We start from the raw sequence: 144179 nt of genomic DNA, 5'->3' as shown, positions 1-144179 counted from the left end.
ACCAACCAGAGTCCAAGCGTCACAAGCACATTGTCATAGAAAGCAATACAGTATTACTTTTTAAAACAGATTCAACTTAAATTAAAAGATATATGACAAAGGTTTGGAGGCACCATCTCATTCATCAGCCTGAGGAAGTGTTTATTTCAAAATGGCACCTTCAAAAATAATAAAAAATATATATGTGCTGATATCCGAACTGCTGCTCTCTCTCAAGGCAGTCACCAAGGTCTTACAGCACAGATGGTGTGGTGCTAGAGGAGCAACTGAGATCCGATTCTGCTTCTGCCAAAATATTTGCCACCCTCTAAAACTTGGAGATGAAGATGGTAGGAAAGATAGTGACGGAGCAAAGGTGGGGGGAAATAAGGTGACATGGACAGTGTGATTGTGAGATGGAGGGGAGTCCGTTTAATTGCTTCAACAACCTTAGCGGCCATGTTGCAAACAGAAAGAACGCGCGAGGCCAGTTGTAATCTTCCGGTGACGCTCTTATTATCAGCCTTGCTATCTCAGAGCAGAGAGTTCGATCCCCAGGGTGCACGCACAAAAAGAGAGTTGAGAGACAGACGGCTAATCTGACAAAGCAGCTAGACACGCATGCAACCAAGCATGCAGGTAGACAGGCAGAGAGTGAGGGCAGGTAGACAGTCAGGGCGGCTTTGCACATGCACTCCTATGTCCCCAAGCAGCTCCAGATATTGCTGCTCCACTGAACAGCATAATGACAGACTCTTCTTCTTCTACGACTCCTACTACTTTTTCTTCTTCACATGGACTAGCTGCTGTGAAAATGTACTCTTTGCGTTGATATTTTTTTAAAGCATACACAGGGTCTGTTATAGGACTAAAGGGACAGTTTGCAGTTACAAAATTTGCTACGATAACCAAAGAGCTGTTGATGTGTTTTTATGATGCTTCTCCACAAAAATTACGTTTACACCAATGCCTGGATTACTTGCATACGTCTACACGCATGCATGCATGCAATGACAAAATGCATGAAAAACTGCTTCGGATAACACCTAGAGCACAGAAAATCAAAAGATGCGGGGGACCACAGGCTAACAGCTTTGTGCTACTATTAGGTATGACTTCTTTTTTTATATTTTGTCTTTTTGCTGTATTTTTTATTTTTATTTTTAAAATGTGCCATGGGCCGATACAAAACAAGCTGCGGGCCGCACTTTGAACACCACTGACAGAGCACATGTGGCCCGCAAAAGCCTGGGAATAATCCATCCATCCATTTTCTGTACCGCTTGCCCTCACTAGGGTCCCGGGTATGCTGGAGCCTATCCCAGCTGAGAGGCGGAGTACACCCTGGACTGGTCACCAGCCAATCGCAGGGCGCATACAGACAAACGACCATTCACACTCACATTCACACAATTTAGAGTCCCCAATTAAACAAGCATGCATATTTTTGCAATGTGGAAGGAAGCTGGAGTACCCGGATAGAACTCATGCACGCACGGGGAGAACATGCAAACGCCTGGGAATAATAGAGCAGCATTGTGGCCCTCAATGGAAACAAGTCTGACACCGCTGACCGAGTAGGTGTCACGTCTCGGCATTGTGGTGTTGTGGCGGTGACCCCAGGCTGCAAGAGATGAGACCCGATTGCAGGTAAATTGTTTATTTTTATCATAATAACTGCTGTGCAGTGGCAGGAATCCACAAAACAGCAGTACATCAACATTAACAATGAAAATGCTGCGTCAAACAAAGGAGCACGCACCTGGACTAAATACCAACAACACAAATTAGCAGGTGCGAGTGAACAGAAAGGCAAAGCGAGCAAAACACAGGACGAAGCAGAAGCGGAAGTAATACCAAAATAAGGGCATGAAACAGGAACTAAGACATAAAATGGAATATAACTTACGGAGCATGACAGACGGACAAGCAGACATTGCCAACGACTGGTCTGGCATGCATATTACAGCATTTTTAGCCATTTTTGCATGCTTGTGTGAACAAGAATATGCAAACCTGTTCAAAAACTGCCATGTTTACTCATTCATTGTCATGTAAACCTAGCCTAAATGGCTTCAAGGCTCAAGGAGAGGTGGTGCGATCTAGTGGAGGTTTCTAAGTAAACAGCTTAGGGGTCAGGTGCGCTTAGAGGTTATCTGCATGGTCCTAAACACACAAGGAACATATAGAATCTTTATTTGAACAGTGTGTGTGTTTGGTATCGAAGCCACAGTAACCTCAATGAGTAGAAGAACAGACAATTCCACACACAGGCACACATTTGCAGACAACACAACCCGTCATCCATTTGTAATATTTCCTGCAGCAAAGCAGCTTTCTGTTTTGAATTAGATTGCATTCGTCCACATGCGCACACAAATATAGTCAATTTAACCCCCCTCAGTCAGTCACTCTCTTTTCGTTATCCTGATAATTCAAGAGGAAACGGACTGTGGTGTGTGATGGTACGTTTTATTTACATTGATAGGATGTCAATTAGGCACGTAATGGATGGGCAGCCTATCATCCGAGGCTAACTGGATGAGCATTTATGCTACAGTAATTGGAGTTTTTAGTTCACACAAGCTGTTGCCTTCACAATGCCAAAAACATGTGTTGTTGCCTCAAACCTCCAGTCATCACAATGATTCTTAATATTGGTTAAGGTGTGAAATAAATGGGCTGCAAACTTTACTTTCGTTGTCACCATATAGTGAGGCTATTGTGTGTTTTATAATACAACAGTCAGCAGACTTTTAATACACTATTCATTAATGTGCTACTTCAGCAGATAGTGCAGTGAAGATAACCTCAAGTCTCTGGCGGCGATGTAAACCTCATCCCCCACCACTCTTTTGGGAGGGAACCCAAAAAAGACAAGAAAGCAATTATTTCTCTACCTCTGCTCTCATTTTCAGGTGCTGTCTCTCACCCCCTCATTCCCTGTAACTGATGACAAATGGAGGAAGAGAGGGCGAGCTGCAGGTGTTGATGATGTTAGCGTGATGCTGGGGGGGTTTAAGAGAAGGTGGGGATGTGGGGATGTGGATGAAGGCACGAGTCACCACAACCGCTGCTGGTTTTAAAGCTTTTTTTTACCCCTCAAATCAGAGGTAATGGCGTCATTCTGTAGAGAGACGTGACACCCAATCACAGTTGGGAGATGTGCACCGTTCATTTGTCCATCCACGTTTTAGCAGGATCGGATCGTACCACTTTGGATTCTGCAGCAGAGTGAATGGTTTCATGTTGACTCCAAAAAGCTTAAATAGAAAATGAAGTCCTATAACAAAAGTAAAATTAAAAAAAAGAGTGTCATACATCCGTTGGTTTGTCAGTAGGGATGCTCCTAAAGCTCAGTACCTTAATGGCGCCAGTGCAGCATAAACTAAGTAGATAAATTAATAGCTACTATTAAATTTAGATGTTGGATGTTTTGTATATTATATTTTTTTGTATTGCTTTTACTGGTTATTATTTATTGTTTGTACGCCATCCTTGAGTGCCCAGAAGGGTGCCTATAAATGAAATGAAATGCTACTATAAAACCTGCATGTAAAAGCTTGATCTGTATCAAGCTTTGATATAGAGTTGCTTCTGCTTCCATTTGGCTCATTCTCCAGCAGACTCCTCCAATTCTGCTCCCACAGTGAACGCTACAGGATAATTCACAACATTATCGCGCTGTATTGTCTGTCCTCCCTTGTATACAGTATAGTGTAAATTCACTTGTATTTATTTATATTTTTACTCACTATTTGTAAATATGCTAATCTTGTTTTCTTATATTCTTTCTGTTTTATTATATTTTATGCATATGGCATGGCATGGCGTGTTTTTCTTGCTCTTCTGCAATTGAGCTTTGTACTGCAACCAAGCAATTTCCCTTGTGGATCAATGGAGTCTGTCTATGTATGTAGCGTATGTAACATGATCTGCTTGTCATAATAACTGCTACATTCTGCAGGATGAGACCATGTTGTTCTTCTTGAAGACGTCTAAGAAAGCAGAGACAATGACTTCAATGAAAACAAGATTGTCTTTTTTTTTTTTTAGGGTGTAGCTCATCTCACTCTCTCCGCCATCATCTTTCAATCTCTGTCTCTGTTTTTTTTCTGATTGATACACCCATTTCATGAAGATTTCACGCTCGAGGAATCTCAAATGGGTCGGCTCTCATGACAAACAGATCAATTTTTATAGACTTGAAAGTTGCTGGTCTTGAAAATTGTTTGACCGTCTTCAAGACACTTTGGCTTTTTTTAATGGCCGCGCTCACTCTGGCCTAGTGCTTATTATAAGTCACAGGCTTCAAATTCAACTGCTGTGTTTTGGAGGTCATAATCCACTTATTGTCTGGAACTCATATCATGGACAGCACCATTGCAGATTCACTGGAATTTGCAAAAAGCGATTGGAAAGTAAATCCATCAGAAATTGCATTTGATTGCTGACAGTTGCTGAGCCACCAGGACAGTAAAGACACAACACAACAAAGCATACTATAGCAATGCCTGCATGTGTAACATATTACTTTACTAACTTCCCAATTCTCTTAATGTTCTTTCACCATTTACTAAAAAAACTGTCCCAATCCTCTTAACAGCGCTTCAACCATTTAAATATGATAAATATGTGTTATTGTTTCAGTCCATGATGCAGTATTTGATATAATTACCTACACCAAAAGTGAAATGAAAGTAAGAAGTAGAGCAGTATTGTTGTGCAGGGTCGGGTATCGTTCACATATGATCTGATACCAGTGCCAAATCGGTACTTTTGAAACGTGCCCAAAAATGGCAAACATACAAATTTTGTCCAACAGCGCCGCCTAAATACTTCAATAATATAAATAAAATAAGAACTAAGTAATAAATTCACCAGTATGAAATAAAAATACAGAAACGATTGTCATAATTATCACAACAAAACCTGCAGCAATGGAGAACACAGTATTGCACAATGAGACTGAATTGAATAGGTTCTCTCGCTGCCCTTCTAATCCCAACGTGCTTTTTGGAACAGAAGAGTTGCCAGCTAACTAATATACAAGCAGAGGTTAATACTGCAGTCCACCTTCCTTTCATTTTAATTTGAGACATTTTTCTCTTTTTGCCATTTGAGAACTCAGGAGGACTTTAGCGCATCCGTGTCTGACTTCAAAATACAGGCCATTTATTGCCATTGGCTGCGTCATTATTGCCAGAGCACACACTGCCGATTGCAGAAACGACTGGAGGAATAAACATGAATGAATAAGAGCGGAGAGCTTAAAAGAGGCTTTTTCTGTGCAAAAATTGCAAAGAGAGAAACGAACCGAAGACGACATGACAGCATACTAAAGCGATAACAATGATGAAAGAAAACATGTGACTTGTAATGTAATATAGAACATCAGGAGATGAGCTTCTGGGCATTATGGCTGCTACGGTAAAGCCTACCTGCTCCTTTCAAATCGTCACCAGCTAAAATACGTACAGACAGGCTAGAAGGAATACGCATTTGTAGAGATAAAAGGCGCATGCACGGCTCGTGTCTCACACGCACACGCATACACACACAATGTAATTAAAATACACATGTATCCAGTGCGCGGTCACTTTGCTCAGAACAAATTTCCACAGCGAGACAGCGATGGCACTTTGATCACAGCGGGACGCTGTCGTCGAGAGGTGAACGGCACATTTACATCTTCTTCATAGAGCACACAGCAAGGTGAAGCTGAACGCTCCTTTGTGTGTGGGCTAAAGGCTAACAGGTTTGAGGCCTTTTTTTTAGGATTTGATGTGATTTATATCGTGCGGGATCGCTGTGATATTCAGTGCGACTGTGGAGTTTGCACTTTTCTTCTGCTGCAGTAACATTTTCATAGTGCTTACTCAGGAGTTCTTTATTTAAACAAATGCACTGTGTTGTAGAAAGGATCCCCAATTTATAGTTAAATGATGTGCTGTTAATGCAGATATTTTTTACCCACGCGCCGTGCGTCTGTGTCAAAGTGCAGCTTTCTTTGTCTGCATGTGTTTGCAGAAAAGGACTATTTTTTAGGAATGAGGAATGAGAGCCGCCTCGGGAATGTATGCGGTTATTACGGACGACATTGCTTACAAGCCGACTAAATTCCGAGCAGCGGGCCTCGTGAGCGGCCGCAGTGGTGGATCACGCTCAGGAGAGCAACAACTCGTGGTGTGGATGTCAGTGGGGGGGCGAGAGGGATAAAGACAGCAGGAGGGGAAGGACACATTGAGCTTGACTCACCGCAGCCACTTTGCTTGATTAACATTTTTAGAAAATGATATGAAACCCGAATAAGGCAACTATCAACTCAATGTTTGCTCTTGCTGAACAATATTTTTAAAATATTTATAAATATTTTTGAAAATTTATAAATTGAAATTTGCAATTTAAAAGGAGCATAACTATGCAAATATGCCCTCTAGTGGCTGTGAGTAGCATGGAAGTCAAAGTGATCGGATCGCCAAATACTCCGATTTCATCATGACTTCATTTACTGAATTCCTGCTTATGTATTTACGATGCAGGGCCCTATGATTTCCACGTTTATGAAATCGCGGACGGAATCGCGTAATTGGCCAATAAAAAACAGAATCTACTGTTAAACGCCGAATCTCGCGAAAATTAACGAAATGCTGTCATCATGAGGAGAAGAAACGTTTGTGTGGGGCAGTATTTCCTTGGCAGAGCGCTCAATTGTGGCACAAACGCTAGTCCACCCACTCCCGAACTAAAATGTTGAAACGGCGACCTGAAACACAAGCAAAAGTTGGCGAAAAAACTTTGAAACTCCTCTCTTACGGAGTGTGAACGGGAGCTAGCGGGGTTAGCTTAGTTTAGCAGAGCATGCTCGTGCGGCTGTGTGCGTGCAACTCAGGCTGTATGAGTGTTTACCCCCTGTTGTGTTTTACTGCTTGTTAATGCAAATGAGCGTCTTTACGATGCCCGTTGATGTCGTGCAAGTTAAGAGTGAAATAAGGATGAGAAGCACGTTTATTCTTGCTCCAAGCTCATCTTAACCATCCACAGACATTCTCAACACACACAATACATTTCCGGTCTTCAAAATAAAAGCGCTGTTCGCCACATACTGTCTATTTGTGTAAACAAAATAAGAGTGTCATAAAAAATATCTTACATTAATAACGCAATTGGAATTGGTGACTACGTCATCCTTAACCACAAGGAGGGCTTTACAGTTTGTTGAGGATTTTTTAAGTGCAGAGGCTAACATCCCATTAAAAAAGTTAGCCAAGCTACATCAGTTTCTGAAACACTGGGCAAAATTGGCCAACGATGTATTGCATCGATACATGTAAGGATTTCTGCATTGAATTAACAGACCTTTTATTTACTGTCTAAAGTACACACTGTATGCTGGTAAAATATGTGCAAAAGGTAAAAAAACTATGTCACCCAATAGAAAAAAGCGCATTAATTCTGTTCCAACAAGACATATCGCTGATCATTTTGGTGTTTAACTACTAATCCTTTTAGGAAAGGACAATCAAATATGAGGGAGGATGAAGTAAAAAGGACACAGACGCTGACAAGATGATGTTATAGAAAATAAGAGCATACAGTATAACCATGCAAATGTGAGAATATATGAGAACAGAATAGGAACGACATCAGAGTGATCCAATTGGACACTCGGCAAGTGTCCTCAATGCCATTACACGATTGTTAAATGATTTCATTTTCATGATTTCACATCTCTTGCAGGAAAGAGTCGACACATTTTCTTTTAGGGGTTTGAATCTTGAGACACAGTGGTGTGAATAACTTCTGTTCAAAATAAAGAGCTTTCATAAAAAGTCACAGATGTTTAACACAGTCCTGCAGCACTGAAAACATCTTCTACACTTTTCTGCCCATAATGTAATGTGATTCATTTCAAGTTATTTTTATGTCAAGCCCCAAGGGCTGCAGGGCATCTGCAGTTTGTTTTTTTAATTTCTTTAATATGCATGTGGATGATCTGGCGGCAGGCGCTGAGGCGGTGGTCAGTGGTTAGAAACATCTCTCATTACTCAGCAAACATCAATATCTGCAGAAGATGAGCTTTCTAATTGATTTTTGCTGCACTAGAATGATGTGCACATGGGGGGAATTGGACAAAAAGTCAGGCAATTGTTAATGTTTTAGTCAGAATTGATTAGTTTTCTGTAGAAAGGTGAGAAAAGTGGCATCAGGTTAAAAATGGCTCAGGCCATTCCAGTCCAATAACCTTGAAAAAGCCTGGGAAGGACGACTGTAACCATAGTGACAAGCAAATAAGGTGTGAAGACAAAGAAATAAAAGATAAATGTTGCAAACAAAAGGTCTGAATGTTGTTAACAGGTATGCCCAAGTTACCAGGATATGAAGAGAAATTTCACAATTTCAATGTAAAACATGTACAGGATGTCCATTGACGTCCACTGACTAATGCCCCACTGCATCAGAAGGTGTCATGGAAATCAATTTAGCAGTTGTTGCAGAATGATCATAATTACGAAATAGCAAAGCCATTGTAAAAGGGGTACGATTAGCACTGCTTCTTTCTGCACCTTGTCAAACATATTCAATTGTGCCCGTTTAACCAACAACAATCAACTGTGATGTTGCTTAATATAACTTTGTTACGCATGATCAAAATAAACCATCATATTCACATCACCAAAATAACTAGGGATGTGAGATATTGGCTTTTATTGACGATAATCGATATGCTGATATGTGCAACATATCACATAACACATACCTCCTGTCGTGGAAGGACTGGACTGGGCAAGACTGGACTTATTCCCTTATTATGAATTATTATTATTTATTCTGTATTATTGCACTACAAATTTGACATGATCTGTTTCGTACGTATGTATTTATCACACATATCTGTTGTGAAGCTAATGGATACAGCATCAGCAGTTAGCTTCTCGACGTGGCTGACATCTGAGAAATACTTCCGATTGGGCATGGCAAAGTGTGGAATCTAGCCTGCTGCGTCTTCCTGCTGCTATTTCTGCGTCCATTAGTGGTGTTTTGACAACCCATCACGTCCTGCCATCCCAAACAAGGTTCAGCAAAGCAAGTACATGTATGTGCTGTGTGTGGACTTTATGTCGAGTGGACTCGCTGCGGGCACAGGCTCAAAGTCTATAAACCCCTAAACTTTGCATAGAAACGCCCACAAATGTTGCTCAGATTGGAAGTTGCAGCTGTCCGCCATCTTCTGGTGTAAAGTATTAACCTCACAAGGCAGCAAATTCAGCAAAGTTTTGCGACTTTGGCACTTAAAGGGCGATATCAGCTTTCATTATAAGGAAAAACAATAATACAGATACTGACCGATTATTTTTTTGCCAATACATTTTTATGCCAATGTTGGGCCGATATTATCGGTGGGCCGATATTATCATTTATCATAATAAATATAATATTATTAACGTTGATTTTTTTCTTAGCTATTACGATTATTACTGTAATCCAACAGGCTTTTTTTTATAACTTACAGAACACAGAAATATACAATAATAATAACAACAAGAAGAATAACCATAATTTTGGCTAATTAAAATTAATACAAATATTGAGAAAATATATTTTTAATTAAAAATTTGGACACCAGAGCAGCACCAAAATAGACAATAAATATTTGATTGGCAAGGCAGGGTGTCCAAAAGGCCATATAGTAAAATCTATACTGAAATGTTTTTAAGGATGGGATGGGGGTTTAACAAATGCACTGCCTGCCGCTGCATTTCATAGGTTCAAAATGTAAGACATAGATACCATCATTTTTGGGCTATGTAACGATCTCATAAAACGGACTCGTGTTCTGTACACATGCTGCGGACAGACTAAGGAATCAGTCAAATCAACAAGAAACTGCTGTACGGACTTCATTAGCAAGACATCAATCAAGTCATCCAAGTGCCTTTTAGCATCACGTGTGAGAGCTCTCCTATAGTGGCCGCAAGTGGTGCTAGGTCAAGTTGCTAGAAGCCCAATTAGGACAACACGAGTTAAGTCCTTCAGATTGTGTTCCTATGGTGGTGGCTGTGGGAGGCTGGGCTTCAATAAGATGCAGGCTTCCACATCAATAATAAATATATCAGATGTTATAAAGCAGTGCTGCAACATCTGCCCTGATTCTTCCCAGTGGTCACAAGCGGATGGATATTATTATTCCGCACAAAACTACCATTCTCCATTTCCCAATGATTTTCTGTCTAACATTTTACATAGTGTCTGAAACTGAAGAAGTGGACCATAAATGATGATTTGGTCAATCAATACGGTAATATCATACAGGCTAGGTTCCCAAAGTGGGGCAGGCATACCCCAAAGGGGTACGCACTCGTCTAAAATCCTAGTAAAAATCCCTAGAAAGCAGTACAGTGCAGAAGGAAGGCGACAGCATGAAGTTGTTCATTGTTCTGCGTGCATTAGATGAACAAATAATTAAGTTTGATGATGACGTGCATTGAAAGTGTTTGATCTTGAAGATTTTTCAAGATCATTGTGTGCAAAATGAGAGCTGATCAAAAGTGTAAGACCATAGCTCCAAAAAACAAACCCCCCTAAAACAGAAATTTGTTCAAAAAAGGACTCCGTAACGAGTACTGTAGGTGCGCCGGTCTTGTTAATCACCTCAAAAATTGGTTTTGGCATGCTTGATGCAGGTGTTTCCAGGAGGTGATAAGGAGTGTATCACATCCAGTTAGCAGTTGCTATCAATCATTACAGACACTGTATACTACAAATGAAAATGACTATGCATAAGACAATGCAGCCAAAGTCAAAGCAACATATTAAAAAGGTTTCAGCAATGGGCACATTTTCCAATTAATCATGCAAGCATAGTTTCACAAACAAAAGTGTAGAAAACACATTTCTCCAGCGGAGTTCAGGACGCGGAGCAGAGCCATCGAACAATAAATAAGCTTTTTTTCTATAGAACTAGGCCAGGGGTCGTCAACCTTTGGCATCAAAAGAGCCATTTTGCCTCCTCTTCCAGTAAAGACAAATGGTCTGGAGCCGCAAAACATGACACAGCTTATAAACTTTTAAAAGTTTTAATCTTCTGAAAATTTTGCCTGTTAGAACAACATAATTCAACTAACAGAAGTGCAGAGTGCATGTGTAGGCTTACTTTGAAATCATTTAAACACTGAACTATATAGGCTGTTTTGAAGTGTTCCCATGTTTGCCAACTTGAACATAAAAAAGCCCATTAGTGCTGTCTGCTCAATATCATTTACATCACTTGACTCATCACAGGCAGTCCAATATGCTTGCACTGAATTCATGTCATCAATTTGCCAACTGGTGATGTTTGTTGGCATTCGACTGGTCCTGTACTTGACTGTTTTTTCCAGTGAAGGTCATTTCTTTCATTTTCTGGATCATTTTGTGTTTATTTTTTAAATCCGGAGAATAGATGCTGTGATATTTTTATGAACGATTCTTTCACGTATTCTCCATCTGTGAACGACTTTCTCCTCCAGTCCTTACTCTCTCCAGTGCAGCGAGTCAGCTACAACAGTGGTCCCCAACCTTTTTTGACTAACGGACTGGCTTGTGTTCCCACAAGTCTCCCGCGGACCGGGGGGTTCGTACATTATAGTGATCAAATTTATCTTATTTATGATGTATAGTGTAAAACTAAGACATGAATAACATCAAATTAAAAGCACAAAATGAATGGCGACCCACCATCCACCAGTTCAAGTTCCAGCCAATTTTTTTCAGAGAGATTATTGCATCCTGTTTGACGTGTGTGGTAAAAGGCAGTTTGCTGGCATGAATTAACTTTAGACAACTCATAAGTCATCCAAACTTACCTTTATGCATTCCCACATAGTATCAGCATTTGACACCAAAGATGAGGTGAAAGAAAAATGGTAAAAATACAGTAGTAGCCTATCTGTGCGGCATGAGATAAAGTTAGCACACGCACAATGGACATGCGTCAAGTGAGACGGATGTAACAGAGAATATCCAGCCACTTTTCAAAATAAAACATAAAAAAAATGAAATAATGGAAATTATTTTTGCGGCCCGGTACCAAATGACCCTCTGCCCGTTACCGGGGTTGGGGGCCACAGAGCTACAACACTAGCAGCTGTAGTTGTGTACGCAGCTTTAATCCACTTATTGAAAGTATTTCTGCTCTGCTCAACCTTCCGTAGTAGAAAAAGCTGAGTGCTTGTTAGGAAAATGCCTTTCAACGTTACATTTTCTGTTGTTTGCTAATTTCTCGCAACATATTAAGCACACGGGTGGGTAAGCCAGCGTCATTGACAGTGAAGGCAAAGGAATATGTCCATTCAGCATAAAACTCTATTATCTTGCGACATTTTTCTTTTTAGGGACGAATTCCTAGTTATGGATAGCTTACCACGGGGGTAGCACACTTAAGACATCTTTTTTGTGTGTAATTATCACATTGGCCCTCCTCCCTTGCTCATCCAATCAGCAGTCAGAACGCAGTGTAAATGCATTCACGGACTTGGGGTGAGTCGGATATTTCACACTATTTTTGAAAACGCACAGTTCTTCGCTTCGGTGTTAAAACAATATCACAGAGCTCGGCGTGGTAGCCGCAACACGGGGGCTGAAGAGCAGCATGCGGCTCCAGGGCCGTAGGTTGCCAACTACTGAACTAGCTGCTAGTGAACGGATAACTTCTGTCATAGATGACTGTTGTCATATGACATCTATAAAGTAACATTTATGATGTGCGTAACACGCTACCTTCATGATCGACGTAATGGGCAGCCCTGATGTAGGGGGTGCGGCTGCCTGATGTTCAAGGACAAGCTGTTGGACGTGTGTAGACTGAGGAGGGTCCGTAAAGGTGGTAGATGGAAATAAAAATGTGCACATTTGCAGAGAGAGAAACAGGAAATGAAAGCATGATATGATGTAAAAGAGGAGACAGGAGCCTCAATGCCAACTGGTCTTCAAACATTTACTCCCGCACGCCCATGTTGGGGGAGAGGTGGCAAGACGCCGTTTGATTCCTTTGCTCTTCTATTACAGCTGCGCTTAATGGCCATGTTACAGTCTATTAACTGCATCCATCTTTGCCTCTGATGTATAGCGGCACATCAGCTTTGAACGAAGACGGACGACTGGCCACCACCACGCACGTCTAACGTGCATGCACAGGACATGGTGGAGGTCACACACACCCATGTGGAATACTCAGCACAAACACGCTGGAATATACTTTACACAACACACACACACGAGTAACACATTCATCTTTCTGTCCTCCGCACTAACAAGGCAGTGACAGCCCGCGGCGTCACTTGCAAACATGAAAGAAAGCACGGTGTTTTAATTCAAACATGTCAGCAACACGACAGATATGCGACATAGCCGCTGATGTGTTTATGCACATGATTGATTGTGCACACTGGTAGTTGTGTGAAAAAGCTACTGTATTGTCACCGACTGTCTGATGTGCTGTTTCTCCTATTAAAATGTTATTATATGGAAAAAAAACACACCGTTCAGCCATTATTCATTCTAAAACTACACAGCCGCAACACAGGTCAACAGAATTCCTGGTCATGTCACATGTTTGCACAACCACTTGTTGCTAGACAGAATTCCTGTTGCACAGCAACAGATCAGAGAGAATTAAGGCACCATCTACATTTATTCTGAAATTGAAGTCCCTGCTTTGCATTATTCACATGGGACGCAGGACTCAACGTCAGTATCTTGAGTTTGAAGGAAATTGGGCATCTTTTTGCGTGCACTATTTGAGTCGATGTATACACACAGTCTGGGACTAGAAGTTAACCTAACTCACCAGTAAAAAAAAATGTAATGATGATGGGATCATGTGGAAGGTAGTTATAACGTGCTAATATTTCACCAGGAGGGGGCGACATTGGTGTCAAGGTGTCCATGCAGGCAGGTCCTGTCTTGTGCCCCAACCCACCATAAAAAATTTTGGACAATGTAGATGGTAGTTACAATAGTTATATAACCACTATATATATAATATATAGCCATTGGAGGCGATATCAACACGCAGTCATGATCACACTCCAACCTTTAACCCTCATATCAGTTTTGAAGGAGATCTGATGATGTGGAGTGAAGTAATGATGGTTAATGGCGAGGAGCATTTTTCGCCGCCAGGCTAAACCCACCAGGAAACGTCATGCTTCATATCATATTATATCCTATTAGGGGTGTAACGATTCGTTTTAATAACGATCTGATTCGTATCGCAACTCGCGTTTGCCGACACGATTCAAGGACGATATTGGTTCACTTAGAACGATACGATACGAAACGATTCAGTAACTTTAAATCAATTCAGTAACTCTTTAGCCAAAAATTCAACCAGTGTGACTGTGAAATAAATAGCCGGTGAAGTTTCCTAGATTCCTGTTGTTTTTTGTAAGGGAATTAGGTTTCAATTATTAATAATGCTGACATACTTAAGAATACATTCTCAATGAGTACAAAAAATGAGTTAAATATGCAACACAAAATCAGGATGAACAGAGGGTGGTATAGCTTGCCATGTTTCATTATTTACTTTAAATAGTGCAATCCAAACTTGCACTTCGCACCCAAAGATGAGGGACATTATGCAAATTTCTCAGCAAATGAATGTGGTATGGTCTCTTCAATTAAGTGTTCAAACTTTCTCACCTGTACAGGCTTTTTTGTGCTGATAATCCTCCTGATCAGAGGAGACATTTGAAAGAACAGGGCAGCAACTAGCAAGTAATGTGGCCTCCTTCTACCTTTTGTCGCTGCGAGGGTCGAGATGGGTCTTCCGTCTTGATGATGCGTTTAACAGAGACACTGAACAGGATACCGTGGTGTGATGGGTTTATGAGCAAACAGATACTTTGCATGTGAAGTGGTGGCAGATGGCGAGCAGAAGTGTAAGGAAACCTGGTAATGCAAAAGAACGATACATAAGAAACGAGTGTAAATGTGTGACAAAAGGAATAAACGGTCAACAAAAATGAAGTAAATCAACTGACCTGACCAAAAGAAAAAAAGTGAATCAACTGTATTTCACAGGTCCACTACAACTCCCATGACCACCACATACCCGAAAGACAATGACGTCACCGGCAGGCAGACTGTAACGTGTCTTTATCATTAAAAGTACGAAAAAATAAAGACAAAAAACATCCATATAAAGCCTGCCATGCATAAATCCAATGCTTCATTTCCTAGTATCACTTCCTGTCACCACAAGGAGGCACTGTCACAAATAGAGGAAGTGACATATGGACGTCTTCAGGGTGTCATTTATGTCAATACCGAGCCATTAGATTAAAGGTCTGAACTTGTGGAGTCGAGTTATTTGAGTTTAGTGTTTCTTGGCGAGTTTCTAAGGCTTTGCCAACTTCCTATGTCATAGGCTAAATTGGTTGACAATATACCATCGCCCATATGTCTAGTATCTGTGATTTTTACGTGGCCTCATTTTCTCAAAGTCCCGAGAAGGAGTTTGTCGAAATACGACCACTGGTTTTCACCCAAAATCGCCGGTTCAAATCAAAATGGCCAACTTCCTATTTTGTGCATCATTTCATGAGTGACAGCTCCACCAAATTTCATGAAGATCTGTGAATTTTTTTCTAAATTTATAGGGGGTGCTAGAAGTCAGCTTTGGGTGTTGTCCTTTGACACCATAATGTTCAGGTTTGAATCCTTAACTGCCGTATAAGTTTTCCATGATATGTGACCACCTGCAGGCAAATTATGACACTTCGATTGTCATTGGCAAAGGCAGAAACTTTGCCGCCATGCCACACCTACCACATGCGCTTGGAGAAGCATCCGCCATGACGGTTGCAGCCATCTTCGTCACATACACAACAATGAACAGCCGATGGTGTGCATTAATACGACGTGATAGAAAGTAAAGCCGAGTGATTTTGTCATGCAAATACATTACTCTTTCAAACGCATATTGTTTTGAGAAGCCAAACTCTTTACATAAGTAACCCCAATAACTAACTGGAATTACGTTTCTCATCACCGAAATCTGACCAGAACTGGGCTCACGGGACCAAGTGGGGGGGTCAGTCACTGTTGATGGACTACACTGCTGATGGGGATGCCATACAACTTCATGTCAAAAAATCTAAACTATCCCTTTAAGGTCGTCAGTCTGTTTGTCATACTTACACTGAATTTGATCTGAAAAATCCCCTGAGAGGCTAATGTACTTCACAAACCTTTTTTTTCACCTTTCCTGTCGCCACTGGGTGGCGCTGAGACAAATTGAGGAAGTGACCTATGTATAGCTTCAAGGTGTCTTCATCATAGGTACCAATTATGATCAAGAGCTGACCTTTTGGAGCAGAGTTCTTAATGTTTACAATTTTGTGGTGAATTGCCAGATTGACCATGAAAGTTTGTTGCCATTCCCCACCCATAATCTATGGTGAAATCTAAAATGCTTTGCAATTTATCTTTTCCCAGCTGTCTAGTGTGCATGATTTTCACCTTGGCTATTTTGATCAATGTCCCTGAAACTAGTTTGTCGAAATACGACCCCCTCAAAATGGCCAGCAGAAACCTAAATGGTCGACTTCCTGTTTTACATGGCTTCTTGAGGCTTTTTCGTGTGTCCTGTTATGATTGACGTCGTCGCCACCAAATTTCGTGATGAGCCGTGATTCTGGTGGCGGGTGCTAATTTTTTCAGAATTTAACGGGGTAGCTACTGAGTGAGTAAAGCGGTGATCTACAGTTTTGTGAAATAGTTACAAATGAGTTTTCCCTGCATTTGCTTGTCTTGTGTTTTATTGTGATTATAGTTATGATCAACTACCGGTAATAAGGTCGAATACAAAACCATTCAATATTCCTGAAAAATGTCATAGGTATTGGCAGTACTGGCCCTGTATTTACAATAGAATAGAATAGAACTTTATTGTCTGTTCTATAGAACAGAAATTTGTCTTCCAACACGGCTTATAAAAATTCACTCACAATGAAGTACAATATAAAACACACAACAAAAACATAAGTCACAAACAAAAAAATACTACAATACAAGAATAACAGTGCGCTGTTTAAGATAGTTACTGGAATAAAGGATTTCTTGTAGGTGTTTTTGCGGGCCAGTGGGGTTCTGTATCGTCTGCCTGATGGCAGCAGAGTGAAGGAGTGGTTTACTTGGTATCGGACCAAAATTTACAACATCACCCACCCCAAATCCAAAGGCCTTATGGACAGAGGTCATGCCTCACACCATAAGAGACGAGACAGTATCACCAACAATGCATGGCTAACTATTTACAAGTGCTAATGTGAAGAAGAACATTTCAGCTGACACATCCCGAGTCACATTTTACAGTAAGACATGGTGTACCCTTGAAAATAACACACTTACCACCTCTGTGCTGTGTAGAAACGGTAAAATAGATTGTGTAAACCTAGAGCTGATCCAGGTGGTCACATGGACAGAACGACAATGTTGGTACAATGAGCAAATGACCAAATGAGCCTGAATTTAGTAGGATTTTGTACAAAAAGTTGCAATGTAAAGAGAAAAATCAGTGTTCAACATCGTAGAAATATCTGACTAAGATCCAGCAGATAGTTTTCCTAGTTTTCCCCCAAAATATATATTTTTATCTTTAATACAGAGCATTGTACTGATATTGTGTGATAATATGTGATATTATTCCCTCATAACATCTCAAAACCTTTTTATATTTCTACATTTTTTTTTTGTGTGTGGTCCCGATTCTCCTTCAAAATGTTTTGATGCGGGCTATGATTCATGTGTTTTTTGGAATACGCCAATTGAAAACAAGCTGCAGGCCACAAATGGACTTTGGACACCCCTGCTGTAAGTGGTTGGTGTTCCACCATTTTTGTTCCATTTATAAATCCCACTGTATACAAATTTGTTGGCGCTTAGCATCGCCCACTGCCCATGTTGCAAGAACAATGAGGCAAGATGAAACATAAAAACAAAAAGCCAATGTCCAAAGTGCCAAAGAGAAATGTAGCCAATACACTGTTGATCACTGTCTGTGATCAATATTAAATGAATGTATTTTTCAACTTTCCACCAAACCCATGAAGCTGGTGTAATTTGTCATTAGTTTCAATGTGTCACATCCAATCTGCATGATCTGCCAGTCTAGTGTGAATGTACATTTGACATGGATAAAGGGCTCCTGAATGCATAAGGGGATTACTTGTGATGGCCGTGGTGCCTTCAAATAAGCTTCTCTGAGAACGGGTTCTCCTTTCTAATTCTCTGGTGGCTCTTGCTGGATAGCTTTAACTTATTTAGGGCAGCTTTTAGGCCTCACCATCAACGCTATGCTCTTTCAAAATGTATGAAGCCGAATCAGTATGCCGTGGTGCTACAACTGTACAGCATGCGAAGAAGGGTTTCAGGGTGGGCAGATAAACCACGGAGGGGTACTCTCCCATCTTTCTCGCAATAGATACCTCCCCTGGAAATGACTCTAACCTAATTGGCAACAGGAACATCTGAGAGCAGCACACAGAAAGCGGATGGGACCCAAAGGCTAATAGTCAGTCAAAGCAGTTTTATTTTCCGCTTCCTCTTCCTTGCCTTCATTGACATGGCCCTCATAAAGATTTATTAAAAGCTAATTAAGCTCAAAAACAATGAAATTACTCATGTCAGCCTGCACTGCATGCACCCTTGGCAAGAAGATTCTATACAAAATAAATAAATAAATAAAAATCAGTCCCTTTCCTATTAATGAAGACAAGTTTGAAGGCACGTTTAGGTCCCATTTAATTTGTATTAATTCTCTGTCAGTTCTCATTATCCCCATTATTAAGCTGCCTCAGAAGCAGAACAAGGCAGTTGACCTCAGCTTTTCTGTCGTTCAGCAACTAACATATCTCTCTTGCTATTTTTTAATGGTTTGTTTCGGGTTTTTCTTATTCCATTCCTGTTGTTGCAACAACTATCTGCTGACCGATCAACTTCAATATTTCTTGCTCCTCCCTTTAGGTACCTACCAGTGTGGTTGTTACCAGGGATGGCCCGATACCACTTCTTCATGTCCAATACTGATGCTGCAATGCTGTATATTGGCCGATACCAATCCGATGCAGATAAAAAGCTTATGTTCTCCTTTCTTGTTAGTAGTAATGCAACATTTGTATGCATGTACAGTCAAAGCTTGGTTTTCACAAGCACCAGTTGTCGCATGATTGTTTTTTTGTCTGAAATGTTTATTCTATTCCTCTCCTTGCCATCAGCAGATGTTTGCATGAATCACCAACTTCACACATCACTAAAACAAATAATTAAATAATAAACACATACACATTTGGCTGAATAATAAACAGTAAATATAGCAACTTATGATCAATCCATGCCAATTTCAGACTCAAAATAATGCACTGATTTAAGTTAAGTCCCGCCCATTTTTGGTTAAACCATGCCTATTTTCGGTTCATGCCCCACCCACTCCAAGTACAGATACGAATAATTTAGATCAGGGGTCTCAAACACAATTTACCTGGGGGCCGCTGGAGGTAGAGTGTGAGTGAGGCTGGGCCGCATCAAGTATTGGGAGTAGGGCTGGGAATGTCGGGGTACCTCACGATACGACACGCGATACATGGCTCACAATAACAATAATATCTCGATACAGTAATAGGGTGAAGCAAATAAATAAATAAATAATTTCACAGTCTATATTTTGCGGCACTCAGCTGGGATAGGCTCCAGCTTACCCGTGATCCTAATGAAGACAAGGTATAGAAAATGGGTGGAATTATTTTGCCACATTTTTTAAGTGACTCACCCACTCTTAGTTCAGTGTAGGCTTATGTGTGCATCCTACGAGTAACATTGGCTTGTCGCAGGCCGTATTGCAGTAATCTTTGAAGACATGTGACTCGGCGGGCCGCAAATGGCCCACGTGCCACGAGTTTGAGAGCCTGATTTAGATGGATGTACAGATACAGATACAGATAGTGGTGTACTCGCTCATCCCTAATTAAAATAACAACATGTTCAAACTGTGCAACATACATTCTCCTCTCTTGATAAAGACATTAGCTAGCTAGCTAGTGGACTACGGTGCGTTGCAGCCACTGGGTCTCTGTTTTAGAGCAGAAACAATGAATTCACGAGTTGATGATTAATTGATTATCCAGTTAACTACAACTAACAACGATTTTGTTATCTGATTAATAATTTGTTTAGTTAAAAATGTAAATATCCACTGATTTCAGCTTCTCAAATGTGAATATTTTATTTATGTCCTTAGTCATCACATGTAAGTAGACCTATGATCTTTGTGTTTTAGGCAAAACAAGATATTCACACACATCGGCTTTGACATTGGACAATGATGACATGACAGTGATCGATATGTTGCGGACCAAACCATTGACTGTTTGTGCTTGGTTCATATTGCTTTGGTCCGTCTAGGGAAGGGGTCACCAACCTGGTGCCCGCAGGCCTGCTTTTCATTCAGGTTTTCAGTTAATAATGTGAGAACACTAGAAAGAAAAGTATTCTGAAACATAAAATGTGAGTTGTGGATACCAGCATTTTGTGAATGTTTTGGTAAAACAAGCGTATTTGATCTGTTTGGGTTGAAATAAGGTATGAAAATCATTTCTACAAAAATGAGTAGCTTGTGGCCATTTTCATTTTCTAAAAGTAGCTCTCGCAAGAAAAAACGTTGGTGACCCCTGGTCTTGGGCCTCACCGATTACTCGATTAACTGAAACAACAAGCTTCAGATTAATGGTCTAAGTTAATTAAAGAAATTGTTGGTTGCAGTCCTACTCTGCTTACGGCATGTCGCCTAACGTTAAATTGAGCACTGACGCGAACGTCTGGGCTTTTGGATCGGATCGAAGGGGTTTGACTTTTTTCCGACATCCAATCGAGTAAAGTTAGTCAGTATCAGACCGATACAGCTACTCAATATCTGATCGGACCATCCCTCCTATGGAAAAGTGTCCAAAAGCAGTATAAAACAAATAAATTGGGCACCTTTTCTAATGTTTCATTTGAATGAAAATGCAAATTAAATGTTCTGTCCCAAATTGTAAACTGCTTGGGGGTTTCAAAGTGAATTAGGCGGTCCTCTATTGTCAATATTATACAGAAGTTCCAGGTTGCCCCTTGCTTTTCAACATTGTTAAACGTGCAATTGTAAATGAATGAAAACAAGGTCATAACTTTTTAAAGCGTTTATACTTGCAAGATATACAACCCAGTAACATAACCATTTATGCACAACATAAAAATGTGGCTGGTCCACAAACAAACTACCGGTAATGTCGGTGATGTGTGGTCACGCTGCCAATGACATTCTTTTAATCCTAATTATTACAAGTGAGTGCCCTAAGATAAATGTTGAATTGACTTGCTTTATGTTATGCAAAAGGAGACTCCAGAAACTTTCTTTTGCTTTCAAGCCTTCTTACTGACCATGCAGAATCCCAGTAGGACAGCAATGAAGATAAATAGTGGTAGGCAGCTTGATCTACTGCTTTACTATCACATCCAACTAGGGTGGTGATGTGCTTTTTTAATATATTATTTCAAATACAGAAGACATTTTGACATTTTGTATGTTGCACGACTTAGCTGTGACCAGCAGGGGCGCTGTTGATTCCGTCTCAACTAGTTTGTGATCTAAAGAAGTTCGACATGACAACAGCATGAGTCATGAAGAAATAGCTTTTGAAAATGAAATATTTTTTTGAAATCAATGCTTACAGCAAACGGATGATATTATGTACTGTAAAGGCTATAGTTTGCCACATAATATTTTATTTTATTATATGCGATGTTTTTCTGACAAACAACATCATGTTGCACAGGTAAGGATTGGGCCAACATAATTATTACCTCCGCCAAGCACAAGCGCATGTTTTTGCCGGTGTTTATCTGTTTGTTTGTGTTCAAAATAACTTGAAAAGTTCTGATTGGATTTGGATGACATTTTCAGGAACTGTCCGAAATGGGATATGGAAGAACTGATCCAAAATCCCAAATTCACCCGTTTCCCTACAACTAATTATCATTGCCTGCTTCTACTGCCACATTTCTCAACTGATTCAAGCCATTCCAACATCAAACTGTTCAACACATTCAGGAGATTCAGGTTTCCTATATTTATAATGAAAAAAATTCAAAATTTCCCCAAAATTTACACTTTTCCATAAAACTGCTATCATCTACTACTACTTCTACATTTCTCAACCGATTCACCTCATTCCAACATCAACTCATTCAACAAAGTCAGGACATTCATGCTATTAGTCACAGCACAAAAATTCCCACATTTTTTCTTCCGGAACGCAAAATGCCTTTGATCTAAAGAGTTCTAGCGACTTCCACATTTCTCAACGGATTCAGACTGTTCCAACATCAATGCATTCAACTAATAATGAAGGACATTCATGCCATTTTCTACATACCAAGAATTCCCCTTTTCTTGACATTCCCATTTTTCGGAATGCAAAATGCTTTGAAAGAGTTCTAAGTATGTCCACAAACCATTCCAAAGTAAAAATTCTCAACTTTTACATATAGCCTATCCCGGTACATTGCTGGTATCATGCTAGGTGTTAGCATGCGAACGTTAGCATGTTAGCATTACTGGCATTTTTATCTATTTTCATGGGTAGACACATTATATAAACACTTACATCCTAACATTAGCATGTTACATTGCTATCATGTTAACATCAGCATAGCATTTTTGGCCATTTTCATAGGTAGAAACTTATATAAAGCTCCGCACTATCATGCTAGGTGTTAGCATGCTAATGTTAGCATGTTAGCATTGCTAGCATGCCAACATTAGCATAGTAGCATTTTTAGCCATCTTCATAGGTCGACATATATATATATATATATATAAACACTTAGCACTATTAGGCTATGTGTTAGCATGCTAATGTTAGCATGTTGCGAGCTGCGAGCTGGTGTTTATTGCCACTGAGTCAGACTTTTAAAGAACTAATTAATGAACTAACGTTTCGACCGTTTATGCCTGGACTACCTTTCGCCTGTGGAGTACTGGACACAAGGATTGACGCCAGGTGGCTTAATCAAGTGGATGCGTACGTTTGTGAGTGAAACTGCGGGCTCTCACATCATGTGTATAAACTATATATATATCGCCTTGCCTTATTTGTGTGACTCTCGGGACATTTGTCAGATTTTTGGGGGTCATACGGGTTTGAGTTTTGTGTTTTATTCCTTTTGTTGACGTGTTTGAGAAGTTCGAGAGAGTGCAGGGTGTTGAATACGTTCAGTTCGGGGGGAGGGAATGTCATCTGCAGGATTAATTTGGTGTGATTAAACAGCCGTATTGGAGACAATTGAGTATTTTCGTTGTTGTATTTTTCTCCCAGCTGATATCTGATCCTCCCGCCACCTCCGTAGTTTGCGTTGTAGCTCCGACACTTCTAAAAGGAAGTGCGATTGTTACTATAGCATAGTAGCATTTTTAGCCATTTTCATAGCTAGACACTTATATAAACACTTACCACTATTATGCTAGTTGTTAGCATGCTAACGTTAGCATGTTAGCATTGCTAGCATGATAACATTAGCAATCTAAACATGTAGATCAAATAAACGTAGATGTAATATTTGTGGTGTAAATCACAATATGAGGGGAATATGGCGCTTGGCGGAGGTCTGCGCTCTCCGAGTGCATTTCAAGTTTCATACGTTTCCTTTAAAAAGGGTTTCTTTTTGTTGTAACCCTATTTTTGTACTAATTATAGTGCATTACCCTACATAATTGTACCAGTACAGCCGTACCAGTATAATCACCTGTTACAATTCCTGTGTACTTCAGGATCTGGCTTGAAATTGACAAGCTCAATATCTAACAGCTAGCTGGACCGCATCAATGTTATAAATCTTTGTTCCTGACAGCCTGATCATTTGAGGTCCTTCCATAAGTTGTGCCTGAAAGGTGAACAGTAATAATGGCTACCTGACTGACTGAATGCACGCTTGTACTGCTGCTGCGTTTGTCAATAGCTGCACGTCAGCCAGAAGGTGACTCTCACACTCGGAATCCCCTCACAAGTCAAGTAAAGCATCTTTGAGGAGACGTAATGTGCCATGAGATTCAAGCTAAAGTCCTATACCTGTTCCCATAAGTCATGACAGACATTCAAGGTGAAAAGCTGTGTGATAATCGGAGAGAGGGAAGAGGCCACAGCCGGAGCCAAAGTGGATCTTACACTAGGGAAGAAAAAAATTGCATGCATGGCATTTTTTTTTTTAACTTAAAATATGCTTTGTAAAGCATTTGTTGGGACTAGCAGATGCATTTCTCACTGGGATCATGTTCAGCAAAGCATCTTCCCCTCTGTGCTTTCTCTATAAATATTCACACCCACAGCCCACGGGTCATGTTGGGTGCCAGCAAGGCAGCGCTTATTCAAACAGTGTTTTGCAAAAGGTTGATACAGGTCATGTTGACTGAATGACCCCACTGCCTTTCTCATTTCTTCTCTACGTAAGATGTAAATGTTCCCCGCAAGCTCGCCTTTAAACCCCTCACCCTCGCATCTTTACCCTCTGCGACCTTCTTTAACACGCTTCTGAAAGGATGAATGGTGGCTTTTCAGCATGCCCATTTTCCAACTTTGCAACTCGGATCGCTTTGGATAAATATAACTTTTCCACGAGAAAGTGCAAATATGACTGTGCCGCTACTGCGTCAGTGAAAATTAAAATTATATCATTCTGATGAATCCTGATGAAACTGGGTTTGATTCTACAGCTTCTGACCCAGAAAACACACCAAACCGTTACTAACCTGCATACATTTCTTATTACTATTATTCTTACTATTTCTTTTCTCAGCATTTCTTCCCCTTTTTTGTCTGGTTCAATCACTAGGGCCCAACCAGGTCCCTCGGGTTTAAGCTCGGGCAGGAGTTCAGCCAAGAACTCGTCAAAGTATGCGGGCGGGCACCAGCAACACAATCTTTTGGATTTCTTTAGCACTGACACTGCATGGTAGTTTGTCCAGTTGCTCTTGGAATCCTTTCTGGATGGTTCCTAAAGCTCCAATTACGATTGGCATAACCTCCACATGCGCATGACCACTATTTCAAGATCTTTTTACTTTATTTTCTCCACTTCTTTCCTCAAGATGTTATTGTCATCTGGGATAGACACATAAAGCTTTATTATTATTATTATTAATGTATTTTATTATTATAAAACCACTAATTAGATACTTTTTATATTCTATATGGATTTGGATACAATTTTCAAGAATTGTCGGAAATGGGATATGGAAGAACTCATGAAATTTTGGGGGTGAGCCGGATCACCGTCTGGATCCAGGAATTTTTTTAAGGATTCTTTAACATTGCGAGACGGGACCTTTTTCGGCATCTGTGCATATAACTCCACAAAAAAAGCACCTGGTCAGAGCACTTGGGAAAAAAATACAGGACAAGTTTCGAACAGGTTCTACAAAATATCAAAGACTGATCCAGATAACGGAATTATTCCGGATGCTATGATCCAGAATATGAAAAAATAGGAGACCTTTGTAATTTTCATCATAAGAAGACAACAAATGAAGCTCTGAACGTGCATATCTTCAAAAGCTATGGAGCTAAATCCTGAAGAAAACCGCCATTGCGGAAAATGCGATTTTTGTGAATAACTACTGAACTAATATTGATATTATATGAATATAATTGGTATGTTTTCATGGTCAAGGAATCTAAATATCTAGATAAAATAAATGTAGGATTAATATTTATGGTGCAAATCATGGGGGGAACTACGGCACTACGAGTGCTTTTGTCGTTTTATATATAGCATATTCTTTAAGAATAAGAATAAGAATACAAAGAAACATATTCATACATTTTTTTTAAACTAGACAAAAAGCTGCACATACATAAAGTAACAAATCTATACCAACGTCATTAAAATAACTAGACAGGAAGTCAGTCATAAAAATTACATAATTAGGCACCGTTGTTCAAACAATGGGGGTAACAATAATATATTTCTTATACTTGATACTGATCTTAATTTCTCATTTAGCTTGGTTACCATGGTCCTATTAACATGACACATTCTGATTATTAACTGTGTATTATGCAAAAAAACTTGCAAATGTTAATGCATACCTTTGCACATGTGTATGCTGTGCATTCCCTCTATGAACAAGCTCCATTAACATTCTACTAACACACTTTTAGTATGCAAATGGTCCAAAAAAAGCATTCTGAACGTAGCACATCTTTGTAATATTTACACTTCTGAACATCTGTATACATATCTGATAAATATCCGACGTAGAAGACGCCTGCAGTTGACTCCGGTAGCCATCTCTAGCACCATCATGTGACCTGGCTCCTCAGGGGTTAGGACAGCTGAATGGGTAACCAGTCAGCCACTTTGATGACTCCCTTAACCACTACAGAGCAACCGATATAGCACTAGGGGTTAGCACTGAATGTATTAACCCCACAGCCTGAGCTGCTACCGCTGGAAGGAAATTGAATATGTGAGGCAGGGTGTAATGCGGCGTGTTCTAATGGAAGTCGTGTAATGTGCACCCTACACATGGAGCACAATAAGAAGGTATGCATGTATGGCTGTCGGACTTATAGTCATTAGGTTTGCAATCAGGAACCCAATGCAGGGGATAATATACTCAAGAAAAATATAAACGCAACATTTTTGGTTTTGCTCCCATCTTTCATCAGCTGAACTCAAAGGTCTGACTCTTTTTCTTTGTCAACAAAAGGCCTATTTCTCTCAAATATTGTTCACTAATCTGTCAAAAGCGGGCCTTACGTTCCGACGTACGTGCTGGCTACGGGCAAAAATGAGGAAAATCGCAAGAGACACGCACGTGGCCCGCATGGATTTTCAAACCTGCAGACAGCATGCAAAGCCCATAGGAAGAAAATTGGGATGCAAATTATTTTTGGCGTGCACGCAGGAAAACCTTGCACAGTCAGGTCGCAAGAGCAAGGCAGAGGAGGAGTGCGTGTGTCGCATGTTTAAAAGTACATTGTTTACATTGCCCGGCCACGGCAGCGGGTCCTCCCACGGCAGGCGACTCCTCCAGATGTACACTCAGGTTCTCCCGACCTCCATGGGCGCACGGCGGCTGCTCACATAGTGTATCCGACACGAATGCACCTTGCCCAGCCACAGCGGGTGGCTCTCCCGGCCAACACTCTGCTTCTCCCGACCTCCGTGGACGCATGGCGGCTGCTCACATAGCGTATCCGACATTAATGCACCTTACCGTGGGTGTCATGAATGACTTGCTCCATAAGTATGACACACTTTCACTCCCTCTGATACCCTCCTTGCTCTACGTCAGGGGTCACCAATGTTTTTCCTTGTGAGAGCTACTTTTACAAAATGAAAATGGCCAAGAGCTACTCATTTTTGTAACATTTATTTTCAGAGCTTATTTTAAACCCAAACAAAGCGAATATGCTTGTTTTACCAGGACATTAACAAAATGCTGGTGTCCACAACTAACATTTTGTATTTCAGAATACATTTCTTTCTACTGTTCTTTCATTATTAACTGAAAACCTGAATGAAAAGCAGGCTTGCGGGCACCTCATGTGGTCGTGGGGGGCTACCTGGTGCCCGCGGGCACCACGTTGGTGACCCCTGCTCTACGTGCTGGCCACGACCAACAAATTGCCCAAACATTACGGAGCCCGTGCGTGTGGTAACACGTACAGTATGTTGGGATGTAAGGCCTGCTTAAATCTATGTTAATGACCACTTCTCTTTTGCCAAGATAATCCATCCACCTCACAGGTGTAGCATATCAAGATGCTGATTAGACAGCATGATTAGAGCACAATAAAAGGCCACTCGAAAATGTGGAGTTTTATCACACAGCACAATGCCACAAATGTCGCAAGGGTTGAGGGAGATTGCAATAGGCATGCTGACTGCAGGGATGCTCACCAGAGCTGTTACCTGTGAAAAGAATGTTCATTTCTCTACCATAAGCCATCTCCAAAGGCATTTCAGAGAATTTGGCAGTACATCCAAACAGCCTCAGAACCGAAGATCACGTGTAACCACACCAGCCCACGAAATCCACATCCAGCATCTTCACCTCCAAGAGTGCCTGAGATTAGCCACCCAGACAGCTAAACCGTCTCAGGGAAGCTCATCTGCATTCTGGTCCTCCTCATCGGTGTCTCGACCTGACTGCAGTTCATCATGGTAACAGACCTGAGTGGGCAAATGCTCCCATTTGATAGCATCTGTCACTTTGGAGAGGTGTTGTTCTCTTCACGGATGAATCCCGGGCAGTGGGAGTGGGTTGAGCGGTTGAGATAACATACTCATCTACACGATGAAGCTTCTACTCAATTCGAGCAGCCGGCTTCCTCCAGATGCTTCTCGGAAAGTTCAATTCCTAGCGCCGTGGTTGTTATATTGGCACGTAATTCACAGCGACTGTACGCATGTCATGAATCCATAAGTGTCCCTAGTTTTGGAGCTGGAGCAAGGTGACCCTGGCTGTGTTCTTAATCATCAAGTGGCGTGAATGAGGTTACGACTGGAAATTGGTTGGACTCTGAAGTGAATCCATTACGGCATCTCCTCGACCCTCATCCCTGCCCTCTTTTGTTTCTCGTTGACGCAATTTTACATCTCACTCGCGCTCCTCGCCTCCCTTCGTCCTCTTTGTCATTCACTCGTTCTCCGGCTGTGCGCTTTTTCTCCCACATCTGTCATGTAGCGGCTACCTCAGCAAATTGATAATAGGATTTATATAAATAGGGCCCTCTTTAAATTGAGGCACTTATTTTATTGAGGGGTTGTTCCTCTTCTTTCCTGGTCTATTTGATTCTAAAGACGGAGAATCAGGCCAATATCTTATTTTTGTCAGCATTATTTCACAATTGGTGCAAGGTTGTCAGTGTGGAGTGACTGCAGAGCTGAGTGAGGTTGACAAATCCTGACAGTTGTCTCACACAGAGTGAGCTTTGCTTTCACCACAAACACTTGTTGTTTCATTAGGAGACTGACAGTTGTGTGCCTTGTTAGGCTGATTAAACCACCACGTGTAATTAGAGGCTTATATTACGGTTCGTTTACAGCCCCGGCGGCATGGCACAGATGAAGGATACACTGCAGGCAATAATGTTTTCATCCCCCAACACTCTAATATGGAGCCAGGCAGCAGCCATCAAGTGGAAAGTCGAAAGTAGTCACTTTTTCCCAAAAGCCTGGAAGAGTACTCATTCACACAACGTGCAAATAACCATTAGTGTTTTGTTTTGCTCATCATGCGTGTCAATACACTCACGTTTCAAGTAATTAGAAAAGAGTAAGACAATCTAAAAACCAATCAAATGAAGCAATCAAGCAAATGAAACTAATTATAGCATGGGAAACAGATTAGAAACTTAAAAGAAGAACTAAGGGAAAGTAGGTAGTCATTTTTTCTCTAATTATGACAACAGTCGACTCAGTGATGTCAAAAGGACACAAGGAATGAAGCAAACTAAACATTGGCTCATTCAAACGCTCTTCCAATTAAAGCAAAAATAATATTTCGTCGAGATGCTTGATGATAAGAGCCTCCTGCAAATATGATATGTTGGAAAAGTATCAAGCACAAAGGATGAGGAGCTCAGTCATCCGGGGGGGCGGGGGGGACGCCTTGTGTCCTTCTGATGGAACTGGAAGTGGTGGCCGAGGACCGGGAAGTCTGAGCTTCCCTACTGAAACTGCTGCCACCGCGACCCGGACCCGGATAAGCCGAGGAAAATGGATGGATGGATGGATGGATGGATGGATGGATGGATGGATGGATGGATGGATGGATGGATGGCATAAAAATGAGATATTGGTTCATAGCAGTAAAATGATCTCGGAGTGATGATGTCGTGCTCCACACAGCAACAAGCTTGCTGGCTCAGTATGTCCGGTGTCTGGAATTATTTCCAAGTTTTGCTTTCGGGTTATATGTGTAATTTGCAATTAGAGGTGTGACAAAAAAATCTGTACAAAATCGGTACAAAAAGCAAAGAAATGCCACATTATGGCTGACTCAAGCGGCGAAGTTAAAACTGAAAGATGCGCAAGCTTAGTTCAAAAGTGCGGACTCACTTTCATAGAGTGGATGGGACGACGCTGGGCTTTGCAGGATGTAAGGACCCGCTCACCATAACAAGCAATAATATCATTTCACTGACTGTGTTTAGTCTCACACTGTACACTTTACTTTGTTCTAATGTGGATGTTTGTGCCATATAACATTTTCCAAATCGTGGCATTGCCAGAATTATTTAATTGGATTCTTATATGTGAAGTTATTAAGACCTGTCTTACTTTGTCATGATTTTTTTCTGACTTGTTCAGACAAAATGGTAAAAAACATACATTGCATGTTGCGGTATTTGTCTTACATTGCACAAATAGTGTTTATTTGTGAGTGCATCCAGTGGCATCACAGTAAAACCAGCATAATGGGTTCATTCATTCGACAATATGTGACCTGAAAATAGCTTGAGGGAAGGGCTGCATTGGTTATGAAGTGCTGGACAATACTGGTAAAAAAGCCAATATGGAGCATCTCTATTGACAATCCTTTTTTACACAGACATGAAAAACCTATATGTATGCTAGACTACTAACTGGTAATATCGCTTTACCTGTCCAGTGTAAAGCGTATGAATAATGTTAATACAAAGATGACTTCTTACAACGGAGCCATTCAGTGTTATTATATTTATATTCTAAAAACAGGCATCTTACATCGGGAATGTTTGCAGACTATGTTCAAAGGAATGCCTAGATTGAAAAAAAGCATGATTAGACATCACAATCTGAACAGATGCTACACGAAAGACCTCTCACCAATTCGACACAATTTACTTGATTCCCCAAACATTGCTGCCACTGAACGTGCATGTGTGTGTGAATGAGCCAATGAGACGATATCAATAGCGGAAAATAACACGATTCGCTGCACAGTAATTAGAGACAGGGCGAGATGAAAAGAGGAGATGTGCTCTTTGACATGGTTCACCCACAGAGAGACACAAATACGATCTAAATGTCATCCGGCCCTCTGTTGCTGCACAGCCCTATGCACACTGAGAACTCATTATTTGCAAGTATTTACATCCTGGAACCATAATAAAAGAGAAATGAGACACAAGAAGCAAGTGCACAAGTTTAAAAAAATACAAAGTTCCGTTTCTATGTTCAAACAGCACTGAGTGTTGATTATTCGGAGTGTGCGGTGATCAGAGGGAACAATCTCATTATTATATATGACAAAGTGCTAGATTGAAAACTATCTGCTTCATCTCGCCTCCTTGGACTTGGTGGCTCAGGCTATCAGAGCACACATCAGTAATTACTGCAGGTTGTCAACAATTTATCACCAAGGTCCTACGAGTGCACACACAGACACACACACATACTGCCATACAGCAACACAAATAGGTTGCACCAATGCACAGAGCTCCAAAAGTGTCAAGACGAACATCCTCTGTCCTTGAAGAAGACCCGTGCTTTCATTTAGTGAATGGTTAGACAAGTTGGCAAATTGCTTGGGAGAAGTGATTTAATTAAACTCCACATTCCATTTGTGAATACTGAGAGATGCTGTTGCCAATCCAAAATGCCTGCGGATTTGAATCAATTGCGGACCATGAAAGGTAGTATCTCAGCATACCATAAAACATGAGGTCAGCTAGTAATCTCACTGGATGCTCAATAATGATCCTTCAAGATACCACATGTGACATCGAAACAAAATGTACAGCATTTAATTTAATGTCCTTTACTGCACTTTAACAATTCAAATGCTACAGTATTTCATTTGCATTGCTATTCTGAATGCTTTCTAGTCATATTAACTAAGGAGAGAGGACGAACAATACACGCACTGAAATGTCAAAAAAAGAACTGAAGACTTAATGCTGGTTAGAATATCATAGCTACCATAGGGGTGGGGGAAATAATCGATTCTTAGATGCATCGCGTTGCGGACACTGATGATTATTAATCGATTCATAAATGTCAATAATCGATGCTTATGGAACAAAAAGACGGAAAGTTGACCAGTGGCCCAACCAGTTATTAGGTTTAGGGGACAATCACTTTTTCACACAGGGCCATGTAGGTTTGGATTTTTTTCTCCCTTAATAATAAAAAGTTCCATTTAAAAACTGCATTTTGTGTTCAGCTGTGTTGTCATTGACTAATATTTAAGTTTGTTTGATGATCTGAAACATTTAAGTGAAAAAATGTAAAAAAATAAGAAATCAGGAACTGGGCCCGAAGTCAGCTGGGATAGGCTCCAGCATACCCATGACCCTAGTGAGGATAAGCGGCATAGAAAATGCATGGATGTATGTCATCACATGCGGTCTTATATCATTATTGGCAGAAAAGCAGATACCGATCTGAACCAGTTGGTAGGCCGATATTATCGGACATCCCTACGTTTCTTAAAGGGCAAATGTCTGATCATGTACTGTACAGAAAATGATTGGAAAGGTTTCTGGGGATCGTAGTATACATCTGAAGGCTGACCACCACTAGTGGGCATATTTGCATAAGTGGTGGTGATATAATATTGTGACGCAAGTATTATAATCATCATTTCATTTGCACAATATGTATGAACAATGTGTCAGCCGCTCATCAAAATTCTTCAACATAGCAATCCATCATCGAACTGCGGAGGTCACCCCGTGAGTCACCTCCCTGCTGTTTACACCTCCCAGGGCGTGCACACACAACATAACACACAAAGCAAAGGCTTCGCCATACAGTTAAATGTGATTTATGAAAAGTGACAAGAGCATGAGTGTTTTTAATTATTAACAAGTAGGAGTCCACGGGAGTCATCGCCCACAAAAGGTAATGAGGTTATTTGCTGCCTTTTAAACTTTGATTCATTTGACAAGCGGCGCTCTGCGTCAGGCAAGAAAAAGGCAACGGCAGATAAAAGTAGATAAGGAGGCTCGGTGATCCTTTGACATTGACCCGCTTCACAGGTAAATACACACAAACACACACTGCGCCTATTTAATCTGTCATGCAGCTTTACAAGTTCTCCCGCTAAGATACCGTCACAGGCTGAAGGTCAGGGGATGACCTCTTGTTAAATTGCATTGCACAGCTGGGCTGAATACGCGGCATAACTGTTTTGAGGTTTTAAAATTCAGTATAGTTTTTCCTTGTGATATACAGTAAAAAAAAAAAACAAAAAAAACACTTCCCTTTGCTAAACTCCAAAACTCATCCAAACCGATTTGAAACTTTTTACTAAACCTCAACATTCATTATCTGTTGTTCCCTCTTTGCGATACAGCTTTTTTTTTTTTAATTTCCCAGTTGTTTTCTTTGCTAAAGTTGGTGTCTATTACCTCTGCACCCAAAAACATTTAAATTGTTTCGGGATTATCTTTCTCGCTAAAGGTGATAGTCTGAACGGGTAATAGCCGAGGAGAACAACATAATTGTTTGCTCACTTCATTAGGTGAAAATTGTGATAATGCTCACTTTTGACTGACACCATCAGAGGTGTTCATTTAACATGTAAATAGCAGGAGGGCGTTGCTGTATTGCGTGTTGAAAAGCGCTGCCAATGTCGTCTGCCTTTAAAGAACCAAAATATTAGAAAAGCCTCTGAGGACGAGTCCATCTGCATAATATACATAACATTGCTGAATGAAGTGTCAGTCAAAACTGTGTATTATCTTTGTAAAGGCAGAAGTTTATAGGCACCACTGCCAGTGTATCTTAATTGTGCAGGTGTACCTAATGTAGTGGGCACGTGGAAGTAAAGTACTTTTGAATGCATTCTACTGAAGTGCAAACAATGCTAATATTTTTCAAAGGTATTTTTTTTCCTCATACAGAGGGGCAAACATTTGATCCACAGCTGTAAGCTTGCTCATTTTGATGTCTGTATTGTAGCAGAGAGAGAAAGAATGAAAAAAAACATTAAAAAGGTTATTCAATGAATTTGTATTTCATTGGGTGGATTAAGTATTTGATCCCCAAGCAAAATGTGACTTTACTTACTTTACTTGGTGGAGAAAGCCTTGTTGGCAAACATAGAGGTCAGACGCTTGTTGAAGTTGGTCATCAGTGTTGCAAACATCTCAGGAGAGATTTTGGTCCACTTCTCTGAACAGAATCCTGAAGGGTTCAAGGCTGTTGTTATCGCTTAGCAACTCAGTGTCACAGGTCCGTCCGATTTTCTGAGGTCCAGAGACTGACTTGGCCACTTGTGCTTCTTCTTGAGCCACACCTTTGTTACCTTTGCCGTTTTGGGTGACTGTCATAATCGAAGACTCATCCACTCATCTAATCCATCTTCAGCGCTCTGTTTGGGGCCTGGAGGTTTTCATCCAAGATTATACGGCACGTGGCACCATTCATCAGCCCCTCCATGAAGTAAAGTCTTCCTGTACCATTGAGGGGGAAGCGCTCCGAAGAAGAATGTTTCCACCTCCATGTTTGACAAGATGGATGGCACTGTTGGGCTTATATTCAGAATTTCGCTGTTTTTAGTTGTGGTCTCATGTGACCACATCACATTCTCCCAAACCTCATCTGAGTCATTTAGGTGTTGATTGTCAAACTTCAGGCAGGCCTGTACATGTGTCTTCTCGAGCTGGGGGACTTTGTGGACAATACAGGATCTCAATTCATTACTGCAAAGTGTGTTACTCATGCGTTTCTTGGTGACTGTGCTCCCAAATCCCTTGAGATCATTAATCAGCTCATCCCTGGTAATTCTGGGCTGGTCCCTCGCCTTTCTCACCATCATTCTTTGCCCTCGAGTGGAGCTCTTGCATGCAGGTCCAGAGCAAGGGCAATTGACTTTCGTTTTGTATTTTTCAATTTTCTAATTACCGCACCAACAATGGTATATCTTATCAAGCATCTTCCTTGAAGGGACAGGACTAATTTGTGTGGTTCATGGGCACCTAACCAGTCTGTGAGGGTCAGAATTCTTAATGGTAGGGGATCAAGTACTTATTTCCTCTTATTATAAGGGGGTTAACTTACAAAAATACAGTAATTATTTCCCTTACTGTGCATGTGAATCTAGAAGTGTATGTGTAATGGATGCAAAGTGCTTTAATATACTATACTCACAAAAAGTTAGGGATATGCGCAACTGTTATGTTAGAGAATAGCAAGTTGTGTAAATGCGTTAAGTACTGAACATAGAGAAGCTCAAATTACGTTCACCTCTGAAGGTTATACAGCAGTACATTTTCAGGTTCATCCTGACATGTCTCTGAAATATCCCAAACTTCTTGTGAGTAATATATGAAGGCTCATTGGATCACAGCAGTAAAGAACAAGTTAGCAATATAGCAGCTGCAAAGTGCCCTCTCAGTGGGATCAGAGGTTAAGTATGCATTCTTCAAGTCAGTCTTCAAACTAAGTATCCCGTACTGATACGGTGTATGATACAGTGTTGTTATTGCCAAGTTAAATGGGTAGACAAGGACATGCAAACAAACCACAGTTCATTCATTGCCTGTGTTTTATTGAACTTACTGTCAGAGAATTCCAGTTTAGCTCAGAGCTAAACACTTTTCAACATTTCCCAGAAATTAAATCTAGCCCATTCATAAAGCGTTCTCCTGTTACCATCGCCACCACCATGGTAATCATGCTCCCAATTTTGAATGTAATTCCCCACTTAAGAATCTCATTACCAGCAGTTACAAAGTGCCACGCCCACCAAGTCAACCGTGAAAAAGCAACCAGGAAACCCATCTCTGCCTGTCGAAGATCACTCCGCCATCTTACTTGTTTATACCTCAGACTGCATCAACAAACCAAATTAAAAGTCATATCTCCGTGCTCCAGGCTCCCCTGTATTACTTTTCCAATCAGGAGGAATAACTTAGCATAAACAGTGAGGTTGCATTACCATCACAGGAGGCTACAGCAAGGACAAGAACAAATATTGCATATTCATAATCTGGCTGGCTGAAAATCATGTGGGCTGTGCGAGAGCGCTCACTTCTGCTCTGAAAGTCTGATAAAGCTTTTTCAAAATAAGTTTTCCATTTTAAAGCTCATGCAAATCTACACTGCCCAGTAGAATGAACTGTGTAAGTTTGCCATTGTGTGAATGCTGAGAGTTAAGCAATCATTCTACTGCGGAATAATGCACATTTTAAACAGCGCATACATAATAGCATGGCATTTTTAAATAGATTGAAATTCTGTTAAAGACAATAAAAAGGTGCAGCTCATTCTGGACAGGTAATTTTTCCCAGTGCGACACAGTCATTACAAAATACTGGAATTGTTTTCCTCATCAAGTTCAAAAGCAAAATCCTAGACGGGCAAATAAGTTCATGGCTTCACCTGAACAACGTAGTGTAACCAATGCGGGTCCGCCTCCTGCACACCACCAGGAGATCGAACCCGAGTCTACCGAATGAGAGTCGAGAGCGCTATCCATTGAGCTAAAAGCCAGAGCTGTAAACTTGATGTCCAGCGTGACTCTTAAGGCACCAGGGAGTGAGGTTTAAAACTTGCACAGCCACACTATATTGCTGTCTGTTACATTAGCACTTAGACTGCACCAATGTAGTCACTATGATTTCATTGCTGGATTGCAACCACGTGACCAAGAGGCAGTCTCTATCACTTCTGGTGATGCAATGGGGGGCACATAATGAATATGGCCACATACTGTACACACTTAGTATCTTTCTACAATGTTGGGCAGATTAATGCAAATGACGGCACATGCCGTTGAAATTATTTGCTCCAATTGTTCGAGTGTGCATGGTGTGTTGCATGAACACATGAACTTATAAGCCGGTATGAGATTCTGACGCTATGATAACCTTGAGCAAAAATAACACAGTTTCACGGTATTATTACAGCTGTAAAAGTCAGTCTGCATGAATACATTTGTGTTTGTGTCCATCGTTTCGCTGCTCTGGTTGGCAAAGTGTGAGCTTCAGAGGCAAGCCCCTGGGCTTCCAGGGTGATGGCATCCGCTCACTGTTTGACCGCCGGCTAGTTCCAGCCAGAGTGCCCGGCACAATTCCCCACCCTCCATGGAGCATCACTGGGCATGCTTCCAGGTGGAACGCCTGGCCGTTTTAGACAGGGTGCAGCTCTGGAAGTCAGGGAAACCAGGGTGGAGAGGGGGCAGGGACACTTCACCTGTCCACGTTTCAACAACACAATCAGGACACAACACTTATATGTTGCTATTCCATTTAGTTTTCTTGCAGCAGACCAGGTGTAATCTTGACTACATATTTACAGTGTTTATTCAATAATTGGCACTCATACAGTTGGTGCATTTTGATCAAGGCGTATGAGGAAATTACGGATTTATAGTTTTAGGTTATGAGGCAATTATTTCTGCATTTCACATTTTCATGAGAGTTTTTGAGTAACAGTATTTTAACTTTGGTTTTAATATAAATTATGCCTGTTGCTGCTCACTGTAAACCTGAGCTGCTGGGCTACTGGAGCAGCCACATTTCTTGAAATTTTTTTGGTAGTTTCTTGAACTTTTTTCACTTTATGATGGACTATTTTAATAATAACATCTTCCAAAATCCCTCTTTGAACGATTTCCATATGAGAGAACAGTGGCTGTATGACTCCTAGCTACGAATGCACGTGGTTGCCCCCTGTCCGTTTGAGCCCGTGATGACAGCAAGCGGATGTGACGTCACGTGTAACCCAACAATGTTTGGATCTTTGGCTTGGCAGCAGCAGCAGCCTCACATTATTTGTAAGAGAACTGGTTGGAAACTGGTTATGCTTTATTGCTGCTTGAGGCGTCACCTTCCAAAAATCACAAATAAATGTTTTTTCTCCCCCCAAAAAAGTAATTTCCATAATCATTAATTGACATTTCTCTATTAGTTCTTTTTTTGTTTTCTTGGTATCACTTAGGGATACCAACAAAGGTCCCTTTTCATCAGCCCACACCACCCTGAAGCATTATTTTCTTTCAATTTCAATCTGCACCATTCAGTGCTCAGATACAAAAAAAAGGGCCAAGAGATGTTTGTTTTCCCAATATGTATTTTTTATTTTTATTTAACACAGAGTACGGAATCAATTGCTAAATGAATGTCATTATACTGTAGTACTATTTTTGTTGTATTTCCTTTAAAGTTTGTGTCTTTTTTTCACCATACAAACAGCATAGTTGTCTTTGGGGTCCAAATCATGGCGCTCCATGAATTCTGCCTGGAAGCAAGCAGTTGCTTGGACTTATGATGTGACCTGGAAAACAGTGTCAGCACAGTGCTGTCCATCTAAAGAAATGCTAAAATGAATTGGAGACGAGAAAAAAAATTGCACACTAAGGGAAAGTGATGCAGTCTTCTTAGTACACGGAAAAAAATGTTTTTACGTGCATTCCCGTTCGATTGTATTTTGATACTCAAAAATAGTGGCTAATAAATGTAAAACAGTAAGAAGTATTAAGGTGGTCCACCACCACAAGAGATATTGTTTTTACAAAAATAAAACTGCATTTAAAATGTATGTAGGGCCCTACGAAATAAGTTTTATTTTTTCCAAATTCCGTTTAGTTTTTTTCAAATTCTGTTTTAATTTTTTTTATTCATTTTTTTTTTTTTTTTACTTTTAACACTTATTTTACCAACAGAGAGTGTGCAATTTTGCGATAGTAAATAAAATGTCCACTAATTAAATGCAAAAGCCCTTGCATTTATTATTGCAATATATCAGCCATCAACAAATAGCAGACCTCAGTCCGGATACGGACCCAGTGATGGCCCTTTATGGACCCGTGACCAGTTCAAGTGAATGGGAACTATAATATAATAATATTAACATATAATCATGCTAGCGGGCAGATTGCGGGCGTAATGACTTCAGTTTTTATGGTTTTGTGACAGCAAACGTGGCAACGCCACTCAATATGAGCCAATGCTTGTTTAATTCCCGAGAAGTGAATGAGACAATCATGGCTCGCTTCAAAGAAAAGTTGATAAGAGAAAACCGAACATTTAAACGTGAATGGATGGCTCAATATAATAAGTCAAAGCGTGGATAGTAACGTTATCTAATACAAGCAATATATTTTCTAATTATCCAAACTCGACTGACCAAGCATTTCATTCACATTATGTCCATTTCTGCGAGATTGCGTTTAACAGTAGATTCCGTTTTTATTGGCCTATTCCGCAATTCCGTCTGCGATTCCATTAACTTGGAACTCAGGGCCCTATGGATGAATTACCAAAATATACCATTTATTATAAGCCATCTCCACAAATAGGTGGCTTTTTAACTCATTTGAATGTCTGTCCAGACAAATCCATGATCAGCACGAAACAAATCAGTTTTAAGAAAGGGAGCCTGTTGAGGAAAATATGTTCTAACTTAAACAGAAGAGATGATGGAGAGCACAATTTGTCATACAAAAATGCATCACTACTGCCTCTTGAGGAACCACAGGGTACTACAAGACATACCTGTATTAGCGGTTTAATGGCCTTTTCCTTTCACAATATGTGAAAAGTACAAATCAGTAATTTGGCTAATGGAGATGAGAGGTGTGAGAAAACCCTGGCTCTTAATTGTATGCTTAGAAACAACACCCTTTGACTTGAATAGCTTTCATTCCTCCCCGTGCATTTAGAGGTTTTCCTCCAATCCACGACCCAGCATGCCCATGTGTTGGCTTGTTTGTAGCTGCCGCACAGCTGCAAAACCCAAATGACCCGAGGCAGATTGAACAGAAACACAAGAATGTATTTTGAGTTTTTATTTGATTTCATGTGGTGTCGCATTTAAGTGGTTGCAAAAGAGTATTTGTGTTCATGAGGTTATTAACATTAGCCAAGGACTGGTGCGTGCATGCGGGCTTGGATGATTTAAGATGAGGCTCCTTTCAAATGGAATCAAAGCAAGAAAGCGAGAAGAATGGCAGTGAAGGGAGGCAAACAATTGTCTCCTTCAAGACAATTTTCAAGCCTTCTAGCCACTACACATCCTTTTTAAGCTCAGCCATCCCTTCATCCCTTTTTCTTGTTGCTGTCAGGATGCATTAGGACATTGTTAACAAGCGACTTAAATTAGGATTCTGTGCAGTCCCATCCAGGTGTGGGTAATGAGGTGAGGAGACACAAAATTGGGATCCTCCTCAATTTTTTTTTCTTCACTCACTAAACAAGTAAAGAGCGTCTGCAGTGTGTGCATGAGCAACATATACCATTTGTCCACTGGGTGCAACAAGCTCTGACACAAAGAATTGCAAGTGAAAAAAAAACATTTTTTGTCAGCTAAGCCTGTATGAATAGTTATATGACTGCCTTTGTGAAACTTTTTGTATGCAATGATGTGGCTTAATGGACAGTAGCGGCGAGATGCACACACACACACACACACACACACACACACACATACACACACAAACACGAGTCTAATGGTATGGAAATTGAAGCTGTAAGATGGTGAGATGCAGTGTCTCAACGGCATCAGTTAGATGTGATCTGCTATCATCCCGGTGGCCTCACCACTAAATAGGTGGTCTCCCTCCACTGGAGGTGGAAATGAAGCTAGCCTCACATCCAGCAGCGCCTTCCTTGTCCACTTATCTAGGCAGCCACCACACCTCAATCCACAGTAGGAGTGCATGCATCCCAGAAGCTTCAACTTTCCAAAAAGAACAAGATGATAGATTGCAGCCTGATTTTATTGAATCCAATTACCTGCGATTCTCTCTCAGGGCTGATCAGAGGCTGGTAGAGCAGCAGAGTCAGCGCAACAGTCAAGGACTGGCATTTTTCCTGCTCTTCATCACTGTCCATCAAATCCGCCATGACATATCAGGAACAAGAGGAGCATTGGCAGAGTGTCACAAATGATGGCCACCTGTCTGGGATGAAATTTTGGGAGGGGGAAAAAAAAACAATGTGATTAACCTCTCTCCTTGCTGCGTCAGCATGTTTCTTTCCACTCAATCTTTTTTTACCGGGGAAGAGAAGCTGAGACGAGATTGGACTTTGCAAACATGCAACAAGGTTGACTAGCTGTCGTTTTTCTCTCTGCTGCCTCATTAGGTGTCACACATACGGAAAAACATGCCTCCTGGGCCAGTGTTAAATAGAATTGTCAAACTTTTGACATGAGTGCCGCATACTGAAAAATAATTTGTCTGTGTGTGTGTGGGGATGTGTGTGTGCAGGGGCGGGGGTTCATATTTTTCATTAAATGTTTCAGATCATCAAACAAATTGAAATATTAGTCAATGACAACACAAATGAACACAAAATGCAGTTTTGTGTTCTTAGTAATTGGTTAATAACTGGTTGGGCCACCCTTAGCAGCAACAACTGCAATCACGCGTTTGCGATAACTTTCAATGAGTCTCTTACAGCGCTGTGGAGGAATTTTGTCCCACTCATCTTTGCAGAATTGTTGTAATTCAGCCACATTGGAGGGTTTTCAAGCATGAACCACCTTTTCAAGGTCATGCCACAGCATCTCAATAAGATTCAGGTCAGGACTTTGACGAGACCACTCCAAAGTTTTATTTTGTTTTTCTGCAGCCATTCAGAGGTGGACTTGCTGGTGTGTTTTGGATCATTGTCCTGCTGCAGAACCCAAGTTGGTTTCAGCTTGAGATCACAAACAGATGGCCGGATGTTCTCCTTCAGGATTTTTTTGGTAGACAGCAGAATTCATGGTTCCATTTCCATTGCCTGAATGAAATTACACGTCTTTGACACTCACATGAATGTAGTCGTGGTTGAATGCAGCGAGTGAGTTGTGAGTTTGACTTTTGGATTATTTTGACTCTTTGTATCTTATTTATATAATGAACTGTGTGGATTATCATTGATAATTTGAGAGTCACACCACGGCTCTGCTATGGTGTGCTTGGAATCGTCGCAGCGTGTCGTAGACCAGTCTTTCCCAATCTCTTGTTGTCTTGTGTATCCCCAGAGCCTTTTTTTTGTGCTTTTTTTAGTACCGCCACACTCATACATGTTCATAATTCTCCAGAAGTAGGATAAAAAAACTGTTATGATATTGGCGCATATGTGCAACAGGTTATGGTCTCCCTGGGGAAACTAGTTGTCGTGCACACATTCCATTTTATTGTCTAGCTTAATATGAAAGGACTGGGGTGTCACGAGCAATGTTCCCGCTAATTTTGTAGGTGCCTGAGCATACCGTACACACAAACGACCTGAGCATCGCTCGCTGTGAGCGCCTTCAGACGTGCACACCCCCCTAGTAGTATCACACCTGTCCAAAACCTGAGAACTTAAGGTAGCCCAACTTCCATTATGTGGTATTTTGTATATGAGTGGGTTCAAAAGGTCAGCAAGGCGTATTTCACAATGTAGCTTTCTCTTTTGGTTCACCTCAGGCAAAACAAGCCATTGAACTATCTCATCCAATGAATGTTCTGAATCTTGTAGGATGTTTAACACCTAGTTTACCGTTTATTTTGTTAATTATGTATACTTTTATTTTCCAGGTTGGTTCCAGGTCATTTCCAGGTTGTTCTGACCACACCAGGAGACCAGCTGATCCACCTCGCTTTTATAAGCAGGTTCATCACTGTCACTGATGACACCAATGACAGTGACGTCATCTGCAAATTTCATCAGTTTCACAGCTGGGTCGCCTGAGGTGCAGTCATTTGTATATAAGGAGAAGAGTAGAGGGGAGAGGACACATCCTTGGCCTCACTTATATTCATTTACAGCGCAGCCTTGACACACACAGCAATATGGCGGCGACGTTGACGATGATTATGGAGGTTTGAGAGCTTTCGGACCAGCATTGCACTGCTGCTGCAAAATCAGAGGTGCAGATCCTGCGCGGCGGATACTTCACCTTTGTTGACCGCTTGTATTTAATTACCGAATAAATGCATCAGGTAAGAAACACGTCCTGTCTGTCACTTTTAATGCGTGGATTTCCTCTAAGTATGATGTGCGTTATGAAGCGGAGTTATGGTTGCCACAGTAAGCTGTCATGTCGGACACACGCCCCAGGCAGCCCCGGTACCAGTCCAGAGGTCAGGAGAGCCAGAGTATAGAGCAGAGGGAGCCACCTGCTGTGGCCGCAATGGTGCACTGTAGTCAGACATCTGTAGACCCGGGGCTGCCATTGTTAATGTTGATGGTGATTAATGATAACGGCGATTAAGGTTGCAGGTCCGTACATCTACATGTTTTGATCTGATAAATCTTAAGTAACTTTGATCAACTGTTCAGCTTCTGCTTGGATATTAACACACGCTGCAGTGATTTTAACTCTGATTAAAAAACATTCTCGTCACTCGCTAAAGTTGGGAACACCAAGGGAGGTGTGTGTAAAGCACTTAATGTGTGGTTCCAATAATACCTAGCACACTTCCACTTCCATATTACATTTTACTGTATATCATTCATAGTAGCAATGCCATAGTTCACTGATCAGTCTCATTGGCTTCTGGCTGCCTTGTTCTCGCGAGACACAACAAGAAACCATGTCATGTTTTAAACTCACACCCCTAAACACTCCAAGAAAGGAGTGAGAATATATACGTATCATCTTGGAAATTAAATGTTTCCAGATACCCGCTGGAATTTACCACGAGCAACTCAGTTCCCTAGACTACCTCTAGTAAATAATAGTAAATAATAGCATGATGTTGTTGTGTTTCAAGTACATGGGCCAGACGTGGCCGTCAAAGAGGCCGGGGAGGTCTGGTACCGTGTTGTTCCTTAACCACCTCCTCTTTTACGAAAAACAGATCTCATTTGCAACATTTTCCACCTTAAAGAAAAAGCTAAAACGGTAGGTGTGCAACAACAGCACTTCTATTTAGTGACACAGAAAGCAAGATCAACAGAAGCGAAACACAGTCATTTTCCGCAAGTAAGCAAAGTGTACATAAACAGAAGCGTTGCTTGAAAAACAACTTGCCAAAAGTCTCAGTTAGCAGCCTAATTTTTTGGATTAAAATTCACAGTGTCATGGCACACTCAGTTTCACGAGACGAGACCATACACAAGATTGCGTCTAGGAGAACGAGACAAGACGAGATTTTAATTTACTTTTTTTAAGTACAATGAAAACATATAAGAAATATATGACAATATACTGTATTACAATCTACTAATACAATTTCTACTACTTTTCTGCGTGTATGATATGAGACCCGACTCCACCCAAGACAAAGAGACTGTATGACTGACGAAAGGGCTCACTCCGTTCATTCCCTTGTTCAGGGGCACCTGTTGCCTGCCTGCGTGTACATGGCAATATACAGTATTGATGCTGGCAAAATAATGCGGTTCATTTTTATTTTATTAACTAATTTATTTATTATCGTCCCATTTATTATCGTTTTTCTGAGCAAGAAATCTTGTCACGTTTTAATCTCGCAAGTTCTTGTGACAGATCTTGTGACACTCCTAAAAATGAAGTTGGCGTAACAGCCTCACCTGTTTTAAATGATGAGGCCATGTTGGTTGTTGTCATGTGATGCGCACTAAGCTGCTGACACAAGCTGTACTTCACTTTCTTGTGGTCATCTTTAACCTTTGCAAAATACTTCCACACTTTGGATGATCTCCTTTAGTAGCCATCATGAGCCAATAAGTGAGTCGATGCTGAATGTCATCCTATTGCTCACCTCAGCTTCTTTGGATTGTGCAACTACAGCGGATGATTTTATTCATGCGTAGTAAGTATAGGTCTTCTGTTTAAAGTTCATTTTCAATTCTATATCAACACAAATTAGGCATTTTTTGTGTCAAAATATTGTATTTATCACAAAAACAAAGACGTTCTTTGTAAAAATGTATGGGCAAAATAGTACAATCTTGATCACATGACATTTTCATATGATTGACGGTCATTGACGGTACATTATAGCGATCTAATTTGTGTTATTATTATGTATTGTGTAAAACTAAGACATGAATAAGATCAAATTAAAAGCACAAAATGAATGGCGACCCACCATCCACCAGTTCAAGTTCCAGCCAAGTTTTTCCAGAAAGATTATTACATCCTGTTTGACGTGTGTGGTAAAAGGCAGTGTGCTAGCATGAATTAACTTGAGACAAATGTACACATTAGCACTCAATAAGTCATCAAAACGTACCTTTATGCATTCCCACATAGTATCAGCATTTCAGACCAAATATGAGGCGAAAGAAAAATGGTAAAAATACAGTAGTAGTCTATCTGTGCGGCATGAGATAAAGTTAGCACACGCATTGACATGCGTCAAGTGAGACGGATGTAACAGAGAGAATCCAGCCACTTTTCAAAATAAACCCTAAAAAAAAAGAAATAATGAAAATTATTATTATTTTTTCTTTCTGTGCGGCCCAGTACCGGGCCGCAGCCCGAGGCTTGGGGACCACTGGTCTAAGACACCCCTACCCCACACACGAGCCAAGCATGCCAGTACTGAGGGGTGAAGTGGGCGAAGGCACTGAGTATGGTAAATACTGCATACACCCAACTGGGACTAAAACAATACGACCACAAACGCTCTCATCAAAGTACAGACGTAGTGTCTCATGAAAAAGTCTCCTTTTGTACTCTTGTGAATAGATGAGAAAATAGAACATGAAAATAAGAATCTCTCATGTTAATACACGAGTGACATAGTTTCCTGTGCTGCCAAAAATGTAATTACAATGAGATCAATCTCACTACTAGAGATGAGGTGCATACAAAGTCTCCTCGGAAGCTGTCTGGACATATTGGACAAGTTCCAGCGTGTTGTTGTGGAGCAGATGGGTTCCTAGTAGCACCTGGTGCTTTGTCTCCACTTTAAACAAGCTTGTGTCTTCAAATGCTGGATGGCTCCCTGCCTGGCACACAACTCTCTAATGAGTCACAGAGAAGAGAAGTGTGTGTCTTTTTCGACATCGCTCCGTCCCTTCCTCTCAGGAACATCATTCTCTTCTGCAATCTTCTCTGCTCCCCTCTCAAGCAGCTGTCAAGGTGAGGCACTTTTACATGGTGAGGCTCCAATGCCCTTGTCCAATTTCACTTTGGAGTGAAGCTGGGCTCAACGTGCCAATCCTGATATTACCAAACAAATTAAATTGCGCTCTTGGATGCGAGCATGCAGGGAGAAAGAGAGAGGGAGTGCTGAGGATGCTGATGGAGGGGCGGTTGTCAAGTGGGCTCAGCAACTTTGTGTGGTCTAATCAGGACATTAGCAGCGGGGAGGCATTAAGAGCGCACTGTTGCAGGCCCATGAACACACCACAATTGCTGGCTGCTACATATGGGCGCCAGCAGCCACAAGCATATCGGAACAAACAAAAGGAGTCAAGCTGAATACAAGCCAAATGGTAGTATGGACTTGAAATAGTAAACAACACAAAGTATGCAACGTAGGCCTTTTTCTGACAGAAACCCAAATTCTTGCAAAGCAATGACGCATGTCACCTGAAGTGGCCAATCAGGTTACAGGCACTCCTCGTGTTGCAACATTTCCACTGCGATAAAAGAATTATACTGTACAAAAAAAACAAGAGAGCAAGTTACGTGCGCCTGGTGGAAGAATATGTACAAGTAGTCCCTCGTCGCTACACGAAGGAAGAAAGTCACTTTTGTTCTTTTTAGTTAACTTTTTTCCCATACTGTAATTACATCTCCCAAGTGTGAGGTAGAAAATGCTACGGATGTCCCGATCCGATATTGATATCGGGCCGATATCAGCACCAAAAAAAAAGCGGATTATATCAGCCTGCATCTCAAATCTCCAACATTGGCACTCCGATACAAGCAATCATTTCCAGACTCCGCCCCAGCACATCGATCCAGCAGCGACTGGATAGAGCCCATGTCAGCACAACCGTGTTTGCTAGCGTGCTAACAAAGTAGCAAGGAGCAGGAGTAATGTAATAAAAGGACTGCAGCTGAGTGCAAAACTTGTCATGCACAAGTTTCCCTGGGGGCACAGAACTGGGGACGTTTAATACGACAAAACCTCATCGCGCATACTGTATGAAGTGGCACATAGTCATTAGATATCACTGAAGAGAGCAAGGCCCTATTAGCTGGTGAGTAACCTCGCGTTTAAAAGTTTAATTGAGCACATCAACCCTCCCTAATGTCCAGCTACCACTACATTGAGGATAAACGTATACCTCACATGCATAAAGTAAACGAGTGAGTTTTCCTCATACCTACTGTTGCTGATGATTGTTCTCTGTTTGAGTAATATCACTTGATCAAGCCTATTCCACACTCCACACTACAATATAAGTAATAAAAGGCACATGTTGTGTTGTGTGTTTTTTATTATTCCACGCCACAAAATAAATAATACATGTATGCATGATTTGTGTTGATATCAGATCAATATTGGTATCGGCCAATATTCAAGGCTCCAATAACCGTACCGTATCTGAAGTGAAAAAGCTGTATAAAATGATAAGAAAGTGGCCAGCTGATCAACATTGGCTGCGTGCCTGGCACGAGGGCATAAGAGGGTATATAAAGATGGTACCCTTGAACATGTGAAAGATTCTGCCCCTGTGAAATGGACTGTGATAACTCAGCAGTGTGGTGGTTTGGTTGAGTGTTTTTAGTAAGCCATTTTCTGTATCTGTAGCTTTAACGCAAATGAGTTGTTTTTGTCCATGCGTGTCTGCGACAGTGTGTGGCGCTGTTTTGCACTTTTCACATATACACATACACATATAAATCTGAACTTGTCCAACATAATACTGTATATATCACATATCACATACAACAACGTGGCATTAAGGAGTGGGACAGGAGGACACAAACGCTAGCAACACTAGCATAGCTATGTGAGCTACAGTGCTAACATTCCACTCACATTTTAACAGCAACATCATGATAGGTTAGCCTATTGGCTAACTAGAAATGTGGCTGACTGACGGACAGTTGGCAGAGAGTCAGGCTTTATTTTAAAATATGTAGCGAAGCCTGTTATTTTTGATGTGGTGGGTGTATACATGGAGTGGGCTCATCTAGTGTTGGGGCAGTGGGTCTCAATTATTTTCTGCCCCTGCCCAACAAATTGCCTGCTAAAAAAAAAACTCAGTTCATTAATATTCCGCATTGTAAAGTGGAAATGCACGTTGAAAGTGTCAACAGCCCGCACATTCAATGTGTGAAGTTGGCACCTCCATGTGCCGTAATAACACCATAAGTGTGATTTGGGCACATGGACTCAAATATGCATTGCCATCTTTGCGTGGAATTTGTGCAGCAATTAAGTGGAAAATAAATGATAGTTCCTGATAGCAGATTAAAGAGTACTGCTAGTATATGTACCAACCTCATCAGTATCAGTGTTACATCACATCCAAACGGTCACAGCATCGTACTTCACCTTTATTGTCATTTAACTCTTAAACAGCAACACAGTTTAAATTGTTGGGTGCTCACATGACGCATATGCCTCCTGTCTGAACAATGTGAAATAAAGTGACAGTTTATGCACACCTACTTTGGCGCCATGGCAGCTCAGCATTCAGCGCAAAATGTCCTCCATAATTAATACAGCTGGTGTCTCCGAGCTTTAGCACAGCTGACTGTGCCAACTGGCAGCAGTCGCAAAGGGGAAATCAATGCAGTCAATTAAAAACATACCTTGACTTTAAAAAAGTGTTTCCACACAAGAATAAGGGATTGGTTAAATATGCTAGCATGCCACTGCATGTTATGTTAGCTACTAGCTACTAGTCAGTAAAACACGATAAAGTACACAGAACACTAATGACTAACAAGGCATGCAGGCAAAAAAAACAGGAAGTGGAACAACAGGAAGTAGTATATACATACATGACATCAAACAAAGAAATGCTTTTACCCCTGCCTTTAAAAAAAAAACCCAAATGCATCATTAATTAAACAACACAAAGTTAATATAAAGAAAAAGAAAGTGTAGTTCATAAGGAAATAACAAATAAACTCTTATCTACTGTAGCTAGCTAGCTTGCGGGCTAGCTCAAAATATAATTAAAACAACTATAGGTTTAGTTTTTTTTTAAATTTTATTTTATTGACATGTACTGTCACGATTCCAACAACATACAGTGCTAAACATTGCAGACTAAACAATTTGGAATTTTGAATACTATGATACAAATGTAAATTAAACGACACACATCAATATGCAAGCAGTATTAAGTGTATGAACATAAACTGCAATACATCACAGAAGGATTATTGATCATTGACTATTACGTCCTGCAGTTTCACTTTACTTCTAATTGTAAATACAGTGGCATGTCGGTTTCATACGTCCCGGTTTTACGTCATCACCACTTTTTCTCACTGTCTAGAAATACATGACACGAAATGTTTCCTGTTTTAGAATTACCAAAATTATTTCTATTTGCTAAATGCTGCAATTACGAGCGAGAAAGTATTTTTGAGAGCTTTTTGTTATTCTTCAAAGACACAAGTTTACACACACAAAGATGGCTGTGTCTTTAAAAAGTGTGGGAAAGCCCGCATGATGATGACATGGCTTTGGAAGATTCTGATAGGTTAACTGACAACATTTGAGTTAGTTGGAGACACATCTGTACAAGTATTTTAAAGCCACATCACAAACACAGTGTTTCCTTGCGTGACAGTTTGGGAAAATCCAACAAAATCAGTCAAAATATCAGGAAAGGAAGTGTGGCGCTCCACAAGTCAGGTTGGGTGCAATTTCCAGATGCTTGAAGGTGCCATGTTCATGTGTTCAAACAATTCTGCAAGCATAAACCACATGGAACTGTCCAGTCATCATACCGCTCAAGAAGGGGACGCCTTCTGTGTCCCAGAGATGAATATATTTTGGTCCGAGATGTTCAACTCAACCCCAGCACCAAAGCTAAACACCTTGTGGAGATGATGGCTGAAGCTGGTAGGAGTGTGTTGCTATCCTCATTCAAACAAGTCTTGCACTGACAAAGTCTAAAAGGCCACTCTAGCAAGAAGAAGCCATTAATCCAGAAGAAACATTAAAATGACAGATTACACTTTGCAAATGTACACAAGGACAAATACCCTAATTTTTGGAGATATGCCCTGTGGTCTAATAAAACCAAAGTGGAACTGTTTGGCCATAATGACCATCGTTACATGGAGGAAAAAGGAGGACGCTTGTACACCTGAGAATGCCATCCCAACTGTGAAGTATGGGGTGCATCATGTTGTGGGGCACTTGATAAAATAGATGGCATCATGAAGAAAGAACACTATTTGGAAATATTGAAGTAACATCTTAAGCCACCAGCCAGGAAGTTGAAGCTCGGCCGCAAATGGGTCTTCCAAACGCACAATGACTCTAAGCATACTCCCAAAATAGTGATAATTATGTTTTGGAGTGGCAATCACGAAGCCCTGATCTCAACCCCATAGAAAATGTGTGGGCAAGGCAGCCTACAATCCTGACTCAGCTACACCCGTTGTGTCAGGAGGAACGGAACTCCAGCAAACTATTGTGGAAGGATACCAAAAACACTTTGGCCAAATCATACAGTTTAAAGGCAATGCTACCAAATACTAAGGAAATGTATGTAAACCTTTGACTTTGAAGAAAGTATACAAAAGCTCTCGCATTTAGAATTGTTTTCTGCATGTAAAACTATCAACGAAAACCGAGTTTCCACTGTGCAGTCATCCCTCGCCACATCACGGTTCAAACATCACACACTCACTCTATCTGTCGATTATTAGTCAAATAATATCTATATTAAGGAACTTTTACGTATTCCTGACCTGAATTAAGCATTATCAAACATAAAAATGACTAAATGAACTAAAATCCAAATACAGTTTAAGGGATTAAAGGATGTTGATGAACTGTAGTCTACACTGGCTACTAGGTGCTACTAGCAACACGCACCAGAATTGATAGCCGTCAACAATTGCTGCAGGTTTGAATTATCTCACAACAGGCACAATAATAGCAATAATAATAATAATAATCAGAATAATATACTGTTGTGGCCATACTCCAGCTAAAACTCAATTCTAAATCCGTGACGTCAGCTCCTGTCCACACATCCGGAGGACATTTATTGAAACACACACCAGCACGAGTCTTACTTATGTCTTATTTATGTTGGGTAATAGGAGTGTAAAGGAAACTATGGGGTTTTATTTCACGTCTAGAGGGATCTAATAACATTAAAACCCGTATGTAGAAGGTGGTAGACAGGTTTTCTATGCTGTGACTACGTAAGCTGATTCATGATAAGGAATGCGACTTCGTCGAAATACATTTTTCCCTGTCAGGTGTGGAACCAATTAAAGGCCATAGATGAGAGATTACTGTAAATGAATACAAATAGGAGAGTCAAATATTTATCCATCTATTTTCTATGCCCCTTATCCTCACGAGGGTCACGGGTATGCTGGAGCCTATCCCAGATGATTTCAGGCAAGAGGCGGGGTCCACCCTGGACTGGTCCCCAGCCAATCGCACGGCACATATAGACAAACAACACACTTACAATTTAGAGTCGCCAATTAACCTAACATGCGTGTTTTTGGGATGTGGGAGGAAGCCGGACTACCCGGGGAAAACCTGCCCACGCACGGGGGAGAACATGCAAACTCCACACAGATTCAAACCCAGATCTTTCAGATCTCCTGAGTATGAGGCCAACATGCTAACCACTAGGCCACCGGCTATTCAGATGTGTTCATGCAAATGATCTGGTTTATTTTATTGAAATGTGCGCTAGTCAATAATGAAAGATTATATAACTTGCCCTTGCAGCCGTTGATCCAACCAAAAGCTTCAAGAATAAAAAGTACGTCTTTGGACTCATCACGAGCCGCTATGTGCCATTGCGTCACTTGTCACTGAGACATAAAATGACTTTGATTGCTGCATCCCGCTTGGGCAATTAAAAATTGGAATGGCAGATTTGAGACACAAAGCCAATGAGCTGCACTCCGCTGAGTGAAAATGTCATTAGAAGTCCTAATGGGACTCCTTTGGTGAGCAACAAAACAAATCTTCCGCTGCTGCTAGATATGAGATGAGCCGCTTCCTGGACTGGAGATAAACACATCGTTGTTATTTGATTAATGCTGTTTGTTTACATGAGGACACAAAAAGAATTTGCGCACACCACCCGCTGTGCAACACGGCCTGAAACAATGTGATAATAAACCACTGAAGAGCCGGCTGTGGAGACTGAAGGAGAAGTCAGGATGGTGGAATTGTGCAAAAAGAGGATTAGAGAGTTGGTGAAGTGTTCTCGTCATACTTTGTGGTCATGTGATCCTGATGTTTTCACATCCTCAGCCACCAATCTGTCTCGTACGGAGTCCTGATGGCACTTTGACTTGTCATTATCAACCGCATTAAGGATACGATGATGGTTTATTCATAAAGCAATGAGAACGCTGTGAGACATCCGCCTCCTCTCGGTTATCATCCTCAGGGATGGAGATCACTCGAGGGAGAAGATGGCTATTTGGGATTTATTCGTGTTTGTCCTCTGAGATATCTTCTCCGTGCTGATCTGGCCTCGACATCTCTGCTCTCACTGGAGCGCATCAATCACCACCACCCTTTTCTTACTCCATTTCATTTACCCTTATGGCCAATTTCCTAGCCATGCCAACACAATGTATTGACGTATTGACCCAAATATAAAACCATTGTCAATATAAGACCACCCCTTTTTTTCAACACCCGGTTTTTGAAAAATATATATTTTTTAATTATTTTAAGACAGTCATGGAAAAAATTATTACACCACTCGTGTTTCTTCAGTTTATTGATCCATTTTAATGCCTGGTAGAACTAAAGGTACATTTGTTTGGATAAATATAATGATGATAACAAATATAGCTCATAAGAGTTGAATTTAAGAGCTGATATCTACCAACTTCCATGGTTTTATTGATAATAACCAAAAACAATCAAGTTCTTACATGTATAGCTATAGCATTTTACTGCCAAAAAATGTAACTCTTATGAGCTATTTTTGTTGCCATTGTTATATTTGTCCAAACAAAAGGTATCTTTAGTTGTATCAGGCATTAAAAATGAACAAGAAACTGAAGAAACATGGGTGGTCTATTCATTTCTTCCATTACTGTATTATCATAGTTCAGTCCATTCCATTTTCTTCCCTTTATCCGGGTCCGGGTTGCGGGGGCAGCAGTCTCGGTAGGCAAGGCCAGACTTCCTGGTCACCAGCCAGTTCCAGCGGGAGGACACCAAGGCGTTCCCAGGCCACCTGTGAGACATGATCCCTCCAGCGTGTCCTAGGTCTGGCCCGGTCCCTTCTCCTGGCTGAGCATGCCCAGAACACCTCACCAGGGAGGCATCAGCGGCCTCCCTGGCCACCGGGGGTTGAAGACCACCGATCTACGTTGAGAAGCCATCTTTGAACCGAGGGGGAGGTCTCCGACACCATCTTTCCCCCGCATACAATGCTGTCCTTTAATCCCTTCCGAAAAAACACAATCATTTAGCCTCAAACAAATAAACAAGGCACATCCACAGTTCAGAGGTATAGTGTATATGTAAATAAAACAAAAACCAACCCAAAACATACATCCTGTAGGAGAGAGGGCTGGACAAACAGCTCATTAGTATTAAAACTACATACACACAGAAGGGTGTGTTCCCAGTAGAGCTTACTAAAAGTGTAAATTCTAGCATCAAGGTTACATTTTATACACTGTTTGGGAACTTCTTAAATCAAATTGTTTAAAGAAAATAACATATGGGACCTTTAAGGAGGCAGGCATTGCATATCATATGTACTGCTCACATACTGGAAGCCATAGGCATTACTAGTTTCCTCATGTGAATCGGCGAGGAGACGTAACGCTAGATGGCATGTAAATATGTTAAGGCAAAAGGATGTGTGTGTGTTGTGTAAGCAGTAAGTGCAGGGGGATATAAGTTGCGTTTATGGGTGCAGGAGGCACCATCTGACAGTGTGTGTAAGTCAAGAGAGGGCGGCCCACGCGGAGATCGACTCGCCAGCATTCATCAAGCAGCAGGGGAGGAGGGGAAACGCCTCGACACGCTTGTGCAGGACTTTGTAACCAGAGGGAGGGAATGACCCCCAAGGTTATTGTAGCAACACTGCTGCGCCCAAACGCCTCGCCATAACCGTCCGCTGACTGTGAACCGCCAGGATGACAGCAATCAACTTCCTAAATGTTGGGGACCGGTTTGTGTGGAGTCATTTCCCAGCGTGAGTTACGAGCGCAATAACATCCAGGAGTGTGTCCTTCAGGGCGATTATGACGGTGACAAAGTGATGCGGGAGAGTGAGGCGCAGATGGCGATTACTCCTTATTATTGCTCTCTTATAAACTAACTTCAAGAAACTAAAGGAGAAAACTAATTGCAAGTTTTATGATCATGATGGGCACAGCTGAAGCTCCTTAAGCGTTTGTGAAGGGGAAAAAAAGAGTAAAGTTGTATGAAAAAGAGCATTTTATTAAGAGAAAATGCTTATATACAAGCGCAGAGATGAGCTTCTGTAACAAAAATAAAAGAAACAATGAATTGGCTACCGGGGCTGTCTGACAAGTGTTGAAAAACATCATAATCTGAATTCAACAATGGATAAAAAGGCTACGCAATGTTTTTAAACCATTTCTCTGTTATAATTAAGTCAGCAAGAGCGCAGACACATTTAGTTACAAAAATAAATACAAGTTGGAGATGTTGGATGCTCGTACAAAGAGTCAGCATAATCAGCGCATCCTGCTCATAATAACAGTTGAGTTGAGCAAAGAGTGGCACATGTGCTTTAAAGCCACGGGTGCCATGCAGGGTCCATGCGGCACAGATTGTCCAGGCTGTTGGCTGCCGCCACCAAAGTGTTGACTTTACTCTCGCCTCCTTCGAACTGAGCTAGATTATGCAGGCGGGTCATGATGGCGGTGACGGCCTTCTGGACCAGTGAGACAAGCTGCTGGGAGTCCATGTTTTCGGGCTGGCCAGCAGGGGATAGCGGCATTGATGTGTCCTCCTGGGTTTTCTTGTGCCAAGCGATGATCTCGTCGCGCAGGACCGCCTTCAGGATGCCGTCCACCTGTCGTAAATGAAACCTTGATTTATTTTTTGTTCAATAAAACAACTTCAAAGTCCAAAGTTATTCGTGTACTAGCCAAAGTTTGACTGAGAGTGCATCTTTGCTTGGTAAAAGCGTATCTTATGGAGATTAAACATTTGCTATTTTCTATTTCGTTCCTAACGAGTCTCCATTCCGTTGCTTTTAAGAGGCAGACATAAAAGTTTGCATGGTTTAAATGAGGGCGCTAACCAGAGTTCTTTTTGGATGAAATGTCTGAACTTCCCCATGATTTTTTTTAACGCTATGAACTTCTTTAGTTTTACTTCAGTTTGTTTAGTTAGTCATGACTAGGGATGTCCGATATTATCGGCTCGATATTGGCATAAAAATGTGATATCGGTAGATATCGGCATTGGGTTTTTTCCTCGATAATGAAAACAGATTTTTTTTAAATGTTGTATAGATGGGCATTTTAATGTTCACATGGCCAGGATGACACCACCGTTTGTTCACATACAGCACAAGCCCACCTCCTTCGCACTTTCCACAGGCTCGTGTTCCTGTCCGCTCTGACGTCGACTAGCTCCCCACGTTAGCATCAGGGACGCTAGCTGTTCGCCATTCAGTGAAGCACACATAAGCTGTACTCCCTGAAGGTATTGACCTTCTTACTAGCTCGTCAACCTTGCTCTGTAGTGAATTCACATTTCGCATGATAATAGAAGGTACCGAAGGCTTGACTCTCCACTTCCTTGCTAGCTGCTTCACTTCCATCTTAGCCACGGCTCTACTGCCTCGATATCAATGGGTAAACAGGGAATCACATCGATGCGGGATGTCGCTCTTATGGCACGTGAAAATGTGCTTGAATAAAGAAATTGAGCTGCTTGAAAGGCAGCCACTCGTGTAAATGATGTTAGAATTTACCAAGATCCTGGTAAATGGATATGAATCCATTTTGAAATAAACAAAACCATTGAAATGATTATTGCTAACACAGGTCTTTCCACTTTCCTGTCATTTCCAGTCAAATGAACAAATAAAAATGCACTTTAACTCATGCTTTGACCAAGATATGCATCATCGTGGGTTTGAACTGGATGTGCGGCTGGCAGCTGGCACATTATAGCAGCTTATGAGATTCTAAGCTAATTTGATAACCGGTAGGGTTTATCTGAAAGTCATCATTATGCGTCTCGGAATCCTGTTTATATATGCACAGTATGCCAACCTGCAGGAAATGGTTTTCCTTGGCTGTGTGTTTAGGCTGCAAAGGTGATAAAAAAAAGAGTTTATATAAAGACAATCTAAAAAAAACCACGTAAAGCAAACTCCAATTCAGGGTGTGCCAGTGTCCCTCTTGGGCAAAGCAGTGTGCACTTTTAGCAGCTCATTATGGTGATGAAGACTTGAAATACACAACCATCTAAACCACCACGGGACCACAACACCAGTAATCATCACCTAACTAGGTACACACACTGTTCCCTTGTTTTGACGAGTTGCTTCCGCCGGCCTGTTTATATGAGGATTGGGTGATTGTCGCAAGTTGCCACTGCTCCCTCAAGACAGGCAGCCACAGTAGTTGACATGCGTAGTAGTTGACATGCTTTTGTGTATTGCATGTAAACACTCCACAAGCCTTACGTAGACGCCACATGGCTGCTATTACCACCCTGCTGGGTCATGTGGACTAAAACTATGCCTGCTTGTGCGTTTGTTTAAAAGAGACTTAGCAAGATTTGGTGTCGTACGTGAGCGTTGGGCAACTTTAATAGCCATAAGACAGCCCACATTAAAGCAAAAATTACCTGTAACGTCAATTTTGCTGACTATATTGCAACATTTACATGCCATTGTAAACATATAGGTGTCCTGATAAATGCCTGACAAAAATTACATGCAACACATTCATGTGTTTATTTTTGGGAACAGAAACAAAATATATAAGAACGATGGCTGGGCATTCCTGTGAACGGGTAATTGGTGAGTATTCTGAACTCCTGTTTCTGTGCCACTGTTGTATTAAGCAGAATAATGTGTGAGGATGTAGCTCAACTCCCTGACTTAAAATTGATCTACAGATTGCAAAAGACTGAATCAACAGCACCTCTGCTGGTCGCAGCCAAGTAGTCCACTCAATTATGTCTCAACTGCTTCAAGATTACCGTATTTTCACGACCATATGGCACACTTAAAAGTCTTAAATTTCCTCCAAAATGGGCGTGGCGCCTTATAATTCAGCCTTATGTGTGTACCGAGTTCCAAAATCTGTAAGTGTTGCCGTGTGACTTTGATGAGCGCTCTGCTCGACTGACTGGGAGCGTCTCCTGCCAACACGCTGCTTATATAGAGGAAAGGCGGACGTGAAAGAGGACACTAAAGGCACGCACCAGTAGGTATATAGGTATATTTTATGAAACGGCGCCGTCTATCCATCTGGGCAAGGACTACCGTGGAGCAGCAACATCCAGCGGATTACAAGGAAAGCTGGCCATCTTCCGCTCCTACTGCAGTAAAAACATTACCGACAAACACATCCAGCCCAACTACATCACCAACATGGACGACGTGCAGCTCACTTTCGACATCCCGGTGAACCACACTGTAGAGAAGGGGACCAGCACGGTAGCAATACACACAACGGGGCATGAGATGTCGGCTTTTACTGTTGTGTTTGGTTGCCATGGTAATGGACAGAAACTGCCACCTATGGTGATTTTTAAGAGGAAGACGCTGCCTAAAGAAAAGTTTCCAGCCGGAGTCATCGTTAAGGCCAATCAAAAGGGATGGAGAAAGTGGCTGAGTGACGTGTACCGAAAGAGACCGGATATTTTTTGTCACACGTCACCACGCCCATCTCACAGCCGCTGTGAAAACCAAGTGCAGCAAATGAATTTGGAGCTTGCCATCATTCCGGGAGGCTTGACGGAGGAACTCCAACCGCTGGACATCGGTGTAAACAGGGCGTTTAAAGTGGAGTTGCGAGCGGCGTGGGAGCGATGGATGACAGCTAGCGAACACAGCTTCACTAAGACTGGGAGGCAGCGCCGTACGAGTTACGCCACCTTTTATGAATGGACTGTGGGTGCTTGGCCTAGCGTGTCTGCTTGCACTGTTGTTGGAGCTTTCGCAAAAGCCGGCATCATTACTGAGGAGCTGCACGGCAACCAGACTGACTCTGACAATGACGAGAGGGAACCTGGCGTGTTTGATGGAGAACTTGCCCCGCTGTTCATTTGGGATACAGAAGATGAGGACGTTGATGGATTTGTGGATGAGGATTGATCAAAAGTAACGTGAGTACATTGTTAAATACTTCAATAAAGTACAACCCAACTCAGTTTTGCTCCCACTGCCTATTTAAAAACATACGCATGCATGCATGCTCGCGTATTGTAGCGTCGCTGGGAGCACTTCCTGTTCCTCAGCGTGCTTTGCGGTAGTGTTTTGGTGCAAATGCTCTTAAAGTTACATGTTTGAGCTCCATAGTTGTTAGTTATTGTTCTGCACAAATAGCGGTAGTGTCTTGTCTGTTTTTGTCTATCTGCTGCATTGCTGTGTGATGTTTTTAGTTGTGCACCATGACTGAGACTGGTGTGTTGAGTGATGACCTTCCTGATTTCCAGAGGGTTTGATAAGATGAATGAGAGTTCTGTTCTTAATCTGTCCAATGAAATAAAGCACAATTGCTTCCTTCCTGACTCCTGAACGCCACAGTATGTTTTAGCGTGCATGCATAATAGTGCAGTGCGCCTTATGTATGTGTTAAATACAAAAATGGCACCCATAACTGAGACTGCACCTTTTAATACAGTGCGCCTTATGGTCGTGAAAATACGCTAATCAACAATTCATCGGTTCCATACAAATAATTGATTAATACAATATTATGCCAATCTCAAGCCAGAAGCCGCTATGGATGTACTCACACTAGGCCGTGCGTTGGCCGACTTTGGCTGGCATACTTCTCCGCCTTTGGCTCAATTGGAATAAGTGGGCCCGGGAATGGTATGATTACATGCACATTCACACACGCAAACATAGTTGAGTCATAGAATGACATTAATGCAGTCACATCTCGCAAGTTCTTAATGATAACCAACACATTTCCTATTAGAAATAAAATACAGAGACTGAAAATAATCCAAAGTCAAACCAACTGTACACTCACTCACCCGCAACTAAATTTGTGTGCGTAATAAAGTGTCATATAATATGTGTCATTAATGCGTTTGCTCCTCTCGCAAGTAATTAATGACAGCTGCCACCTTGCACAAAAGAAATCACTCAAAATAAGACTCCATAATCCACAAAGTCAGGCAAATTTCAGTCATACAGCAATCGGTACGAATGACCTAGTAAGTAAGAACAAAGTACCTTAAAGTTTGGTTGTGCAAAGCACCGTGCCACAGCAATCATGGAAGCGGTAAGTGGGCCAGAGACGCCGATGGTGGTCAGGAACTCTGAGATGTTTGGTGTCAGGCGGAAAGGAACAGGCCGATTGGCATCCAGGTCACCCGTGGCGTCGTTGATGTCGAAACGGAAGTATGAGACGTTCAACTTGCCAGTATCCTAGAAGAATGGACAGAGAATAATATGTCAGCAGTGTTATAAAACAAAAAGACAGGTGATGATTGAGTTATGTGTCAACCTTGAGATGAAATAACACTTTAAGAAAGGGCGAGGTACCAAACAACACTGTTATTGATCTGTCGTCTCAGACATAGTAACACGTCAAACTATATATCAGCAGCTGAACCGACTTAAATATATACAGCCAAGTTTTCATCTTTAAGCCTGCATTTATGTGAGAGGAGGGTGCAACACAAGCAGCCATTCTAGCCATGATAAGCTCCCTTATATGAAAGGGTGAGTGGCTCTGACAGCTTTATGGCGGAGCAATTCTCTGCAGCTTTCCTCCCATCTTGCCACTTTCCCTCCCTCTGCTACTGCCGTCTGCTCCTCCAGGCCCCTGCAGCGAGCCTCAGGGCAGTGGGCCGAGACACCAGCAACCCCCCCTCCAGGGAGCTCTGATAAGCCTGCAGACAGTTAGAGGCAAAGGCTGATGCTCAGAAAGCAAAAATCAGCATGCCAGTGGCCAGCTCCGTTTCGGGGGGCTGTTTGGGATATGAGATGATGGGAACAACACTGGAAGGGCTCATGTGGGAAAAGATAGATGCCGGCATCTTTTCTAAACAAATGTTTATTATTGTATGTGAAAACCACTTTGATAATCATAGGAAGGAAATGAAAGTGATTCTCGAGAGATGCTGTGGTTATGAAGACAAGTGTTAAAAAAATCTACTGTGATGTTTATGTTAAGACACAGAAGGCTCTGTAGGGCCAAATGGAGGTAACATGAGGTCTCTATTTAAGCACAGTGGGGCTCCAATATATGGCAGTGACGTCCTGTCCTTGCACTCTCTAGCCCGTGTGTGTGTATGTTTATGTGTGTGTATTCTGCACCGTAATCCTCCTGTGTCTAATGGGATCTGCGGAATAGAACAGGCAGAGTGGGGGCTTAATACTAGTTGCCCGGAGGAACGCCTGTCAGCAAAGGGCGATTAGGATCAGAGGGGAGGGCGGTGACTGACACAATCATCTTTAATAATGACTTTGAAAAAGCTGTCTGCGGACGGTGAGAGGTAGATGCACACACACATCACCAAAGCCTCTTCAAATTGAAACATCTTTGATAGTTGGAGTGCAGAGGGACTGCATATAACGTTCTGTCAAACCATCCTTCGCATTGACAGCGGCTGGCGGACTGATAGACGTTAATGTGAATGTCACAGGGGAGAAGGATGATTCATAAAACCCAGACACAAGAGTGGGTAATGGTGATCTCTTAATGCATCTATGAGCTTGTGCTGTCGTATTCTATTAAGGTGCATCACATGTAGCCTGTTTGCCCTTGAAAAAGAGCCCAGCGTGTGTATGAGTGTGTGCACATGTATGCTACCTGTGCTATCTGCAGCATCTCAGGGTTGAGCCGATTCAGGTGGAGCATGAACTCAGCAAGGCCGATGAGGGCCAGCTGGATGGTAAACATTTTCCTGAAGGTCCAGTAGTCCGTGGCGTTGGGAAAGGTGTGGAGGGCCCACTCCTTCAGCATGCTGCGTGGTACCATGTTGCCCTGGACCTCTTTCAGGATGTCTCGTAGGACCTGGTGGCAAAGGGAACAAGCAGAGACAAAACCTGGGTTACTTGTAAGGCTACTCACTACTCAAATATAGGGGACAGAATTTTTTCCCACAACGCTCCTCCCTCCAAATACTATTATAATATTGATTTTCTTATCTGTACAAACCACTGTATGAGTTGCTGGCACCAGCACCATTTAAGAACGACTAAAGACGCTACCAGACCTGCCAACCTTGAAGAAATGTAGGCTGATGCCTCGACACAGGTTTCAGGTTTCAGACTATCCAGGTTTCACAAATTGACCTGGAAACTGAAACCAGCGAGATGCAACAAAATGCGTATCTGGAGGGCAGTGAAGCGTATTCAAGGGTCAAAATGCATGCCAAGCACAAAAATGCTTACATGTTGGCAGGTCTGCACAAATACTGAAATTCCCCCTTGCCTCTAACGACCACCCTAACACTTCACCACTAGCCATGCAAGGTGGGGGGAAACCTGCTATTTGAGAACGACTGACTTAGAATGTCACAGTGTGTCATCAGCAGGTTGCAACAGATACAGAGAGACTGGAAGATTCGCAGAAAGGCATACTCGATGCCTTCCCTGACTGTGACTGAAACAATGAACAGTTGGACATGTGCTCTGAAAAGTTTAGAGAAGGTCAAATTAAGTTCACCTGCACAGATGAAGGTGCATTTTATGGTTCATCTTGAAATTTCACCCAAAAGCCAAATATCCCAAACTTTTTGTGTGTCGTGTATATAATGAGTTTTAACATTTTTGAAACAACAGCCTATCCCCAATTATCGCATACGTCCAATTAACGCCCCGTCCTCTTTGGAGTTTAGGTAAAACGCCCCAGCTATTATTACAGTATATACGGTAAGTGGTGTTTCAGTACTTTTGCACATACAGTGTAGCTAATATGACCGGTCTACCTGGTGGCTGGCCTGTGTGCCTCTGGCTTGCACGGTGGCAAGGCGATCGTAATATCTGGAAATAGGGTTGTCATGCTCGATTCCCTTCTTGGCACAACGCTGCTTGTAGATTTCCACTAGTGACAGAGACGAAGGATTGTCCTCTACTAGCCGCATCTGAGGGGACACCGCCACCACTCGGGGCACTGAAAAAGAAGGATGGGTGAGTGATAAAGAGAGGAGAGCAGAGGAAGAAGGGTGAGGTACCAGTATTCAGTGATGCACTCTACAAATGTTAGCAGAAACAGTTAAACCACAGTCTAGCCCTGATACAGAAATATTTTACAGCTGAAGGCGTGCCATCAGTCTACACCAAGCAGGGTCAAAAAAGGTGAAAAGGCTGCAGGTTGAATGGCAGTCAAAGCAAACCTACACATTTACATCCACTGGCAACCCTAATCGAATCAATGACAGCCATTCCAGTTTGGATGAAATGGCTTAGAAGGTACTGTTTGAAATACCCCACCCATACTCACCCCTTAAATAAACCAATCAAGCACAAAAATGGAAGAGTGGGCAAACATCTGGGTGGAGGCAAACCACAAGGGAATGACGAGAGTGCGGAAATAGCGCACTTGAGTGGGAACTGAAATGGTGTGTGGTGGGTGAGAGGCAGAGACAAACAGAAAAAGTATGTCACATGTGTTCTGAGAAGAGGAGTGTGTTCCTGATCTCTGTAGACACAAAGTCCTGATCTAATGTAAAATGTAAAACTTTTCTGTTGTCGTACCCGTGAAGAAGAGGTGTCTTTTTGTGGTTTCCTTCCTCTTCTCCAAACAGGGATTAAGGAGTCGAAGAAGCTGCAGAACCCTCTCCTCGCGGCGAGATTCAGTCAGGCAGGCATCGTTCATCACCAAGTAGGGATAGATCTTGCCATTGTGGCCACGGATGTAGAGGCGCCGTGCTGCGGTATTGTGCTTCTGAACAATCTCCACTCTGGGCATGAACCTGGAAAAAGACAAGCAACAGACCATTGGAAAATATTTCTCTAAAAGAACAGCTCCTATAATGAGTAGTGGTGTTTTCCGGTGACTCTGACCTGGCGATTTTGATGTAGTAGTGTGTTGGTTTGGGCATGAGGAACTCCCCGGGAATCTCCACCTCGGCAGTCTGGGCAGAGAAGTTGCTGAGGAAGCGGCACTTCTCCTCAATGAGGAAGAACTTGGGCAGCTGCTTGGTCTTGGCCTCCAGGATCTTTATCCATTTCTTGAGCTTGGAGATCAGATTGTGGAGTTTCATGGAGCCGGGAACGCTAAAGTCAAAGTCTGATGGCAAAAGAGACAAACAGGGGGAGTTACTCAAGATGAAGAAAAGAAGCAGCAATGATGAGTGTAAAAATTGACAACAGGCTGAATTCGAAGCATAACGCCTCAATGACCTTGAGCAATACAACCCTCGCAGACTGGTCCACCGGAGATTATCTCAGCTGCCAACAGTACAAGGTTGGAACAGTAGCGGGCAGCTCACGGGTGTGCTTGTGCGTTTGTGTGACCATTAACCTTCCCTGCAACTGAATGCCCCCAGAGCAGTTGCTAAAACTGTAAGCACATTCTGAGTCCTTCTCCACACAAAAAGCTGAGGAAATCACCTCAAATGTTGCCCGATGTTTGAAGCAATAAACTGAAGATCTGTGTGTTTATTTAGCCTTTATTTAATCAGTGATATGGACCAAAATCACCTTTTTTATCACAGTGACTGCATCAGGGAGTAAGGTGATTACACAGAAGGTACAAATATTGTGCTTCACCGCTGACCGAGGCTCTCCTGTATGTGCCTCGCTTGAGGGAATGCACAGGAATGCTGGCAGGCAGCACAAGGAGACACTATTTGCTCGATTAACTTATTAAATTAGAGCTATAAAAATAATAATATCTCTAAGCATATTGCATACGGCATACTTTGCTATACAGAAGGTTGAGTAGTCGTCCCCCAAACTGAAGGTTTGCAGGTTCGATTCTCCGTCCTCCCATGATCATGTCAAAGTATCCTTGGGCAAGATACTCAACCCCTTATTGCTCCTGAAGCTGCGCTATCAGTAGGTAAATGTGCCAAAACACCATGAGTACCTTAAAGGCAGAAACGCGCTATACAAGTGCAAGTCCATTGCCAAGGAGGGGACTTTCATTTTAAAGCAAAGCCCCTCCGGACATTTCTTTTTTGCACTGCACGTACACACCGTCCGACATCTCCCATGTTGGTTAAAATGAACCTATGAAAACAGCAACGCTAACATTGGTCTTTTTGTAGTGGCCATCTGCCTGTAATTCACTTTCCTCACTACCAGCATTAACATTGAGAAAATCCAGAGAGATGGCAAACAGACAACAATTTAGCGCCTTAACAGATTATAACCATCATCAATTTAAAAAAGGGAGGCACTCCTTTGAAGCCACACAGTAACGTAGTGAATATTCAATCTCTACTAGACTAGACTACGTAGCGCAGCTATTGCGATTGACCACAACTGTCAGAGGCAGCATAATCAAAAGAAAGCTGAGAGTCAGACGAGGTGGAGAAAGTTTACCCTCTGATCCCGTGTTCTGAAACCCATGCTGGTTTTCAGTTCTATCGGCCTGCCTAACAGCACACAGCAAAGAAGGCAGGCTGCTGCTTTAATCTATAGATTACAAATAAGCAGGGGGGGATATCTCTGTGTGGCAGACATCATTTGTTGACCCCGTGCTGACCCAGTGGACTGTATGTGCATAGTTGTATTGAGTCAACTTCCACTGTGTCCTGTAAGGTGGCTGAAGACTGCACAGTATTGAAAGAGCTGGAGGGGATTCTGCTTTCAAGCAAGACATGTAAAAGTTACAGCTAAAGCTGAGACAGAGTGATAGTTGACATTTGATCCCTGTAGGGAAATGAAATTGTCATAGAGGCCACATAGATTCATTTTCCCAGAGATGTCACTAGCAGGTGCAAAGCCAATATGCGGCTAAACACTTATCCTGCCCTAAAAGGCTTTCTGCGGGGCCGAACACACAGATTTTCAATAAACAGAAATGTCAGATTTTTTTTAGTCCAGAAAAAACCACCGATGACAAAAGTCTTCCAAACAGCTCCACGACTAAAACAGCAACTCATGCAAATAGCATTTGCCATAATTGGATTTGAATGCCTCCCTGCTGCCAGATGTTATATATGCTCACATAAACCCATATTTTCCGGCCCACAAACCCTGTGAAAGCAAGTGAGCCACTAGCTCGGTGCGAGGAATGGGAGCTTGGCTGCTCAGTCGCTCTGTAAACCCTTTTTGTTCCGCTTTGGCGAAGGCTTGTGCGGTTTGGGTGTCGCTCGGCAGGGCTCACACTTGGCCGTGGGGACAGCTGGGTAGCTATGGTGGACAGGCTCGCTGTGAGGCAGAAGCCTTGATGATGCCTGGCTGCGTGAGCACAGCTGGCACTGCAACATCTGGTGAGATTCATCATCAGAGCGCCCGCCCCGAGCCTCGCGCATCATTGTTTGTTTTGTTCATTCACTTGGTCTGTGTGTCGCCGCCACGCTTTTGCACGCTAATGGCATCGCACCTGTCATCTTGTTGCCTCTCACACTGACTTTTTTTTATTGTTCTCTATTTCTTAATATCTCCTATCTTAGCCTTAATATTAATATTATTACCCGTAATGTTTTCAATTTATTTACAATGAGTGCTATTTGCTATTGGCCGAGGATGCTGCATGGGGCAAAAAGTTAGGACACTTCCAAGGCCCCCGGACTGTCAGGGGCCCCAAAAAATACTGTATGTAATTATTAAAAAATAAAAAGAGGGGGCCCAACGTGATTTCTTTTTCATGAGGTCCAGTATTCCTGGCCGCACACCCCTGCTATCAGCCATATCAGGGGTCAGGAACCTTTTTGGCTAAGAGAGCCATCAAAGCCACATATTTTAAAATGTATTTCCGTGAGAGCCACATGCAGTCAAGGAAAAAATGATTAGACCACTTTCGTTTCTTCCGTTTATTGATCCATTGTAATGTCTGGTACAACTAAAGGCCCATTTGTTTGGACAAATATAATAATGATAACAAATATAGCTCGTAAGAGTTTAATTTAAGAGCTGATATCTAGCAACTTCCATGGTTTTCTTGATAATAACCACAATCACTTAAGTTCTTACATGAATAGCTATAGCATTGTACTGCCAAAAAATGTAACTCTTATGTGCTATTTTTGTTTGTTTGTTCTGTTGTTTTGTAGTTATTGTTCAGGCATTAAAATGAACAAGCAATTGAAGAAACAAAAGGTAGTCTTATCATTTTTTCCATGACTGCAATATTTTTTTAACATTGAATACAAAACAAAAATGTGTGCATTTTTAAAAAAGACCAACAATTTTAGAATATAATAAGTCTCTGAATGTATCCTTTTTAATAACATAACCATACTGACCCTAACAAATAATAAAAATACTTTTTACCATTAATACAACTTCTGGTGCTGCATGGTTTTGCACTGTACTCCTTATCTTTCTTTCTTTTTGCCATCGTCTTCATCAAAAGGGTTGGCTCTGCAAAATTAGCTAGCTGACTATTTGATCAAAGAAGAAAAGTTTATTTCTTGACCTCCCAATGGCCCGGGTAGGCTTTGGCATTATCTGGTAATAACTGACTTTTGGTGTCTGACTCTGAAAATGCAAGAAAATGACAGCCGGCATGGACTCTGCCCAACTGCATTGCATTAGAAAATGGATGGATGGATTACTACGTCTTACTATTAAGACAACGACGGATGAGACGCTTTCTTTCAGGACACTTTTGATGTTAGAGTACATTGTCTGGTGAAGCTGTACCTGGAAGGCAGTATTTCGTTCCAGGTAACATGTAGTAGCACCCCAAGTGAGAGCTCAGTCAGCGGAACCCAATGTCTTCCACTGCTGAGAAAGGCTGGTCATCTAGTCAGGTGAATTCAGTAATTTTTCGGGTTATTTGCTTAGCCTAAATTAAAGCTATTAACATGCTAACCCCGCAGGATACAAACTTTACATCACTCTCACAAATGGCATATCATGCTAGCACAGTGTGAAGGAAATGGGGTACACTACCCAAGACATTAGAGCAAGGCACTACACTACGCACAGGGCTCTCTAAAAGCTGCAGACGGCAATAGTACGAGCCACATGTGACCGTTTTGTGTGATGATCATTCCACTGAAATTGCCCAATAGTGACTGGTTGATGTGTCAAAAACTAATAGGGATGTGCGATAATGTCGGCCGATGAATACAGTCTGCAGACATTGGCATAAAAATGAGATATCGGGTCATATCGATATTGGGTTTGAGTGAGACGTCATCAAACTGCACTGTGCTCCGCAGAGCAACAAGTTAGGTATGCCCGCCGTCTGGAATTATTTCCAAGTTTCGACTTGGGATTGTAAAAATGCAATTCGCAATGACTGTTATCAACTGTTACGATTTGCTCTTTGGGCGTAATGCGGCTCCACCTAAATAGTAGCACTGACTGCTAATGAGAAACAGGCTTTTCAGCGACCGCAAAGCAGCTGCACATTGCGCCAAATAGAAAAACAAAATAAGAGCACAAAACAGGAAACAACATGCAAACTAAAGAAAACCAAAACTAAAGTCCAACCTGTCATGCAGAACATGACATAACACACTGGTTATGCGATGGGTCTAGGTCTAAGACAACATCAAGAAAAGTGAGTAAAGAGTTGTTTTTTTAGATCAGGGCAGCAGCCTCTTAAACTGCTTTACCAGTTTCAATATTTTATGGTTTATGGTTTATTTGGAACATGCATACAGTTTACATGAACTGCTTTATGTTACAATTCACAATTCGACATGTCCGAAAAGGAGTAGGAAGAAGCCTTGCTTATTTAATCCTACCCCTCACCATGTCATATCAATTGCTAACACATACGTTCACTTCCTGTATTCAACATGACTACAGCACAACATTGACCAACATGATTTAGTTACTGTAGTTACCAGGGCAAGGCACAGCAAGAAATACAGTACATAAAAAATAAACTGCCTCCAATTGGACCATTATTGATCTCCCCACCGGGAAAACTACCGGTACCACCCGCCCCTGTACAGAAATGAAACTTGGATATACTTTAGAGTAGTCGGTGTACAGCTTGTATAGCGGCATACATCTACTATTCACTGAAAATGACTCGATACAAGCGCCAAGTGAGTACCAAGATAATTGCGTCTCGCCTGCAGTAAAGCATGGTGCCGTCAGCATCATGATCTGCATTAGTGCTGTTTTCCATTGTTCATATATCATTATTATTCATTTCTCTTAAACTTTGGCAACCCCAAACACACTTCTCATAACCAAAAGAAGACAATAAGGGAGCTTTTGGTTTTGGAACTAACCTGTTGTGAACTGGCCCTTCATCTTCTGGAAGACCGGGTCCTGGGCTGTGGCCTGTGCACGGCGGGCCAGTGACTCAGACGCAGCGCTGGAGAACATGGTGGAGACGTTGGAAACGTTCTCCAAGCCGACGCCAAATGTGCTGACCAGCTTCTTGACAAAGTTGAGTGTGTGTGGCGTGATCTTGGCGTCTGACACCGCACCGCTCTTCTCGAAGGCCACGGAGTAACACTTAGCAAGGCCTTGCTGCAGCTGCCTCAAAACCTGCAGTGACAAAGAAATAAGTACTTTAATATGAAGTCATGATAAAATACAGTGGAAAGACCAGTGATCTAAAGCAAGGCAGAGAGGGAGGGCGCGGCTTACTCTTGCATGCTGAATTACCAAAATAAAGCGACCACAGGTGCTGTTCAGTATCCCCGGCCCAAACCATCAACTTTTGTCTACAAATCATCTTCACTGTCTCCCTCATGTTTCCTCCTGTTGCCTGTTTTCCTCACAGACCTTCTAGAACCTGCTAAGTGTAGATTAGATGTATGAACATTGTCATGGCGGAGTAGTAATACACCATCATGTACTGCGTGGCCATGTTCATGTTTATACTGCTAAATAATGACGCCCTATGGTTTTATGGTGGTTTAGCTTAGTATGTGCTAGGTGCACATATAATTAAATACCCCAACATAAATGGTGAAGTGACCCACTTTTTGGCTTAATACACCACCTAACACCTTGTAGAATAACTGGAAGCGATGGAGAGAGTCAAGAGCCAAGCACGGGTTATGTGGACAATCAGGTTGCATGCACAAACTTACATTGACACATTTGAACAGATGGAGGAGACTATCAAGTCGACTGTATTATTTTCACACACATGAAAGCAGCACTTATGTTCTCACCTCTTCATGCCAGTTCTCCCTGAACCACACCATCTGGTCCACGATGCCCTCCAGGGATGAGAGCAAGGTGGGGTGTAGCTCACGCTGCATATGCATGATTCGGCTGCAGCGCCACATCGGGGCTGTGGCCCGAATTGGCCCTGGATCCGAGGTCCCTGTGTGAGACTGGGCTCCTACCGAAGTGGGCTGCTGTTGTCCTGATGAATCTAAGGGATAGCATTTTTAACAAAAAAAAATTTGTTATTTGTGCCGCTATATACATACATTCAAATAGCAATTGTTCAACATAGTACCAACAGAAGACAGCCATGTTTTCTTACCACTTTTGTAGCGCTCCCTCTGCTCAATCTTGAGCGTCAGGTAAAGGGTACGAATGGGGAAGTACACAGCCTGGGGGTATACTCGTCCCACCTGGCAGATAAAAGAGGGTCACATGTTACATTTCAAAGAATCAACCCCTGCAAGGACTTGAAATGAGACAGTGGAGGCAGACAGAGATGGAACGGTAGGAGATGGGAGAGAGAGAGAGAGAGAGAGTGCTTGTGTGTGAGTGTAGAGAGATCACCCTGATGCAGCCAGAGACCTCTGCTGTAACACTGGGAGTGTTTGAAGCTCTGTGTCAGGGGAGCGGGAATGCAAAAGTGAAGGCGATTGATGATGAAATTGCCCTCAAGACTTTCAAGAAAAGTCACTGACAATACTGGAGGAGCTAAATAGTTGAAGTAAGAGGTGACAAGTTGTAAAACCAAAGAATTCAGCTCAAAAAGAGCTATTTGTAATGTGAAAAACTATCACCAAGGTGCAGGTGGTGTAATTCATAAGATGACCTTGGGTCAGAGTTTGCTCTTCAGGTAAGCCATGCTACTATCACAAGTTCTTAAAAGTGTGAAAATATCAGATGAAACAAAGGAACATCTGCAAACGAAGATGAATAAAAAAATATATATGCAGAGAACTAGCAATACTTGTAAAGACAAATACTTTACTTCTTGTATGAAAAACACGAGCTTGGTTTCAATAAATAAGCTGTAAACTGATTCGTGAACATGCAATTAACAGTGCCGCTTGCATACAGTACTGCAATCAACCGAACACCCCTTTTACATGTCTATCACTTAAACATAGTTTAGAACGCTCTTGTATATACTTGTAGAGGCTCTATGACAAAGTGTTTGGTTTTTCTTTTTTTTTGAAAAAGAGCGCTCCTGTTAAATAAATAGAAGATCTATGATTGTGTGTGCAGCCTGTCACGCCTGCTTGATGACTTTCCGCAAAGTATTTTGTGTTTCTAACAAAACAAACCAGCTTTGATGAAACTTAATCAATCGATTACACAAAGTTTTTACTATGTGTATTAATGCAGATAACAATGTTATGTGTTGAGCTACAGTATTGTCAAAAAATATATAAAACACACTGTTTTTGATGACATTTTTCATGAGCTGGACTCAAAAAGCTCAAACTTCTTCAGTTTACACAAAAGGCCTATCTCTCTCAAATATTGTGTAATCTGTCTAAATCTGTTTGTGACTTCTTACAACTCAGCCACCTCACAGGTGTGGCATATCAAATCAATCCGGAAACCAGTCAGTATCTGGTGTGACCATCATGGTGCATTCAAAACGCCATCAATAAAATGCACCTGTGTTGCGGATTGAGTGGCCCATGGTGGTGTGGTTAGGGTATGAGCTGGTGTATGTGTTGGACAACGAACACAGGTGCATTTTGGAGTGGCCTTTTACTGTGGCCAACCTAAAGCACACCTGTGCAACAATCATGCTGCGAGGTAGATGAATTTTGAATGCTCACTAAAACAGATTTAGACAGATTTGTGAAACATATTTGAGAGAAATACCAGTACGCCTTTTGTGTACAGAGAAGAAGTTTTACATCTGAGTTCAGTTCATAAAAAATGGCAGCAAAAAAAGAAAGTGTTGTTTTTATACTCTTATTGAGCTTTCTGAAAATTTGTCCGGCTGATAATTTTAGTTTAACAGTCTATTGATAGTGGACAAGTTAAGAAGTTGAGAACTTTCTGTGACAGGATTCCATTCTAGGCCAGCTCAGAGAAGGGTTTCTCCTGTGACTAATCAAGATTTGAGAGAATCGGGCCTTAGCTTGGTAGAAGAAGCACTCTGTGTGCACCAAGGAAGAGGACACAGATGGCAGATGAGACAGATGGGATTAACTATGTTGTAAAAAAGAGCTGATAGCTGATAGCAAAGTTGCTTTCTTGTCTTGCTATAAGACTTCTTTCCACTCTTCCTTCCTTCCTTTTTTATTTCTCAGTGGTGATATACAGTGGTAGATAAACACCCTCAATCTAGACTTCAGTACTGTGTAGCATATTGTTGGAAAAAAAACATTTCTACTATTTCCTGTTTACCTGAACTCAATGTCCACATTCTATTTATTGCATAAATGATATTTGAGATGTACTGGGATGGAAACGGCAAAGGCAGGGGCTTAGCAATGACAGGAAGAAGATCTACAAGGCAGCTATAAGAGAAAGATCTAGGTGGCAGCTAAGAGCAGCATTAAAGTTGAAAGAGTGACGCAAGGCTGAGCGAGGAAGAGGAGGAACGAGCGATCAGCACACTAATAGGAAACTAAGATATGTTATTTTTTGGGTGAAGCTAAGGTGTGCTGAGGGTAAGAGGTTGAATGGTTGACAAGAAGGGGGCAGCAAGCACGTGAGAGGGGCTGTTGATATTCTCTGTTAACTTCTGATTCATCTTGCCGCCTACCCCAAGGCGCTCTTTGCCTCACCTTCATCAATTTTTCAGTTTACGTTTTTTTAAACATCCCGCCGCCAAGAAAAAAAATTCTAAATAATTCATGAAAGTGGCAGAGATAAAGCCTGCCAAGCATTAAAATGGGATTCTTACTTTGCATAAAAAGCTGTGAAATGAATGACATTGACCTTTTAAACTCATCAGTCATTACAGAGGGGTCGCACATATGACATAAGAGACAAACTGACTGGAAACTCAGACATTCTCCCAGTGGATGAAGGTGTTCCCTCATCATCACCAGCCAAAAAGTAAATCATCTGAACACGATTCCTGCTCTACAGAGAGCATGGATGTTTGAAGATCACCCCCCTTCAAATCGTGCAGAAATAGTACTCCATTAAGCAATGCAAATTAGCCCTCACATTAATTACTTGCTCTGTTCCTGTCGTGCGGACGCGTTCCATATTAACTTTAAAATCATTTCTTGGGCAAATCATTTAAAATCCAATTCGCCGGGGTTTAGTGAAAGCCAAAAAATAGGTGTCAAAGTGGAAGTGGGGGAATGTGAATGCTTAATTTGGTAAAAAGAATGCAGCATAGAGAGAGGCCACTTTGGGGGTGAATACTATTAATTTGTCATGATTAGGGAGAGGCGCATGAACACAGATGCTAACACAGGAGGCAGATGTGCTGAACTGAATAGATGGGAGGGAGCAACACAACACAAACATGTTTAATAAATGGCAGCGGCCAACATCCGAACATGAGACTGGTTGAATCACTTTCTCCCAAGACAAGCTTGAATATTAAAAAGGTACACCGCTAATATTTCAGCAAGGGACAAAAATATAGAAATACAAGTTGGATATACTTTTGAATAGCCAGTGTACAGCGTGTGTAGCAGCATAGATGCACTATCCACTGAAAAATACTAAATAGCTGGCAAAACAAGTGAGTTAGACAATGTTGTCTTGCCTATAGCCAAGAATGGTGGTAACAGCGTCATGGTCTAGACTACATGAGTGTTGCTGGCACTGAGGAGCTATGGTTCATTGATAATAGAATGTTTGCTGAAATGTGAGGGGATATATTCACTTATGTGAGATTGAGGATGTACCTGGCTTATTAGGTTGAGCAGAGGCTTGCCTTCAGAACCAACCAAGCAGGTTAGCAGCTGTGGTATCCATGCCAGCCACTGAATAGGCGGGACTCCGATGCAGTACTTGTCCACCGCATCTGCCAGGGTGTTCTTGTCATCAAAGCTAAGGAGCCACAGCACCTAGAAATGAAGTGTGAGAAGAGATAAAGGTCAATATGAAGGTAATAAGGGAGAGCAGCTACATGGAAAAAAATCCATTTGACACAAAGCAGCCAGTATGATGTCTCTATCATTAGTCAGACTGCATCGTCTTTGGCTCTGCACAGCAGGGGGTGGTTGGAGAGTGATGTAAGGCACTTTCTGGCTAATTGTTGCATCCATAAAAAGCTGAAACAAGGTAGGAGGTAAACTTTGTGTGCATCGACACCAGGGTGAAGTTATTATAAACCCCTGCACACACTTCTGTGAACCGACCAGGTTCAAACTGCTCATAATTGCTGGTAATGACTGGTCAACGGGCTTCATCCATCAGTGTGAAGCACTGCCAAACCAGCTTGGCAGGACTGTAATGGCAGGGAGGGAGTAGATGGGTCAACAGAACATCACAATGGTCTTTGAAGCCTGTAGTAGCCATAATTAGGATAGACAAAGATAATGTCACCTAATTCTAACACTCGCTTAGCCAAGACAAACCAGCAGGAAATAATTTAGCTTAATGTGCTGCAATTTCACTTTGAATTTGGTGCTGTTTTGGCGTTTCATCCTTTCACAGATAAATGCAACCCCAGACCGGGTAGTGAGAAGAAAGTCTCATCTATAAAGAAAGCGCATACAGTATAGTGCTTAAGCACAGAGGGGACTACAGCAAATGTGAAGGAGCTGGAGTGTGTGTGTAAGTAAGTAGGCACAATGCTTGTTAGCAAGGAGTCCGCCTCGTTACCTCCCACACAGGGTGTGCTTGACTGGTGAGTACGATAGCATTAGTCTGACTGTTTGAAAATGGTTGGCCCGTATGGAGGGCGGTGAGATTGGAGTGTCAGGGGAGACCATTAGACCATCAGCATCCGTGTAAGAGGATTCCACTTCACCATTGATCTGCCGTGGGAACCCATCCGCACAGACTACTGCTGGACTGTGAGCAATCAAATTACGACTGAGGCTGATGGTGGAATAAAATGTGTTTCGTCCTATCAGAACCAATAATGTATGGTCTGGATGGGGTCTAGTGACTGGAGAATTAACAATGACCCTATTTGAAAAAATGGTCTTATGAGGCGAGAGATACTTCTGCAGGTGCAGAAGTGTGGCTGCTCGAGCTTATATACACTAATACATTTGCAAGCTCGGAGTATGAATTAAATGGGAGCCAAAGGCAGCTGAGCCCCCATCAAGGCAGTAAAATCATCCATATGCGCAGACCACTAGGACATGACCAACATCCGTAGCTTTAATACAGAAATATAGCACTTTGCAGTGCCTCACAAAAGAGTGCACACCATTCACATTTTTACTACAGTGTATGCTCTCAAGGGACAATACTGTATAAATTCAACTTGGATATACTTTGGAGTAGTCAGTGTACAGCTATATACTGTAGCAGTAATAGTAGATTTACTACAGTATGTGATATGTAAGACACAAGCTGATACAAGTTGCACTTCACTTTTTGGAGTCATCTTTAACCTGTTCAAATACTTCCACACTTTGGATGATTTTTTTAGTTGCCATTATCAGCCAATAGGTCCATGTCAGCGGTATTCCTCGTGTTCAAAGGTAGCGCTCACCTCAGCTCCATTGGCTCCATTCAACATACAATATTTCTGTATGTGGAATTAAATTATAGAACAGATTGAGCAAGAAACTCAAACAATGTACAGAGATGAGCAAATTCAAAAACAATACAAGCAGTTGATGTTTGCTAAATACAAGGCAGAAGAGTCTTGAACTTGTTTTGTTATGCTTGTCTCCATGTATGATTATTTATTTATTATTATACTGATTATTATATTAATTGTGAAAAAAAATCATAATTACATCACCATATTGTTACATGACCTTATCGTTATTTTATGTACCGTATTTAAAAAAAAAAATCACACATGGAAAACGGGAAGTAAATAAAATGTACTGCGCAAGAAGTGGAACGGATGGGGGGTAGGATTTCTTCCTACTCCTTTTGGACATGCGGAACTGCGAATTGAACTATGTGATGTGTATTCACTTGGATGGCAAAATGGTTGTTGAAATGTGAGGGGTGTACTGTACTCACTTTTGTGAGCTACTGTACTTCCGCAACTCTGCTCTTTTAAAGATATTTCTGGTTTGACGTGGTATTTTTTGTACCATTTTCTCACCTTTGCGAGGTACTTGCGGGACTTGCTCTCGTTTTGGTGGCGGCAAGCGTGAAGGTAACACGTAATAGCAGAAACTCCTAGGTGGAGCTGGCGATCCTTCACAAAGATGTTCTCCAGGTAGTCACCCCACATTGCCCAGGCCTTCACCAAGACATCATGCATCTGCACTGCAGCTGAAAAGGCTTTATTGGCTTCTTCTGACCTGCAACAACAAGGTGGAGGTGTTTACTTGGTGCAAAAAGGAGAAAAAGAAGTTGTAGGAAAGGGCTTGAAGAGGGTAAGAAGAATAAGGACAAAAAAAATCTTTTGATCCACGTACACAGAGAACACAAAAGAAAATGGATTGAAGACCAAGCACCACTGCGTCTGTTAGACCTGTATTTTATTTGCTGTATTTGCCGTGGCAGCACAAGGTAAGTGTTTAACTTGGTGTGAACTCAGGGTCACCCAGGGTTGAAGCATTTCGATATAATGCCATATGAGTTCATCTCAATGATATCATCCGGTGAAGATCAATGTACTTAAAGGAGCTCAGAATCTTGCCATTTAATTTGAAATGATTGCAGCATAGTCGGGCAAATTGTTGTAAGGACAATATCCATCCGTGTATAAATACATTAACCATGAAGAGCATTGCTTGAGCTTAGAGAAATCTGCAGGTTGATAACATTGAGAATGCTTAGGATTTTTTCTTATCTTGGTTCTACAATCTAGTAGTCACACTTTCCAATCCTGAAAATTCAATAACACACGCTTAAGGGGAAAGGCAGGTGAGAAGTGGCAGCAGACCTGACTGCACCATTCATGCTGACAGGGGAAATTATTTGGAGTCATCAGCAGTTTACATCACACCAAACAGCTTCTAACCACTCTTTGGCATGTGGCCTGAATAATTTGTTACACTTTTCAACAATTGATTAATAAACAAGACACATGAGATGTGCTATCCTGCAGTCCAAACAAGCAGACAGGCCTGTCAATGAAAAAGTCTCAGTGAGTTGAATGTTAGGAGTGCTTCCAAAATACTTTCCCTGCTTCTATACAGCACAATGTCTCCCAAGCCAATCAATTAAGAAATGTTATTATGAAAGGCAGTTTGGCATGTGATTAAGAAATGGGAGCTTGATTGCTATGGGAGTCAGAGCCAGATTCTATGGTAATGCTTAATGGGGTTGCCACTGTCACTTTGCTAGTACTAAAGTACATTAAATGTTTCTACCAGCTAACACAGCAGGAGCCGCGGCACCCAACAGCCTGTCAAATCTTTGACACCCGTTAAATTGAACGATCCCAAAATCTTTAGCACACATGGCTGCTCACACACACACACAAGCACATAAAGCTCTCTCAACCCATAACCACCACTCTGCTGTTAATTCTCCCCCGGTTAGGGCAAACTTAATGATTGCAATAAACCCTGCTGAGGTGAAGGCAAGTTCTGCTGATCGCAGAGTTTCCTGCAAATTGCCTCCAGTTAATTATTGAGCCGCATATACATTTAATAAGGCTTCCTCAATTTGTCTTTCACCCCTTCAGGATAGCATGTCACGTCAAAGATGACAAGGTGGGGGGAAAATGGGTGCTGAGGGGAATTGGGGCACGGAGCACTGAGAGAACAGCCATGATGGTCCACATATAAGCCTTGCAGCTCAATAAACACAATTGCACCTGCAACTGTCAGGGACTGATGCACAACGGCACTGACAATCATTCAACCCCCATTGTAATTTACAGTACATATACAGTATGTTGAGTAGATTTCAATGCAACTGTGCTGGATATTAACATTCAAAATAAAGTAACTCTCAGGGTTTAGAAAGCTTAAGGCTAAAAAGTGTTTAAAATAGGACTTTTATGAGGATAGAGTGACAACAAACGGGTTCTCTGAATCTAATAGTCAAAAAGATGACGCAAAGTGACAACACCACAAGTGGCATCCATACTTGTTGATCTGGGCCAGGAACATTCCCTTTAGGGCGTAGAACTCGGCTGTCATCTCTTTGGTGAAGTACTTCAAGTTGGTGGACTCAATCACCTCTAGACCCTGACGGACAAAAATGCAAGGGGAAAAAACTGAGAACACATAGAGTACGGGCCAAGAGTTTGGACACACACAACACAACTGATGGTCCCAACCCAATTAATAAGGCAAGAAATTCCACTAAGTAACCCTGACAAGGCACACCTGTGAAGTGAAAACCATTTCAGGTGACCACCTCATGAAGCTCACTGACAGAATACCAAGGGTTTGCAGCGCTATCAAAAAAGCAAAGAGTAGCTACTTTGAGGAATCTAAAATATAAGACATATTTAGAGTTATTTCACACTATTTTGCTAGGTACATAATTCTACATGTGTTCATTCAGAGTTTTGATGCCGTCAGTGAGAATCTACAATGTAAATAGTCATGAAAATAAAGAAAACGCGGAGTGTGCAAACTTTTGGCCTGTACTGTAAGGAAAAGATGCCGCAAAGAAGATGACAATCTGTGTTGGATGCTGCCATCATAACAGGTGATCATTAAGATGTAGGAGAAGCGTTAAGGGACCTAAGATTCCATTATGGTGAGCCTCTGATTAGTTGTCCCCAATGAACTGCTGTGACAAACGATGTGTAGCAAGAGAGAGGAAGAGAAAGTGCAAGCCAGAGGAGATTTGAAGGGGGAGGGAAAGGGAGAGGGTGTCTTCTGGCACTTTTAATGGCTTGTGGTGTGCTGAACCAGTTCTATTAATCAGAGCTCTCTGTGGGCTTAAGTGTAAGCCCCTGAGATAAATTTACACCAAAACTTGGTGCTTTAAGACATCACCAAAAGCTACTCCAAATACTTTAAAAATAAATAAATAATAGGTTTTGTAATCAAAGCAGCATCCGCTCCTGGATGCAAATATTAGATTCTATATGAACAGAGACGGCTGCGACATTCAGTTTATAGCTTTTGCTTTGACAGGCTGCGATTTTACAATGTGATCAAATCTGTCAGCTCAAAGGCAACTGAGGGCTAAAGGGAATTCAATTAGAATGATTTAAATGAGAGTGGACCAGTTGCTATGTTTTGATCACACATAATTACCATATATTGTTCCAATAAAATATTTCACAAGACAGCTGCAGGGAATGCGATAGAGGAATAAAATCAAATGCAAATAAAACAAGTTGATTTTGACTGCGTTAATAAGGACTTGGTTGTGGTGTCCTGCCTCGGACCAGATAATTACAGACCAAGACCTACCGTATGTATTTTTTTTGTGCAAGCATATGCATGTAAATTAACTTTCCCTTTGACAAACAATAATTCATCATCAGGAACACACAGTTATAACCACTTTCCCAATTCTCACCTGCATGCACTCATTCTTTCCCATGACACCAGCCAGCTGTAAGTAGCATTTAACTTGCTGTCTGATTTTCTGGAAGCAGTCAACAATAGGCACCGTTGGGATGGTGTGGATACGACTTAGAATGTCCAGAGCAACATTCACCAAGCCCTGTTCGGTGTTGCAAGAAGATGGTTAGTATGTAGAGAAGATTGAGTAGATTTATTTTGTGATCTACAGGCTTTTAGGGAAATGTTGTGACAGCTGTAAAGGCGACACTATCCTCTCACTGTATCCATGACTCACCTGTTTACGGCCTATCTTGCCATACTGGATGATAGCAGATGCTGAGGCGTGAACTCCCAACATGGCATTGTTGTTGTTTGGATCATGCTGTGTATTGGTCTCATATGCCGTCACTATGGCTACAGAGAGACAAAACAGGAACGTTGATGGCACCTATTTGTATTTTACAGTTAAGAACAAGTGCATTGGGCACATGAACATATTGAACATCAAATGGAGCACGGTGATAGATTTGATGTAGGGCTGGACGATATGGACCAAAACTCCTGATATATTTATGATGAATATCAACATACAATATATATCCCATATTTTTTCCACAAAGTGAGTTTAGACAAAGTCTGAAATAGTGTGAAGTTGTTTCATTAAAATAAAACATAAAAATAGCTGCTAAAATAAAATAGTCCATTCTCTTTCTGAAAAAAATGTACAAAAACTAAAATACAATCACCTTTAGCTATGCTCAAATCCTCAGCTAATACCAACAGCACAAAAGAAAAACATATGAACTGGCCCTTTTAAAAAGGAATTTAAAACGTTAAATGTGAGCAGCAACTCAAAACTACTTTACTTTGAACAGTATTATTTATTTAGAGAGCAGAACCTCGTAAAAGAGACAAAATAAAAACACCTTGATTATGCTTAGAACTACAAATAAACTTCATTCTTAGTTTGTTAAAAATTGGCCACCCCTTCATCAAAATAAAATACTTTTAATATTTTATCTTGGCTACGCCTCTCAAAGTCTAGACAGTGTAATAATTGCATCTGTACTCACCTCCAGCCTCCACTTTTTATCTTGTCGTTAGGACTTGTTTATTTATAACACATCATTCTTCCATCACACGTTCTAACACGCCGACAGGTAAGTGACCACCTCCCAATGAGGCCTGAGTGTACCGAGTAGTCATTTAATGAAGATTAAAAAACATTTTCGTTTGAGATCCCCCTCTGTAAAACAGGACGAGATACACCCCGGTGACATCGCTCCTCGAGGATGCGTGGATCTCCACTGCAATGTGCAGTGATGAGCTTTACTTTCACTTTTGTTAGCAAATACCAGAAACTCTCCATCAACGCCAGATCAGGCACGGAGCACGGAAGGGGGCGGGGCAGCAGCCTCGCTAAGGAGCGCTGACACACAGCAGTGATGAGTGAGACAGACCTCCGTGTCAAGACACAAGAGAACAACGCAAATGCCGTCTATATTGATATGAACAATATGTTTGTTTTTGATATTGTGCTTCAAATAATTAGCGATATTTCAGAAACATCAATATGTATCGCTCTGCCCTAATTTGATGAAAAAAAATATATAATGTATAAATATCATGTATAAAAGTAGATGTCCTTGTCCCAGTGCTTATTATAAGATACAGAATACAGGACGCATGCACAAGCCATACATTTGATCACTGTGGGTCCAACCTTGGTAGTGATGCTGGCGCCACATAAAAATGCTACTCCAGTGGGACAGGTCATCAGACACAATGGGCAGACGGTTCCTCCACGTTTTCACCACAGTCTTCATGTCATGGAGGCTGGTGTTGCGGCCCAGGTTGGCAGGCTGCAGTCCCGCATTAATCTGAGCAGCTTCTTGCAACTCTATGATCTGCTGTGCCGCCTGAGGAGAAGTTGTCAGTTAAAAGTAGCACTGCAACCAATGTGAATATTTTCTTAATTTGGTGCCCTGAATCTGTAGTCCAATTACAAACACTCACAATTAGAGATGGAAGTAGTAATGGTTAAATCTGTGAATTGATTGCTGATTGATTCCATCTTGAAAAAGCTTAGGGAAAAGGAGTGCACTACATGGTGGCAACCAGCAGAGGCACTGTTCATTCAGTCTCAACTAGTTTGTTGTCTAAAGATGGAAAGTAAAGCTACAGCCATGCCGCGGCAACTCAGCCAGCCAGCATTACTCTGCTCAATATGACCTCAGAACATTCAGTGATAGATTCTCCCATCCCATTAAATATACACTTAACTGATTGTTACCAAGGATATTTAGTCAAATGTTTATCCAACACAATGCAGCGCATTTGCTGAACAACCCTTGTGTTGTTTTTAACTTGCCATCTTTTCTTTCCATTATGGGTCTGCCTCTTCCTCCCGTTTGCATTCCTTCTTTGTGCTTGCCTGTTTCATCTTTGTTCCTCACATGTCTCACAGACACACAATCGTTTCACCTCTTACTTCAGCTCTACACATGCCAAGTCCCCTCTTTGTCAAGGTGGTATCTCCCTATCTCACAACTCCTGTACTTGTTGTCCTATCTTTTCATTTAGAGATTTGCAGGTGTTCATCAACACAGCAAAAAGAGTACATAATGAAGCAGAAAAATGTAAATATAGCCCACTTTGTTGTAATAGTTGAGTTCTTTAGAAAGTTCATGTTGTAAGCCAAAACTATGTCATTGCTCATGCGTCTCCCTTAGGACTAGGATATTAGGATAGTGTTTAATGCTGTAGAAATGTGCAAAGTATCTATTTCAACAGCACCTCTGTTCGCAAAATAGTGCGCACCATTTTTGCCTCAATTCCACACAATCAACATATTCATTCTTATTCAATGAATGGATTTGTATGTGCCTTTAGACACAAATGCTTCCAATTGTGATCTGACCACACAAGAAGCAAGCATTGTAATTTCTGATTAAGGCCTAAGTGGCAGGCAACATTTCAAATGACGGAGAGTAAGTGCAAACACACATAGGCTCTTGAAAACACACTAATCGTACTTGGTGGTTTATGAAAATTTTAATAAATAATTAGGACATTAATGGAGGAGAGGGGGAAAATTTTTTTGATATTTTGCTGTGTATACATTTTTTGCCCCAAACACTTCCATGCTCAAAGAGTGTGTGACAGGGAAAGAGTAAAAATGATAAGCAAGGTATCTCATTCTGTGAAAAGAAGCATCATTGATTGGCCCAAAGCTGCTTCGTGAACATATAATCTATCATTCCATTATAACTCCTCATCAATCAATATTAACGCCAGTCTTCCCAATCGATGGTGCGGGTGATCATGCATTGATTGTCACACATCGCTGAGAGGCAGGATTTGATAACTTGATTTTTGAGCCCTTCGGTATCTGCAGAGTCTGGGCTTGTCATTCTGAGACTCTCACAGAGTTGCGAACATGGGCTATAGAGCTTGGAATGGAGGTTTATAGCAGGCTGCTAGACTGACTATAGAGGAATAAATAGCTTGTTTTCCCTCAGCAAAAATAACTGGACTGAACATATGCAACAACACCCCCACACAAACAATATTTGAAGAAATTTGTCACCCCATTTAACATTCCCATTTTGAAAGGATAAATCTCCCCTATTTTTAAATAGATTCTTCCCAAACAAAATAAATTAGGCAATGCAGCATTTATTCACAATTATCAGTCCATATCAGCTGATGGCCTATTTCTAACCTTCATTGGGACCATGTCGTTCATCATGTAAATGTAATTCGGCTGCAGGTATTTAATCAAATGCTATCTGATGGCAGGGACGTAATTACAGCCTTTCTAAACTAACTCTTCTTCCTCCTTATTCTCTCTTTTCATCTTTTCCCCTGTCTTTTTTAATCTCTTTCGGAGGAACTAAAGAGGCTTAAAGCTTTTTTGATCCCCCCCCAATCATCTATTATCTAACTCAATTTTATAAAATGGAATGAGTGGTGGCCATAGAGGCCGTTATCAGCATTATTTAACAACGCAATGTCTCAAGGCGATTGATGGTCTCTCAACATGCATCTCTTTCAGTCCTCTGCAATAAACAAACTGGCTCTTGCAGGCTTCTCCATCAGTCTACATTATGCATATTTTTTAAAGCAACCTATTAGAGTAGTTGGAATACATACCTGCAGCAGCGGTGTGTGCACATGTGAAACGATATGAGGCAACCTCCTCCACTCCCGGATGGCTAGGCTGGATGCCATCTCCACCAGCCTCTCGATGAAGTTGAGCTGCTGCTCCTCTGGGTGGCAGATGGCCAGGTAGCCACGGTGCATGTTCACCTTCCAGGCCATCTCTTTGGGGCAACTCAGCTCTACCTGAAAATTAATATGCATAGTTTAAAATGCATGTTTATAGCTAAATAGCCAATGATAAACAACAAGGATACATATCAAAATAAAATGTCTTGTTTAGCGTAATATTACTAAGGATAGATGTGCCACACATACATTCAAACTAACTCAGCAGATTTGAGTTTATATTACAATTGTGTAATTTACAGTGTTGTGTCAATGTGCATACACAGCACAATCCAGACTTGCGAGTATTTTTGGTTGCCAAAATGGTTTGTGTATATTGTAGCATATGCCAAACAGCACACATAGCAATGATTAAATAAAAAGTACAGAAGGTAAGGGGTCAATGTTAAGCAATTTTGTGTGAAAACAAGAACATGGTTTCCAATTCATGTTGTCACATAACTAATCAACTTGATGACACACCGGTAGAGGAAAAGGCCCGACTATTGACTGAAATGCTGTGTTGATTAGTGCAAAACAAGCAACAGCCTCATGGAGGCTTCAAAGTCAAAAATGTTTTTCACTGTTGTGCATGTATACTGTACATCACGGCGATAACTACAGTGCTTATAGGAAAACTGCACTTTTTTTCTAGAATTTTGCCCATTATCCACAATCCTTATGTGACACATGACTGCGTCTTTCTCTTTTCTGTGCGTTCTAAATATATAAAAACAGATAAATAAAGACAGCTCATTACCGCACGTAATGGGAAACACTTATGCCGCCTACAAAGCCTTTTGAAAAAAACTCCAACAAGCACCAACAATGCGACGTGCATAGTAACCAAGCTACAGCGACATGGTTATTATTATTATTATTAACATTGCTACGCTGATAAAACTACGTTACTGGCGCATTGACACTTCGCTACAACACACCGGTTAGCTACTAGCCGGCTAGCAACTAGCTTCACCACACAGCGCATCAGCTCACTGAGGCTCACAGTGCCTCAGACCACTACCAAAAAGGTTAGGCTACATATTGGAGCTACCGCCACTGCTGCTGTGTTTTTATTTTTGAGTTTGGAAAAGTTAACGCTAGGTGTAGGCGTTTGTTTCTATGTTGCTATGTGAAATCAATCCGCAGAGGAAGGAAGTTCTGATGATGCTTTAAAAAATACGGCTAAATACTGTAGGTATTGCATGTTATCATGAATGTACCTGTTACTACATGGTTACAGCATGTATATAAAACCATAAAACCAAGTTGGAGGTTTTTGGAGGTGTTTTAAAAGCGGTCTTTGTTGGCGGCATAGGTGTGTCCAATTACGTGCAGTCATGAGCTGTCTCTTTTTATTTGTTTTTATATCTTTAGAATGCACAAAAAAGAAAAAGACGTGTGTTCATGTCTCACATAAGGATTGTGGATGATAGGCAACATTTTTTTTGAAAAATTGCAGTTTTCCTTTAAAAAGGCCATGACAGCAAGGAGGCATAGGTGTGTATTTGCATTGGCTCTTAGGAAAATTACAGTGATTGGGCAGAGCACCGTTATCAGGGGTGACGCTTGATGAATGTCCTGGAGACAGGGTCGGCCTTATCAAGAGCCAGCTTTAATTGAAAGCCGGGGCATTTGGATTTCGCTTCTGAGCTAGCGAGGAAAGCCATGCTCCTCCGTAAAACAAATCACCCCACAGCAGATGCCACGGTAATTATTCCCACGGCGAGATGTTGTAAATATTAGGAGGTAACAGAACAAGAAGAAAGGTAGGAAGGAACAAAACAGGGGGAAGGCTAACAAATAGATGAAAGAGTAAAGATGAACTAAGTTAAAAGTTAAAATCGGTAAGGAGGAATGGCGCAAGAAGACGGTGATATAGTGGAATTGGTGTTGCCATCCAGACAATTTAATTAGGTGTCACCTTACTCACGACTCAATGGATTAGTTCCAAGTCTCCTTGAAAGAGCAAAGCAGGATTATTTGTTATATGTCAGGTACTATCACACGCTTTCCATCTGTCTATGCTTCTGCTTCGCAAACATGCAGCCAGTGAATTAACAAGCTGCAGTACCACAACGTTTACAACCGCTTCTCTTATTCTCCCTGGTGGTTGAGGAGGCACACTTTAATATCAGCTTTACTTCCTCACACTGGTATGAAGTCTTTGCGGCCTATAAAACACCACACTTGATTCCATGGATAAAATGAAGAAAACTGAGCTGTCTCTGATTGACTGGGTTCAAACCTGAAGGCTCTGCACCACCTGTGATGTTGTTAGTGGGGATTTTTGATTATAATTCTGGACCTTCCCATTTTCTGTCAGCCTGTTTGAGGTTAGTGGACCGATCCATATGTGCACAGCAAACCTTAAGTGCACCAATTTGGACGTAGTCCTACCTGCACCAGAGCTTCCTTCATGGCAGCCCAGTTGGAGACCCTCCAAGCACATTCCATCACTAGGTAAGGGTTAGAATGGCCTTTAGATTGGCCATATTCTGTCAGAGGTTCCCACTGGTTCAATTCCTTGGAACAGCTGCATGTGTAGCATACAAAGAAACATTTACAAGATACACTTTAACTCTCTCAATGTGAATTTTAGATACAAATGCGTTAAGCATTAAATGAGGCCCCTCATGGAAACGCTCCTGGGTTGTTTGTTTGTTTTCAATGTAATTCATAGGGCACACCTACATGTGCTGCTGTAAACAGCCCCAGACAAAACCACGACACACCAAAACAACAGAAGACGAAAGAACGCATGCACACAAGGTCGATTGTCTTCCGCTTGTCTAGACTTACGACAAAGTGGAATTACTTCTACGAGTCGCTTTGGAGGATGAAACAAAAAATATCAGGACTGAAAAAGTGTTTGCTCTTTCCTGATTTCTTCTTCTTTTTGCATGTTTGTCACACTTCAATGCTTCTGTTCATAACATTTAAATACTAGTCAATGACAACACAACTGAACACAAATGCAACTTTTTATTATTAAGGAAGAAAAAATCCAAACCTACAGGGCTCTGTGTGAAAAAGATGACCACTGTTTTAGACAGTAATAAACCAGGCACCGATTTCTTTTTTTTCCCCAACCAAAAATATTTTCTCTGGCTGAAAAAAGGATTCCACCGGTACTTCACTGGAAAAAGGCTGAGAACCATTGCCCATAACTTGTATGAAAATAAAATGGATTGTTATAATACTGTTGGCTCAGATTTGTCATTATATTTTAAAATTCAAAGTGATGACGGGACTACATATTTAGTTTGTATATTGAATGATTTCTTTTTATCTAAATCAAAAGCAGTTACCGTATCCAGTGATCTTCCCACAGCTGGTACTCTGGGAATATGGCAGGAGACACACTGTTCCTCTCATGCTCTTTTCGAGCCTTTTCCATTGCTTTCTCATAGCTTTCCTGGGCCTATAAACACAGCATTACAATATTTCAACAATACTGTTAAGCATCCATCCATTTTCTATGCCACTTATCCTCAATCTGGAGCCTCTCTCTATTCTAGTGTTCTGTTGTACTGGGTATGCTGGAGCCTATCCCAGCTGACTTCGGGCGAGAGGCGGGGTACACCCTGGGATGGTCGCCAGTCAATGGCAGGGCACATATAGACAAACAACCATTCACACTCACATTCATACCTATAGACTATTTGGAGTAGCCAATCAACCTAACATGCATGTTTTTGGAAAGTGGGAGGAAACCGGAGTACCCAGACTGATCTCCTGACTGTGTGGCCAACATGCTAACCACTCGGCCACCATGCGGCCTACTGTTAAGCAACAACTAACTGTTAAGACAGTTGCATTCACAAGCAGCTGACATTTACTCTCACCTGTTCAAAGAAGCCATGCTGCTCGTAGGCAATGGCTGTGGCAGTTTCAGGGAACTTGCATCTTTTCTGCCACAGGCCTGCCCACATGTCCTCTTCTTGGAGCAGGGAGTAAAGCTCTGCAAGGGAGTCCAAAATCTCCTACACAGACAGAAAACAGTATGTTTACAGCAGGATATAATGGAACATCAAAAGTAAAAGCCAACAAATGATAAACTGTGACCTCACCTGTTGAGGTGGTGTGATACTCTCCTGCTCATAGACTTCTGTATTTTGCTTTGGTTTGCTGTGCAGGCTGAGGCCCTTTTCAAATGCCTGCTGCTCCAGCATTAGAGTGGATCGTAGCCACAGGTTATGTGTCTTACCCAAGTACTTTAGCACACATGGCCGAATGGGAATAGGAGGTACACACTGAGACATGGCCTCCACAAAGCAGTTTAGTGCACTGGGCTGGCAGTCTCTTTGGGCTTGGTGGCTGCCGCTGCACAAGAAAGGACTCATTTCTCCAGATAAAGCCTGCAAAGGAAAGCAATAATATTGATAAAGGCATTATGTTTGCATGAATAATGGCAATAGAAAATATTAGTTTAACATATTAACCATGTTTTAACATAACTCATCTTGAAACAAAGAGTAATTTCCAACCCCCCCCCTTTAAAAATATAGGTCAATGTGAGGCGGAAATGTGATTTCCATGTTCAGGGCAACACAGCAATCATCACATCCTCAGCAAGCAGATGGACTGTGGGTTAATCACACACAAACAGAACACACCCACATAACACACAAACAGAAAAAATAAATTATGTATCGCTGCTGACTACAATTTGCAGTTCCTATTGACAGCATGGGATATTTAATGCCTTGATGGCCACTTTAATTAAACTAGTAATAATGAAGACCAATTGGTCAGCAGATTTCTCCTTCAGAGAGCAATGTGGACATAAAGCACTCTTGCTTTCATCAGAAGCAATAAGCTGTCATGGAATCATGTGATAAGGAGCATCGAAATAAAAACGTGTGACTTGGAGGTCTGTCACATGAAGAAAATATTAGAATTCTAATGAGAGCATCTTTCAGATACTGAAGAGCTCAATCACTTCAAATCAGGGCCTTTCATCCTCTCTCAAAATACTCCATATTCATTTAGTTAGTTCAGCTCATTAAAGCTTTCCTTCCTCAGCTTCTCATTTCCATATTCAGCGTGAATGAACCTGCCCTCATTAAGCAGAATCACGTGTGTTGAGATGGCCATGGTCCCAAGGTCGAGGTCATACTTGTGAGCCAGATTTATTGTAGGACGAAATGTCCTTTAAGAATTTGGCATAATAGTAATTTTAGAATTAATACTTCCACTTGAAAACAATAATATACTCACATGCTGCTGCCTGTCAGAGAGTATCTTCCAAAGACGAGGAAATAACTGGACCCAGGTTCTCTCAGCCAGTGGCGTGGCGATATGACACAGCTGCACAAGAGCATTCAGCAGCGCCCCAGTCTGAAATGTTAGGGAATGTCTTTGACATCTCAAGACTAATTTCCCATTGAGTGACTTTAGTGCTTTTATTCTTAGAGGCCCAACGTTACCTTGACCTCTCGCAGTGAATCGAGGAACTTGTCATGGCGGTTTGTAAGCATGTGCAGTTGGTTGCCAGCATCTCTCTCAGACTGATCCTTAGTCTTAGGAAGAGCGGTTTGGTCACCGGGTGCCAACTCAATATCTATCTCCACATCCTGCAGGGGCGGAAATGGAAATGTCATTCACTTCACGCTAACATGTGAGGGAGAAGATGTGATGAATGTGTGAAAAACAGCCATGGTTTCATCTTTTCTCAGGATGGGTGTATGTTGCACGCTCCTAATGGGATAATGTGCTAATTGATGTGAGACAGCGTGTCTCTGAGTGCACTGTGATGCCTGAGTGTGTGCGCCAGTACCCTACCTCCTCCTTTGTGTCACTAGTCTCCCGCTCACGCGGCTCCTGCTTGACATGTGTTGCCATGGCGAAAGCAGCACGGTCGTGGCTGTCTGCCAGGTTGATGACGTTTGTGATAGACGGCAGCATTGATCCTTGGCAGCTGGTGCCAATGATGGTGTTCCGTTCACACACCGCCAACAGCAGCTAATATGCACATATATACAGCAGAGTAAAAGGTGATGAAAGACAATATCAGTGAGAGTACTTGACAGACCCCATGTTTGCTGACACAACAAAAATGGCTTGATTTGTGAGGGGACAACACCTTCTGAATTGCTGTATCAGCATACTGGCAGATTAAATGTCTTACCTCAATGCATTGCTTGATCCAGAAGTGGCTACCCATGGCCTCCCAGTTCTGAGAACAACAGATGTAGAGGAGCCTCTCATAGACACGCCGCTTCATGGAGGCGTCAAACACCTCAAAGAACTTGGCTCGGATCAGTGGCTGAGTACAGCGAAGTCCGGAGAGAAAAGCTGGCTCCAACTTTGATGTAATGTCACTTCCTGACAGACTCTCATCCCTGAATGATGAGATGGACCAAACATTTCCTTGATAGTGCTGTATGCTGACTCCTATGCAACACATATCGGGAAGGCATCCTCCAAACAGTGTCAAGTAAACAGAAATGCTGGATACTAAGTTCCCAAAATGGGGTACGTGAATACAAATTAAAAACAGCATGACTACAATAGAGCTTAACAATGACGGTTATTTGCTGCATGTGCCTGAAAGCCTCATGTGAACAACCCTGCACAGCGCAGGGAGTACAGGGCACTCGTACTTGTTCACAAATGCATAGAGGTGAGATTTAATCATGTTAGCTCTGTGCTAGTGTACATTTTTGTTTGGTGCATAATCTCATGCTATTTGAGCTCATTTGTCCAATTAGTGCAGTAGTAAGCCTCATATCAATAAGCCTCATATTGCATTCATTTCTTTATTGATTTGTGTACTTTCTGTGCACTTTCATAATTATTTATAATTATTATGTTTGTGTGTAACTTTAGTTGTGCTGTTTCACTGATTATGCGTTGTATGCCATGTTGTTGCAGACCACAGCAAAACACAGCAAGAGCATTAAGATTACATTTCACCACATCTTACCACAGCTTGTCACCACCTGTTATAAATGTTTTAAAACAGCTACTACGGCACATGCGAGCCAGTGAATTTCACATCGGCCTGGCACATGTCCTGGTGTATATGTATACATTCATGAAGGGAGAATTAAGGAGGACATGTAAAGTCATGTAGAACTGTAAAGATTTCCTTTTCCAAAATGATCAATTATATAATCACATAATAATTCATAAAATATATCATACTACGATGTTTTATAGTGTCCTTATTGTGTTTATATTTTTTTCCATGTTTTTTTCATTTTCTTCATGTCAAATGTCTCAAGGGGTATGTGACTGTTTGAGAACCACTGCTGTATTACATGCGTGTGGTGACCAAAGGCGCCTTACTACAATCCATTCACTAAAATGCTGCATTAAACCCTCAGATTATTTTTTTTAAATGTCATAATTTGGACATCATTCTACTGCACTGAATGGGTCTCTTGGGTATGATTACACTACAGAGAGAAAGAGAATGTGAGATCAAGGGAGCAAAATGGCCAAGGCTATGACAGCAGCTTCTACTGGCTCCACTTTCTCGATCATACATTGTTCTGGCGCAGCTGCTTTATTATTCCAATATCATTACATGCTGTCAATCATGGCTTTACTGCTCATTTTAAATCTCCTGACATGAAGAGCAGATGGGGTGGAGGGATATAGAATGCATTTGGCTGATTAAATGTGTGCGGGTTTCAGCCAAAAGACAACCATGGCTTGATGAATTGCAGGATAGTGCCCACCTGCTAGGAATATTGACACTACTGGTGCCCTGTAATAGACTCCAGCACATGCTGTATCTTTATCATGACCGGCTAACATCCTCAAAGCAGTGTCACGCAACACGTGCGTCTACAGATATGTTAAATGATGTGTTTTTTCGTCGCGTCCTTCCATTGTTAAACAAGGTAATATTCCTCCACCTCCTCTCTATTTTCCGTTGTTACTTCCTGTCATTTTTTCCTGCCTGAACCTGCTTGACCTTCATCCCTCATGCTGAGATAGATGCAAGGGCAGCGAGGCATAAGTGACCCAGCAATTGGGCTATATGATGAATAGCAGTAATTACCTGTAGACGTAATTAACGAGGTCCAGGAACTGTGCATTTAACTCAAGTTCATCGGGGAAACGCTTCTCTATGTAGGTCATCATCTTCACCAACAAGATGGACTTCTCACGGAGATTGGGCATCTAGTAGGATGAGGGAAGAGCAATATTAGCTTGTTTTTGACTGTTCGTATTTCTATACGCAGACTGATGTGTTACATTTCACATACCTGATTGGCAGCCATAGGCGAATTATTTTTCACCCACTCCTCCACTATCTTAACTACAGCACGGAGAATTTTAGGGTCCGGCGACTTCTCAATCAGCGATGTGAGAATGACCTGAATGAAGTTTTTTCTCATCTCCATGCTCATGACGGAGAGTCGTGTCTTCACCAGGTCGAGGCTCAGCATGACCAGCTCGCTCGTCACTATAAGAATAGGGACGATAACACTCAGAGACAGGACTAAAGGGCTGGGTATTACAGGATATATAGAAAATACTTCAATTGTAGCAGGGGTGTTTATTTACCTAAGCCACAAAGACGACGGGGCGTTCACTGGAAGTAGGCAATAACTAGAAAGAGGCTGTTCTTTCCAAAAATTGTAAACTCATATAAAACAATTTTATTAATCATAATTTAGAGCGCATGGAAATGTGGAAAGGAAAACTTAGCTCTCTTTGACCACATGGTCATTTATAATCAAAACACTGCACAACAAAGCAGCAGTAGAACCAGTGTTGAAATCCCGGTAAGGAGCAAACATTAGGAGCATCAGTATCGCTGATGATGTCACTGCAATAACAATAAAAACAACAATACGCCGAGTGTAACACGCATGACATTTCAGTTCACACCAGCAGCTGAGTAGTGCAACCACATCCTATTGTGCATGCAGAGGTAAATAAAGCGGCTGGGTGCTGACCACTCATGATACTTCAAATGCAGCTAATGCCATGTTGTGGGGTTATTAAAAACTATATCAGTACGTTGACACCAGCCATAGCTGCTAATGCCAATGTGTTTTGACCCAGCACTAATTAGAGACACAGGTGGTTATTTGCTTTTGTAGACCATGAACCCTGCGACTATGGGAGACTTTGCAGTTAACTGAATAGAGGAGTTAATTGGAGCATTTACGGCAACTACATTAAGTATGACACTAGATCAACAAGACATGAACAATCTTTTTTGTGTTTTAGAAGAACTAGGACAGCTGTGAATCGTTTTATAAAACATTTGCTCATGAGTGGCTGCATTGAGTTATTCTTTGTGTGTGCTTGCATTACTGAATTCATGACAAATTACCAGTACTGGTCTCAGTGACCCCTGGGTTGGCCTGCTGGGGGCTCAAGTGTTCCCGCACCATCTTCTGCAGCGAGCGCATAAACACCGAGATGAGTCGGTCGATGTAACTTGCGTTGTAACTGCAGGCCGACTTGAGAATCATGAGGGTTCCTGGACAACAGTGAGCGCAGCGGTGGGAATTACAATACATATGACAAGCAAACACACTCCTACGGTCAGCTTGTGTTCATTTTTATCCTCAGCTTGATTTTTATTGCTGTAGGGAATCGAACAACAGTATGAGTAATGCCCCAACCCTGCCCAATGCTACTGCTCCCTGGAGCAAATGTTAAAAATGTCAGCCTCCCTGGCCACATGGATGCATTACTTAAACACTACATCTGGCAGCACAGATATCAAAGACCTATTATTAACCACTGACTGAATTTTTTTCCTCCTTCTTTTGACAGAATCTCAACATATAGCTCATCGCTATTTGTCACACAACAGGCTCAGTATTCAGAAACCTCGGAAAAATAAATTGATCATAGAAGTGCTATTGATTAAATATGCTTACATGTAATCTTTTTTCATAAAATCCCTCACATCTGTGTGATTAAATGTAATGTTCACGTAGGGAGGAATGACTGAGAGCAGTAATATATAACCTTTCCCAAACAGCCGTACTGTGGCCTTCATTGAAAGACTCCAGATGTTAGCCCAAGCAGAGCACCCATCATCTTGCATTTTAACGACCCACTCACTAATTTGATTGCTTTAGGTGACCGAGAAAAATATTGAAAAAAAACATGTGTGTGTAGTTTTAGTAAGTCAAGTATCGAGAAAGTGAGAGGCTGTCTTACCAAAGAGCTGTGTGGGGTTGGTGTTGCTTGTGGCTTTTTCATAGTTGTTAAGTCCCTCATAGATGACCTTGCCTACAGCAGCATACAAACACTCCAGCTCCTCATACTTTGATGCCACTGTGGACGTGCCTGGAATGAGATAAGAGAGGTAGCAATGCTTAACTCAACATCAAAACCAAAGCTTTTGCGTAGTTACAAGTGTTGGAGGCTTACTGGGTTCAGTGGGAAAGATGCTCATGAGTCGAGAGAGAAGCGAGTGAACAGCACGTAGGACTTTAGTGTTGCCGCACGTCATACATGCAGCGATGCCTCTCTGGAGGGGCTTGAAGTGGGCAAGGATAGCAGGTGGCTGCAGCACAGTCAGAAGGAAGCAGAGAATCTCCAATCCAGTGCAGATGTTGGAGATGTTAGCCTGGGCAGGCTGCTCCTGAAAGGAAAATAAAACAGAGAGAACGTTTAGAACTATATACAGTAGAACTTGTAAGAGACAAAAGTATCCTGTTAAATACAAAAACAACACAACTCCAAAATCAATACTTCGCAGAGAGGTATCACTCCCACAAATGAAACAAACCACTTTGACTTCTACTAAAACACAGATCGATGGCCTACATAAATGCCTAATTTGGTTTAAATTGTAAAGAATGTACACAAAGATGACAAGGCCAAGAGGAGAATCTAAGACAGACCGTGATACTCATCTTGACTAGTGAACAAGGTTACCTCCGTAGATATTAGGGCAGTATTGGTCATGCCCTGCGTTACTAAAAACCTTGCACACAGGGAATATATACATGTATGTTAGCAAGAATGTGATTGTGCATTTGACTCCTCCTTCTGCCGTCTCACATTAGCCTTCCTGCCCTACGATTGCTGCCATGCCAATATCTGATAGAAGGCATTGCTCATTTACCTGCTGGACATGTAGTGCACATTCCTCAGGGGAGAAAAACCTGTGTATTATCTGGATATGACCAACAGAGAGCCTTGTTTGTCACATCTTTGCCATGAAATCAGTGCAGGCTGAGAGAAAGGTACAGCTGTTGCAATGATCCCCACAAGAGTACAAAGGAAATATGGGACGACGTCTGGAGTATGGTGATAACCTTGCCTTGTCTGTGGATGCCAATCTGACCAGAGAGATGAACAGAGACTGAGGCGAGCAACAGATAAGGGAGACAAAGTGAAAACGGAGGCCGGAAAGATGACAGGAGAAGGTTGCGGAGAGGGAATGAGAGGGGGGAAAAAAGGGCGAGGAAAGATGCAGAGGCACATGGGCAAGGACAGAGAAGAGTGGATGAAAAGGGTGGGGAGTTGAAAAAGAAGTCACAGGCCAACCGGGACTGACTCTTGTTATCTTGCCACCGTCATTATTTTGTCATTATGGCAGTTGGCGCCTGACTTCGTGTAAAACCGATAACAGACAAAGGGCTCAGGCATTTGCGTAAGACACAGCCTACCTAAGCTGTGACAAGAAAACTTTTGCAGTCCTTTTTGGAAGCAACTTCCTGGGGGTATAATAGTAGCAGAACATTTGCGTTCAAAGACAACACGTCATGTCAGTTGAATTCATGTTTTGAGTGTATTTTCTGAGATTTCCGAGCATACTTAAATGCAGCAAATTGTACTTTCACATTAAGAGTTACAAAGTGAGTGATAAGACTGTACACTTATTGTTCTTCTTTGTATTTCAGTTTACTTAGATCACACATACAAGCATAATAAAGACGCTGTTGTGATGTTCGGAGTGTCCGTGAATGCATCTCGCTGTCGTCGAGTGACAATGATGAAGTGTCGTCCCGATGTCGACGGGATTACAGATGTGTTTGTGAGTTGGAGATACATGTTCGTTGTTTGGACTGCTGTTGATGAATTCAGGTCAGAATAAAGTTATAAAGGAGCACCAGACTCTGTGTGACTGTGGGACCATGATGAGTACGTGTCAACTACGCAAAATTTTTTTTATGTAATTAATTAAATCAATTAGTTACCATCGTTAACACGCTATTGTTGACAGCTCTAGTAAAGCCATGTTTAGTGGAAACTGTCCTTGAAAAGGCAACTCTTAGATTGTCATAATTAAGACACCATTAGATTTATGTAATAGTAAGATCACCCTAATACATTTTAGTATATTAAGTCCTCTATTAGGTACTATCGACTTAAAAAAAACAAAACACACACACACACACACACACATTTTCAAATAAAGACTGAAATTCTGCCAACTACCTGTCAATCAGTTCCGAACATGAAGTTTGATCATTTTGCATGCTAACCTAGCATGATAGCCTGTTAAAATGTAACTGTAATGTTAGCACTGTAGCTCACATAGCTATGCTAGTGTTGCTAACGTGTGTGTCGTCCTATCCTACTAAGTTGTTGCGCTGATGTGTCTGACATATTACATGCATTATGTTAGACAAGTTACAATTTATATGTAAAAAGCGCACAAGAGCGTTTCTTAGTTGTTGGAGACAGGCAAACACAGCTCATTAGCATTAAAGCTACAGACACCCGAAACGGTGTCTTCCCAGTGGGCTGACTAAAAGCACTTTTAAACTACCTAAATTAAAGCATCAAGGCTAGATTTTGGCCAACACATTCCAATACAAAATTGTGGGACCGCTGAAACTGATTTTAAATTGTTGAAAAATAGTATCTTTCTTAAAGACAACAGTAATACTCTGATGTCGGACCTCGGAAGTGGGATATTTTGTACTTCCCAGAAGTCTGCAAATGAGAACCAACTATTGACTAGGGGAGGTACAGTATCCACATTCTCACCACGGTCATGAGCAGCTTGTCAAACCACTGTAGCTTGAGCTCGGCACGAGGCCACATGTCAGGCCTCAGGGCTGTCTTCATTAGGCTGACGCAGCGACGAGACAGCAGCTCCCCCGGAGACCCTGCCACATTGGTACTATCGTTCACCTGGGGGACACCAAAGAAAGGTCGGTAAACTTATCATCATTGACAAAGAGTCTTCATCTTCCATTACCACAATGGTTTCCAGGGGAAGAGAGTAATCACACAGGTTAAGGGAGAGACTCAAAAAAGAGGGCCGGCTATCGCCTACCATTATCCCTGACAATTCCTCCAACTGGGTACAATTGAATATTACAATACAGTAGAGCTGCAACGATTAATCAATAAATTGATGATTAATCGATTATCCAATTAATCAACAACTATTTTGGTAATCGATTATTCGTTTCATTTGAAAATGTACTGTAAACAGCCTGTTTTCAGCCTCTGAAATGTGACTATTTTTTAAATTTCCTTGGTCATTCATGAAAGCAGACCTATTATCTTTGCGTTTCAGGCAAAACAAGATAGTCACACATATCATCTTTGACATTTTTGCCTCTTTCTGATATCTTGCGAAGCAAACCACTGCAGAAATGTGTGTGTAGAGCGTGCGTAAGATTGTTCCCACGCAAAGTATGGGATTCATCCACTTGTACTTGTGCGTAGGAAAATGCGTACATTTATGCACAACTCTTACCATGTGTACACACAAAACCTAGTGGTAGAACAGTGAAACTACAAATACTGTAGCTCCAGCTGTGCCTGCCCAGTGCAGGCCATATCATTTTGCTATGTGCTTCACAACTTGACCATTAAAGAAGGCACCGCCCCTTCCCCCGGAGCAGACAAGCCGAAGCCAAAAGCAAAGTCTGCCCTATTTATTTTGTTATTTCTAATTTTGGTGAATATTGGTGATATACATGTGGCAAGCAGTCTGTGCCAGTGACTCCTTGATTTACAGTAGAGTGTTTGTGATGTTTGTCAGTTGGGTGTTTATTCTTCTCTACTTCAATTTTGGTGTCGGAGAAATTCCTCTTCCTCGCCCTCTTTGCTATGATTTTGGAGAGGGGAAAAGTCTATTCATTTGATTTGATTTGATTTGAAACATTTATTTCATTCAAGAGAGAAGAAAACAAACAAACAAACAATATTAAAACAATATGACATAAAAAACAAACACTCTTCAAACCAGAATGAAATGGGAGCAGAAATTATTATCTCTGCCCCTTTTTCAGCCCTTTTCATGCATTATTAAAGGGATTGATGGGTTTTTCCCCCCGATTCATCGATTAATCAAAAAATAATAATCGACCGATTAATCGGTTATTATAATAATCGTTAGTTGCAGCCCTACAATACTAGGTTGTATCTCTACAACAATACAAACCATAGGTATGATAGGAAGCTCACAGTAAAAAGAGAGAAAAAAGGAAAACAAATATTTTACAAGCAAGGTCTGCTTTGCAGTTCTTATGTGTCTGTGTGTGCTGGAGGTGTTACCTGGCATGCAATCCGGATGAGGAAGTTGACCACAGTGTCCGTGTGTTGTTTGTCAACAGGTTTAGTAAGCATTGTCTCTGTGCCTGGCATGGACTGGCTGCGACCAAACACCTAAAACACAAAGTAACTGCATGTGTGAATGCTGAAAAGCTGAAGCAAAACCGAAATGCTTTGAAAATGTGTGAAAATTGAAATGTAGAATGAATATAGGTGCTGTTTGGAAGGAGAAGCGGGACTGAAATGCTGTGGAAATATGCTAAAACATAGAATAAAAGTAAGAGTAGTTTGGAGGCTGGGCTCGACTCTGGAATTGAACCAAGGAGCTCTGGGTTGGGAACTAAGCACTCTTTGCCGACCCACCAGAATGGGGTTAATAGTAGTGTGCGCCAAATAATTGTTATAATTCTCATTTTTTGGCCGCTAACTCCTCCTTGCACATGCTGCTTCCCATCGTGCTTCGTTGCACTGCTCTGTAAATAGTTGTGAATGTTACATGTTTAATGTTATAACTTTTTTTTTGGTCATTCCACGTCAAAACATACCCGGGAATTGAACCGGGGAAGCATGAACTCTATCAACCAAGCCATGTCACTGTTGTAGAATCACTAGAGTGATTCAGTAATGGAAAATATGAAACACAGGCATGAATGGGCATTTCAATGGGAAAATGTTCACAGAAAATGTGAAATTACGTACACTAAATGTGGGAATATTTAGACTGAATTGTACAATAACAATTGTGCTTTAAAGACAGACGGCTGGCTGGTGGTTGGAGGGTGCTAGGAGGTTTCCATGTATGACATATATACGGTGGGGCTAATTCTAAGTGTGTTTTTGGGGCCATAACAACTTATTTCCAAAGGTTTGCACACGCTACCGCACATAGGGGGAAAAATGTAGATTTGCGACTGAGACGGAGCATGGAGGCCATGGAGCATTTAACAATTACTAGTTATGTTTGACAGTTCAAAAAAAATTGCTCATTCAGTCACAGTGGGAGAGAGATGAAACAGATGTGAGAAGCAATTCTGTTAGGAGGTAAAAATGAATTTAGGCAGCAGAAATGATGCTGTCACCTCCTGTTGGCAAGTTTTGTCTTAAAGAGATGCTGTTTGATCAAACTGATGTGCAATCATTTGGAAACAATACAGCCTAAGGGCAAGCAGGGAACAGTTTGAAAGGGTTACTAATTTTGGAGTAGGGAGGCAGCAAATAATAGGAGGTAAATAAGCTCACAGTGGAAGCCGCTCCAGCCGCCGCTCGGAATCTCTTAACATCTTGTCCGGCAGTGGCGGCATCCGCAGACAGTCCTCTCTTCACGGCTCCGCCACTGGTTCCCTCACCACTGGGCCCGACGTCTGCCTCAGACTCAGGCTGCCAGGACAGATAAAGATGTACTTATAGTTCATACTGAGGGAACAAACTAGTGTAAATTCTCCAGTTAATGCCTGTATTCAATTAACCGGCGCGTCTCCTATAGTCGGCTGTAGCATAGTCTACAAAAGCAAATAATCGCTGGGTATCTACTGCACAAAGTTGGAAAACAGTGGCATTAAAAGCTGTGGCTGTAGGCAACCTCCTGATGTGTCTGTTATTAATTACACAAGATGACAGTAGCTGCATTGAAAGCATCTGGTAGCTTTACCTACCACTGCATGCGCTTTAAAATGTCGGTGTGAAACTCATGCATTACACTTGCCGTACTGTCGTTTACAGTGAACTCATTATTTCATTAATGCTGGGTGAGCAGTTTTACGCTTTACCAGTATTACAACATTGTTTCTGTTGCTGCTGTCGTACTTGGTCAAAGACAGATACGTTTTCCGTTATTAATTAAACATTAATTAAACACCCAGGCTATAACTAGAGCATTTACAGTATGTACAAATGCATTAGAGGAGTCATGCTATATGGATACTGTATCCCACAAGAACACACCTGTTGGTCTTTAATCCTTTGCAGCTCCCACTTGATGACCACCTCTGCCAAATCCACAGCCAGTTTTCTTTGCTCGATGGTCACAGTGGGGGTGAAGCCCAGACGCTGCATTGCACTGATCATGTGCTGCACCAGGTGATGGCGCACAGGATAGTACACCTGTGGAAACAACCACACTAAATATGGAACCTTTTGAGGAAAAATATAGTACAGTCATGGTGTCACTACCTAAGATAAGTATGTTAACTGTGGGATATCTCAACTAAAAGATTTGTGAAAGGGACCCCAACACCAAATATACTCAACAAAAATATAAACGTGACACTTTTTTTGCTCCCATTTTTCATGAGCTGAACAAAGACTCAGCTCCTGAATCTATTATTATCTATGTACACAAAATGCCTCTCTCTTGCCCCCTCAAATATTGTTCACAAACCTCTCTGTTACATTCATAATTCATCCACCTTACAGGTGTGGTCTATCAAGATGCTGATTAGATTGCATGATAAGGCACATGTGTGCCTTAGGTTGGCCACAATAAAAGGCCACGCCAAGATGTGTGTGTGTGTTAGTGTCCAGAAGGATGAATTGTAAATTATGGGTGGTCACTAACACAGATTTAGACAGATTTGTGAACAATATTTGAGAGAGATAGGCCTTTTGTGTACATAAAAACTTTTAAATCTTTGAGCTCAGCTTGAGAAAAATGGGAGCAAAAACAAGCGTTGCATTTATATTTTTGTTGAGTTTTTATTTAATAATACAGTTTACATAGGAGAACCTTAGCTTTTTATGCTCAGGTGACAATATGGGCTCAGATTTCAGACCGATGCCAAAGGATGAGATGACATGATCGTCATATCCACTTAGTTTCAAGGACGTGACACACACTTAGCTTGTCGCATCACACTCAATGCTCACTTAGCCTTTCCGCAAGGCAAACTAGGACTCTCAAGCACGCAGAAAAAAAGAGCGAGAGATGAGATGTCTATCAGGGGGCTGCTGCTAGTGACCAAGAATATTAAAGCTTCTCACTTTGAGGGTAATTATAGTCGATGGAGCAGGACTTCAACGCCCCTTAATGACAGAGAGGCTAAGCCCTGTCCATCACATGTGCACGCACACAGACACGCACACTCAAAGTCTATCATCTGTCTGTCATTATCTCCCCAGTGCAATTATGCTGATGTGATTACGTTAGATTAGTCATCTGGCCCAATGAGAGCAACCTGTCTGTGAGATAGAGAAGAAATTTGAGGAAAATGTCAGTTCTGTGGCAAGAACCCTCGTTCTCTGATCTGGTGAAGCCAGGAACATCAAATGCGGTGACAGAGCGTGTCGATGAAGTTTTAAGAGGAGTGCAAACATACAGGTCAGTGATCCTTAGCTGGTGTTATTTCATGGGTCACACTTCTGAAAGTATGACAGCCAGCATGCAGTCGCTGCAATGGAGTCCCATTATCATAGTCAATGGCAATAAGCTCCATCAATGGGTATGATAATGATGTGATTTCTATTCTGACATGCAGCTACACACATCTCCGCTCATCAAGCGAGCTAGATTGATATCATCCAAATAATCAATGAAGGTAGAAGAATAGTGTTTAATCTTCCAGTAGAGCTCCAGAAGTCTGAAGTTAGTTGCCTTTGGTTGAGATGCCTTAAAAGTGAACAGTGTGTGCGCGCGCCAATAAGCATCTATCATCATTATTACATGTTACAGGGAAATTACTTAACTGTTCTGTCACAGCCAGCATGAACAAACACACTGGCAATCAATACCTACACTGGTGATGAGACGACAGCAGGAAATTCATGGGTGACCTACTCTAATTACAGTGAGTGACTTACTTTGCATCTATCCACTCACCCTAAAGTGCTGCACTATGAGGTGCAGAATGTGCACCAGCTGAGGCACAGTGTGGCCCTCCTCCACAATGATTTTGCGAGTCCAGTGGGTCAGCATCTGGTGGCCATCCTCCATGCGAGCGGGCACAGCTGGAGTGAGAATAGCCATGGCCTGGCGAACAATAGCACGGGCCTCCATGGTGTGGGCTTTTAAAAGGCTGTGGAAGACCTAAACAAGCAACACATTTTCACTCTGTCAACGTCAGCTTCCCTTTTTCCTCCAAGTTCTCACTCCACTGCATTTATTGTAGGAATGGTGGGGGAGACACGCATCAAGCTTTCAACCTAATGCAGTTAACTAAAAATGCTAAATGTTTTAACAGTTTCATTGTCTCTCCTCTGACTTCCTTCTCACCTGCAGGACAATCTTCTTGTGAATCGCAAACTTGGCAATGATGTGTGCCAGCAGTAGGTGTCCGCTATATTTACAAGCGGGGTCCACACAGGCTTTAGGAAGCAGACAGGGCCAGGCGAACGTCATGAGGCGCCTCAGCTTGCTGTTGCGGGACTTGTTGTTGTCGTGAATGTGGTGGGGTGCGTGCTCCACCAGTAGAGTGGAGAACTGCAGCAAGCATATTCGTAGAGAGTCCAGCAGGTCAGCCTGCTTCTCTGGATCTAGAACCTGGGTGGGGCGAGAGTAATGAAAATAAACATGGTGCTTATGAGTACACGAGACTGACATTCAGACTAGTATTTGCTTCATTAAATTAAGTCTACCATCCTTATCAAAATACTCATCACTATTTGAACCTCCCACATGGCAGAAGACAAAAAGGGTTGACAGAGAAAATAAAAGAAGACGCTAAATGTTCCTAAAGTCGTATAATTTGAAGTTCAACTTTCTGGCTAAACACACCTCAACAGAGTTTGAATCAACATCAACTCCACATGTGCTCCCCCCACCTCCCATGTACTGTGTTTTGTGATGGCATTGTATGGCAAAGAGCAAAAATGTGACGATAACAATAAAACAGGAAATGAAAGTAACATTTCTGTGACATTTTTCTTTTGCATGTATTTTTGATCCTGCAGCGTTTATGTAATTGCAGCATTTTAAAGGCGCCACATTCTCCCATTTTATGTGTTTTATGGTGTTTGTGTGTTTTTTGGAGCGTTTGGACATTGCTGAGTGTTTTTTCCTGTAATTCCTGTTACATTACGCTCCAGCTGAGTAGTTTTACTTTGCTTTAGCTTAATTTCAGTTAATAAAAGTTTTGTGTCTGTGGCAATTTGAGCCTGTAACGAATTAATTCACTTTACATGTTTTCATATGGGAACACACTCAATGACTGTGTTTGACTCTGGAAGGTAAGATTCATAGAAGAAGGCATGTGCAGCCAATAAGGCAGGTCTTATTCAATGATGCAATCAACCACAGCAAAAAACATGCTGACCTTTAACATGGCCCCCTAGTGACCTTTACACCAGAATTATAGTCTGGGCTGATGAATGAAACAGAACTAGTCGGATCAAATAAGGGGGCAAATACATACAAAGATAGATGGAAAAAGGCTTAGATGGGCAGAAATGTGTGTGATCTGGAAATGTGTGGAGGCTCAGAGAAAAGCAGAGTTCAAGGGGGATTTAGTGGATTAGTTGTTGGCAGAATAAAGAGATAAGTTATGAGACATGCATCAGGTAATGAAATCAAACAGACAAAGCTGATGGGAATCTCAGGTCTCTGCCCAATACGATATGCATCTCGATTTACTAACAACAGTCCAATACATTTAAGATACCTCTTCATCAATTGGCGAGTCGATTAGATACGCTTTACCTCCTGATCACGATGCATCAAGATTCAAATATTCCTAGCTTAAAAATGTCTTTTTTGTATAATTGGCTTTGCATTGATTACAAATGAATGAAGCAATTTGAAGTTTACTTATTTATTAACAAAGACCTTAGACAGAAATAAATAAACTTTTTTTTGTTAAAATACATCAAAACCAAATGTAATCGATTCGAGGTCAAATGTGATGCACCTCATATTTTTCCCCTAAATCGCAAAGATGTTACGTCCGCAGCTCAATGCAAACCAGTGTATATTCCCATCCCTACTGTTGAGTAATGAACCGAGGGTGAAAGGGGTGGGAGAGCAAGTGTGCTGAGTGGGGGAGAAAAAAAGATGTTGATGTGAGGAAAATCAATGCATGAGAGCGCAACAGTGTATGAGTACCTTTGTAATGAAGACGCTGGTAATGCTTTCTGGATTGTCCCCTTCAGGATTTGGCGGGCCGAGCAGCTGTTCTCCTTCCCCCTTCTCAAAGCTGTATAGGAAGGCTGGATTCAGGATGTGCTGCAGCACCTTTAAGTCAGGAAAACACAAGAATATCGCAAACATTTTTCATATTAGATGGGTGGTTTAGGTAGTTTCACTGAAACCACATCCCAGAGCAGGGAAGCATAACTAATCATTGAAGTCACAATGCGTGTCTAAAAAAGCATTTTAGAAAAAACTTTGAACAATCTCAGCTCTTTATGGCACCAATCTACTAAAATAATCAGAGATAAAGGGTCTTTTACAATATGTGATAACATAATTAATCAGCTGCGTATACCGACAGATGTGAGGCAATTGTGACCAACAACAAGAGTAATAAAACACGTGGCATTTAAACAATCGTGACAGCAAAGCACTCCTACTCTAGATGTTCCCTTAATTAAATACAGCCACAATAAATACTGTTTCACATTGCAATACACACTGGCCACTCTTGTAAAAAGGAGCAAAGTGTAAGCCCTTTGTGTTAATACTGGCCAGACAACCTGAAAATGTAGTAAATCCTACTGCTCTGTCTGTTTCTGGTTCTGAGGCGATTGTACAATTGTGGAGAGGCGCTGAAATCTACAGGGATTGTTCCCAGAATAAGTACATGGAGACACAGACTTGATTAGCCTGTAAAATGCAGAATATCTCGCCTACAATAAAGCTAACGGCTGCATTTATTAAAGAAGCTGTTAAAGAAGCTGTTATCTGTTAAAGAGCCCTCCTATTCAATCCATCATTGGGGAGAACAGGGTGACGCTCAATATATGGCAGCATATGCCCCCCCCTTTATTAGCTCATTAATTGTGAATATTCTGCACAGCGTACATGCAACCGTGATGGATTCAAGTGCATGCGCATAACACGCACCCTGAAATGAAGACGCTGAGAAAATGCACCCCACGCCAGTCTGTTCTTCAGCCTCATCTGTTCCTATCATTTCTCAGCTTCTCTCGCATCAATCACTGTACCATCACAGCATATTTTTGTGACTTAATTAGATGAAGTGATGCTGCAGGCAGTGAGAAAACACAAATACACATGCTCGCTCTTTGCGCTTGTAGCCTACATGTTATTCTGCAGATGTCTTAATTAGGTTAAATCTCATTTCCAAATACATGCGCTTGTAGCCTACATGTTATTCTGCAGATGTCTTAATTAGGTTAAATCTCATTTCCAAATACATGTGTGTGAGTTTTACACAGCGCTACCCCAATGGCAAATTATCTATTGGTTCAGTGTATAGTGCCGTGATAATGATACAAAATTGTCGTAAAGTGACAGTGATCACTGCAGTTTCATTGTATTCTGCACTATAGGATCACACAACCTTTGTACAGCATATACAAGAGGAACAAAATGACACACTCCAGCAGGCTATGAAAAAGGCGGCGTGTGCTTCATCAATTACATACCATTTTTGTTTGCTTGTCTGCTTGAATTATACACACTGAATCTTAGGGAACTTTTGTATACAGACTGCAAGGCGAAAACAAAGTAAGTATAAGAAAGGAGCAGCATGAGGTCAGGCTGTGCATCACAGATGATTCATTGTTGTAGTTTAACACTGTCACCGACACACTTCTGTGCTTTCTTTTTGTCTGGCTGCATGTGAAATATTCATGCCTGGGTTGCCACACCAAAACTCACGATTCTATCTAACATCCAGGCTTTTGAACAACACAGACTCACAAACACACAAAGTGATGCCAATTATTCAAATGTCAGAGGACCATCCGCTCTTAAGTCTCTTGATCATTCATGATAAAAACGTGCAAACATGTTCCAACAATTGCCTCATCTTCTTCCGGCTGCCCCATGTAAAGCTAGTGTGTCTTGCACACTGGGAATTACATTAAAAGAACTTGAATGGTACTTCTTCCTTGCCCCATAACCCACCTCTGTACAATGTTTTGTGAATATCGAGTAGTGTTTTTTGTGTAATCCGGCAAACTAAGAAACAAACGAGAGATAAAACCAGAACTTCCTCAACGATGAGAACAAAATTCTACGGGGAGGAGGTCGATTCATGATGGAAGAGACAAAACTGCCCTCTAATCAGATAAGCAGGTTGTTGTCAGCAGCATCACGGACACAAGTGTGTATCCTGAATACAACTGCCAGTGTGTGGTCTAAGTATATGTGGTCGAGTGTGCCAGGACCAGCCTTCTCCACTGACTCGTCTGTGCTTTACAGCAGAGCTGGAGCTCCTCTGTGCCAGCCTCAGTGCTTGGTACAGCTGCTCAAAGTGTGTGTGTGTGTGTGTGCATGTGTGTAGGTGTGTGTGTGTGTGTGTGTGTGTGTGTGTGTGTGTGTGTGCGTGCGTGCGTGCGTGCGTGCGTGCGTGCGTGCGTGCGTGCGTGCGGTTGTGCGAGTGCATGCAGCCCGGTTAAAAATCTGCTGCAATGATTGTAATGTTTGCAGCGGCATGTCAGGTAGAGAGGACTGGGGCATTCGTCTGTTATGCCTCTAAGGGTCCAGAACCAGAAGAAGAGAAAAATGACCTTTGTGACTTGATCAAAAGAACTTCCTGTACAAATGAGACAAACTAGGTCTCTTACGCTCACACTTTCTGCACTGATAGAACAATGCAAGTCAGCTGAGGTGACAAAGGAATAGTTCATGCCATATAATGTCAGATGCATTAGTCACTTCTGTATAGAAAGAATGGCTAAAAAACATTTTACAAACTTAAGATAAACCAAATTATTATTGGAATCTCCACTCACAAAATGAGAATGTGTCGCAGTGTCTATTTTTTTAGAGGGAAAAAATTAGTGAGTAATAAGTGCTGTGAAAGCAACGCTTTCAGTGAAGTCAGACATTCATTTGAATCACTAATTAAGTTAAATTGCGTGCAGGGGCTTTAACTTTACAAGGAGACATACGATGCATTTTCAATTACGGATTAGATCAGTTCCGAGGTGTCTGTGAAATGCCTTATACACCAAGGATCAAGAATTACAGTACTGTTCACTTAAACCCCCCTCTAAACCACCCTGTTCAGAGCTTCCAGTTTTGGGGGGCTGTCCTGTCTTATGCACTGCTTACCCCCCCCGACATTGCAGTCAGATGTGATGGAATAAGATGCTTGAGCGAGTGTGTGAAACAGTGGTATAGAGCAAATAAAAGTTGCACCCAGAAAATTACAGGCCAAGTCTCAGTTCCACATCCGAGGGAAAGAAAGGGATTAAGCCCTGAATTCAAGACATTACAGATGTCAGCCATAGAGCAGCAGACAAAGCTACCCTGTGCTCCCCATGAAGTTCTGGAGCCCAAATAGAAACTGTTCACCATCGTAATTAAAAATGTATACACTTTTCTCTGATGTGCTCTGTGGCAGGGAGGTGATGTAATAAAATGAGGCAATCTGTGCATCCAACAACACTGCAGCTGTGCTTAGGTTAGGTTGAACCATGATAGTGGTTCTGTGTATTTGTTTGTGAGAAAAGACAATGGTGGATCTTTTCCCAGAGAGCTTCCAAGTCATAGACTGAGAAACGTATGTAAATTAGCTGAATTGTTCCATCACAATCTGTCCCAAAAAACCTGAACATCATGCTGAAAGTCACATTTTCTGACTTAGGCAGCTATCATTAAAAAAAATACTTGGTCATGTAATTTCACTCTTGAATGTTGGGCATGCACCCTAGAGATGTCAATATGTATATCCACTTAAAAAGTCAGTTTTGGAGTGAAGTTGACACACAACATCTATAAGTAAATTCTAATGCTGGTTGACAGAAGTTTCAAAAGCACAGAGGAATCTTCCAGCGCCTTATGTCATGCAGACATGACTCGACTTTTCTCCTCTGGCAGCAAGTGAACATACCTTGGCTTTAAGCTCGTCGTTGAAGTGTGGGTCATTGAACTCGACGAAGCGGAAGAACAGGGCACGCTTCTGGAGGATGGAGTAGTTCCTGGGAATTTCCTCCTCCATGTACTCCTTCAGGAAGGTCATGTTGCACAAGAAGCGACCTGTGAAGGCTCGCAGCAACTGGAACAGCAGCTCAATCTCTGAGTAGTTGCGCCTTTTGGAGGGGACAAGGGGTCAAGAAGTTTTTGTTTGTGTCTTAAGTCAAACCTTTGACTCAGTTGTCAAAATCATCAACCCTTGTATTTTGTATGTACATACTTGCAGTAGCTAAGAAGACAGTAGGCCAGCAGCTTGGGCTCCTTCCAGTTTGTGGCAGCCATGTTGTCTTTGCGATGTCTCTCTTGAAAGGCCTCGCTCACCCACACTCGCCTGAGCTGATTCACCAAGGAGTGCTGCCCTGCCAGCCAGCCTTCATCATTCTTCACAATGATGCTGATGATCTGAGAAGACATGGCAAACAAAAATGGTCAGGTGTGTGTACATTGTCATAAACACCATACTACATGCCATACTTTAATGGCTTGAAACTGCAGGTCCAGTCTGGCTGTGGTGGTGGAGGGAGATCCAGGGCGGACCGTGGCGGCGGTGCCAGCAGGAACCAGCAAGGTGACAAAGCGGTTGGGATTGGAGGCCAGCACGTCTCTTAGTGGCTTGGCGTCTTTGTGTTTCAAAAAACTCTGGATGTGGACACAAGCATTCAACCATTCTGTAACTACAGAGTAGAACTGTGTCCATCACATTGGATCAGCAACTGCATTTTAAGATGAACTTAAAACACTTAACAACCTTGAAATAGCAAATTGGAGGAGCTTTATTTTAGCTTAGCATTAAATACAATGAAGAGGGTGGAAAATCCCCAATATACAGTATTCCTCCTATTACTCCTATTTGCTGTTGGAGCAGCAAATGTGTCTGTGAGCACACTAAAGGGACAACCACTTAGTGCGCCCGTTGTCTGACCATGAACATGCGGCTCCACTGGGGGTCATTCAGAGTAGCCTCCATCATGAACAGCTCCACTGTCTGAGACGGGTGGCGAGTCAGGAACTTTATCAAAGGCTCTCTGAATGGACTGCCGGCCTGAAAGAAGGAAATGGCATGGATGGAGAAATAGAAAGAAACAACAATATTATTTCAGCTTAAGAGAAAATTAAATAAAAATTAGTTGATGCCCTGCAGCTTCAGACAGAACTAAGGTGTCCAGCCGATCACTTGATTAATTATTGGATGTGTGTGTGTATAGGTGGGCATGGTGCAGTGTTCATGTCTTACCTCGATGAGCATGGCCCTCTCCGTCTTCATGACCACCTCTAGCAGAGGTTTGACTAGAGTCTGAGGTGCGGCGGGGATCAGGTGGAAAAGGTTAATGATGGCAGAACAGATCTTCATCTCCTAAAAAGGTTGTGAGGGAAAAGACAATAGAAGGGCAGTGAATAACAGTCTTAATACTGTATGTACATAATTCATTTCTGATGAGAAGCCACTGTGAAAAAACAAGGATGAGTTTCAGTCAAATAAAGATGTATTCTGTGCTAATCAGGAAAATAACTTCAACAAAGAAAGACACTCAGATGAGTGCTTTAAGTACAAACCCACAGCTGACAAACACATTTAGGACAATATGTGTACAGTGTGTTCTTTACAACCACCATCAATACTGTATTTAAGTCAAGAAGTGAATTAGGCTGACATGACAGTGTCCGAAGACAAATCACAAACACACGAACACAGAAAGACAGGGCAACTCCACCAGCATCACTACCACAACATCGGCTCGAGTAAATGTCAATCCATGACAACAAGTTGCCAACAGAGGGCGCAATACCGGGTCACATCTCACCTCAAAACCCTCCAGTGCAGGCTGTACCAGAGTGGGAGACAATGATCAGAGTCAGCAGAGTGGTATGTGTGCTTTTGTGTGTGTTGTCGGTCTTTGTTCCGTATGGAAGGTAAGCAGATAAGACATGGTGATAGTGAAATGAATAGGCAGGCTACAAAAACCTTAACGTGCAACCTCCGGAACAACATTTGGTTACACCAAGTTAGTGACAATGTCAGGCTCATAGTCTGGCTTCACACAAGCTAACCCCCCCTCCCCCAATTTGCTGACAATATCATAGTGATAAAAGGTCACAAATGAAGACATTTCTTCCTCACATGTCAAAAGCCCAGTGGACAGGCTCTGTCTAAGACCTCTTTTATCCTCCTCGGTGCTGCGCCATCCCTCATCTCGCTGTTTTTGTCTTTATCAGGCTTGGCTAATTGACCACATGACCCCGGCTTTACTGTGACTGCCAGCCTCACTGTCAACTGGTTTACGACAAGGCGTCGGGTTGAGGCAAAGAAAAAAGGACTAATTTGCATGTAATTATGCAAAGCATTTGGAGATGGGGAAGGCTGAACTCTCATAAAGCAAAAGAGGGAACAAATGGTTTAACTTCCAGAGGAGAGGCGGATGTTTTCCCCCTGTTACGGTCTCACCTTTTCTTTGCCTTTACAAGGTTATCTGTCAGGGAGATAATGAGGAGACGCAGCGCTGGGCCTACCACCGCCAGCCTGGCGCCTAATTAATCATTGATTGTAATATGGCCACTCACAACCCATCTGGGAGGGGGGCACGCAGAGGATGTGTTGACTACACCCAACTTAAGCTGCGTGCAATTTCCTCTGCATTCGGTTTACAGCTCACATGATCTCTGCATTGACTTGCTCGTACTGCATTAGACTTAACTAAATCTCGACTGAGGTACAACATGTCTGCGTGATGAGAGCGTCGCATCTGCAAAAACTTGGATTTGTGTGTGTGCACATGTGGCTATACTTACACTCCCATCACTGCGCTGGCCTCCCTTGTGAGTTATTACCACCACCTCCATCCACTTCCGCAGGTGTTGCTGAGAGACAAAGACAAAGACAGAGTGTAGATGGGCCAAAAGACGTACATGTCAGCATGTACGGTCTGATTCAATAAAGAAGCGCTCTAGATTATATACATGCTGTACAGTAAAATATTTCAATTTGTACTAACCTGACGATAAAACAACAGCTACAAAATAATCTGAATGGCGCTGGCTTTTATTATAGAGAGTAGCATCTCTGCTGTTGTCATGACGACCCACAGATCCTCTACTCAACCAGTTGACAGAACTCGAGTTGGGTTAGTCCTAGCGTTACCGCTAATGTTCATTGTTGTGTGCAGTGATTGTACAAACTGTGCTGCACACTTGGGCAATGTCCCCTACCATCATCTGGTCACAGAACTTGTCGTTAAAGGAGTTGGGGAAGAGGCGAGTGACAGACGTCAGACGGTTGACCACGTTCAGCGTGAGGCTGCGGTAGTCACCCAGCATCATCAGCAGGGGCCGCATGTGAGTGTGGATCTGGTCCACCTCAATGGTGGCACCCTCCAGGAACTACAACAGAACAAAGGGAATGGCATTTAGAAATCGATTACATTAAAATAAACCACATACAGAACACTATACAGTGGGACAATTGGCGTTCAATCAAACTTTCTCAAGTTCAAACCATCAAGTGTGACGTCAGCAAATCTTGTGAGATTTCCGCATGTCAGCGGCGCCCTCACAATGCCTCAGGCCACTACTGAAAGGTAATACTACATATTGGAGCTGCTGCTACCTGCTGTGTTTTTGTTTTTAATTTGGAAAAGTTAACACTAGGGGTAGCGTTCGTTTCTATGCTGCTATGTGAAATCGACACACCCAGGAAGGAAGTTCAGGTAATGCTTAAAATGACCAAAATATGGCAAAATATGGTAAGTATTACATATACATACATATCATCAATGTGACTGTTACTACATGGCTACAGCATGGATATTAAATTTTTAACAGCGGGCTTTCTAGGTGGAATAGGTGTGTCCCATTACGTGTATTATATACCTAGCTATTTTTAGCTGTTTTTATATCTTTACAACACACAGAAAACAGAAAGACATGTGTGTTCATGTCTCATATGAATGATTCCAAAACAAGTACAGTTTTCCTTTAACTTCATTTTATACTTGTATGACATTTACAGGGGCAGTCAAACTTCTACTTAACACTGACTACACCGTTAATGTTTTATGATGGCGACAGTTTGAGCCTGGATCAAATTAATTCACATTACATTATTTCCTATGGGAAAATTGTTTTGAAATTAGAACAACTTGAGAGTCAGCCAGCGTTGCCGAATGGACTGTTTTCAACCTTGGAGGTTCTCCATAAGATTTTAGAATTAAAATAAGATTACTTCAAAAAGCACTATTCAGCTCTGTGACCAAAATAGCCAACCCCATGTCTTTCTATCCTTTCTTGTTAGTTTCTCTTGTCCAGTCAACTTCTCACTACACCTTGCATATCTCTTGAGACAAAAGGCCACTCAAATGAGGGCAGGGTCAGGTAGAAAACAAGCACACATGGCAACAAAGGTGATATACACACACAAGGCAAAGATGCATGGAAGCCATATTCATTTTCCTCTCGGTAGAGAGAACAAACACCCCATCCTGTATCGATCGGGCCATAGCACTGCTCATTAGTGCTATCTGGGCAGAGATGAAAGAAAGACTGGAAGGAGTGGAAAAGAAAAAAAAATCACGGGATAAAGAGTGATGGTGGTGAAGAAAGAAAATGAAGGGCACAGAAATGGAATGAAAAAGGGGACAAAGAGCATCTGGGGTGGATGGATTGGGGGCTTCATGGTATGGATCCGTTGATAAATAGGGGCATGGCTGGTTCACTCAGTGTGTTAATAATGTGATAATGAAGAAAGGTCCATATGACGACAAGTGGATTCAAAAATGGCATAAAAGGAACAAATTAATGACTGACATGAAAATAACATGAAGACGCAGACAATGAAATGAAAATGCGAGAAAAAAAACAGTGATGTTGCAAGGAACCTACTTTGCGCAATTGTGTGTGTGAGGCTGTGAAATTTCAATGTTTTTACCTGATATTCAATATAACTGAGAGACTAAAAGACCTTGAAATGCAGGCAAATGAGGCTGAAAATAATAAAAGATGTTGTACTAACCTTCCTCATGCATGCCTCTCCTGCTTCCTGGAGCTCATTGTTGGTAGAGTTGAGGGCCTTAAACAGGGCAGCAATGATCTTCTCTCTGGACTGTGGTAAGTAGTTGCAGGCTGCCAATGCATCTAAGTAGAGTATGGAGGAAAAAAAATACATTGTAAGAGAACAGATGTTTTCTCACAAATTATATCCGACACTATTGGTTGATTTGGGCTGACTCACTGAGAGCAGCAATGCGGAGGGGCACCAGAGAGGGGAGGCTCTTGTAACATGGCAGCTTCATTAGTGCAGCATCCTCTGCCTCACACAAGTTAAGCAACTGAAAAAAGAACAGGAATGACGGACAGAAAACTGTCTGATTAATATACGTGCATACATGCATGTGGTTAAAGCTACCCAATATAAAATTCAAAAAACCCGGAACAACGACAAATGACATACAAGACGAATATCTTGTAGACGAGATGTGGTGCTGCGTACCTCTGTATAGAAGACCTTGTGCTCCATGACATTGAGGTCCATGGTGAAAAGGCGGGGCTGCAGTGTGGTACAGAAGGTGTTACCCTCCATCAGGCCAATCTGGGCATTTGCAGGTTGGTGGCGAAGCAAATGTTTCTTGGGGGGAACCATGTCTTGCAAAACCTGATGAGAAACGCCAACATAGAGCAATCAACTCATGTAAATTAAAAGCCTTGGTTTGTCATATTTCTAGAGATAATTAATCAATAATTAATTAATTACAGTAGTGAATTTTTACCTCCTTATGTGGCTCCATTATGACGGTGACAGTCTTGCCCGTCACCTGTGCAAGCACCTGCAGCGAGTGCATGGCCTGCTTTCGGACAGTGGAATTGGGTGAGGTCACCTCTCGGACGAGGTCATGCGTTACCATGTGGAAAGATTTGTCTTGGGCAGCCTGAAGTTCGTCACTTTTTTCTTCATCCTTCAGTGGGGTGGCGCAGCGCACCAGCAACTGCTCCAGGGTGGTTTTGGCCATAGCTACAGCTCCATTTGATACCTAAAAGACATTCAGAAGTCACTACCACATTATGCACTGTGTACTAAATCAGAGCAAGCATCACTGAGGCATCCACATTATTCTGCTAACCTCTCCTGTGAGGTCCATCATGACAAACAGCAAGGCCTTGAGAAAGGTGAGCTGGTTTTGCAGGACCCAGATGAGAGGCCATCTCTCCATTAGGAATTTGATGGACACCACACCACCAAGCTTGGCATACCAAGCCTGCTCGTAACAACAGGCACACAGACGTTCCACAATGTAGGAGAACAAGGGCAGCTGACATGCCTGTAGGTGGTGAAAAAGGCAAGGATGATTGTAATTTTAATGCAAAAGGTTTTTTGGTCATATACAATCAGATTCACTGATTTACCCGCTCCTTGGAGCCGAGGATGATGCTGGCCACATCAAAAATGACAGCCAGGGACACCTCTCCGATCTTACAGAGTTCCTTCTCCTCATAAGCCATGCATATGGCTATGGCGTCAATCAGAACTAGTGGATCCATGCCCTTTGACCCATTCTCTTCACTGTGGAACATGGCTGTGCTCGGCTGACTACCAAGCTGGTAGCATGGCAGCACAAATGGACCTAAAGGAATACATTTTAAATCTTGATAAGAATTTAATGAATAAGCTTAAGTAAAAGGCTTATTGTGCAATCAGGACAACATAACCCAGTTCAAAATAAAGAAGACAATAACGCATTGCCTGGAATATAAGACTCCCTAAAAAGGATGAAAAGGACTGGTCTTATATTCGGGGTCTAGAAATGTACACATGCAAATTGGTGGCAAAAGACTTCTTCTCAAGCAAGTCAGAGCTTTTCTTCCCTTCACACACACACACACACACACACACACACACACACACACACACACACACACACACACCAATGGCTTGGAACGATGCAGTCGCTACACAAAGACACACTTGAAAAAAGTGGTTCAAAGGTTGGGCAAGTTAGCAAACCACAAAGAGTTACGATGCTAATGGTGATCAATGGAGTAGTTGCCAAACATCAAGCAGCTAAGAAATATCTTCTTGATATTGCTATTTTCCAATATTTTTTTACAGTTGATTAAGTCTTTGTGTGTCTTGAATTTTTTTTTCTCCAAAAACTGGTCTTGAAGTAGAGAAGTCGTCTTAATATTTGGGTCAGTATTGTACTAGATGACCTGTTCAGGTTGTACCCCGCCTATAGCTCAAAAGTCAGCTGGAATAGGCTCCAGCATATCAATGACCCTAGTGAGGATAAGCGGCATAGAAGATGGATGGATGAATGGAACTAGATGAGTGTAAAAAAAACATTACCACACTGCTGAGCCACGGCGACCATGGTGTAGTGACGAATCAAGCTGGCTACGAAAGGTAGCGCGCTGGGCCTCAAGTCTTTTATTACAGCCGACATGAACGCTCCAGTCAGGGCCTGTTCAAAAGTCCTGCGAGCAGGCGTGTCCTGTGCCTTGTAGCGATGAGAGATGATAACATTGGGGATCCACTTCTCTGTGAAGCTGGGAGCAATTAAAACAATCAATTAGCGGATATGAAATTAAGAAACAGCAACGGTGAACAATGTTCTTCATTCACATCTTGTACCTCTAAACAAGTGGTCACCAACCTTTGGAAGACCAAAAGCCATTAACCTACACAAGATGTACCAACGCCCCTCAAACAAGCGGGATTTAAAGCCAAATTTAAAGAATAAATGAACATTTTATGTCACTTGTACCTTGATTGAAGAATTGATTGTCCACAAAGACGGCTATGAGGAAGCGAGATCCACACGGACACTACCTTCTTGCTTTGCTATAACTTAATTCTTGAACTCAATCATGTTTCTCACCTTCATTATCAATATGCTGGCACTTGAAACTTTCTTATTTTGCAGCCATGGTCAATAAGAAAAGCAGAGACTTGTGGCGTAACTGTGTTAGAGCAAAGAACTATAGAGTCGACCTGTGATGTCATGTCATGTCATGACAGGCGAAGGAGCAAGTGAACAATGACTTCCGGTTCCGGTTTTCATGATAAGAGGCACGTTTTGTGATAAAAACATGTCACAAACACAGTTGGTCACACAAAATGCATTAATAACACTGTTATGACATTTTCAGTAAGGCATTGTTTAGTTTTCCAAGCTAACACAGCATTGCATTGCAGTAAAAATAAATTATATATCGAAAAAATTACGCATTAAAAATTTGACAAACAAAAAATGATGCATCGAGATGCATCAATAATCATTTTATCATCGCATTGCAGGCCTCTGAATCGTAATCGCATCAAAACGTGAGGTGGCTAGAGATTCCCATCCCTATTTGACATGTTATTCTTTTGACTTTATTTTTGCCAGTGCCTTACAGTATGCTTGGGGATATGATGCGCTGTTTTACACATTTGAAAATACTGTAAGAATGCCACTTTCATATAATTGCCATGTTTATTTTATAACGTTAGATTAACATTAACATTAACATTAACCGCAGAGTAAAATCGTATCGAATTGTTCTGTTTTTAAAATATATCGTTTTTGAATCGTATAGTAACCTGTGTATCTAGATTCAAAATCGAATCGTCTATCACGAAGAGATTTATATCCCTAGTATTAATAACGTCATAAGACATACGCCACATTGTACACCAACAGGGAAATGTACGCAAACCTTTTGCATACATTTTCAGTGTTAACCAAAAAATATGTTAACAGGGGCATACACTAACCAAGGTTCCACTGTATACGTAAATGACATCTACTAAAGAGCTTCTGATTCACACTTTGTCCTTTATGTTTGCTCTTATGCGCCTCTGATGGTGTCCCCTGTTGGTATTTGTTATTTACAACAACTGAAGGCAACTGGGCCGTTGTGTTATTGAGCAGCTGTTTTCTCCATGCTTGAGCTTGTGTTTTATATTGCCACACGCCCGGAGTAGATGGATTGCTTCATCTAATTATTGCCATTTAAAAGGCTCCTCTTGGAGAGGGGGAGGGGTGAGTATGAGGAAAGCGGAAAGGAAAGGAAGGTGAGCGTCATAGTGAGTAAGGTGGAGTGTGGCATGGCTGTCAGAATGTCACAGAAATCATTCACAGGCCTTCCAACACTGAGCAGCTATATTTAAAGTGATCAAACCACGGAGGAAGACTGTGATGAAAGCATAAATGAAGGGAGAAGTGAAGACAGAGTGAGGACAGCACAAATCAAGATGTCTGACAGAGGAGGCAGCAGTAGCAGCCCCCCTGATCATAACTGACACACTTCATTACCCCTATAGAACCATGCAGACAGACACACTTGCTTGTGTGTGTGATGAAAGAAGAGTGAAAGGGACCAGGATGTCGTGTAAACAAAAGGAGGAAAGTCAATTAGTGCTTGACCAGGATCAATGATAACCCACCCCCCACAAGAACACCACCACCCACTTCTTGTCTGTCGGTTCATTGCATGTTTTCTGGCTCAAAGTGAAGGCTGACAGAGTTGGGGGCTACTTGGATGTAATTAGCAACAGAATTGATGAGACTGTGTTTGACTAAAGGAGGGCCATTTCAGCAAGTGGTGATAGATGATTACGCAATAAAAGTGAGCGTGGTTTAAAGCAGCAATTTGTACACTGGTTACTTATTATCTAGCAAAGTGCATGTTATGTACTGTTTTATACTGTGATGATGGTTACTCACTTGGGATGAGAGAGAAGCTGGTACAAAGCGTGTTTGTTATCGTCTAGACTGGTCATGGCCACCAGGAAACACTTAATGACCTCCCACGCCTGTCGTCTGTAGTAAGGTTCTGTGTTGGCACTCTTCAGACAGTCCAGAGCTGTCTCTATGGCCTAGAATGGGATACAGAACACACTAAGCATCAATTAGGATATACACAATTGCACTTGATCTCAAGTCTCAAGACACAAAATGTTAATATCTCCCAACACATCAATATGGGAAATGAATTGCAATTTGACAACAACAGTTGTGATTAATGTGCAGGAAGTAGCAGAGTGCCATCTGAATGAGCAGAGGTCACTGTGATCGCAGTATTATGGTTTTTCTACAATAGCCAAAAAATTTGTCAATTAATGCCTCATGGAGAAGATGACAAAGAGCCAAGACTAGCGGGAGTAAATGAGGACATGGCATAACAGAATTGAAGGCCTATCAGTGTGCCACATTATTTTGTGAAGACTGGGACAAAGCCCTCTAGTTAAAAAAAAAAAGCAAAATTAAAAAGGTGAGTGAAAATTCAGTGAAGCGTTACAAAGGAAACGTTACAAAGGAGAGATCTGCAACATATCACCTTACCTTAAGTCAATTCAAATTGACTTAAATGCTCACATCACTATCATTTGATCTAACTTAATTGCAACTGAAACTCTGTGATATGTAATTTAAAAACCTGGTGGTGTCTTCAACCCCTATTACTGGAATTCTCAGCACATGGGTGTCTATGTGTGTGTGCGTGTGTGCGTGAGCATGTGCATGTGTGTGTGTGTATCCTGAGCCTATAATCATCACCAGTGAGAGAAGCAGCCATTACTGAGAGAAAATAATCCTGTCATAGTGGACCACACTAGATTGATGATTACTGACTAGGGATGAAGAGGAGAAGCAAGAGGTGGATTTAATTACCAGTAGCACACACAGAGCTACACAGTAGACTAAGAAACACTGCAGCGTGATAATGGTAGTGTGCTCGTACCTTCTCCATTGGTAGCTGTATTGACGCTTTGCAGTCCGTAAACTCGGCTTTGATGCTGGGCCCTTGCACCTCAGTCACCACATAATGCAGCCTCTGAGACTCTTTCAGCATCTTCCTGTTGCTGCCGCCAAACTTTCCCAAGACCCGGTAAGCTACATGGGAGATGGTCTCGGCCGGGTTGCGCAGGGTACGCCACAAAGCCTGCAGCACAGAAGAGGAAACATTTGAGTACAGGTAGGGAAAAACAGAAGATCAATGCTGTCAGTCAATGCTATTATTGTAATACAAAAAATGAGAAACGCAAGTGATAATGTACTTGCTTTCTTCAGATGTTAAGGCCCTGTCACACCTTGACGATTTAGCCAGCGCATGCCCAACATGATCATTTTGATGGCATACGTTGAAGTGTCGAGGTTTTTTTCAATTTTGGGCGTATACATACCGTATTCATAACGAGTTTGACGTATACATGACGTATTAGTAACTTATATAAAACGTTATATATAACTTATAGACAACCTATACCAACAAATGCGTAGCGTGTTGCAGGCGTTCACAACTTATGCCCAACGCCAGTCTAACTTATGCAAACCGCGTGGCAGCATATGGCTGACGATCACGTGCCGTAGCCTATAAAAAGGCTGCCACTTGATGACTCAAATCATAACCTCAGTAGACATCGGAGTGTCAACATCACCATCATGCTGAAAAAAATTTCAAAGACCGCTGCCAAGAAGTATCGGGGCAGTGACGGAGGCCGAGGGTGAGGACGTGGACGTAAGAAGGATCCATCACCACCCACAGCCTCCCCCTCCCACTCTCACTCTGATGGAGATGACGCGGGTTCTAACGCCTCTCAGGCATCGTCAATGGTATCGGAAGCTGCTTCCCCAGTGGCTTCCATCTCCTCTCAGCCAACCCTTGCCAAGAAGAGAGCCAAGAAGACACAGTTTTGTCTCAATGTCCAAGAGGAGCAGCTTATGTGTGATTTCCTTCGTGAGAACACCATCCTCTGGGACATCAAGAAGACTGACTACCAAAGAGTGGACAAGAAGGCAAAGGAACGCTTGATATTATCTTGACGTATTACGGCTTGTGCATAACTTACAAATAACGTGTGTGAACGGGCGTCAATGATCACATAACTTATTGCCCGCGTATGAATCATATGTTGACATACGTCGCCCACAAAATTTTTGGACGACTTGGATGTACTACAACATATGCCGGCGTGCTTCAGCGTGCTCTTAACTTATACAAAACTTACCCATAACTTATTCGACGTACGCCAGCGTATTGGCCAAATTTTTCATACGTTGGCGTACGCTGGCTAAATCGTCATGGTATGACAGGGCCTTTAGCATTAAACACTAACAAGCCACTGTTGGCAACTTTTCAGTCAGAAAAGTAGCTACTGGCTGTCCTAGAGGTCACTAGATGACGTCATTGTCTAATTTGTATACCATTTGCATATGATATTGCAAATGCTGTAGGGAAATAAAGCATAAACTCGTAGGAAAGACAAAATAAGTGAGTAAAAACACCTTAATTACATTCAGAAGTTATTGGTTTGTTGTGCAATAATTTTATCAAAATAAAATAACTTTATATATAATCGGCCAGGGCCTCTCAAAGTTCTCCCATTACACGCTGGAAATCGACTTATTTAAATTAGTACAATTGAACAGCAAATAACAGATTATGCTGTGTTTATTCTATGGCTCACATTAACATATGTTAATGTCATATATGTAATAATATATGTATGTATAATAATAGATCTAGCACTTTTAATAGCAACTGATCTTCATGATAAAATAGCAATACAGTAGGCTTATCAATGACTTACAGTACATTTACCTGAAGAATTGTAAGCTAATCCATTTCATTTTACTAATTAAGAGTAGCAATAGACTAACAAAATATAAACACACCCTCCTCTTTTATCCAGGTTTACTGAAGATTAAGAAACATTTGCGTTTTAGATCTCACTATGTAAAACACGGCTAGCTCCACCCCCGTGGCATCACGGCTCGGAAGCTGACTGTATACTGCCGCTTGTGACTGCATGTCCACGGCACGCACCGTTGCTCAGTGAGAACACAAAATGCAGAACAATACGTGCTTTCACTTTTGAGTCCCCAAATATCAAAAAACTCCCCAACGACGCCAGAAAAAGTCGCTAGATTTGTCACTAGTCACTTTTGAAAATATGTCGTCAAGGGGGGTTGGAATGTCGCCAGATCTAGCGACAAAATCGCCAAGTTGGCAACACTGTGACAGGCAGATACTGTATATTAACAGGCAATGAAAGAAAGCTTTATTAAATCAACATGGGTATGGACTAAATGCTTCAGTAAAAATCGCACCAGTCTGTGCAGTGATGACATCAACTCCCTACCTGCATCAGCTCAGCCCTAACAGGCTGGATGTGGTCGTACAAAAAGTCCGGCTGCAGGTTGTCCACACACAGCTCCAGGGTGCGAAGGCCTTGGCTGACCAGAGTCTGAGAACCATTGAGGGCTGACACCAGAGGATCCATCAGCATTGGCAAGTATGGAAGCAAGGAGCTGAGACGCACAGGCACCGTCAAACACAACTCCACAAAGAGGTCCTTCATGTGCTGTTTGTGAAGGCCACTCTGCAGCATGTTCAAACCTAATGACATGGATATACGGTAAGTAAGAAGTTAAATGTAGATCCAGTGCAAGAGACAACTACACGCGAGGGAAATATGAGTTTTACCTTGCAGCAGGTTAGGTAGAAGAGGCAGGAACTCTTGATAGAGCAGGTCATGGCTGCCCCCACCGATGGACCGGAAAAGAGCCCGCAGGAACAGGAAGTAGTTGTAGGGCTCTTTGGCAGATTGAGCCAATTCCATTGAGCTGTTCACTATCTTGTGGAGGTGTGGCTAAAGACACAAACAGCTGTATTACCCCCAAAATAACAAACAACAAATGTGTGTGGCCTACCACGAAAACTCACCTTGAGCATCTGTTCATTCTCAGCAGCAAACAGTGATACTGATCCAAACACCAGTTTGAAGAGCTTGAGGTATAGATTAGAAAGTTCTACATTGGAGCCCATCTCTGGAAGTCTTTCAAGAAGATACTCCACTAAGATGGTGGCAAATAGAGCCGATGTTGACAAGTTGGCCAAGAATGAGTTGGCTACAATCTGAGAAATTTACAAGAGAAATCCAAGTCATTATGATAAGGTTAAATATCACATACTGTACACTTCTGATCTAAATTTTAAGACCAGTTGAAAAATATCAAGAATTTACATTTTGCACTCTTGGATTTTAAGGTGGTTCTAAGTAGAGCTTCAAGATGCAAAAAGAAATGGCAGGGAGACAAAAAAATTGCATAAGCACTTTATTGCAAACAACAATTAAACTGAAATAGGCTGTTCATCAGCTGATCAGAAGTTAAAGACAAAAACCCCCAAATAACGTTTTCAAAAAAGGACTCAGCAATGAGTAGCTGCACCATTCTTGTTAATTATCTAAAAAATTTGTTCTGAAAAAAATTGTTTCCAGGAGGCTATTGTGAATGTTGCTCCAGGTGGTAAAGAAAACTGATGTGCATTTTTGTAAACTTTGCCTTGCCATCCATCCCAAAATGTTCTTAACTGGATTTAGATAAGGGGAACATGAAGGATGGTCCAAAAGAGTGAGGTTATTACTCTGGAAGAAGTCCTTTGTCAGGCGAGCATTGCGAACTACAGCGTTGTCCTGTAGGAAAAACCCAGTAATTACCACAGAGACAAGGGCCTTCAGTCATGACGGATGCCCCCTGCAACATCTCCACATAGGCATCTGCCATTTGACACCCCTGCACAACCTGAAGCCCCATTGTTCCATTTAAGGAAAAAGCACCCCAGATCATGATGGCGCCCCCTCCACTGTTCCGTGTGGAAAACATCTCAGGTGGGATCTCCTTGTCATGCCAGTAATGTTGGAAGCCATCAGGACTGTCAATGTTTCCTTTATTCTCATCAAAGAATAAAACTTTCAGTGTCCCACGTTTGGTGCTCTCGTGCAAATTCCAAACGGGTGATTTTGTGGCGCTGAAGGAGACGAGGTTTGAAGACATTTTTTATTATTAAAACCCTTCTCTCGCAGATTCCATCTGATAGTTACTGGACGGCACTCGGCACCAATAACAACCTTCATTTGGGCCGAAGATCGTCGCGTGTCTTGACGGACAACCAATTGGTTCCTCCGGCTCAGGGCCAGAGAAATTGTTTTGGGTCTACCACTTGACATTTTTGTTCCATAACTCTCAGGATCTTTGGAGAAGTTTAAAGTGACTGTATTACTGCATCGAACCTCAGCAGCAATGGTGCACTGAGCGAGGCCTTGCTTATGCAGCTCAACAAACCGGTCTTGCTCAAAAAGAAAAAGCTTTTTTACCTTTGCCATCATGAGATCATGACAGTGTGTATACTGACAGAAAATGACACTGAATCCACATTTTTGCCAAGATTTTGACTTTAAAGGCTGTGGTCTTAAACTTTTGACCAGCTGATGGACACTTGGACACAATTTCACTTTCATGCTTGTTTGTAATAAATTCCTTGGTCAAAAATGTTTTTGTCTCACTCCCATTTCTTCTTTTTGCATTTTGAGGCTCCGACAGTACAAAATATAAATTCTTGCAATTTTTCCAACTGGTCTTCAAATTTTCCTCAGGAGTGTATATTGTTTTTAGGCGCAAGATGTACCTGTAGTGCATAGTTCTTGGAGATCCTCTCCACCATGTACGGAACAGTAGTTTGAAAAATCTCCTTGAACGTAAGGGGATTCATCATTGTGAAGACCCCAGCAAAGTGCTCCAGAACCTCCTTCTCTTCCTTCATGCGTACAGTCTGGCAGTTGGCCACTCTTATGTAGGTCTGCTGGTTATTGGCCACCTGCACCTGGTGACAAAAGATATGATCACTTGTGAATGATCAGAGCGGTACACTAATTTGATCAATTTCAAGGTGTGTTTTCATTTGATCATAATACCTACATAAAAGTACCGTACTGACCCAAATATAAGATAGTCCTTAAGATCACAAAACCCCTCTTTTACCAAGACCCATTTTTGTAAAATATTTTTTTTTAATAAATTTACATGCCAAGTGTTTTTTCATCATGTAGAGTGAAATGACTAATAGGATTTCATATTTCTTTGTGGCCAGGCATGTTTCTGCTTAAAATGCTCATAATTATCTTAACATCCTGCTAAATAGCGTCATAACTGCTCCTCTGTTGTCTTCTAATTTGCACTGGTATGCGTGAATGACAGGAAGAAAAGCAATGTTTTGCTTGGGAGTTATTTGGTGCCACCTGCTTTTTTAAGGCTTCTTTTCTCCCCAGAAAAAAAAAAAACATCTTATATTCGGCTGAACAAAGTAAACTAATCAAAGTTCTTTCTTAGTACCTGATAAATGTCCAAGGCCTGCATGGCATACTTGACCAACTTTATGTAGATCTGTGTCTCCTTTGGCTGCAGCTGCTTGTTAGGAATAAACTGGGCCTCTATTAAACAATAAAATAATAATTATTGTCTATTTATGACAAACAAACTGTCATGGATGTCCAGCATTTGTCTGTCCTCTCACCTCCAGGCGATTTGCAAGAAGTGATGCCCCATGTGATGGTCTTCACTCCACATACCAGAGTCTTGACTAAGCTGCGGCAGTCTGACACCTGAAACGTCTGCTTGTCTTCTTTCTCACCTGGCCGGTCGAAAGGGGTAGAAGGGGGTTGAGGTGTACTAGTAACAGGTGTGGGAGGGGCAGGAGGTGGAATGGCAGGGGTGGTAGAAGGAGTGGGTGTGGCTGGTACTCCTGGTAAGCCCCCTGGCTCCACTACGCCCATCTCCGATTGCGGTTTGCACTTCTTGAAGATGGAGACAAGCTGGTAGCGCGCTATGGTGTGGAATTTTAGCACAAACACCTGATGGATACAAAAATAGCAGAAAAGAGCTCAACGTTTCTGCATCACTGTGTAAAAACTAACCCCAGCTAAAAATTAGCTACCTCCAGCATCCTCATGAGAATGTCCCGGCCATTGCCATTCTCCTGCTCTGACTTTGAGCGAATGCAGTCCACTAGGTTGAGCAACAGCTTGCAGGACATTGTCTGAATGTTGCTCGGAAGAGACTCATCATCGATGTTCTTGGCAAAGAGCTGCACAGCTAAGGATAAATCAGTCAGGGGTAGATTCTGACGAACATGGTGGACCAGGTCTGCGAGTGTGCTATAGGCCAATGGTCTGAAGAACAGGAACAGGAACAGGAACAGGAGGAGAAATGTTATAAAATTTTATTCAACCAAATACAAGACAGTATTATTTCCCAAGAAAAGTCTGAAAAATACGGTTTGTGTTCTAGTCAGGGTCTAGAGATAGATAGATAGATCTAGAGACAGTATACAGTGTTCCCTCATTTACTGCATGTGATAGGTTCCCAAAATAGCCCGCAATAAGTGAAATCCACGAAATAACCAACTTTTTTTTTTTTTACAGTTATTATATATGTTTTAAGGCAGTAAAACACCTCATCATACACTTTATACACATTTCTCAGAGAGGCATTAATATTTCCTCACATTTCTTTCTTGTTTAAATTTTAATGATCAACCAACTAGGTTGGACACAAGAAATTATTAAGTGACTCATGCGTATTTGACCGTCCTGACGTCGTTCGGCTCTAATGTTTTGTATCTTTGTTAAAACATATTGCCCCTGTTGTAGTATTTTACGGCTCCCCGTTGTCCTTTACAGTATTCCGTAATGGCGCCCTACAGCCGTATAAATTCGACCTTCCTTCAGCATGTCCAGAAGTCAATCTATCAGTTTTATTTATACAAAAAAATTATTGTGTTTTTATGTCTTTGATTTTGTATTTAAAAATAGTTTCTTCTATTCACGCTGTTAAGTCAGAAAACCTTAAAGAGGCACTATCCTGCTCATTTCAGGGGTTTTTAAAATGATATTGGATCCCAGTGGGGCATTATAGCAAGTTTCTCTTAATAAAATACTCCATAAATCTTAAGTTGTGTACAGGGTAAATCTGCATTCTTCTTCTGTTGACCAAAAAGCACAGTCTGTGATTCCACACTTTGCTCCACCACGCCTACTCTGTCACAATTGCTCAAAAGAGGCGAGAGTAGAAGAGCATTGACCATGAGGTAGGTCTTTACTTCCCCAAAATACAACATCTTGCCATTGCTGCCTTACTCGGGTTTAGATACACAATTCTTACATCTGATAAAACACTTTCTGGTTGCCATTGTTAAAAAAAAAAAGTGGTGAAAAAAAGCAGTGGTCACCAATTTCACCTGGACAGACCATACACAAGCTTCCAAAAATTAAACCAGGGACAACTTAAAAACACACCAACCGCAACACACGAGTGCAACATTTTAAATATACAGAAAAGTTGGAAATGTAAGACAGGTAGACAGGTACAAGAGCAAGCAGGTAGGTCAATCACTGACATTGACAAACTCACTAGGTCTCACCAGCTTTGTTTCCTATGCAGTGCTAATTTGAAATGACAGTTTTATCAGTGAAGTGGTGGGGGGGTGGCGGGTCAAAGAGGTTTGGAAAACGACCTGCAGGGAAATCTGCCCTCAGGAGATGTGGATGAACATGACAAGTTGTCAGAGAGATCTCGGATACGGTCAGCCTCCCTGAGAGGTGCCTAATTAACATGCAAACAGCCACCTGTCTGAGCAATCGCCCACCAATCTGGATGGTAGTGGCACTTAGTGTGTGACTTGCACACACACACAAGCCCAGAATTAAACATACAATTGCCAAGACTGTGGAAAAAGACTAAGACGTCATGTTAAATATATATATATATATATATATATATATATATATATATATATATATATATATCTTTTTTTAAACATTGATAGTAATATATAGCAATATCTTTTGACCCATTTTAAAGAATACTAGTAACTTCTAGCTTAATCTAAAGAAGGGATGGGCAAAGTACATCCCACAGGCCACACGGTCCATTTTGCTGTCGTCATTGACATTTGCAACCTTGTATCTTTTTTTGTTGCGGTTTTATTGGGGGACATGTATGTGAAAATATATACAGTCGTCCCTTGCCTCTTCACAGTTCGAATTTCGCAGCTTCACTCGATCATGGTTTTTCAAAAATATATTCATTAATAAATCATGCTGTTTCATGGTTGTATTCGACCTATTATTAATCAAAAAGTATGCATAAGCCATTTTTTTGCCTAAATTAAGCATTTTCAAGCATAAAAATTACCTCAAAACAGGCACAATAGTACCAAATAAAAACTTAGGCTCCTGTTGTTGCAGTAATCCACGGCAAGCTAAAACTCAACTCTTAACCCCCGACGTCACTTCCTGTCTGCCTGCCTATGAAACACATTTATAGCAACACACATGAGCATGAGTTTACGTCTTAAATGGCTTATTTACTCACAATATGTCTACTACGTGTATATTGGGTAATACAAGTGTAAAAGTGACTATAGCTCGTATCTAAAGTTACTTGGTAAACTTGTTTCGGTGCATGCGATGCATTTGACAAAACAGAGCTGTAAACGCCTTGTGTTGCGTCGGTCACTCTGGTGGGGGTTTTTTTCCGTCTGCTTGCTTCTAACACATACAGCTGAATAATAAACAATAAATAGAGCAACTTTTGATCAATCCATGTCAATTTCAGACTTAAAATTATGTACAGATTTAAGCCACACCCACTTCCAGTTTATACCCCGCCCGCTCTGAGACACATATAATTTAGATGAATGAATAGATACAGATACAGAGAGTGGTGCACTTGCTCATCCCTATTAAAAAACATATTTAGAGTATCGTAAACAGGTTTTCTATACTGTACGAAAATATTCAATTTATAAATAAGGAATCCTACTTTGCTGAAATTCACTTATCACGGTCGAGTATGGAACCAATTAACCACAATAAACGAGGGATTACTGTATACATACATAAAATAAAATTGTAGCTTTTCTATTACGTGTTATAGTCTTATGCTATTACCTTGTGTCATTTCCTGCTAAGAAACACTTATTTACCTATTAAACTTGCACTACTAAAAATTTGGCACACTCAACTTACCGAAGAGTCTCCCGAGCAGTGTAGCCACAGCCAATGAGGATGGACTCATCAAAAAGCTTATCCATGCAGGGTATAAACTCTGCAACACAAGAAGATACTGCACATTGTTTGTCTTGCAAATATGTTGTGACATTTTGATTAGTAGTAAACAGAGAGTTACCCTAGTTCATTTAAAATGTAGCTCAATAATTTCCTGATGGATCTAAGAGGGCTAAAAACCTCTCTTTTACAAACACATTGAATAAATGTAAAACAAAAAACAGTGTTGAAATTTTGCAGGCAATTTTAAATCAGAAAGAACGCCTTTGTGTAAAATTAGCATTGAACCCGAGCGTCGTCCAATGGTCATGCTGCATAAAATGCATTTGCATACTGGGTAGGTATATTGTATGTGTGTGTGGAAACATACGGCTGCGTAGTTCGGTTGTGAGAATGTGTTTAGCCGCGATGAGCAGCTCCTTGCGGAGGTGAGCCGTCTCCGAGGGGCAGTTGGTGAGCAGCTGCAGCATGCCCTTCACCATCTGCTGGGAGTACTTTCCTACCAGGTCCTGACGGGGACACACACAAAGGAGCAGCGTATGACTAAAAGCAACACTCAGTGTAGAATGACAACAACCAGTCACCATAAATAAATAAATCAAAATAACGATAAAAAAATAGTTAATTCACTTTGATCCAGTTCTTGGTAGTAGACGCCATTAGATTGTGGAAGTGTGCACTGTGAAACGTTACAATGGCAGCAAACAAATGCGTAAATGAATATAAGACAACTTTGAATATAAGCCGGAATATTGAATATGAATATTTCTTGTAAACCTGGAGTCCCTTTAATTGACAAAAAAAATGTCTACTACCAAAAACTGCTATAGAAACAGAATAGATTAATATTTTTTCTACTTTTTTTGGTTAGATCTCTCAACCAACTTGAGTTCTGATTAAAAAAAAAAAAATACCAAACATGTAAATATTTGTATTATTTTAACCCTCTAAATGGCCATTTGATTCAATGATGTCACTGTTTTCGCTTTGAAAAATACAAATATAACTAGTTATTTTCCATATAATAAATGTTAGGGGGCTGCGGCTCTACAGTATGTCAAAGATCAGGCTGAGCTATACATAAGATTAGTAGTAAAATTGATTTTGCCGATTTGTTTTTTTTTTTTGTAGGGTCAGATTCCAAATTTCCCACCCATTCAGGCCCCTGGGGGCCAAAACATTTTCATATTGTAGGCGATAGTGTTTCCTACCCGAAAAACCCCCATTGACTTCCATTATAAGCACCATTTTTCCAACGCATTGTAATTAAACAATATTTAAACATGCATTTTCTAATTTCAGGGTTCCATTTTGTTGAAAAATAGTCCAATTTGTCCAGGTGGTAGTCCAGGTGATAAGTGTTTCCTACCGAACTTTGTGAATGTGGTGGGCTCCGGTGGGGGGCGGGGCTTAATGGCATAATGGCCCGTGACGACCATGATGACCATGAAACATTTGCAAAAAGTCATTATCACCATGAAAGGAAAGGTAAATATGTTTAGAACTACAAACAAGCTGCTCTGCTGTCACTACTTGATGTGGTGTTTTTTGCAGTTGGGAGGGAGGAGTGAGGGAGGGGCTTTCAGCTCCACTTCATGCTCAGTGATGATGGAAAGTGTGCATGCTTTGCACAGTCTGGAGAAGTCTACGCTAGCCTAGAGTTATCGGTAGTTGCTTTTTTGGAAAAAGAGTATCTAGAGTTCTCCGATTACTTGCTAAATACTGTATAGTAGACCTCCATGAATAAATGAAGGTGTGGAAAACAATGAGGTCTATGCATGTTCTGTGTGTGTACAAAATGATTTGGAAGTGTGTGTGAAAGTACGCCACTACAGACATTCTGCATAAGTTCTGCATAAAGCAAAGTTCATTCTCACCACCTCAATTACATAGCACACACGCATGCACACATTACAGACACGTGCACATTGCTACTTTAAATTGTATTACAGTGTCATTTCTTCAGTGCTGTCCCATGAAAAGATATAATGCATTGCAAAACTGTGAGGGATGTACTCACTTTTGTGAGGTACTGTATGGGAGTTAAAAAGCTGTCATTGCAGAGATGTTTGTCTTTGAAAGTGTGGTTCAATGTTAACTAACAATTTAGGGGGGAAATGAAAGCCAAACTCATCAAACAGGTGTACCTGGTAGATTCGGATGATGTAGGCCAAAAATGAGAGCGTCTTGATCTGTGCAGCAATAAAGTCTGCATACAGCTCCTTATTATAAAGCTTGTGCTGCCTGGAAAAGAAAAAAAAGTGCACAGGAGTGATTTAGCCTCATCGACACAACGCCTGCAGTAGGTGACAATTAATGAAGGGTGAAATGTGGGTCTACATATGGGGATTCAATTCTACATGCATGGTTTGCTTATTTGTGTGGCAGCTGTTCATGAGACTCATGAAGAAACTTTCTCCATACCTGCCAGAGAATCCTGAGGTTTGTTTTTCCTTAATTAACTCTGCTCCATTTCCTCCCGTCCTGAAAAGCTAATACAACCATCTTCCTACTCGCAAATTTCACCTCCTGCTAAGGCAATTTCTCCTATTTTAACTTCCCTAAATGGAACGTGACCATATTGAGCAACACCATCAAAAAAAGTACTGCGATGAGGGGACTGTGTGTGTGTGTGTGTGTGTGTGTGTCTGAGTGTGGAGACGGGGGCTATTCTATTAAAAGCATGCCCAATCTCATTCGGAAAGGCCATAAAAATGAAAATTAATTTAGTTAGTGGGGCTGGAAAATTTCTGTTTGAGCAAATGGATGTTACCTGGCCTGTGGAGACACCTGCAGCATGATAGTGCTCATGATGAGAGGTACAAACTCCGACACCACATTGTGAATATTCAGCTTGTAGAGCTGTGGAGACAGAAAAAACAAAGAACCATTTCATTGCCACACACCTACATAATTACAGATAAGGTTTCTCATTCTCGGATCCAATGTACGGCTATGTGCTTTTGGGGAGGATATGATTATATTTAGAGCAGTCACACCTCTCCTGACTCCAATTACCCAAAAATGCAAATAAGACAATCAAGTGTGCAGTGTAAACACCTTAAAAAAAGTCCCAATTTTACAGTGCATTTGAAAAGTATTCACAGCACTTCACTTTTTACCACATTTTGTTATGTGATCGCTTTATTCCAAATGGAATTAATTCATGTATTTCCCCTCAAAATTATCCACAACACCCCATAATGACAACACTAAAAAGTATTTGTTTTATGTTTGCAAATGTATTTAAAAAACGACACGTACATAAGTATTCATAGCGTTAATGGCATACTTTGTTTATGCACCTTGAGGAAAAAAAATGAATTTATTCCATTTTGGAATGAGGCTGTCACACAACAAAATGCGAAAGAAGTGAAGCTCTGTGAATAATTCAACCTCATAAATCATATCTTCTTTAATAGTGACACTTTTCCTACTTAACTGCGTAGGAAGATGAAGGTACATTTCTCTCACCTGATACATCAGCACCACGATGAGTGGCAGCTCTGCCAGCACTTTGAGAGACAAAGAACCTCGTGGGATGATGGTGTGCTGGAGACAGAGGCAAAGTCAAGAACAAGATTACCGTGCCTGATGACGCAGCCGCATTAGATGTACACTTCTGTACGTTTCAATCCACACGAGCAAATTACAAGCCACTGCCTCAAGCAAAAAAGTTAAGCATGGCTGGTTTTTTGTAGCTTGTAAAGCAGTTCAGCAATTTCAAACATTACATGATATTAAGGGAATTAATACAGGCTGAACACATCAAGCATCAGTCTATTGTAGCCTAGATTAAAAAGATTACTTTTGTACACCGAGTGTGTTTAGAACATAACACAGCAAAATTTATATCCAACATGCATGGTGTAAAAGTTAATGTAATTTTTCTCTCTGTTACTAGGCTTAAAATAAAAAAATGCAACAGTCAATATTGCATTATCTTTATCATACAACAAAAGCTGCAAATGAGCTCATGTAAGTCGGACTACAGTCCTTGACTATCACGGGGGTCTAACGTGGAGTACTGCCACCATCTGGTGGTTACAAGCGGTAGACACTAAAGTGTAAGTTACCGTTCGGGTTTCACTGTCTTCTCTCTCTGGTGCAGTCTTTACCAACACAGAGGTTATCATCCCCACCATTTCTGGAGAGGGAACAGTGTTCTCGGCTATCACCTGAGGGTTCTCAAAGTACCTGGCCTAGTAGGTGCAGAAACATACAGTTAACAACATAGGGAAAAAAAGCAGGAGTTGCTCGAGAGCAGATACTTACAACAACTTTAGGGAGATCTTTGTAAATCTGCTTCACAAAGTCCAGAAAGTGATGTATCTGAAGAGATAGCATTGCGTACATAATTAAATGTACTTAAAAACAAAAACAAGTGTGCAACATGAAGAAGCATTACAGTAGTAATAGACATTAGGTCAATCGCTTTTAAAGACATCCAAGAATCTACGTCAGTGAGAATTAATAAGACACAATTATTTAGATGCAAATTTCATAGGACGATCTGATCAATAATAAGCAATCAGGCATCCAGAAACTTACCTCCTGTGAGATTGGGGGACGGAATTGCTTGTGCAGCTCAATTATAATGCGGAGGCATATTAGTACATTTTCCTCACTTTCAATCTGAAGGGGAGAAAAAAAAGTCTGAAAAACCCCACACTAATATTTACAACATTGCCTGCATTTACTAAGCTTTAGAAAACGATGAGTTGATAATAAGCAATCACAACACAATTTCAAAGTGAAAAATTCGGCCAAAGTATAAAACAAACCTGGTGTTTAAAGTAGGGTTGGCCAATATGGACCTTAGCATGTATCACGATATTTTTGAGATGTATCACGATATGACGATATAATTCAATTCAGTGGAGTCTTGTATAAAAAGCTACAAATCTTAGCCTATATAATTAAACACACTTGTCTCAAATGTATTTATTGGTAACAAACTGGCTAACTTTTCTAATGGGATGTCAGCCTCTGCACACATTGGTACAAAATCTTCAACAAACTGTAATGCCAGTGCTTGTAATTAAGGAAAATGTAGTCACCCATGCAATTCCTTTTATTTTGAAGGCCGGAAGGTTGTTCTCTGTGTGTTGAGAACGTCTGTAAAACGAGCTGGGTGCAAGAATAAACGTGCTTCTCGTCTTTTTTCACTCGGAATTTATACCGGTATATAAAAGTTATCGCCCAACCCTAATTTCAAGTGTTTAAAGGATCTTCCAGGACTCATACCTCCAGGAAGCGGAACATCACAGACAGGATGTTCTTGGTGTGTGGTCGAAGGTGTTCATTTGTGGGGATGCGGTGGATGATTTCCAGCACGAGCTTCCTCAATTGCTGCAACAATGGATACAATTTTAGATTATATTAAAACAGCAAACACTTATTTTGCAGCTCTAAGAAGAAGTTTGGTGTATTTTTTTAACTTTTCACACCTGCGTTGGTTTTTCTTGAAGGAACTGCACCTCGCCGTCTTGAAGAAAGGTGAGGAAGCGAGGGATGATGTGTTCCAAGAAGGTGGAGTACTGAGGCGAAGAAGTCACATTCTGAAAGTGTAATATGAAGTTAATTTAAATCGAATCAACTACTGGATAAAATATGTCAAACTCACCTCAAAGTTCTCGCTGACCTCCTGCATCATCTTGAGTTTAGTCTCATCAGCTGCACGTTAAGGGACACACAGGCATCATTCGTCCAATTTGTTAAATACAGTTTCATTTTCACAGCCTTCTTTCTCGAGATGCTCAGCAGGGACTACTCAGATCTTATCAGTTTTACTTTCATTGCCAGTTTGATCAAAAGGTACAGGAAACACACACACACACACACACACACACACACACACACACACACAGAGATACACTCTCACAAACATGTACCTTTGACTGGACTAAAGCGTATCGCCCTCATCATATCGCCCATGCTAAACATAGGTGCCTAACAACAAATGGTAAAATCTATTCTGAACGTACGTGTGTTTGCGTCGGTGAGAGCTGCCACAAACTGCAGGTACTTCTTCATCAGTGTGGTCTGGTCCACCACAGTAGGGCTGGGAGCAGGCACAAAGGCCATCGTGGCAGCTGGATCAGACTGAGCAAAAGAGAAAAGAGTGGCAGACTGTGGTCTGCACAGATCTCAGCTTGAGCTCATGTAGCCTTCCACTGCGTACAAAAAAGAAGCATTGCACAAACTTTAGGATAAAGTAAGTACATGTTCGTGTTACAACGCTCACCTGTGTTATAATACATTTATAGTATGTAAAGAGGCTGCAAAAATAGACATATAAACATGCCTCAGCCGCGCGTCGCACACTGATGACGTCAAACAAACCCGGACTAGCACAAATCCTCCCAAATTACAGTAGAATTTCTTAATTAAGCGCTGATACGCCACATTCGAAAGCATCCTGTTACTTACGTATTTGCACACTTATGCGTCTGCTATTCCAATATAAGAAGCAAAGTTTACAGATCAACTTAAAAATAAACATTCGCTACCGTTAGCTCGAAAGTTAGCTTGTCAAAGAAAGGGACTCACGTAAGAAAATATGATGCTGTGTTCAAACAGAAATCACGCTCAAACAAAAGACAAGTTCACATGTTATTCAAACCTCCATGATTACAAATGTCTGTGTGAAACGACATTTTTACACAAAATCTATATTAAATTGCAAAACAACGCTCTTACCAAGTCCGACATAAAGAAACCAGAAGGTAGCATCCGCCGCGCTGTCGCACTGAGATCCGGCCCAGCATGGATGTGAAGGAAAATCCTGCGCATATCGTACCTAACATATTTTGTTATATATTTACAATGCATTTACAATGTATTAAGAGGTTATATGTGAGTTTCTATAAATAAATAGTACATGTGAAGTTAGTTATCTAAATATAGTGTATGATATTCTATAACATAGGTTTTTCTAGTGCCAGCGGAAGGCTATAGGCCTAAAGGTGGTTGTTATATGACCATCGTTTTCGATGGTCATGTTGTTCCTGCGAATGTTGAGGAGGAAGTAATTTTGCGGGTAACTGCGCAGGAACGCTGTTAGGAAAGAGACGTGTTCAGACCTCTTTAAATGCATTTGAAGTTTTACTTTAAGTAAATATCAAATTATCACAGTGATTATCCTTATACCCTCTTGTTTTGGTGGGGTCAAAGAAAAATATAGTACATAGCTATGAATTCTATTTTGATGAGGTTATAAAATAATAAATATTATTTATTTATTATTAAAAGTAAAAGTAAAAAACAATAACATGTAACGAGTAATTTGCTTATTATTATGATCAGGCCCTGAAATGGGTCAGTGATTGGCACAAAACTGATTTTCAGGTGGGCCTATTGTTATTTTTGTCTACAGTGTATTATTCGAAACAAAAACTCACACTCAAGGTCCGCAGGACAAAAATGACTGCATCCCCAAAATCGCTGTAATTATTGTGTGCATGTTACCCAAACCTCCCAAACATATGTTTTTTCTACTTTACACGAGTCAGTCTTTTATAAATACTTCTCCCTGAAATATACATATCAAACATTAATTCTATTTGGGGGATTTTAACCATTTAAGCAACAGTATGTTTACATAACGCCTAATGTGTTTAACTAAATTAAAAACACATTCTTTTTACACAAATTTTTCCCCCCACTTTTTTACATGTACATCGTTCCAAAAATCGGCAAAGGTACACCTATATGATTTCAGTAGCATGAAGGCATCCTTGCAGAAATGTTTCTGCATGGTTTGAACGGTGGACTGATATAAAAAAACAATTGAAAGCCAGTTGTTCAAACTGAAATCTTGACATAAAGGACTGCATTATGTTCAGATGTGCAATTTTAGGCTAATTTAGAAGCACGGACGACAATTATATATTTTCCAAATGAAAACTTCACTAAAATTCATTCAACAATGCCAAAATGGTTTGTAAAAAAGATTCAATATAAACTACATTGTCGTTTTCCAGCATAAAGTGGTGATCTTGGTGTTTTTGGTTCTACCACAGGATGGCAGCATACCTTAGGTTCTCTTTGGTTTGACAGTCTCAGGCAGGGGGTTGAAACCTCCGGTCCGGCCAGGATGCTTTCATGAATTTGCTTTTACTACCATTGCCGCCTATTTGCCCTGTTGTACCCAAGGACTTATTCCCTTTGTAAACAATATGCAGTATAAATATAACAATACCAACAACGTGACACTGTGAACACTGCAACAACACAGTATTTGTATTTGTGAAAATAGAATTGAAAAATATTGAGCTTGTCACCCTAGAATATCGATCCTGATACTGATGCTACACTTGGTATACATATTATCGCTATTAGGATCGATCTACACACCCCTCGTCCACATCCACTGTATAATGGGGATCCAAAGTACGACCTGGGGGCCATTTGCAGCCCTTGGCTGTTTTTTTATTATTGGCCTGCCACAGATTCTAAAAATATAATTTAACCAAAAGACTTTGAAAAGAAAAACAGCAAATGTTGAAAAAACAGCTGTCATTTTATGAGAATAAAGTCAAAATACTGTAAAGTTGTATTCTAACGAGAAAAAAGTCGCAATTTTATGAGCGTGAACTCATAATATTATGAGAAAAATAATTTCATTTAAGTATCACAAGAAATTATAGAAATTATAGAAAAAATACTTTTTTTAAACAAAAAAAAGACGTTGCAGCATAACGCGAAACAAAATAATGTCTGAATTTTATGAAAATTTGGTTGGGGAAAAAGTTGTAATATTATGGAAATAAAGTCAAAATATTATGGGAATAAAGTCATAGTATTACAAAATTAAAATGTACAAAGATGGTTTAAGGAGACAGATGGAAAAAAATAACAACAACAAAAATAAGAGAAAAAGAGCTAGTAATAGGCTATTTCACCTATATCACAAAGCTGAGATGCAGTTTTTTTCTTGAAATATATATAACTTATTAGCATGTATAGCTACATGTGTTGCTTTACAAAATATCAAAGTGGCCCTTGCATCCTTTCTTTTTTCCGATTTTGGACATCCCCACACTGTACGAATGTCATTAACACAAAAAAAATTGTATTTGCTTATTCTTATAAAGGAAATTGTAAATGTTAGACCAGGCGTCACCAACATTTTTCCTTGTGAGAGCTACTTTTAGAAAATGAAAATGGCCACGAGCTACTCATTTTTGTAGAGATGATTTTCATACTTTATTTCAACCCAAACAAATCAAATATGCTTGTTTTACCAAAACATTAACAAAATGCTGGTATCCACAACTCACATTTTATGTTTCAGAATACTTTTCTTTCTAGTGTTCTCACATTATTAACTGAAAACCTGAATGAAAAGCAGGCCTGCGAGTGCCTCATGTGGTCGTGGGGGGCTACCTGGTGCCAGCGGGCACCACATTGGTGACCCCTGTGTTAGACCAATGTAGCTGATGCAAACCAGCAGAGAAATTAGCTGTTTAGAATCCAATTGCAAGTCTTCTTGTTGTCTTTTAGCCTCTGGGGACCCAATGTTGTTGTTTATGCTTTAATTTCTTTGGTTTAATTCCGCTGATTAATTCCTGTGTATTTTCTTGACCAGATAGGAAAACAGAAGCAAATTACCTTCTTAATAGCAGTGACAATAGCTAAGCCTTGATTTATCTTGTAATCTATGGGTCTGTCTCCTACTCTTCTCCTTGTTCCGTGGGTGGGCTTTACTGAGCAGTTGTCTCTGCCAGGTCCTCCTAAGTTAACCCACTGGCAAGAGGCTGCAGAACCGAATATTCCTTTCACAGAATGTCACATAATGTAGGAGATAATTTGTCATTCTTGTTTTCTTTCACACTCTGTTCCCTAGGTAATGATGACCTGCTAAAAGAGGCATGCCACACACTTATTGCAAGGCTGTTTGTTTCATTAGCCGACCTGTTTTTTCTAAAGACTGAGAAGATAAAACAGTGGCTCGCTATCTGTAAAAGACCACTCATGTGTCCATTAGACTCTCAGTACAGCGCTGACGACCTCCTAGTGCAGTCGGATCATACATAGAGAGAAGTACACTCTCCTGCAGACTGAATCCTTGACAATACACTGAAAACCTTTTCATGCATCTAAAGCCCATTTCCTTTCATGGTCTGCATAATAAAATAATAACTGGGCTTCGGGCAGACTAACAGCTAAATAGGACTACACATTCTGTAGTTTTATGAGAAACACTCATACATAAATGTGCTTTATTTTCCGTTTAAATTAATCTTAGAGCCCATTTTCCCTACATTTTTGTCTTTGTTACATATAACCAGTAAGTGGAAAAATGTCCTGCTCTTCCACAGTATAGGAAGTGTCTGTCATGTAAAAATTGATTCGTAAGGGTGTTTAATCTTGTTCAACAATGTAAAGGCGTACTGGCCATTGCTAAAAGGGGGAAAGCATAGAAAAGTGCAATCAAAGGCTAAACACTGCAGCCTGCATAGTTATACCATTTGTTTATGTTGGAACGTGCTTCATAACACTGGTTAACCTTCAGGGGGAGCGCTTAAGCTAAGGGTCAAAGGTCAAAACAAATTCATCTACTGGGTGTTATATTAGGTTAGAGCACTGGTTCTCAATTATTTTCTGTCATGCCCTCACTGGGGGACAGAAATGTTTCAGCGATTTGGAATACCATCATTTATTTAGAGTAAAAAAAAAATAGTTTTGCTGGAAAAGTCGCTGCTCAAAATGCACTTGTGATCAAGCAAACAAACTACATAAAGTGGTTTACTCAACAAACCCCATAAACATGGCATACTCATGTGTAATCATTTTGTACGTTGTAACGTCATCTTAATGTTAGCAGGAATAAATCAAACCTACCTAAAGACTGATGCATTGGCCAAGAATGAAACCATTACAGTTGAGTGTAAATCCAGACTGTGGACCCAGGATTTATGTTCACTTCTGCTGACAATCTAACATATGACATTATTTAACATTATTTTTTACAGTATATACTGTATTCTCAAGGGACAATACTATAAATGATTCGTCAGTGTACAGCTTGGATAACAGTATCGATTTACTATCCACTGAATATCTGGAAACACACAACCCCTTATTGTCTAAACAGCTGGAAAGAGAAGTGATTAGAAAGATAATTGTGTACAGTAATCCCTGGCCACATTGTGCTTTGAATTTTCACATTTCGCTCTATTGTGTTTTTGCAAAAATATCTATTAATAAATCATAATTTTCAGTGGTTTAGTGGTTGCGGAAAACATACAGTATGTGCTTATTTAAGCAAATTTGTACTTTTTCTTTACGTAAAAATGGCTAAATAAATGAAAATACAAATATAAGAAGACGCATTCAAAGATGTTGTGATATGTATCTAGGCTGGTCACAACAGGCTATTATTGCAGGCTTGAAGGATCTCACAACACGACCAGTCCAGGGTGTACCCCGCCCCTCGCCCAAAATCAGTTGGGATAGGCTCCAGCCTATCCCTGTGACAAGCGGTGAGGACAAGTGGTATAGAAAATGGACGGATGGATGGATGATCTCACAACAGGCACAATAGTCCCTAACATGGGCTCCTGTTGCGGTTGTAACCCACGGCACGCTTACACTGAACTCTGAACCCATGACGTCTCTTCCTGTTCGCCCCCCCACTCAACTCACCTAGCAACGGAACACATTTACAGCAACACACACAAGCATTAGTGGCTAAAATTGCTTATTTACTATCATTATGTCTACTATATGGCTACTATATTGTTCATATCTAGAGGGCTCTAATAATGTTAAATACCATATTTAGAAGGCCGTAAACAAGGTTTCTATGCTCCAAAAATGAAAATATTCCATTCATAAATCCTACTTTGAGAGAATTCACTATATCTTAGGGTCTGGAACCAATTAACCGAGGGATTATTGTATTGCTTACAGTCAAGCATGGTGGTGATAGCGTCGTAATGTGGAGCTGCATGATTACTGCCGGCGCGGGGGAGCTGCGGTTCCTTGACAGATAAATGAATTCCAACATGAACTGTGACATTCTAAAGCAGAAGATGGCAGTTTTCCAACATGATTCAGTCCAAACACAACTCCAAGATGCTGAGGGTGGAGGTGATGGAGTGGCCAAGTATGACTCCAGACCAGAACCTAATTGCGCACCCGTGGGGCGTCCTCATACAGAAGGTGGAGGAGCGTAAGGTGCCTAACATCCATCAGGCCTGTGATGTCATCACGGAGGAGTGTAAGAGGAATCGAGTAACAACCTGTGCGGCTCCGTGTGATGAATCCCATGCCCAAGAGGATTAAGGACACAATTTGAATGTGTTAATGTTCACTGTGAGGTGTACTCTCTTGTGTTGCCAGCTGTTTAGACAATAATGGCTGTGTTGACTCATTTTCAGCAAATAGTAAATCTATACTGCTATACAAGCTGTACACTGACTACTCTAAAGTATATCCAAGTTTCATTTCTCTAGTATTGCCCTTTGCGATGTCTGCATGGTGGTCTAGTGGTTAGCATGTTGGCCAACACAGTAACAGCCTGGAGATCAGGAAGACCTTGGTTCGATGTGGGGGTTTGTGTGTGGGGTTTGCATGTTCTCCCTTTGTGCGTGTGGGTTTTCTCCGGGTACTCCGGTTTCCTCCCACATTCCAAAAACATGCATGTTAGGTTAATTAGTGACTCTAAATTGTCCATAGGTATGAATGTGAGTGTGAATGGTTGTTTGTCTATATGTGCCCTGCCATTGGCTGGCGACCAGTCCAGGGTGTACCCCGCCTGTCGCCCGAAGTCAGCTGGGATAGGCTCCAGCATGCCCCCGCGACCCTAATGAGGAGAAACGGTATAGAAAATGGATGGATGGATGTCCTTTGCGATGATATTATAAAATGGTTGCTGAATTGTGAGGGGTGCACGTTTGTGAGATACTGTTATGCAAATGGTAATTACAGTCAAACTTGTCTATAGTGGCCACTAGAGGGAGACTGCAAAAGTGGCCGGTATAGACAGGTGGCCTATATAGACAGGTCGGCGGCCATTTTGAATGTTGACCAGTAGAGGAAAAAAAAAAAGGGGGGGAAAAAGAATGTTGACCAGTAGAGGGCACTGTGGGACTGCGGATAAAAATTGTACAGCACTACTAGGCTTGTTATTATCCACCACCCACAGACCAAAGCTGTGCTAGTAATGTCTTTTGTTATGCTTGTTTTTAATATTTTACTTTTTATACGGCAGAGTGTCATTACAGCTTTAGTTCACCAGGAAATGACGGGAAGTGACGGTGGGCGTCCCGAGCACGAGAGCTAGGCTCAGTGCTAGCTGTGAGTGTCGAGAGAGTTGGGAAGTGTGTTTATGTTGGCATGGATGTAAAGTCCTGCAGTGTTCTCTGCTGTTAATAAAGCCATTAAAGTGCATCGGCGACGTGAGTCTCTCCTTCCCCACAACAAGCGGCATTACAGTATTGACACACATTGTGCACATTGTCTCACACCAGGAAATAAACGGTGTCACTTGTTACAGGCATTGGCTGGACAGCTATGTAGTGGGGCTTGTTTAACCTTTGCCTTGTGGGCAAGCAGGAAGGAGAGACGATGCTGAGAGATGTGTGTGTGTTCTGAGCTGCTGTCTGGTGGCCGCGTTCAATAAATAAAGTTGGCAGAAGCAGCAGAAGAAGATTCCTTCTTTGCTTCGGAGCTGAATAACACTGACAAGTTAACAGACTAGTAGCGAACGGAAAAGAAGACGGCTTTGTTTGTGTCGAATACAGAAGATGAGGACTTTGATGGGTTTGTGGATGAGGACTGATCAAAAATAACATGAGTACATGAGTACTTCAATTAAGTACAACCCAACTCAGTTTTGCTCCCGCTTTCGCATGCATGCTAGCGTATGTTTTTTAAAAAAATTGTAGCGTCGCTGGGAGCACGTCCTTTTCCCAGCCTCCTTCGCGGTAACGTTTTGGTGCAAATGCTCTTAAAGTTACATGTTTGACCAGGAAATAGCAAGCTCAAAAGAAGACGGCTTTTTTATGTGGAACAACTGACAGTTTGTGTGGATCTTGTGAATGATTGTGACTGAGCTAGGACTCAGTAATTAAAGTCTACACACGACGGCTACATTGATTGAAAAACAAAACTTTTTCGTGCATGAAGCTTCTACTTGAGTCGGTAATTTGGCCGCCATATGCGGTCAGATATTGACCAAGGGAGACAAAATGGGTGGCTGCTGGCTGCGTTGGACAGGTGACTGCTATACACAGGGTCTATAACATGTAAATTTGCTGCGGGGGATTTTTCAGTGGCTGCTATAGGCAGGTGGCCGTTCTATACAGAAGGCCGCTAAGACAGGTTTGACTGTATATTATTTATAGAGGTGTACCATTTTTTGCATTGATCCAAAATTTGGTAATTTATTTTTGACTTGACACACTTCTATGCCAAATAAAGGTGTTGAATTTACCAGAAAAGGGACATTTTTATTATAATATTAACTGTACAATCATCAAATGTTTTCTGTAATAATGTGTTAAATATGATAACTCACAGAATCACCCGTGTAACCCAGCCTGGAAGTGCTCGCATGTGTTGTATAAGTGCCTGATCGATTGTATCATTTAGAGCACGTGTTTGGAGCCTCGGAGTGTCTTCCAGTCTGCACAACAGGATTTATTGAGCTTTCACAGCCAGGCAGATAACTGTTGCTAATTGTTTACTTACACTGCATTGTCATTCTGCACGCTCATCTTGTATGTACTTTTACAATCGAGTGTCGTGTCTGAACAGGGAAAATGTCTACATCTGTTATGAATAAATAAAATAATTGCACTACCGTGACTACACTATGTTTAACTCTATGAAGTCCACTGCGTCACAGCCGCATTCTAAGCAGGCTCAGCATGATGGGTGGCACAGTATGGTGACGCAGTCATAAATATGCTCCATTTCAGCTCACACCAGTGTGCCTTCACACTGCTTACAAGTATTTAAATGGTAGAATTTGGTCAAGTAAAACCAGAATTATCCATGCATTTTCGAGTAGGGTCGCGGGGGTATGCTGGAGCCTATCCTAGCTGACTTCGGGTGAGAGGCGGGGTACACCCTGGACTGGTCCCCAGCCAATGGCAGGGCACATGTAGACAAACAACCATTCACACTCACATTCATACCTATGGACAATTTAGAGTCACCCTAGTGAGGATAAGTGGCATGCAAGATGAATGGATGGATGGTATTTTATATTTGCATTGTAACTTATAAAAAGGGCTCGATACACATATTTACATTTTTACAAATCAATATTTTCACTACTTGGATTTTAGATTTGGTGTGATTTTAGGCCCAATGTGTTAATCCGCTAATGTCAAAAAAAGTCACACATGTGAGATCGTATTGAAAAAAGGGAGACCAAGCGAGGCCAGATCAACATTTTTAAAAGAAAATATAGAGGTAAACACAAAAGTATGTAAAAACCTAAAATCCTACCCTGGACTTCAAAGGGTTTTCAAAGGGCTCATATCAAACCTACCATTCTTGGGAAATGTCAACAAGTTTTACACCAACAGCTTACAGACTTTGTCCTTTTTCAAAGTGTGTTTGATACTTTCCATTCAGGCTTCAGGCCCCACCACAGCACTGAGACAGCTCTGATCAAGGTGACAAATGATATTCGTCTGAACACAGATGCAGACAAAGTCTCAGTTTTAGTTCTGCAAGACCCAAGCACCGCCTTTGACACAGTTGACCATGTCATTTTATTACAAAGGTAAAAACTGGGTGGGACTCTCTGGTACCCCACTAAACTGGTTGATATCCTATCTGGAAAACAGGAAGTGCTTTGTTGGAACTGGTAACTGTGTCTCAGACCAATTGGCTATGACCTGTGGGGTTTCCCAGGGGTCAATCCCGGAACCCATATTGTTCAATCTGTACATGCTTCCTTTAGGCCGGCTAATATGCAGCTACAATGTGTCTTGTCACAACTATGCAGACGACACTCGGATCTACGTGTCGGCAGGTGAACATGATCCTGCAGATTTACTTTGTCACTGCATCAAACAGATCAGTGTGTGGATGCAAAACAACGTGCTCCAGCTAAACTCAGACAAAACTGAAATGATTGGCGGCCCACAGAAACATCAAGAAAGTGTTATCAGTTTTCTCTAAAACCTAATTATCAGGTTAGAAATCTCGGGGTAATAATGGACTCAGACTTGAACTTTAACAAGCACATTAAATCAATAACATCAGCAGCTTTTTACAACTTAAATCACATTGCCAAAATCAAGGGGATAGTGTCTAAACCAGCTCTAGAGAGACTAATCCTTGCCTTCTCTCCAGCAGGCTAGACTACTGGAACAGCCTTCTCACCCAGCTCTCTAAACGAGCTGTAAAACAGCTGCAGTACACCCAGAATGCTGCTGATTGAGTCCTAGGCTAGAACCAGTCCAGGGCTCAGGTCTGTGCACTGGCTTCCTGTTGCTCAGAGAAAAGACTTTAAAACAGTTGTTTGTGTACAAGTCTTTTCATAGTCTAGCACCAAAGTACATCTCTGACATGTCAAGAGTCATATGAGCCATCTCGGGCTCTGAGAAGTTCAGGGAGTGGTCTCCTGCGGGTGCCCAGAGTGAGGACTAAACAAGGTGAGGCTGCGT

The 144179-nt window shown here is 41.4% G+C and overlaps 1 protein-coding gene across 2 annotated transcripts; it reads right to left on the bottom strand.

Moving 5' to 3' along the window:
* Positions 1–54439: 54439 nt before the first annotated feature.
* On the bottom strand, positions 54440–134305 carry trrap (transformation/transcription domain-associated protein). 2 transcript variants are annotated; one of them, XM_054768140.1, is made up of 73 exons: positions 134245–134305; positions 133530–133718; positions 133169–133218; positions 132993–133103; positions 132790–132894; positions 132094–132177; positions 131818–131874; positions 131619–131744; positions 131017–131094; positions 130316–130404; positions 129690–129786; positions 127913–128051; positions 127504–127582; positions 124410–124644; positions 123990–124326; positions 123809–123906; positions 123105–123299; positions 121362–121553; positions 121122–121287; positions 120778–121034; positions 118377–118577; positions 117362–117513; positions 115000–115199; positions 114060–114277; positions 113777–113974; positions 113426–113686; positions 113149–113310; positions 112891–112987; positions 112672–112793; positions 110874–111044; positions 110457–110525; positions 109472–109492; positions 108904–109023; positions 108592–108711; positions 108144–108308; positions 107890–108071; positions 107587–107785; positions 103665–103793; positions 101841–102107; positions 101448–101654; positions 99578–99736; positions 98876–99013; positions 97640–97750; positions 96116–96262; positions 93542–93755; positions 93329–93457; positions 92487–92636; positions 91408–91607; positions 91200–91321; positions 89316–89529; positions 88970–89149; positions 88615–88761; positions 88406–88525; positions 87256–87543; positions 87031–87168; positions 86494–86606; positions 85583–85718; positions 83069–83260; positions 80637–80832; positions 79209–79327; positions 78927–79073; positions 77532–77632; positions 75589–75790; positions 73253–73414; positions 69721–69811; positions 69401–69606; positions 68504–68765; positions 63198–63423; positions 62889–63106; positions 62120–62304; positions 61000–61203; positions 59415–59609; positions 54440–55052 (listed from the first exon to the last, which is right to left on the bottom strand). In XM_054768140.1, exons 2-73 carry the CDS (start codon positions 133627–133629, stop codon positions 54768–54770), a joined length of 11553 nt encoding a protein of 3850 aa, XP_054624115.1. In that variant the 5' UTR covers positions 133630–133718; positions 134245–134305; the 3' UTR covers positions 54440–54767. The 2 variants fall into 2 exon arrangements, with proteins under 2 accessions (XP_054624115.1, XP_054624116.1); XM_054768141.1 differs by lacking the exon at positions 109472–109492.
* Between the last annotated feature and the right edge of the window lie 9874 nt (positions 134306–144179).

The sequence above is a fragment of the Dunckerocampus dactyliophorus genome, chromosome 2 (genome assembly GCF_027744805.1).
Source record: "Dunckerocampus dactyliophorus isolate RoL2022-P2 chromosome 2, RoL_Ddac_1.1, whole genome shotgun sequence".
NCBI classification, from domain to species: Eukaryota; Metazoa; Chordata; class Actinopteri; order Syngnathiformes; family Syngnathidae; genus Dunckerocampus; species Dunckerocampus dactyliophorus.
Note: the sequence above shows the minus strand (reverse complement) of the source record. Positions and strands in the feature narration are given on the sequence as shown.

Excerpts from the sequence above, each read along its gene's own strand:
- trrap (XM_054768140.1), bottom strand. The coding sequence starts at position 133,629 with ATGGCCTTTGTGCCTGCTCCCAGCCCTACTGTGGTGGACCAGACCACA. Across the intron at positions 117,514-118,376 it reads TACAGCTACCAATGGAGAAG|GCCATAGAGACAGCTCTGGA; the intron begins GTACGAGCACAC and ends ATCCCATTCTAG. Across the intron at positions 69,812-73,252 it reads TGCTCAACCTAATAAGCCAG|GTGGGACGAGTATACCCCCA; the intron begins GTACATCCTCAA and ends TTTATCTGCCAG.